The sequence below is a fragment of the Canis lupus genome, chromosome 26 (assembly GCF_048164855.1).
Source record: "Canis lupus baileyi chromosome 26, mCanLup2.hap1, whole genome shotgun sequence".
In the NCBI taxonomy this organism is placed as follows: domain Eukaryota; kingdom Metazoa; phylum Chordata; class Mammalia; order Carnivora; family Canidae; genus Canis; species Canis lupus.
This window is the reverse complement of record NC_132863.1, coordinates 22,818,834-22,958,342: the sequence shown is the minus strand read 5'-3', so window position 1 is coordinate 22,958,342 and position 139,509 is coordinate 22,818,834. Positions and strand designations below refer to the sequence as shown.

Here is a 139,509-nt window from a genome sequence, read left to right as displayed (position 1 = left end):
AGTTTACAGAAGAACCTCCTAACCAGAGGTTATAAGGTAAATACATTGTCCTGTCAAAGTTTCAAGGTTGTGAGGCTAGAGGTCTGTTTGGTGATCATTAAGGAAGGAATTTGAACATTAGATGCTATTGTTCTTTTCCATGATTCTGTTAAGGACTTTTAATTCTTGAAAATCTAGGAGGCTTGTGCCCCCATTTACAACCAACGCTAGCTTTTTAAGGTCAAATTCTCATTGTGCTTTTTATGTCTTACCTCCACTAATATCTCATTTTTTTCTCCACCTTAAGTTTCAAATTTTGTCAAAAGGAGAGGAGCTACATTTGCTGATTATCTTTCTCTATCTGCTGTTTCTCCTCAACTCATTACAATTGGTTTTTGTGTTTCTTGTTCTATTGAACTGGCTCTGGCCAAGCTCATTGTCGCACCTCCTTTTTGAAAGGTTCATGGATGTTGCTCATCTTGCATCCCACTCTGCCTCTTGGTAGCATTTCCACCTGGAGTTCATTGTCTCCCTAGAAACAGGAACTTGGTTGGTTTCTATGATTTCACTCTTTGTTTTCCTCCCAACTTCTGGGCTGTTCCTCCTCCATTACTTTTGGAGCTCCTCTGCTGTCGTTTGCTTCCTTGCATTCCTCTGGAATCTCTCTTGTCCTCTGAGAATCAAAACCCTCCATATCCCTAGGATAAAGGTTCTATAGCCACGTTAAAAAGTAAACACCTTGAGAGGTTTGAAACCTTTCTCATCCATCAGTGACAATTTGTTTCGGTGAACACACCTCTGGAAGCCAAATCGTCAGTGAGAGCATTATAGTTTGAAGATCAGTTAGAGTTGGGTTTACTTCAGGGTCAAGACTTGTAAGTTGTCATCAACCCATTTCTGCATCTGTAACCAACACCACTCCCCCAGGATCATTTCCTCAAATGCTGTATAAGTTCAGCACTTTATTCTGCTTAATGAGCCTATGTATGATCAACATGGCTCTCTTAAATAAAAGAGAGGAATAAAAAGAAAACAATCATTTCAGCGTTTTGGCTTCAGACTCTATCAGTCCCCTCCTTTGACAATTCTCTTCTCTTCCTTCCTTCTGTGCTGTTGCCCAGACTCTCATAACAACAAACCTTATGATCTGGACAAAACTGGCAGCTCTGACCTCTGTTTCTGGAAGAGTAATGGTCTAAGAACCCAGATGAACCTTCTAATTGAGAATATTTAAAATCATCTCCCTCTGCCTATGTTTCTGCCTCTCTCTGTATCTCTCATGAATAAATAAGTAAAATCTTTTTAAAAATAATTAATTATTAATTTAAAATATTAAAAAAAAAAACCCTTAAGGACACTTGGGTGGCTCAATGGTTGAGCACCTCCCTTCAGCCCAGGGCGTGATCCTGGAGTCCTAGCATCAAGTCCCACATCAGGCTCCTTGCAGGGGGAGCCTGCTTCTCCCTCTGCCTGTGTCTCTGCCTCTCTGTGTCTCTCATGAATAAATAAATAAAATCTTAAAAAAACCCTTATGCATCCTTGACCTTCATAAAAAGTAAAGACTATTAAAGCCAAGTGAAATCAGTTGCTTTTCTGAAGGCAGTAACTGAGGCTGGCTTTTGTCTTGAAAGCATTTGCTGAATCAGATGAACTTGAGCTTTGATTTCCATGGCTTTGGCCAGGATCAGGTGTAGAAAGGGGAGAGGAGACAGTGCCTAGGGTCTGAAAAAACGGGAGTCTTGTAGGAGACTCCTACATAAATCTCAGTCCTGAAAGTGTTACACATGCTGTGTAAGGAGGATAAAACAGATGCAATATTTGTCCTCCTTCACTAGGCATTTTTCAAGGAATACTGTCTGGTCTTAAACTTTGGTACTCATTACAATGAAAAAAAAATCTCTGTGGAGAATTTACAACCTCAGGTTGGCTCTCACACAGCTTCTCTCTTTTTTAATATTCTTTTTTTAAATTAAAAGAATTTTTAAAGATTTTATTTATTTATTTGAGAGAGAGAGAGAGAGAGAGCAAGCAGTAGCAGAGGGGAGGTGCAGAAGGAGAGGGAGAAATAGACTTCCCACTAAGCAGGGAGCCTGATGTGGGGCTCGATCTCAGGACCCTGGGATCAGGACCCTGGGATCATGACCTGAGAAGAAGGCAGAGGCTTAAGCAACTGAACCACCCAGGTGTCCCTTCTTCTTCTTCTTTTTTAAAAAATTTTTTATTTATATTTATATTTATTTATTTATTTAAAAAGATATTATTTATTTATTCATGAAAGACACACACAGAGAGAGAGGCAGAGACACAGGCAGAGGGAGAAGCAGACTCCATGCAGGGATCCCGACACGGGACTCGATCCAGGGACTCCAGGATCATGCCCTGGGCAGAAGGCAGACGCTAAACCGCTGAGCCACCCAGGGATCCCCTTCTTCTTCTTTCTTCTTCTTCTTCTTCTCCTTCTTCTTCTTCTTCTTCTTCTTCTTCTTCTTCTTCTTCTTCTTCTTCTTCTTCTTCTTTTTTAAAGGATTTTATTTATTTATTTGAAAGAGAGAGAGCACATGTGAGAGAGCACAAAAGAGAGAGCATGAATGGGGGGAGCAGCAGGTAGAGGAAGAAGCAGGCTTCCTGCTGAGTGGGGAGCCTGATATGGGGATCAATTCCAGGATCCTGAGATCATGACTGACCTGAAGGCAGATGTTAACCAACTGAGCCACCCAGGTGGCCCATCTCTCGCTCTCTCTTTTTTTTTAATTTATTTAAGTAATTTCTACACCAGTGTGGGGCTCAAACTCATGACCCCCAAATCAAGAGTCACATACTCTTCTGACTGAGCCAGCCAAGCGCTCCTCTCACATAGTTTCTTGGTATACAGATGGTCTGAAAAAAAAATTAAGCTGAGATTTAGCTTAAAGTTGTCCCAAAGTAGTAGCAACAAAGATGTGTGACAGAAGCAAATGAAGGAGTGGATCTTTAAGTCATGAGTCAGCTAATTTACTCAGATAAGTTCCAAGGAAAATGCATAGCTTAGAGCCCCAAATCACAAAAATCACAAGGAAATAAGGCACCATGAATTAAAGCCAGCAGAAACCACAGGCCAGAGATTCAGACTTCAAGGACTTCAAATATCAGAATTATTAGTAACAATAATTTTAAGAATAATTTGAAAAAATAAATTAATGAGATTTGAATTTTCCATCATTATGTGGTTATTACCTGATCATTGTGAAAAGCATTCCAGTACTGGGTGGAAATGATATATTCAAAGCAGAGACTCAGTAGATCTGAAAGGCATAAATAACCTGTAGGACCAGGTGGCTCAGATGCCTGTGCTTTGTTTGCTCTCCTTCATATACACTAATGGTGTCACAGAGAATTCCTATGTTTAGATAACAAAGGAGGAAAAGGAAAACCAGGCTTGTGGAGTGGCTTACACCAAATACTAGCACTGGCCAGAAGTGATGCCTTATAGCCTGATTTAGAAGTGACCCTGAAATTCAACAGTGAGTAAAGGAAATCGTTTCTGTAGAAGGAGGGATGCTGGATCTATAGTAATTCATGGACAGTGATAACATGCTGACTGGTGAGCTAATCAGTGTCTTAGAACAAGATTAGAAGTTAGGTAAAAATGATGTGTGTGGTGGTTATGTGAGTGGGCCTCTCTGAAAGTGCACAGAGTGTGTAGATATTTTTGTGCCATCAGAGGGAGATAAATAAAGCTCTCAATAACCGAGTGGACAAAATGACCCATCAGGAAATGGGCTTATGAGACCAACCTTTCAATAGCTTCTCTTCTAAACTGGAAGCAATTGGAGCAAAAAGGAGTCCTCATAGCTTACACCTGGGTCGCCATTTTCCTACAGTGAGTGATAATATAGGCGTTTAGGAACAAAGGTGGTGAGTAGTAAAATGAGTGCATTCACCTGAGGTGTCTGTTGTTGTAAAGAAAGGCTTTAGTGTCCTAGAAGCTACTCTTATAAATGCAAGGATTTGTAACTTTGTGACAATTTTTTGCTGCCATCAAGAGGCAGGATGAAACCCAAAGGACGCCTCTACTATACCAAAGCACGTGTTGAAAAGATAGGACAATGGAAAGAACAGGAATGGAATACCAGCAAACAAGAGACAGTAAAAATGGTTTAAAACTTGCCGTACAAAAATTTTGAAATTTTGCGAAAAGCACTGAGGAGTTTATTTGTTGGAAATATTGAAAAATTTTAGACTTCTTTAGACAGCTGTTTTTATCTAGAATTACACATTGATATTGGGTCGGGGTGGATCACTGTGGTATTTTCAGTGCTTTATTGTTATGACTGAGTTGATCCTTCTGAGGATGGGGCTGAATGACAGACAGCCAAGAGGAAGTCATGAGCTTTGATGAACCTCTCAGAGAAAGTTCTAAGTTTCCAATTCTGAGTCAAACTTTTCATTTTCTTTATTCATGGTACTTATTTCAAAACTAGGTGTGGTAAGACTTGTTACCATTGTATCAGTAATATCGAATAGAAAATTATATATGTGTGTGGGAGAAGTGATAGGAAACTTCTGGGCTGGAACACAGCAGACTTGATAATGTTGACATGCTGTTTTTATCACTTCGTCAGCTTTGCAGGTTTTCCTGCAGTATCCAGATTTGTGCCAGCATTTTTTTCCACCATAGGCTAAATAACAAAAGAAGATAACGGTTATTTTAGGCTACTGATGCTTTCAGTTTTATAAGCATGACTGACTGTATCTTTGGCATCCTATGACAACATCATGGGTCATAATTAGACTCTGGTCTTAAGACTCCCAGCTCAGGCCTGGTAAATACCAGGTTTCTAAAAGTACCTTTTCCAACCTGCCCATTTTTTAACTTTTCTGAAAGTGAGATGAATCTTACCATAAATGAAAAGAAATTTGCTAGTCACAAGAAATTTGAGCTTACTATAACGAAGCTGCCTGGGGCTATGAGATGTTGTTCACACAAAGAAAGTTGATCTGTTGTCACTGTTGTAGAGGAGTTATTTGCATTGGTCATACTCTATGTGGTTAATTACTTTAAATATATATTCAAATGAACCTATAAAACATACTAGTAACAATAATGTGAATACCCATATGCTTGTATTCTCATTTTTAAAAAAAGATTTTATTTATTTATTCATGAGAGACACACAGAGAGAGAGAAAGGCAGAGACACAGGCAGAGGGAAAAGCAGGCTACATGCAGGGACCCCGACATGAGACTCGATCCCAGGTCTCCGGGATCACACCCTGGGCTGAAGGCGGCACTAAACTGCTGAGCCACAAGGGCTGCCCTGCCTGTATTCTCATTAAGAAGTAGAACATTACTAGATACTTAGAAGTGGAATGTTACTAGATACTTAGAATAGTGTAGATATTCCTACATGAGATGCTTTGTTTGCTTAGGTATTAAGGCAGTGCTTCTTCAATTTTGTAATGTGCATGTGAATCATATACAGACCTTTTTAAAATGTAGATTCTAATTCAGTTGGTGAGGCAGGGCCTGAGTTTCTGTTCTTCTAAATCCTCTAGGTGATGCCAACACTGCTGCTCCAAGGCTTACATTTTATAGAGCAAGGTTTCTGTTTAAGGTTTAAGGTTTCAACCATAAAAAAACCTCAGTGAACTTCATGTGTTTAATATTCAATAGTGTATTAGTATAATTCAATAGTGTTTAATGTTTATGTGTTCTATGCTTTCCAACTAAATGCCATATTAGAACTAAAAATTTCATGTGTTTAGAAATTAAATAATATGGTAAAAAATAAAACTTAAATTAGAAGAATAGTAAAATAAAGTCAGGAATAATGAAGTCAGAATAAATGAGATCAGAAAACTTCTGGAAAGACTAAGAAAAAAAGGAAGACAAAAATGACAGCTATAGTGAAATGGTGAACTCAAAACAGATTCACTGTATTAAAAATAACAGAAGAAAATTATCAATAACTGTACACCACTAAAATTAAAAATCTAGATGAAATGGGTAAATCCTGAAAAATATTCCAGGGATGGCACAGGAAGGAAATGTAAACTTGAATAGATCAATGAGTGTTAAGAAACTGGGTCTATATTTATGAACAAAATGGAGTTATAATTCTTTTTCCCTCCTGTTTTCTGGAACATTTTATATAAGGTAATACTTGGATTGATCTTCTGTGAAATTAGGAGAACTCACATTTAACATTATCTGTCCATTAACAGATGAATGAACAAAGAAAATGTGGTGTGCACATGCAATGGAATAATACTCAGCCTTTAAAAGGAAGGAAATTCTGACACATGCTACAATGTGGTGAGCACTTAAGTCATAATGCTAAGTGAGATAGCCAGTCACAAGAGGACAGATACTATATGAGTTCACTCGTATGAGGCACCTAAAATAGTCAGATACAGAGAGATGGAAAGTAGCATGGTGGTTGTCAGGGGGATGAGGAGGTCACTTTCTATCAGGTACAGAGTTTCAGAGTTGCAGTGAAGAGTTTTGGGGAGAGATGGCGGGGATGGTAATGCAGCAATGAGGATGTGTGTAATGCCCCTGAACTATACACCTAAAATGGGTTAAGATGGTACATTTTATGTTTTACGTATTTTACTAAAATTTTAAAAATCATCCAGGGCTGAGGTTTTGGGGAAGAAGAGGTTTCTTACTGCTATTTCTGTTTCTTAACACTCATCGATCTATTCCATACTGTAACAATGACACCATGGCTCAAGGACGAAAGCATAGATGATTCAGCATATAGTTCTGGGAAAACTGGCTCACTCCATGAGAAAAATCAAAAGTGAATTTACACATTTCATCTCGTGTCTTGATCTGAATGTGAAAGGCACAGCAAAAAAGTTGTTAGAAAATAGTATCAGAGCTCAACATCACTTGGTGTGAGGGAAATGCAAATCAAAACTGCAATGAGATACCACCCCACACTGGTCAGAATGGCTAAAATTAGTGACTCAGGAAACAACAGATATTGGTGAAGATGGGGAGAAAGGGGAACCCTCTTACACTGTTGGTGGGAATGCAAATTAGTACAGTTACTCTGGAAAACAGTACGGAGATTCCTCAAAAAGTTAAAAATAGAGCTACCCTACAATCCAGCAATTGCACTACTAGACATTTATCCAAAGGATACAAACATAGTGATTCAAAGGGCACAAGCACCCTAATGTTTATAGCAGCAATGTCCACAATAGCCAAACTATGGAAAGAGCCCATCCATCAACAGATGATTGGATAAAGAATACATGTGGGTATATACTTTTTAACTTTTTTTATATATACTTTTTTTTTGTGATTTCACTTATTTATTCATGAAAGACAAACAGAGAGACAGAGACATAGGCAGAGGGAGAAGCAGTCTCCCGTGGGGAGCCCTATGTGGGACTTGATCCCAGGACCCCATTATCACAAACTGAACCAAAGGCAGATGCTGAATCACTAAGCCACCCAGGTCCCCTAAATAAAAAATTTTTAAAAAGAAAATAATGTCAGACATTATTTTTGAGACATAAGAATGGGGAAAAAACTTCTTTAATAAGATGACTGAGCAGGGACGCCTGGGTGGCTCAGTGGTTGAGCGTCTGCCTTTGGCTCAGGTCATGAGCCCGGCATCCGGGATGGAATCCACATCAAGCTCCCTGCAGGGAGCCTGCTTCTCCCTCTGCTTATGTCTCTGACTCTCTCTGTATCTCTCATGAATAAATAAAATCTTAAAAAAATAAAAAATAAAATGACTGAGCATTGCCCACAAGGCAAAAAAATTGTTGAATTTGATTAGACCAGAATTAAGTATTTCTGTTCAATGAACGACATATCATGGGCAAAGGTTATATGTAGATGACAGTTTGGGAGATAATATACCCAATGACTAAAGCTGACTGGAGAATCATATCAAAGATAAGGAATTCCTGGAGATCAACAAAAAAGCATCACCTGCACAGAAGAAATAATGGCCAAATGCCACAAATAGGCAATTAATAGAAGTGGAAAGAGTCACTTGTTCATTCATTCAACAATTTTTATTAAGTGTTGACTACATATCAGACACTGTTCAAGATACAAGAGGATATACATCCATTAACAATATAAATGAAAAGTCCTGCTATCATGGAGATGTTGGTCTTTTCCGGAGATAGTAACACAATAAGTAAGAGAAAAAGGTGATGCTTTCTTTCTTTCTTTTTTTTTTTTAATTTTTATTTATTTATGATAGTCACACACACAGAGAGAAAGAGAGAGAGAGAGAGAGAGAGAGGCAGAGACACAGGCAGAGGGAGAAGCAGGCTCCATGCAGGGAGCCTGACGTGGGATTCGATCCCGAGTCTCCAGGATTGCACCCTGGGCCAAAGGCAGGCGCCAAACCGCTGCGCCACCCAGGGATCCCAGCTTTCTTTATATTAGACATAGTTAAATACAGACAAGCATTATGGAGAGTGGTGAAGCAGGAAAGTTTGGGCAGGAAGTGTGTGATTGAAAGGGAAGGAGTAAGAGACTTCATGGAGAGGACGTGAAAGAAGGAGCTTTGATGCTAACTGTGGGAATGGTGTACCAGGGAGGAGAAGCAGCAGGTACAAAGGCCCAGAGGCAGGATCTATCCTGAAGTTTTGGAAAAACCATAAGGTAGTGATGCTGTCAACAGAATAAGTTAGGTGGAGAGTAACTAGAGAAAAAAAATGGAGGTTAAGATCTCAAAGAGTCTTGCAGGTCATTGAGAGGAAGCCATTCATGTATTTTGATCATAAGAGAAATGCAAATTAAACAATGGTGTAAGGGCACCTGGGCAGCTCAGTTGATTAAGTACCTGCCTTCAGCTCAGGTCATGATTTCAGGGTTCTAGGATTGAGCCCCGCATGGACTCCCTGCTCAGTGGGGAATCTGCTTCTCCTTCTCACTCTGCCCCTCTCCCACATTCATACTCTCTTTCTCTCTCTCAAATGAATAAATAAAATCTTTAAAAAATTAAATAAGCCAATGGCATAATATTACTTTAGCCCATGAGACTGGAAAAAATAATGTGAGTGTTGGAAGGAATATGGTGATATGGTAGCCCTGGTGCACTGCTGGTGAGAGGTGGGGAGATTTCCATGTTTATAAAAATGTCACTAATATTTATTCTTGTCTTTAAACTTAGGAGTTGTCCAAGATGAAACATGAAGACTTTATGCTTCTTTCATCCTTTGAACTATTCCTTCAAGGGAATGGATCCAAATTTATCTCTTACCAGAACCCTCAGACTTGAAACCCCAGAACATGTAATATTTCCCCACATGCTCTGAGTTCCCATGATTCATGGATTGCTTTTACCAAATCTTTCACATCTGTCTCTTTCCTAGTCTCACCACCCTCATCAGAACTCAAAGCAGACACAATTGGTTCCATGTGGACCATCTGAAATTGTCCCTGATTGTGTTTAGAATTGCAACCAGAGTATTACTCAAACCCCATAGCTAGCAATTTTTATAGGCAATGTCATAAGAGGTAAATAAGGGAGGAATTCATGTAAGAAAACATTTTACACTGACCTTGAACCTGGCCATTTGGCTCCCATAAATCTATTCTATATCAATCTTTTTATATAAGTATGATTACTGATGTGTTATTAGAAAATTAGGAAATTCTCAAATGACTACCTAAATTATGACTTATCTTACAGTGAGATTTCACAACTTTACAAAGAATGAGGTAGATCTTTTGGTGACGTTATAGAAAGATAATCCCAAAATACTGTTAAGTGAACAAAAGAATGCTGTATAAACTTGCATATAGTATGTTTACATTTTTCTTTTTAAAATTCTTTTATTCAATTATAATAATGCTAAGTGAAATAAGTCAGAGAAAGGGAAATATTATATGACTTCACTTATATGTGGAATTTAAGGAACAAAACAAACAAAGAATAAAGAGACAAACAAAAAACCAGACTCTTGGGACACCTGGGTGGCTCAGTGATTGAGTGTCTGCTTTTGGCTCAGGGTGTGATCCCAGAGGCCCGGGATTGAGTCCCACATCAGGCTCCCTGCATGGAGCCTGCTTCTCCCTCTGCTTATGTCTCTGCCTCTCTCTCTCTCTCTGTGTCTCTCATGAATAAATAAATTTTAAAAATCTAAAAAAAGCTTTCTCAAAACTTTTATGGCAAAAAATATAGGAAAGAGGGCTTTGGAATCATTTTCAGGCTGGCACCAAATGGAAAGAGAACTGATGTGCGTCAAGCTCTCATCTGGTTCCTTAGGTGGCAGCTTGGAACATAGAACCCAAAACAACTCTGGATGTTGTGGTTGCCCCTGTCTATTGAGGACAACTTGTCCTACCCTTAGGTTCTACCCCTGCCAGGGACATGGGCCCAGTGTAGGGGCCATGGAGATGCCCAGGTTGGAGGGGTCCAGTAACATTTTGAACACTCTATAGGTCAGACGGATCCTGCCTCCATTTCTGCAACCTCCCTGGGTTCTGATTACCTGGGATCACTTGTGGTAGGAACACAAGAATAGCAAAAGTCAGGAACAGGAGTCTCATGGTCCTTGGGAAGCAGAAGCCAGTGGATCCAGGAGTCCAGAACACTTGGTGCAGTTCAAACCTGATCTCGAGTTTTATTGGCCTCTCTGGGGTGGGGCTGAGGGCTGGAGCACTGAACTGGACAGATACAGACAGATATGTAAGAGCTAATCCATGCAGAACATCAGTCTGTTGGCTGGTACATTGATTGAGCATCTGTTACAGACACTGAGAGAAGATGTGGATGATTAAAGCCACAGCTTTTGGGAAGTGACTGAGGATGGGTGTCTGGGTGGCTCAGTCAGTTAAGCATCTGCTTCAGCTCAGGTCATGATCCTGGGGTCCCGGGATTAAATCCCATGTCCAGCTCCCCGATGGGGAGAAGGTCTGCTTCTCCCTCTGTCCCTCCCCTGCTCATGTAGGCGTGCACTCTCTCTCTCTCAAATAAACAAAACTATTTTTTAAAAAAGGGGAGTGACTGGGGACATGGAGAGGGAGGGCTTGCCCACAGGCCATCTTTCCTGGCTTCTCCAGGAGTCCTGCCTTCCCTGTTCACAGTCCTGCTCACACTGGCATAAGCCCACATTTGAACTGTTTACTTGTCTGTCTCCCCACACTGCACTGTGAGATTGCTGAGAATAAGGACTGTCTCTCATTTTTTAATCCCTCCAAGGTACATAGCATTTTCTCAGTGATGGTTGGTGGAAATAAAGGTTAAAAACACATGCTAATCTATAGTCCAAATTCCTCACTTACATATGTGCCTGCCAGGGGAAGTGACTTGCCCGAGACAACAGAGCTGGCTTGCTGTAGAGTTTGCAGGAGATAATTTGTAATAGGACTCAAAGGGGGATAATATCCAATGTCATCAGAAAGACTCCCTACCCAAGGCAGCTCCACAGTGACTTGGGATATTACTTTTGACAAGGGCACCCTGGAGGCCATTGGAGGTCTTGAAGTCATCGTGAAGGCCTTTACATTCAGATCTGCCTTTGAGATGCAGATGATGTGATCCTTACAGTTGACTAGCTTTATCTTGCCTCCTTATAGCATTTTCACACCACATCAACTCGTTTCCTCTTTTTTACTTGGCCCTAAAAGTCCCTGTAGAGCTTTAGAGGGGGTTGCTGATTCTATTGGGATCAATGACCATATCTGCAGGAGAACAGTCTGCAGGAATTTGCAGGGCTGGCATGTGTATAAAGAAATTGTTCTCTTATTGGATGACCCCATGTAGAGTGCCCAGGATGGTGATGGGCTAGTTCCAAATTAATTTTAGCATTATATTAGTTATTATTATAGTTATAGTTAATATAATTTTAGTATTATATTATTTAGTATTAGGCTGAACTCCCTTACTAGGACATGGCTGCCCAGAGAGGTCAAAGGTATTCTGTAACTGACTTGGTCAAGTTGAGGCTAAGTAATGGAGTAGAACTTTCTACATAGGATAAAGAATAGCTTTTCTGATTCCATCCAAGCATAAAAGCTTATGTTTTAAATGTTATGAATGGTGTGTCCCTATGTCTTGATGATGAAGAGACCCCTGACCCTTTCAAAATGGAAGGCTTTGAGGAAATCATTCTTTGTCTTACTACAGAAAACCAGGAGCATTTGAGTCACCCCACTCCAATTCAGAGTCTGCCCTAATGTCTGAGATGGCAGTGGGGGGAGTGCAAAAGGGTAATTCCTTAAAAGGGGGAAGAGCCTATTACAGAGGAGAAGGTAAGTGGGTGTGGCCCATGGTACCACTGTCTGGGGCCCTGTGCCCACTTTCAGCCATTCTTTTTGTGGGGATAAGTTGGGATCTTACCCATCAATAAATATACCTGGAGGATATTATTTAGTTATTGTTTACCTATCCATTGGGCTTTCATGTTGCTGAAAGCTATAAAAGAGCTGTACTGAGGTATAATTAACAAACAATAAATTGTACATATTTAAAGCATAAAATTTGATAATTTTGACATGTATAATTAATACATGTCAAGATAATTAACATATCTACTATTCCCCAAAGATTCTTCATGCCTCTTTGGAATTCCCTCCCCCCCTTGCCTCTGCCTGTCCTCTACCTCAGGCAGCCTCTGATCTGGTTTTTGTAATCATGCATTAGTTGATTAGTTGTATTTTCCAGAATTATATATAAATGTAATCACACAGTATATACTCTTAAAAAAATCTGACTTCTATACTTCAGTGCAATTATTTTAAGATTTATCCATGTTGTGACATGTTTCAGCAGTTCACTCCTTTGTGTATGCATACATGGTTTTGTTAGCCATTTTGTTTGAGTCTAGTTGACACACAATGTTACAGTACTTTCAGATGTACCACATAGTGATTCCATAAGTTTATATGGTTTACTCTTTTTTATTGCTGAGTAGTATTCCACAGGGTGAATATACCATTGTTTAACCACTCAGATATTTGGATTGTTTCTAGTTTTGGCTATCACAAATAAAGATATGAATAAAGAGTCCAGAAATCAAGGGCCTTCATGGGGTTGGAAAATCAGACTGATACTAGGTCCCAAATAATAAGAGATGAGATTTAAAAGGCATTGAACAAAAAAACAAACAAACAAACAAAAAATAAATAAAAGGCATTGAACAACTAAATCCCAGTAAAATATTTCAGGTGAGGTGGAGTGAGGGAAAAGATTAGAGGAATGATATGGACTTCCGGTTTTAGCCTGAGAGCCTCAAGGTGACTACTACTCATGGGGAAGAGAAAGAGAGAGAGAAAAAGAAGAGAGAGACAGAAGAAGAGCGAAAGGGAGGGGGGAGATGGGAGAGAGGGAGGGAGGGAAAGAACAGTGCAAAGAAGTATAAAAATAATTTGAGAAGTAAGTGTAGAATGGAGCATAGGGTTTGGTTAGTTGCAGATGGAACTGATTAGAAGCAAATAGATTAGGAGCCTACTAAGTCTTCAAAAGTACCATATTGCCAGAGAAACTTTTAACCCTAGGCCAACAAAGTCTTTGTGAGATGTAAAACAATTTTTTGTTTTCCAGTCTTCCATAGGGAGGCAGGCTTCAGAGGCAAGTTCCCAAAATTCAGATATAGCCAAGAAGAATTATATATGTAAAGAAGAAGCTCCAAGGGATGGATTTAGGGGTCACAAAGAATAAAGGGCAAGGGAACTCATCTCAGAGAACAGAATCAGAGAATCAGGAAGGGTTCTCCCCTGGGCACAGCTCTTTTTCCCCAAGAGCTTCACAATTTGGGCCTAATGGCATTTCAGCATTGCTACAGAATAATGGCTGCTGGACTTTTTTTTTAAAATAATAAATTTATTTTTTATTGGTGTTCAATTTGCCAACATACAGAATAACACCCAGTGCTCATCCCGTCAAGTGCCCCCCTCAGTGCCCGTCACCCATTCATCCCCACCCACTGCCCTCCTCCCCTTCCATCACCCCTAGTTCGTTTCCCAGAGTTAGGAGTCTTTATGTTCTGTCTCCCTCTCTGATATTTCCTACCCATTTCTTCTCCCTTCCCTTCTATTCCTTTTCACATTATTTATATTCCCCAAATGAATGAGAACATACAATGTTTGTGCTGGACTTTTCTAAATGAGAATATTTGTTGTAGTTGCTTTACTCCTCACCCAGCATTTTATATGATGTGGATGAGCAGATAACTTGTCTTTTTAGTTCATAGGTGTCAGACTGAGGAGATCCACATCTGGACCTGTGGTGAGGGCCATGCATCACTCAGGGCTACTGGGTTTTCAGCAGGATTGGATTTTGAACCGTATATCTTGGGAAGGTATTGAGTGTGTTATATTTGAGGAAGAAGAAATTAAGAGGATGTAACTACTTCAGCTAAGTTTTTGTCATGCAGCTAGGTTTGTGTCACATGACTGAGCTCTGGCCAATGGGAATAAGTAGAGAAATGATGTTTGTTGGTGGTTATAACCATTTCAGATGGGTTGATTAGCAGCTAGGTTGGTGTCATGTGACTGGGCTCTAGCAATGGGATTAAGTAGAGAAATGATGTAAGTCTTCCTGCTCTGACTCATAAGGATACTTCATGTGATTAACCAGCCTTCTTTTCCTGTGCTGTGATAATCTTAGATGCCACATGTTTCAAATGCTGTAACGAATACAAGATAGAGAAGGTGACCATCCTTGGACTTTTTATAAACAAACATAAATTATGGTTGTTAAACCACCGAGATTTTAGGGCTTATTTGCTATAATCTATCCTTTTGTCACTATACACTACCTAGCAAATATTCTTTGTGTTCTCTTCTTAGAACATTGTTCCTATGATTTTTTTTTTCATGGCTATATGCTTTAGATTTTAGCTTGAATGTTATGTTCTCAGAAGGGATTTCTATGAATACTCCTAATTGAATAGGAGAGGTCCTCCTGTTCAAGTTGTCATTTGGTTTGAAGGCCTTCCTTGTTTCATTTGTATTAGCAATCACAAATCATGTATATTTTCACTTGTTTATTTTCCACTTTCTTTGCTAGACCATGAGCTTCATCAGATCAGCTAACAAGCCTGTCATCTCCAGCACTGTAGCTCCAGTGTCAACCACAGGTCTTTCAACAACCTAGGTATTTAGAAAATATTTGTTGAATAAATTAACGAAATTATTATCCCTTTCTGGCCTTAGTTTTCTCATCTACAAAATGTGATAGTACTAGTATGTCACAGGGGTTCTGTTCTGTTTTAGTGCTGCTAGGTTTTAGTAGTGTTTTATTCTTAGAACTCAATTGTATTTCCCCAAGAAGGGAAATTGAGCTCCTGGCATTGTAACATGTGAAGTTTAGATAGAATGGTATCAGCAGAGAGCTCATAATTATTTAGTAACAAAAACTGATTGGATTAGGGATACTGGGCTGGGAACTATCTGCAGGACAGTGGCCAGTAGTCTGGGTTTAATTGTACTTGCTGTTATAAGCTCTTTCTATTCAGGATAAGATTTTCTTACAAGTTCCCATACCTCGAGATTATCACACATTCAAACCATGAAGGGGAACTCAAAGTTCCTCATCCTGCTGATCTCCAAGAAGATGGAGCTGTGCAAAGATCAAAACCAAAATGGTGGAGTCCTCGAGGATTTCTAAGTGGTCCCTTGGAATGGACCTTTTAGTGGAGGTAACAAAAAGGGTATGAAATAAAACTGATATTGAGCTCTGTCCTCTCTGTAGTGCTTATGCTGGAGAATTTATTTGAGCTTTTATCCCCTTGTTTTTTTCTGGGTCCTCCTCTCCTTACACACACATCCTCAAGAAAGCAAGTATTATCATGTAGGGTTCAGCTACCTCCTGGATAGGCCCTTGGATTGCCAAGTATGATCTGAACTTGGGTCAAGAAAATAAGCCCCATGAAGTAGTGCCTGGCTTACTTGTTCAGAGGAGCATGTGACTCTTGATCTCAGGTTGTGAGTTCAAGCCCCACATTGGGTGTAGAGATTACTTAAAGAAATAAAGCATTAAAAATATATTTAAAAAAAGAAAAGAAGCCCAGAGAGCCTGAAAATCAACAGGGTTGTCTTTGTCATCTAGTCCTTAAGTAAAGGAGACAGAAGGATTCTTCAGAACTTTCCTCTGGCCAGCTGCATTCTAAAGCAGGATATCAGACAGAAGGCTTTTCTGTTTGTTTATTTATTTGGTGAAGTGGCTATTTTAAGTGAAATAACTGACATAATATTGGTAAATTTAAGGTGTAGAGCATGTTGATTTGATACATTTATATATTGCAATAGGATTGCCATTTCAGTGATAGCACTTCTATCATGTCACATAATTATCTTTCTTTTTTTTGTGGTGGGAATAGTTAAAATCTAGTCTTTTATCAAGTTTGATGGCTATACTACAATACTGTTGTCTATATTCACTATGCTGTGCATTAAATCTCCAGGATTTAATATTTACCTACTAGTTGCAGGTTTCTGACCTTAATAACCTCTCTCTTACCCCTGGTAACCTATCCCCCAGCCCCTGGTAACCACTATTTTACTTTCTGTTTTTACGAATTTGGCTTTTATTTAGAGTCCACATATAGGTGATATCATACAGGATTTGTCTTTTTCTATCTGATTTATCTCACTTAGCATAATGTCCTCAAGGTCCACCCATGTTTTGCAAAAGGCAGGATTTCCTTCTTTCTCATGGCTGAATAATATTCCATTGGATATATGCACCACATCTTCTTTACCCACTCATCCACTGGTGGACACTTAGATTGCTTGCTTCCATATGCTGGCTACTGTGCACAATGCTGCAATGAACATGGAAGTGCAGATGTCTCTTTGAGTTCCTATTTTCACTTCCTTTAAATATATGCCCAGAATTGAAATTGCTGGATCATATGGCAGTTCTGTTTTAGATGTTTTGAGGAACCTCATATTGTTTTCCCCAGTGGCTGCACACATTTACATTCCTACCGACAGTGCACAATGATTCCCTTTTCTCCACATCCTCACCAATCCTTCTTAACTCTTATCTTCTTGGGGATAGCCATTTTAGTGTGAGGTGATTTCATATTGTGATTTTGAGCTGAATTTCCCTGTTGGTTGGTAATACTGAGCATCTTTTCATGTACATGTTGGCCATTTGTATGTCTTCTTTAGAAAAATTGTTTTGTTCAGGTCCTTTCCCCATTTCTTAATCTGACTGCTTTTGCTACTGAATTGTTGTATGTTCTTCATATATTTTGGATATTAATCCCTTGCCAGATAAATGATTTGCAAATATTCTACCCCATTCCATGGATTTCTTTTTTATTTTGTTGACAGTTTCTTTTGCTATGCAGAAGAGTTTTAGTTTGATGTACTCCTATTTGTTGATTTATGATTTTGTTGCTTGGACTTTGGTATCACATCCAAAAAATCATTGCCAAGACTACTGTCAAGGGGTTTCCCCCTAGGTTTTCTTCTAGAAGTTATTCAGTTTCAGGTCTTCAGTTTCAGTCTTTAATCCATTTTGAGTTCATTTTTGTGAGTGGTGTAAAATAGGGGTACAGTTTCATTTTTTCTGCATATAGTTATCCAGTTTTCTCAGGACCATTTAATGGAGACACTGTTCTTTCTTCATTGAATATTCTTCACTGGGGCACTCTTGTTGAATATTAGTTGATCATATATGTGGGGACTTAATTCCAAGCTCTCAAATTTGTTCCATTGGTCTATGTCAGACAGACATTTACAACCAAAGATAGGTTAATAATAAATGGGATGCATTTATCTGAAATGTCTTCTGTTTTATAAAGAAATTCTTAGTGTCCTGGTAGCTATTGGCCAAAAAATCATGGAGCTACTTATGTTGAACCAGAAGGCAAGTATAAAACAAAGAATTTCCCAGATATTTCTCAAACTCATTGGTCTAGATGGAGAGAAGAGTACCTTTGACATGGGACACTAGCAAAGCAGGTGCAAAAGAAATGGAAAAATGTTTTTCTTGGATGAAGTAATTTGATACTTGATGTTTCAAAAAATTGAGGAAATTTTCATGGGAAACATTGAAGTTTTCTTCTATTATAGTGATCTATTATTGTTTTGTTTAGAATTATATATTGGTTAAGGTGGAACACCATTGTATTTTCAGTGAGTACTTTGGGCACCTCAAGGTCTTAACCCAGTCTTGTGAACATAGAGATGAATCACAGCTGAAAGGAGATCATGTGCATTAATGGACCCATGGAAGAGAGACTGAAATTAACAATCCCTGGCCTGACAAGTCCCAAATTTCTTCTGCTTCACTCTAAATTTTTCCTTGCCTCATGATGACTAATGGTACATGCTCCAAAACATCATTTCCTTCCAAATCAGTGCTTAAAATTTGAGATTTCCCAGTAGGAGCTTGGGTTAGTCTGTGTGGTTGAGAATCTGTCTTGCTTAGAATGCAACAATAGTCACCATTTTTACATGGCTTTTTCACCTGTTCACCAGATTTGCAGTTTTTCCTGCAGTGTCCTTTTATGATCCAGCAAGATTTTTGGCCCCTGCAGACTGAAAAGAGTAGAGTGTCAATTATCTCAAGATATTGATGCTTATATTTGTAACAATTAGAGTTATATGACTATATGACTATATTTGTAATCTTCACAACAATCCTGTGTTCATTAGGGAAGATTGTATAAACAAAGCAAGATTGATATATACCATATTTCTAAGCATCTTATCAATATCAAAATGTATCAAAGGAACTTGCTAGCCAGTAGGAACTGCAATTATTTGGTAAGAGGTAGTGTGATTATGTAAAATCAGCAGAGTGGGCTAACTGAATTCTGCTTTAGTGGAGTTATTTGCATTTATCATACCAGAAGTATAGAAGTTACTGCTTTAACTGAATCCATAAATGCCATGAAAATAATTGCTCTAAAAGGGAATAATAAAACAAATTAGTGTCTTATTTGGCCATCTCAGAAGCACAGCTATAGTAGATTATTACTGATTCTCACACTTGAGCATGTGTCACAACCCGCCAGAGGACTTAAGACACAGATTGCTGGCCCCACCCTCAGGATTTCTGATTCAGTATATCTGAGATGGGGCTTGAAAATTTGCATTTCTAAGAAATTATTAGACTTTGATGAAAGAAATTGAAGACACAAATCAATGGAAAGATGTCCTGTATTCAAAGATTAGAAGAATCAATTCTTTTAAAATGTCCACAGTACCCAAAACCATCTGTAGATTCAAGGCACTCTATAAAAAATACCCAATGGCATTTTTCACAGAAATAGAAAAAGCAATTCTAAAATTCATATGGGACCACACACACACACACACACACACACACACTGCAAAATAGCCAAAACAATCCTGAAAAATAACAAAGCTGGAAGCATCATACTTCCTCATTTCAAACTATATTACAAAGCTATCGTAATCAAAACAGTAAAGTATTGGTATAATGGAACAGAATTGAGAGCCCAGAAATAAATCCTTACACATATGGTCAACTAATGTTTGACAAGAGAGGCAGGAACAGTCAGTGAAGAAAGGATAATCTTTTCAACAAGTGGTGCTGGGAAAACTGGATGTCTACATGCAGAAAAATGAAATTGGTCCCTTATCTTACACCATGCACAAAAATGAACTCAAGATGAATTAAAGACTGAAATTGAAGACTTGACACTGTAAAACTCCCAGAATAAAACCTAGATAAATATCTCCTTGACATTGGTTTTGGCAATGATTTTTTTTTGGATATTACTTCAAAAGTCCAAGCAACAAAAGCAAAAATCAACACATAGGACTACATCAAATGAAAAATCTTCTACACAGCAAAAGAAACTATCAACAAAACGAAAGGGCAACCTATGGAATAGGAGAAAATACTTGCAGATCACACATTTAGTAAGGGGTTAATATCCAAAATGTATAAAGAACTCATATAACTCAAAAGAAAAAAACCAAAACCAAACAAACACAAACAAGCACAAAACAATCCAATTTAAAATGAGCAAAGGACCTAAACAGATAGTTTTCTAAAGAAGACATCCAAGTGGCTAACAGGTACCTGAAAAGCTGCTCAGCTTCACTAATTTTCAGGGAAGTGCAAATTAAAACCAAAGTGAGATATCACTTCACACTTGTTAGAATGGACACTATAAAGAAATATGAGATAACAAGTGTTAGAGAAGGTGTGAAGAAAATGGAATCCTTGTGCATTGTGGGTGGGAATGTAAATTGCTATTGCCACTATGGAAAACATTATAGAGTTTCCCTCCAAAATTAAAAATAAAATTATATGATCCAGCAATTCCAATTCTGGGCATATATCTGAAGAAGAGAAACCACTATTGTGAAGAGATGTCTATATTCTTATGTTCATTATATCATTATTCACAACAGCCAAGATACAGAAATAACAGCCAAGATATACAAGTGTCCATCAACAGATAAATGGATAAAGATCACACACACATATATGCACACACACAGAGGAATATTATTCAGCCACGAAAAAGAAGGTAATCCTGTCATTTGTTACAACATGGATGGATCTTGAGAACATTATGCTAAATGAAATAAGTCAGACAGATAAATACAAATACTGTATGATCTTATACATGAAATCAAAGCATCAACCTCATAGAAACAGAGATTAGGATGATGGTTACCAATGGGTGAGAGAGATGGGGAGATGTTGGTCAAAGGGTATAAACTTCTAATTGATAAATAAGTTCTGGGGATCTAACATACAGCATGGTGATTATAGTTAACAATACCGTATTACATACTTGAACATTGCAAGGAGAGTAGATGGTAAATGTTCTCATGACAAAAAAGAAATGGAAATTACATGACATGATGGAGGTGTTAGCTAACTTGGTGGTGGTAATCTTTTGCTATATATAAGTGTATCAAGTCAACACAGTATACACTTTAAACTTACGCAACATCACAACTTAATTGTCAATTATATCTCAATAAAGCTGGAAAAGTTTGCATTTCTAACAAGTTCCCAGGTGATGCTGATGGTGGTAATTGAGAGACCTAGCATCCTATAAGCAAAATCTATAACATATCTGGAGGAAATGTCCACACATTAATAAATTCTGGAAGAGCAAAAACCAGGAATTGTACAGAATCTCTGAGGATGGAATATCCTCACAGTTACATGAAAATATGTTTCCTTTTAATTTTGAGATATTCAGGAAAAGCCTATTGGTCACTTCACAGAAAACAGATGGAAAAGACATAGAATTTTCCAAGTTTTATGGGATAGGGTACATTTAAGTGACAAGTTTTACCTGTTGAAGCATTATCCCTAGGTATCCCCGAACTGTCAAAATTTGACTCTTAATTGTTAAGTGAATCTAAGTAGATTTTCTAATAACACATATTTTAATTGAGAAAGATAAAATTTAAAAATTGAGAAATGCAACAGATATCATTGTATATTTCATTGTGACCTGATGTTTTATTATTAATCTTAAAAGTTCCAACAGGATTTATATACAGTTTTAAAATATTTTTTTAACTATATCCAATGCTTAACTAATAATGGCTAAAATTTGCTACTCTAAACACTTCAGTGATACCAAATATAGTTTCAAATGAAAGAAGATATTCAGGAATCAGGTTGAATATTGAAAAAAAAAGGAGAGAAAAAGGACACACGGAAGGTAATCTAGATAAAAAAACAGAAGGTATAAATCTAGAAGCTATTTATAGCAAAATTATGCTTGAATTTTTAAAGTAAAATTTTAACTCAAGCATAACATGTTCCAGAAATATGCACTAATTACTGATGTGCAACTGGATGGATCATCATAAAACTACTCATATAATCAGCACTAGAAAGCCCCTTCATGTCTTCCTTCAGCCATTAATGTTCTTCTCCTCCCCATCCCCCCACTGCCCACCCTGATTTCTAATATCATATGGTAGGCTAACTGTGAAAAAGTCCCCCAAATTTTCACCCCCTTTTGGATCCACACCCTTTGCTCTATAATTTTATGATTTTCTTCCATTATGGTTGAGGGGCTCTGTCCCACCATTTGACTTAAGGCATATACATGTGACATATTTGTTAGCATATATAATTTTTTATACATATCAAAGTTTATTTAGCAATGTGCTATTTTGTTTCCAAATAAATAAGTTATTTGCTATTCTTTTATTATTAATTTCCAATTTTATTCGTTGTACTGGGGAGTATGATCTTTATTATACTATTTTATTTATTTATTTATTTATTTATTTATTTATTTATTTATTTAAAATTTCATTTTATTGGAGTTCAATTTGCCAACATATAGCATAACACCCAGTGTTCATCCCATCAAGTGCTCCCCTCAGTGCCGGTCTCCCAGTCACCCCAACCCCACCTCTCTTTCCACCACCCCTTGTTTGTTTCCCAGAGTTAGGAGTCTTTCATGTTTCGTCTCCTTTTCTGATATTTCCCACTCATTTTTTCTCCCTTCCCTCTCATTCCCTTTCACTATTTTTTATATTCCCCAAACGAATAAGACCATACAATGTTTGTCCTTCTCCGATTGACTTATTTCACTCATCATAATACCCTCCAGTTCCATCCACATCGAAGCAAATGGTGGGTATTTGTCGTTTCTAATGGCTGAGTAATATTCCATTGTATATATAAACCACATCTTCCTTATCCATTCATCTTTCGATGGACACCGAGGCTCCTTCCACAGTTGGCTATTGTGGACACTGCTGCTATAAACATCGGGGTGCAGGTGTCCCGGTGTTTCACTGGATCTGTATCTTTGGGGTAAATCCCCAGCAGTGCAATTGCTGGGTCGTAGGGCAGGTCTATTTTTAACTCTTTGAGGAACCTCCACACAGTTTTCCAGAGTGGCTGCACCAGTTCACATTCCCACCAACAGTGCAAGAGGGTTCCCCTTTCTCCACATCCTCCCCAACATTTGTTGTTTCCTGCCTTGTTAATTTCCCCCATTCTCACTGGTGTGAGGTGGTATCTCATTGTGGTTTTGATTTGTATTTCCCTGATGGCAAGTGATGAGGAGCATTTTCCCATGTGCCTGTTGGCCATGTCTATGTCTTCCTCTGTGAGATTTCTCTTCATGTCTTTTGCCCATTTCATGATTGGATTGTTTGTTTCTTTGCTGTTGAGTTTAATAAGTTCTTTATAGATCTTGGATACTAGTCCTTTATCTGATACGTCATTTGCAAATATCTTCTCCCATTCTGTAGGTTGTCTTTTAGTTTTGTTGACTGTTTTTTGTTTTTTGTTTTTTTTTTTTTTGCCGTGCAAAAGGTTCTTATCTTGATGAAGTCCCAATAGTTCATTTTTGCTTTTGTTTCTCTTGCCTTCATGGATGTATCTTGCAAGAAGTTGCTGTGGCCAAGTTCAAAAAGGGTGTTGCCTGCGTTCTCCTCTAGGATTTTGATGGAATCTTGTCTCACATTTAGATCTTTCATCCATTTTAAGTTTATCTTTGTGTATGGTGTAAGAGAATGGTCCAGTTTCATTCTTCTGCATGTGGATGTCCAATTTTCCCAGCACCATTTATTGAAGAGACTGTCTTTTTTCCAGTGGATAGTCTTTCCTGCTTTGTCGAATATTAGTTGACCATAAAGTTGAGGGTCCACTTCTGGGTTCTCTATTCTGTTCCATTGATCTATGTGTCTGTTTTTGTGCCAGTACCATACTGTCTTGATGACCACAGCTTTGTAGTACAACCTGAAATCTGGCATTGTGATGCCCCCAGCTATGGTTTTCTTTTTTATTTTTTTTTTATTATTATTTTTTTATTTTTTTATTTTTATTTATTTATTTATTTATTTATTTATTTATTTATTTATTTTTTGGTTTTCTTTTTTGATAATCCCCTGGCTATTCGGGGTCTTTTCTGATTCCACACAAATCTTAAGATAATTTGTTCCAACTTTCTGAAGAAAGTCCATGGTATTTTGATAGGGATTGCATTAAATGTGTAAATTGCCCTGAGTAGCATTGACATTTTCACAATATTAATTCTTCCAATCCATGAGCATGGAGTATGTAGCTTTCTTTGTGGTCTTATATGTGAGATATTTTTGTAAATTTTGTAAATTTTTTGTGTTCTTAAAAGAATGCTTACTCTCTGTTGAGCAGATAAATGTCCTCATATAAATATATATATATCCAATAACTTAGGTTTATTTAATACACTGGTTGGATTTTCAGTGTATTCTTATCAGTTAAGTGGTAAAATTGAGTTAAAGTTCTTCAAATGCCATTGTTTGCTTAACTATTCCTCTCTGAAGTATCATTTATTGTTTTTCTTTAAAAATTTTTTAATTTTAATTAACATATAGTATATTATTAGTTTCAGAGGCAGAATTTAGTGATTCATCAGTTGCATACAACACCCAGTGTTCGTTCCATCAAGTGCCCTCCTTAATACCCATCACCCAGTTACCCCCAACCCCCACCCATCTCTCCTCCAGCAACCCTCAGTTTGTTTCCTACAGTTTAGAGTCTCTTATGATTTGTCTCCCTCTCTGACTTGTTTTTCAAATCTGGAAGCTGAAATTGTAAGTGCCACAGGTTCTTATGACCCAATTATTTCTTTTACCAGTAAATAACCAGCCTCTGCCAAGTATTATATATTTTGCCTTAGAGTTTTCTTTGCCACATATTAAGAATGCTACTTCAGCTTTCATTTAGTTTATAATTGCCTGATAAGGCATTTCATTATCTTAATCCAGATGTTTTTAGATCAAACATTTCTGTGCCTTGTAGATCACCTGTTGTTTGATCTTTCTTTCTCATTTGAAAGCCTAAGCCTTCATCTAGTGAGTTTAGTTCATTTACATTTATTGTAATTAAAATTACATTTGGATTTATGTCTGCTATCTTACTTTATATTTTCTACTAGTAATTTTTATTCTTTCTTACTATTTTTAATTAGAGAAATAAGGATTTTTCCAGCTGGCTTAAAATGTACTCATTTTATTTTTATTCTTATGCTATTTGTAATAACATAAAGCTCATGTCCATGAATACCTATCTTTATTAATATTGAAACTTATCTATAATTATGCCTTACTTTTAACAAGGCAAGTACCTTAGTAATGCTCTCATATTCCTGGCCTTTCTCTTCACTGACCCTTGGCCATCCCCTTCTGAATCACATTAATTATCTAAAATTTATGGGAATTATGGGATACATTTTCTTTGTCTATACCCCTCTAGTCCAGTTTTTCTTAAGTCAACTAAAAAATTACAAACTAATTGATAATTCTTACCTCTCATATCATTTCCAACATTCTTCTGGATTAATTTCTCTATATTTGAGTTCTTCCTCCAAGAGTGTTTTCAAAATGTGTCTTTGTGTGGCAAATATTCTCCAGCCCTCTATGCTTGAGAATATTTTTGTTATACTTCTATATTTAAATAGCGATATAATTCATTCAAATAGCAAAAAACAAACAAACAAACAAACAAACAAAAAAACAAATAGCATTACAATTCATTAATGAATGAATATAAGATTTCTAGGTTCATGGTTCTTTTCCTTCACTATTTAAAGAATTTATTTTCCTTTTATATCAGTGTTACAGTTGAAAAGTTGCCACAACTCTTATTTTTCTGGGTTTATGTAAAGAATGTCCATTTGGGTCTTCTGAAGCTTTTTTTGCCCTGGAAGGTGAATGATTTCTTTGGGTTATGTCTGACCCAAAGGAGACACAGAATAAGTACCCATGAAAAACAAAACCATAAACTTACTCTACCTAGCAAGTCCACCTCTAGGAGCTTTTAAAAAAATTTCTGTCCAAGTAAATAAAAACATATATGCAAAAAGTCAGTTGCGGTTTTGTTTGTCTGGAAAGATCTGGAAAGATCACATTTTACCCTGAATACGGATTAGAAGTACAAATTATGATCTATCTACATGATAGAATATATGTGATTCCTAGAAGCAATGAGACAAATTTTTATGTGCCGACAAGGAAGATGTCTACTATATATTGAATAAAAACATTTTAGAGCAATATATAGTTACTTTTTTAGTTAAAAAAATAAAACTATAAGCACACACATACTTATATGCATTTGTATGTGCATAGAAAAGAGGTTTGGGGTTTTTAAAAATATTTTATTTATTTATTCATGAGAGACAGAGAGAGAGAGAGAGAGGCAGAGACCTAGGCAGAGGGAGAAGCAGGCCCCATGCAGGGAGCCAGATGTGGGACTTGATTCCGGGACCCCGGGATCATGCCCTGAGCTGAAGGCAGGTGCTAAACCGCTGAGTCACCCAGGCATCCCAGAAAAGAGGTTTTAAACATTAGACAGATGAAGGAAATTGTACCTTGTCTAAAAATTATTCAAGCCTTCATATATAGTAGTTTCACAGCTCTGGCCACTTGTTTGTAAAATCTTATTGTAAATCATTAACAAAATCACAAACTTTTATAGTTGGAAAGGAGCAGAAAGGACTGTGCTCTCTTCCACATGACTGCTCTGCAAACATTTTCATTCCAGACTAGAGCAGGATTTCATATGGAGAGATAACAGAACTTAATGTCTAAGAAGGCCTTCAGGACTCATGATCTGATAAGGATTGGAAAGACAGCTGAAGTCAGGCAGCTGCTCAGTTGGGTCCTTGGAACATTGGTGCCAAGTACCAAGGGATGATGGAGTTACACCTGAGTATGAGAAGGACTTTTTGAAAGACATCTTGCCCTACTCCATGCCTCTAGGGATCCTGGCTAGGTACACTTTCCCAGTATGGGGCCTCAGGTCTGTCCTGGGAGTACATTCAGATAAAGTCAAGCAGATTTCAGTCACCTCTGAAAACCTTGTCTCAGTGGACAAAAAAGATAATAAACCTTCCATGGGCAGTTCCCCACCCTAGCTCTCTTCCTTTTTCCTTGGTTCTGGTTACCTGGCAGTATCTGGAACAGGATCAAACATACAGTAAGGGTCAGGAGCAAGAGTTTCATGGTCTTTAGGAAGAAGGTGGCAGATCCAGGAGTCCAGAACATTCTGCAGTGGGACTCTGGGCTCAGGTTTTTATTTATTTTCATTGGGCGGGGTTCAGGGGGTGGGTCATGGGCAATGAAACAAAAAGAGGTACAAAGGAACGTTGGCCTATAGGCCAGAAGCATTCATTGATTAGACACTACTTAGAACCCTGTTCTGAGGGGAGGCAGACGACTACAAGAGAAGGTGAAAATATCATGGCAGTATATAAAGAGAATCCACACACCAGGGGTCTTCCTTGCCCCTTCCTCTACCCCACTCATGGGGGTGTTGCAATGTCTTTAGTGCTTCCCTTCTAAATTAGTTTCATTGCACTGCTTTGGGACCAACTGAAAACTCTCTCCCTTTGTACTGTGTTTCCAGGGACAGGGGCTCAAATTTAAGAGGGACTCAGAAAAGAATAGTTTAATGAAGTGAATAAACACATTTTTATACAATGCATAACATCCTGGAAACCTCTTATAATCTGGATCTTTGGATTAAGTAGGTCAGACTTCCTTATTTTATAGATGGAACAATGAGGTCAAGAAAGGAGTGGCCAGCAGGCAGGAGAGTTGGAGAGAGGACTCTCACAACAACGTCTGAGGTAATCAGACATGCCATGTTTCTAGGGCAGATGAAGCGCAATGTGGATACTTCTAAGATGGGCATCCAGGAAACAGCACACTAACTTCTATGACTACCTCAACATACAGAGCTGACTCTGGACCAAGCTGGCACACTAGGTACAGCTCAGCCTTGTGTTCCCGAGGTTTCATTTCTGCCTTGTATCAACCCTTGCAGGAATGAGTCATATAACCATACGTCCACGTACCTGTTTGGCCACAGAAGTACTAATAAATCTTAAGAGGAAGTACCTGATGTTCTTGGTCTGAATGTTTCCAGGTGGTTTGTTTCTTCTAGTCTCTCTCTCCTCTCTGTGTATTCTCATGAATAAATAAATAAAATAATATCTTTAAAAAATTAATTAATTAATTAAGCTTTTCTTTCTTTTTTTTACTGTTAATCAAATTCCAATATTCGTTTTTTTTAAAGATTTTATTTATTTATTCTTGAGAAACAGATCGAGAGAGAGAGAGAGAGAGAGAGAGAGGCAGAGACACAGGCAGAGGGAGAAGCAGGCTCCATGAAGGGAGCCTGATGCGGGACTCGATCCCAGGACTCCAGGATCATGCCCTGGGCTGAAGGCAGGCGCTAAACCACTGAGCCACCCGGGCTGCCCTCAAATTCCAATATTCTTACTTAATTTCTATTTACATGAACAATGAAATACATAATTGCATTAAAATCCCGCAAGTGTAATTAAGCATTTAATCAAATTCTTCTTATGTTAGATTTTAAATTACAAATTAATTGTGTTGCTTTATTTTATGGGGCATCAAGTTTTATGACGGTCACAACTTCTGTGTAGATTGCAAAATTTACATTTATTTATTTATTTACTTAAGTTAACAAACTGTTATATTAGTTTCAGTGCACAATATAGTGATTCAACAATTCTATATAGTACTCAGGGCTCATCATGATAAGTGAAGATTGTGAAATTCACTTTTACATAGTTAACTTTGTCTTGTCCTTGAATTCCACTCTGACTTTTGTATTCTGGTTGTGCATCTGATTTAGCATTTGCAGTTCATTCAATAATCTATAAAAATTATAGATTTTAGTTATAAAATCTGATGTTAGTTTCTTTTTCCTTTGTTAGTATCTTGTATTTTTTTGTCTGGAAGCTTCTAACATGAACTTTCTATTCTGAAAACGTTGATTCTTGTTGTTGTTGTTGTTTTACCAGTTTATGTCTAGCTGTGTGCTTTCTCTCATGGCTATGTGTGGTACTTGGTGAATCCTTTCAGTGTTAAAAGCTCACATTTTTCTTCAGTTTTGAGAAATTTCCTTCTGTTATGTTTCTAATTATAATTTTTACATGTTCCTCCTCTAATTCTTGAGCTCATTATTTGGAAAGGTAGCATGGAACTGTTCTTTAAAATACTTTTCCTTCCTGGAGTGGGTAACGGAATTCTTCCCATGAAAGCATTGAGGAAAGTACAGGAAGCATTTCCCCTGCTAACAATTTTAATTTTGTTGTATTTTGTTTTACATTGTAAAATATCTCTTCCATTTCATCACGAAGACCACCAGTTCAGTTTTTCTTGTGACCATCCTTTGTTTACTTCTTTTAATACAATTTTAAACTGACCATATTGCTTGGAGATCTAGATGGCATTTTGTGTGTGTGTGTTCTCCATTTTTATTTCCTTGGAAATCTTCATCATGTGAAAAAATTTTTTTATCCGATTCTTCTATTAGTTGCACTTCAAAGAGAATGTAGTAGGAGTAAACCATTTTTGTCTGTACAGCATGTCTCTTGGGGGAACGACCACCCTCAGTGAACCTGCTAATCACAGGACCATAACCTTATAATTGCTGGTGAGGACACATGAGCTGTAATGTGTGAGTGGATTTTCTGTGTGGGATTAGGATCTCAAGCAGAGAAAACTGGAGGTCACATGTCCCTCATGTTAGAGAGACCAGGACGCAATTTGTGGCCTTCCCAGCTCTGGGGAGGGAGATGTACTGTTTCATCTTGTCTCATATGATACAGAATTACTCAAATATAAGTTGGCTCAGATCTGGGGCATCAAAAACAGATGAGGTTGTGCCTGAGTGTCTCAGTCGGTTAAGGGATCAAACCCTGAGTCGAGTTGAGTCCCTTGCTCAGCCAGGAGCCTGCTTCTCCCTCTCCTTCTGCCTTCTGCTCCCCCTGTTTGTGCTGTGTGTGTGTGTCAAATAAATAAAATCTTAAAAAAAAAATGACAACTCTGTTTATTAATGATATAAATGCTATAAGATTTTTCTTTGTTATAGAGGAAAGACATTATTGGCATTTCCTTATTTTCCATGTAAATGGAAGAAATAAAATGATTTGCTGTTTCTTATTTCAATGAAGTTTTGAGAGACTTTGATCATTTAAACTAATAAATGATGCCATGAAGTAGATTATTGGTTAAACCCAGAAGAGAATTTATTTATTTTTTTGGAATTTATTTATTTTTTAAACAAAATTTTATTGGAGTTCAATTTGCCAACATATAGCATAACACCCAGTGCTCATCCCATCAAGTGCCCCCCTCAGTGCCCATCACCCAGTTACCCCAATCCCCTGCCCACCTCCCTTTCCACCACCCCTTGTTCGTTTCCCAGAGTTAGGAGTCTCTCATGTTCTGTCTCCAGAAGAGAATTTAAAGCTGAAAACTAAGAGCTGTTAAAGGAAATATAAGATTTATCTCCACTTGAGTCTTTAAAAATACTTCTAAAGAAATATTTCCCCAAGAATCTATAAAGTCATTGGGAAATTTTAAAAAATGTTGTAGTTATTGCTGATTATGGACTTACGGCTTTTGCCCCATGTATGTTCACAGAATAGAGTTTTTGTTGAGGAGCCATCAGGAATAATCTTAGTGGAGGAAACCCTGTTTCTGTCCTCCTGCAATGGATTTTGTATGGATTTTTATTTTAATGCAATTGTTTTGAGTGTTGATTAGGGTAGAATTTTATCTGTTTCCAGGCAAGTAAGTTTTTTCTTACTTTTAAGAGTGCGTCTATACTGTTTGGGAATAAGGCCTTGGAGTACAGAGGATTCCAGAAACAAACTCCGTCATTTCAAACATCGCGTTTTCAGGATGGGGAGCTGCTGCCCCCTGGCGGTCAATAATTGAGTCACAGGACCGTTTTCTTTTCTGAAGAGCTGCTCATTTTCCTTGAAAAATAAGGGTTGCTTTACAATCTCCAGCTTGCCCACGAATTTGTACTTTCTTCTGTCGTTTGTGAGATTTTTCTTATATGTGAGGTCATGTGAACTGAGAGACCGGGAGTGGAGGATCCAAGAGGGGACTCTAATCCCAGGGTCTCTGGCTTTGTGATGCTTTGGGAGCTACCGAGTACAATAGAGCTGCAGAAGCCACGCATCTTTGAATATTGATGTGGAATGACTGAGAAAAGAAAGGAACTTCCTTTAAAAGGTATCACCATTTTGGATAGGTGAGGCTGCCTAAGGAGGTTATTGGAAAGGGTGTAAAGGTTTTATAAATGACCCCCCCCCCCCGGGGGGGGCGGATTTTAAAGATCACCCCCAAATTCCTAATGCCTCAAGTCTGCTAGAACTTTAAATGATTTTTAATTATTTATTTATTCATGAGAAACGGAGAGAGAGAGAGGCAGAGACACAGGCAGAGGAAGAAGCAGGGAGCCTGACCTGGGACTGGATCCCAGGCCTCCAGGATCATGGCCTTGGCCTAGGCCTAAGGCAGGCACTAAACCGCTGAGCCACCCAGGCTGCCCATGCTAGAACTTTAAGAAGAAAAAATATTCGGCCTAAGAGAAAGTGGCAAGCACTTGAGGGACTGAACCATCAATTAAGCCTTGTAACACGTGCAAATACATTAAAGAAATCCATGTTCAGGGGATCCTTGGGGGGCTCAGCAGTTTAGTGCCTGTCTTTGGCCCAGGGCAAGATCCTAGAGTCCCTGGATCAAGTCCCGCATCAGGTTCCCTGCATGGAGCCTGCTTCTCCCTCTGCTTGTGTCTCTGCCTCTCTCTATGTCTATCATGAATAAATAAAAAATCTTTAAAAAAAAAATCTGGCTTCGGAAAACTGACTCCCATAATGGTTTTTTACTTGAAAGGGTTCTTTGCAAATGAAAAAATTTAAGTGCTAAATTGGTTAAGGTCTTTTGGTCAAAAAGAATATTATACTCTTTCAGGGATGAAATTTAAAAAGTATATAAATAAAAATGTATAAAGACCTTTCAAAATCACAAAGTTCTTAACAGTGATTTAAATAATGTTCCTGTGTTCTAATATAAATACTTCCACTTAACAATTCCTTTGGATGAGATAAGGGAAAATCTAATTTTAATTAAATGATCTGAGTGTTCCTTGTGAGTATAACATAAACAACAAAAGATATGGAAGTCGACTTTAGGTTAATAATGAGTAACTGTCATAAGGCATTATGAAACCTTCTGTGAAGTTTTTCCACATTACTTGGAGAAGATAGAGATTTTACTATTCCTCCCGTTCTCATCAGTTATCCCAAGCAAGGGAAACCTTTTTATTTATTTATTTATTTATTTATTTATTTATTTATTTATTTATTTATCTATCTATCTATCTATCTATTTATTTATTTATTTTTTATGAAGTTTGGGTTGAACAGTTCTATACTCATTCTCTCTGAATTTGCCTCAGTGGGAAATAAGAATGCAAACATGATGTTCTTAGTTTATCCAAGGCTTTTAGCTTATTTATTATTTTATAAAACGGTTAAATAGATACCTAAATTCTTTAATGCTTTGTAGACCAGATAAGTTTTTATTCATTATAATAATATTTAAGGATATGAAATGTAAACTTAGGTCTTCAATTAAATAATTGATACTTAAGCATATAGTGTTTATAAATTTGTTTCTTGTAAAGTTCAGATAATATTTCAATTATGTAGATTGATAGTTTCACCACTTATATGGTGTTTTTGTTTGTCAAATTGTTATCATAAACTCTGATCTCATTGTGCTTTAAAGTTAACTTAAATATATTTTCTAAACTATGTCATTGAACCATATTATGGTCAATAGAGTAGAAATCTTTCTTTATTTGACACTTAAAAAAATTAAAATTAAGAGGAACAGAAAATAAAGTCTATAGTTACCACATAATTTTAATTTTTAAAATTTATGTATTCCTATCAATATTAGTTAATTCTTTTCCTTCTAATCACCCAAGTTAATGTGTCATATTAAAGCATTATATAGGGATCCCTGGGTGGCGCAGCGGTTTGGCGCCTGCCTTTGGCCCAGGGCACGATCCTGGAGACCCGAGATCGAATCCCACGTCGGGTTCCCGGAGCATGGAGCCTGCTTCTCCCTCTGCCTGTGTCTCTGCCTCTCTCTCTCTCTCTCTCTCTGTGACTATCATAAATAAATAAAAAAATTAAAAAAAAATAAATAAAGCATTATATATTGCCTTAAAATATGTAAGATATTTTGTGTTTTCAACAATAGAGCTTCTATTGTCATTTAATCATTGTTTGCCTAACATATACTGTATATATATATATAACATAAGTATATATCAAGATATATAGTGAAAAAAGAAATTTGAATTAAGTAGAGGAGTAAGACTGGTAAGTTAGGGAAAAGAAAGTTAAACTCAAAGTAGGTATGTGATGTGGGAAACAAAGGCAGAAGAGAAATTATTAAATTCCTTGCTACCTATAGTTCATTGACAAGTCCTTGAGACAGGCAGAGTGACCTTCCTCTTAGGGACTCAACTGCCTCCATGTTAAAACTTTGCTAAGAGCAAAAGGCAATCTTAGCCTGACCCCCAGGATCCTGTAAGTCTACTTTAACGGATAAAAATTCCTTTAGAAGTTTCCTTTATCTCTAAACCAACCAAGATACATGTTAGCAATCATCCCTCAAGCACATGGCCCACCGATATACATCGGAAGGACCTCATGATTCAGGTTTTATTAGACGGTAATAAATGACCTTTTCCTAACAACAGCTAGGAGGCTGGAAACCTTGCTTCCAAAATTCCTTAGAGATCTACCCTATCCTTAACCCCTCCCCAACTTGAAAGTTTATAATGGGCCACTCCTCATTTCTGCCCACAGGTCCTGTCTCTGTGCTTTAATAAAACCACCTTTTTGCACCAAAGACATCTCAAGAATTCTTTCTTGGCCATCGGCTTCGAAACTTAACATCTTTTACTACATCAATCTGTTCTCAGTATGAATTAGCAAATCAAATTTTAAAAATTAAAAAAAAAATTAGCAAATCCTTTCTGTTTCTGTGTATTTTGTACAGGCAGTGGGGGCGGACCTTTCTCCCTTCATCCAGTGTGTTTTCTCATATTTGAAAGAGCACCGACTCTCATAATGCACTTAGGGTATCTTATGACTTAGACAATTGTAAAAATAAGGATTCCCTTGCTTCTGGAGTGTGGTGCCTAAATGGGGTGTCTTCTGACTGGCTGGGTGGAAGGAGGTGGTCCTGGGAGAAGTGAAAGGCAGGACAAAGGAGATAGAAGTTTATTGAATCCATTTCAGGGGAGCAGCAGTTTCAGGGGAGCAGCAGGCAGGACAGTAGAGGAGAGGCTGTCTGCAACCAGGCAGTGGGTGGTTGGGGGCTGTTTTTAAAGGGGGAAGATGAGGAGTTTCGGCAACACATGGAATTCTCTCTTTTGGTAACTGTGCCTGGTTCTAAGTAGCCCATTGGTCACTTAAGGCTTATGGAAATTTTGAGGTGAGTTGCCTGCTAGGCCTTTTCTACATTGCATCACAAGAGCCTGTTTGCCTGAAAGCAGCCTCTACATGGAGCAGCTACAATTTCTAATGATCCTTCTTTCACATCTACAGTGGTGACTGTAAACTATCATGATGTCTGTTGTTCACACAGGCAGACTGTGGCCTTTTCCTGCTCTCATGCATGTATGCCTTTTGGGTTGGTTTTGTTTTCAAATTATAGGTTTATCTTGAGGTTTCTTGGGTTTCTTAGTCAAGCACCACCAGGTCCTCAGAAGACTCTCCCAGGGCAGGAAGCAGCTTGCTTTGAGGAACAAACCATCTCCTGCACCTATGCTTTTATGTTCAGCTGACCAAACGCTTGTGACATTGTGCAAGATATTGACCAGGAGGAGGGCAGCCCGGGTGGCTCAGTGATTTAGCGCAGCCTTCAGTCCAGGGCCTGATCCTGGAGACCCGGGATCGAGTCCTGCGTCAGGCTCCCTGCATGGAGCCTGCTTCTCCCTCTGCTTATGTCTCTACCCATCTCTCTCTCTCTCTCCATGTCTCTCATGAATAAATAAATAAAATCTTAAAAAAAAATTGATCAGGACTCGAATTTAAGCCTTCAGAGACTGACAGGCATTTTTTGTACCCAGACCAGCTTTGGTGTTCATAGGTAGCTGCTTATTTGCACCAAAAATGTACTTTCTCACCTTGTTTATGTAATCTATGGTGTGATGCACACAGAGAAAGAACATTTTAGCTCAAACTAGGCTTTATTAATATGTTTTAGATTCTTTCAAAATTGCTCAACATTATTATCAAAGTGGTTTTACTTTCAGGTAAAGAAAATAGTTCATACCTACGTTTGAAGGCTTTCTGTAAATATTTAAACAGATTTTTATACACATGACATCCAGATAAATATGTTTTTAAAAAAGATCTTATTTATTTATTTGAAAGAGAGAGAGCATGAGCAGGAGGAGGGACAGGGGGATAAGTAGACTCCCTTCCCATGTGAGGCTGGATTCCAGGACCCTGAGATCATGACATGAGCCAAAGTCAGACACTTAACTGATTGAACCACCCAGGTGCCCCAATATGGTTTATTTTTAAATTTTTATTTATTTATGATAGTCACAGAGAGAGAGAGAGAGAGAGAGAGAGAGAGGCAGAGACACAGGCAGAGGGAGAAGCAGGCTCCATGCACCGGGAGCCCGACGTGGGATTCGATCCTGGGTCTCCAGGATCGCGCCCTGGGCCAAAGGCAGGCGCCAAACCGCTGTGCCACCAGGGATCCCACTCCAATATGGTTTAAAAATTTTTTTAAGTCTCATTATTAGAACTGTTTTCTTTCTTTCTTTCTTTCTTTCTTTCTTTCTTTTTTAAAGATTTTATTTATTTGAGAGAGAGAGGGACAGAGATAGTGAGAGAGAGCACAAGTAGGGAGGAGAGAGAAAAGCAGGCTCCCCTCTTGGCAGGGAGCCCTATGCAGGACCCCATCCCAGGACCCCAGGATCATGACCCGAGCTGAAGGCAGATACTTAACTGACTGAGCCACCAGGTGCCCCTTAGACCAGTTTCCTATCTATCTATCTATCTATCTATCTATCTATCTATCTATCTATCTATCATCTATCTATATCTATCTATCATATAATTGACATATAGCATTACCTTGGTATGGCAGCTTCTCCCAGTAGAGGACAAGTCCAGAGAGACTCAGCTGTGGGCTGTCAGCAGCCAGTACTCCCGGCAGCTGGTGGAGTGAAGCTCAGATGTGGATTCGAGGTGGGAGTTGGAGACCTTTTCTGGACACCTCTGGATGCTGACTGGTTAAGTCTAATGGACACTCTGAAAACACTGTGGGGAACCAGAGGGGTTAGGGCCTATGCTGTACAGTAACTGGAGGAAGGCTAAGAGCAGAAATTGATTCTCAAAGATTAGACTTGGTTTTCTTTTCAAATGCAAGCTGTGATTTATTAAGTAATAGTTTGTTGGCTAGACTAAGGAGGTGTCAGTCTTGCAGATGAAAGGTGGCTCTGAAGCCCGTGTTTACAAATCCTTAACCAAAATGGGAGTCTTAAAGGAGGATGGAGGCTTGACATTAATTGATCTCTTGTAAAAATTCACATATAAAGGAGAGCTGGGCAGTGATGTTATCATCTGATTAAGGGACAATTAAGTTTCAGAAAGGTCTGAGGAGATGAAAGGGAAAGTGAAGGAGAGAGGGAAAGTGTGAGGAGGCCCCAAAGGAGGAGGGCTGGCAAAAGCAAAGTGCATATAGGTTTCTGATTATTTGGATATATAAAAAAAGGAATTAAAAAAATCCAACACTCATTCAACTTGTGTTTTCTTGATTTTATAATGTATAGTACAGGGACACTTGGCTGGCTCAATCAATGGAGCATGGGACGTTTGATATCAGGGTTGTGAGTTCAAGCCCCACATTGGATATAGAGCCTACTAAAAATTTAATTAACTTAATTTAATTTAAAAATTTTTAATTAAAAAAAATTTTTAAAGATTTTATTTATTCATTCATATGAGACACAGAGAGAGAGGCAGAAACATAGGCAGAGGGAGAAGCAGGCTCCCCATAGGGAGTCCAATGTGGGACTCGATCCCAGGACTCTGGGATCATGCCCTGAGCCAAAGGCAGATACTCAACTGCTGAGCCACCCAGGTGTCCCTAAAAAAATTTTAAAGTATGGTATAGTAATGGCATAGGAAGAAACCTTTTTTTTTTTTTTTTTTTAGGAAGAAACCATTTATATTTAGCAGTGATACTTATGGAATGTTGCATAATTTGCGACCCTAAAAACAGATCACAAACGTTCTCATGTGGATAAGAGTAGTACATTCTAGGGGTGCCTGGCTGGCTCCATAGGGAGGGTGTGTCACTTGATCTTGGGGTTGTGAGTTTGAGCCCTACATTGGGGGCAGACTTTACTAAAAATATGGGGGAAGAGGATAGGTAGTGCTTTCTAGAAGAAGATCTCTGGAAAAAAAGAGCTAAGGTATCTTGTGCAACCTCAAGTCTAAAGTAAAGTGTCAGTTAATGGCAAAAGAGAGGATAATTTTAAGTGTAAAACACTACATGCTGATGTGTAGAACAAAGGCAAAAGAAATAGAGAACCAAAAATTAAACTTCCTTACAACTTATAGCCCATCGACAAGTGCTTAAGACAGGCAGAAAGATCTTCCTCCAGGAACTCACCTGCCTCATTGTTAATACTTTGCTAGAGGCAGAAGTCAACCCTAGCTAGACAGTAGTAGCCCGACCTCCAGGATCTTCTTTAGCATATAAAAATCCCTTGGGAAACTTCCTTTCTCTCTAGCCCCAAGATATAGGTTAGCAATCATCCTCCAAGCGTATGTCCCACTGACATACATCTGAAGGGTCTCACAAGTAAGGTTTTATTAGACAGTAATAAATATCCTAACAACAAGGTCCTGGAAACCTTGCTTGCAAATTCCTTAGAGAGTTATGCTCTCTCTAACCCCCTCCTAACTTGAAAGTATATAAAAGACCACTCCTCATGACCCCAGTGCAGCTCCTTCTGCCCACGGGTCCTGTCCCCGTGCTTTAATAAAACCACCATTTTGGGGGTGCTTGGTTGGCTCGGTAGGTTAAGCATCTGACTCTTGATTTCAGTTCAGGTCACAATCTCGGGGTTGTGAGATTGAGCCCTGCATTGGGCTCCATGTTCAGCGAGGAGTCTGCTTGAGAGTCTCCCTCTCCCTCTGCCTCTCCCCCTGGTCATGTGCAGGCTGTCTCTCATATAAATAAATAAAATCTTAAAAAAAAAAAAAAAGACAAATGAACATTCTTTTGCACCAAAGATGACTCAGGGATTCCTTCTTGATCGTTCACTCTCAGACCTCAACAATTCACATCACATGCTCTATATTTGATTAGTCAAAAACTCCTCTTTGTAGGTTTTTTTTATTTTTTAAAGATTTTATTCATTTATTCATGAGAGATACAGAGAGAGGCAGAGGGAGAAGCAGGCTCCATGCAGGGAGCCTGATGTGGGACTCGATTCTGGGTCTCCAGGATCACACCCTGGGCTGATGGCGCCAAACCGCTGAGCCACCGGGGCTCCCTTTGTTCGTAGGTTTTAAACTGGCTTCTTCCTCCCACCTCTTTGTAATCACTGAGAGTCCAGCACTTGTCCTCGAAACTCTAACTCCTACTTCTTGTTGGTGAAATAAATTTCTAGAAAGAAGAAAATGTTCCCTCCTCCCATGCAGTCTGCTAGGAAAGCAGATAATATCCAGCCTGATAAAACCATTCTCATGAAGATGAATGCTAACAAAGAAGTTTTGTAAACCACCCAGGCTTCAAAGTTTGTTGTTCTGTCCTATGAAATTAACCTTAACTTCCATGAGGTCTGTAATTGGTTGTGATATTTATTATATTTGTCCTATATTATCTTTTCTTACAGATAAAAAACTACAGCCAATCACTGGATCTTCCAGTTCTTCTTGTGAAATGAAACAAACAAGGAAAATGACCCTACGGATTTCTCATCTGCACCAAAAATTGGATATATTTAAATTAGTAATGGCTATCAATAAAATATTGACTCAACAATACCATTTGATAAATATCCCTTCTACTGGCTTCCACCCCATCCTGTCCCTATGAAGAAAATGTAATTAGTGTAAGACTTCAGATGAATCTGTTCTCATCTCTGTTCTCAGCCACCAATGACCCTGGGAAAGTTAACATCCCTGTTTGAACTTCATTTTCCTTACCTCTATTTGTAATTACTGCACATGTTGTTGTTTAGAACACAGTCTGACACAAACCAGTTGTTTGATGAATATTAATTGACCTTCTCACCTTCCTCTTTCCCTTGCTTCCTTTTCCCCTCAAATTTTATTCCTACCTTTCTGCTGCCTTTGTGGCCCCCTCCCCTACCCCGGGGCCAGCATAAACCTGAATGCATGAGTACTCCATAACTTGCCCCTAACAGGAGGGCAAAGCAGTTGATTATTTTAAAGTTTTCTTTTCTTAAAAAAAAAAAAATTATTTTTGAGAGAGAACACGAGTGAGGGGGGTGGTGGAGAGACAGAGACAGAGGGAGAGAGAGAATCTTAGGCAAGCTCAAGGCTGAGCACAGAGCCTAACGTGAGGCTAGATCTCACACCCCTGAGATCATGACCTGAGCCAAAATCAAGAGTGGGACACTTAACCGACTGAGCCACCCAGGTGTCCCCCTCAAATATTTCCATTATTATTTGTGTCTCACACAGAAAGGCAAGAGGTTTGAATTTGCCTGTTTGCCTTTTACTGGGAGGGAGAGGCTACTTTTGTTATGGGTGGAGCCAGTGTTCTACTCTCTCACTTGGTGTCTAGCTGGGACATGTGTTAAATGTTGTCAGCCTGCTAGGTCATCTTCAGCTAACTTATCTCTCTCTCTACCTCACTGACCAAAAACTACTCTGCCTCGGGAGCAAATAATGTCAGAGCTCAGCTCTGTGGCAAAAATACTTTTCCATCCTTCACGAATTGGCCACCCACTTGTCCCGGAACCCACAGCTAGGGAGCTTCATAGCTGACCTTTGGTCCATGGAACTCAAATAATATAGGACTCTCAGTAGTCCTTGTGATCTTGGCCTATTTTTAGGACACTGGTCTTAGGATAGCCAGCAACTCAAACCTGGTGTTAAAAAACAAAATTCAACCAAGTAAATTTGAGGATCAAATTGGTTTCAGTAAGTGATTTATGAATTGGGCAGCAGCCCCTGTAGTAAACAGAAGGAAGCTCTGAGGAGGCGTAGTAAATGGGAGGTTTTGTTTGTTTTGTTTTTTTTTTGTATATATATATTTATTGGAATTTGATATACCAACATACAGCATAACACCCAGTGCTCATCTGGTCAAGTGCCCCCCGCTCAGTGTCCGTCACCCAGTTACCCCATCCCCCCACCCACCTCCCCTTCCACCACCCCTTGTTCCTTTCCCAGAGTTAGGAGCCTCTCATGTTCTGTTTCCCTCACTGGTACTTCCCACTCATTTTCTCTCCTTTCCCCTTTATTCCCTTTCACTATTTTTTAAATTCCCCGAATGAATGAGACCATATAATGTTTGTCCTTCTCCGACTGACTTACTTCACTCAGCATAATACCCTCCAGTTTCATCCGCGTTGAAGAAAATGGGAGGTTTTTATAGGAAAGGGGGGTAAGGCAAGGAAGTTATTAGCAAAAGAAAAGAAAGGATGTTTCAGGTTACTTCACTTTTCGTGGGGGGCGGGGACCAAGGGGTCTTATCCGGTGGATTACCTCATCTTCCTTGGTGGGATGCGGTGGGGGTAGAGGGTGCCCCTGACACATGACCTCACTGGTGCTGACCAGAAAATTCCTGACCGACCAGTGGAGACTATACTTCTGGGGGGAGGTTGGAACTGCAGTTGGGTTAGGTGTTAAGCCCTGGTTGGGTGAAGTGGCTTAGCATAAGAGATTTCATCTTGGGGCCTGTGGTTTTCTCTTTCAGGCATCTTGGTGAATTTGCCGCCGTGTGCACTTGATGTTAGTATCTCTTTCAGACTCTTTTCTGGCAAGTTAGATTTAAGAGACCGGGGCTGCCCTGCTGGGATGGTAGGAAGCTCAGGCAGGTGTCTAAAGTCAAGGCGGACACCTATTACTTACGGCACCAACGCTGATACTTACGCCACTTATGCTGTTGCCTGTTGCCTCAGCTTCAAATCCAATGGTCTACACCCGCTTTGTAATGGTGAGGCCAGCACCCTGCACACGCAGCCCTCTTTTGCAGGCGTTTCATTAATTAGGCTCTGCCGATAGGGGGTGCCAGAGGGACACTGCAAGGCTAGAAGAGGAAAGGCTCAAACCGTCTGCCTTGCTCGCGAAGGGCCTCCGGTTTCGGGTCGCCCTGGGCACCGCCCTAGCCTTGCTCTTCACCCGGCATTGGCAGGTTGTTTCCTTGCCAGCAGCTGGCCCCAGCCTGCGATATTCCAGTATTTACAGAGCCAGCCTCAGTGTACCTCCCGGAGGCACGCTCTGGCGGAGCAAGAGCCCTTTTCTCTGAGGTCTGGGTTTCAGCGCCACAGGCTCCCCTTCAAGCTCCTAAATTTCAATACTTTCAATCTCTTTTCTTGTGACCCCAGCTCTAGGAGGGTGGCCGATTCCTGTAGTTGCTATCTCTGTGGTAGTTTTGTGTTGTCATTTTTTCAATTCTTAAATGCCTAGTTAGCAATGCTTCATATTAAATTTAATCTTAAATTAGTTAATATTAGCATTAATATTGCATTTATTTTTAAAAATATTTTATCTATTTATTCATGACAGATACACAGAAAGAGACAGAGACATAGGCAGAAGGAGAAATAGGCTTCCAGCAGGGAGCCTGATGTGGGACTCGATCTCGGAACCCTGGGATCATGAGCTGAGTCAAAGGCATTCAACCACTGAGCCACTCAGGTGCCCCTAATACTGAGTTTAAGTATTAAATTCCCTCTGTAAAGACGAGTGATAGGGCTCTGACTGATGTAGTATGCACTTAGATGAAAGCCTAGGGTAAAGATGCTGAATCCAAGCTGGGAGAGGCAGGGATCTCTGAAGGATTACACTGGACACGGACAGAGGGATTGGGGACAGTGCGGGGAGGAGCTTTTGGTTAGGGAAATATCGGGAAGATGGTTCAGGACGACTCTTAGGTGCGGAGTTGTGGTAGGGAAGTTAATATGGTTTGGGGTGGTCTGGAGAAAGGATGAAATTTAAGGCCAGATGAACCTGCATGCGAGGATTAGACAGGGTAATGGGCCACATTGGGGTTAGTGGTAGTCGTTAGGTTGTGATCAGCTTAAGGTTAAACCTGGGTAGACCCAGGTAGAGTGGGGTTGGAAGTTGGAGTTAGGACTGAGTCTGACTTTGGACTCAATTTAAGTTAGGGGGTGAGTGATCAGAACCGAGGATTGGTTTGTACTTGGGTTGGTACTTGTCTTGTTTGGCCTTATCTTAAGTGGATTCATGTAATGGGGGTTGATCTGGGTCTATTGAAATGGAACTCAATTACTTCCTCAGAATGAAAAGTATCTTGTGGTCTTTTCCCAAGATTTCCATAATTACTTGAGCGGAAATTTCAAAGACATGGACTAGTTCAAACATAAGCATTCGGAGGCTGGGTAGAAGAAGAAACATTGCTGGTATGTTCAAAGGAGTCTCCTCTTGAAGCTTGAGCATTTCCAGAACACTTTGAGAAAAGTTTCTCACAGCTTTCCACTGTGAGGCTGTGGTTTAGCCTCAACCTAACTATCCTCCTACCCTCTCCTTTCCTTTCCCTTCTTTCCTATGATCTCCTCAACTCTCTCTGTTTATGGGAAATGATCACTGCCCAATGTTTTTTTTTTTTTTTTTTTTTTTTTTTTTTTTAATTTGAGAGAGAGAGTGTGTGCATGCCAGGGTGGCAGGGCAGGGCAGATGGAGAGGGAGAGAGAGAATCTTAAGCAGACTCCCTGCTGAGCATGGAGCCCCATGCAGGGCTTGATCTCATAACCCTATAATCACAACCTGAACCAAAATCAAGAACTAGATGCTCAACCGATTGTACCACCCAAATGCCCACCCCCCATAGTTATTTTTTAATGCCCATCAGTACTGTCATACTCTGTAGTTTGTTTTGTGAAGAAGATGAAGGCAGAGTGAAACTAAGCTCCAGGGAGAAAAGTGACCTTCTGAAAGGCATTAAATAGGTCACAGGCAATGCTGAACTAGAATAGCTATCATGCAGGTATCTATATGTAGTGAAATTGTTATTTAAGAATGAAGGTGTACTGTAGACATTTTTAGACAAGCAAAACTTGGGAGAATTTGCTGTAATAAGGTCTCATTAAAGGACATTCTAAAGGACATGCTTTAGGCAGAAGATCTGAGATTCATGAAGGACAAAAAAGCCCAATATTTATAAATATGTGGCAAATATAAGCAATCACTCACTTATGAAACAACAATAATACTATTTTGGGAGCTGAAAGCAAACAAGATAAAATGAAAATTGCATATAAATTAGGAGATGAGTATTTGGGAATAAAAGGTAAAGAAAAGGGGAAAGGAAAAGAAGATACAAAGGTATCCCAGTGAATGCTAAGTCAAAGAAAGCTGATTTAGCTCACTTAGTATCAGGAAAAATAAACTTCAAGGGAAAAACATCACCAAGATAAAAAAGATCACTGCATAAGGATAAAATGTTCAATTCACTAGAAAGATAAGTTTTTCAAACATATTTTTGTACCTAATAATACAGTATGGAGATATATATATCTATAAAAAATAATCAGAAATAAAGAAGTTAATAAATGTACAATTAAAGTGAGAGATCTAAAAACACCTCTCTCAATAATTGATAGATATTATAAACAAAGTTAATAAGCACCATTTAGTAAGACTGAGCTAATATACACATATAGAACACAACATCCTAATAATAGTAATTATTTTAAAGTATAGACAGAGCATTTATAAAATACTATTACATACTGGGTTATATGGAAAATCTCAGCACATTTCAATGGATTAATAACATATGAGTCTCTGTCTTCTGATTATTTTGTAGGCATGAGTTGGGAGCTACTTTTATTTGCTTTTATTATTGAACTATATGACTTCTTTGAGGGCTCTGGAGATCCAAACATAGGTGGCTAAAAAAAAAATCCAAAATGTCACAGGCATTTAAAACGTAACTCTTTTAGGGGCATCTGGCTGGCTCAGTTGGTAGAACATGTGATTCTTGATCTCAGGGTCAAGGGGCAGGTGAGTTTGAGCCCCAAATTGGGGGTTGAGTTTACTTTAAAAAAAATCTGTTCCGGGATCCCTGGGTGGCGCAGCGGTTTGGCGCCTGCCTTTGGCCCAGGGTGCGATCCTGGAGATCTGGGATCGAGTCCCACGTCGGGCTCCTGGTGCATGGAGCCTGCTTCTCCCTCTGCCTGTGTCTCTGCGCCTCTCTCTCTCTCTGTGACTATCATAAAAAAAAAAAAAAATCTGTTCCTGGGATCCCTGGGTGGCGCAGCGGTTTAGCGCCTGCCTTTGGCCCAGGGCGCGATCCTGGAGACCCGGGATCGAGTCCCACGTCGGGCTCCCGGTGCATGGAGCCTGCTTCTCCCTCTGCCTATGTCTCTGCGCCTCTCTCTCTCTCTCTCTCTCTCTGTGACTATCATAAAAAAAAAAATCTGTTCCTTTAAAAAAATAATATAACTCTTTTAGTTTTATCAACTGAAAGTACTAGAAGAAATAGGATCTTCGTACCAACGAGCCTAATGCCAGGATTTTGGACTTAAAATCAGCTCTTCATTAAAAAGAATCTAGGCTCTTTAGAGAAATAGTTGAATCTTCGTCTAGTGCTGGGAACATGCAAGGTGAGCATAGGACATTTTCTTGTGCTGAAATCATGGAAGCTTTAAAAATATTATTTAAAAATAATGGGTCATTGTAGCCTTATTTACAATAGTCAGACATGGAAACCATTTAAGTGTCCATCAATGGATGAATGAATGAAGAAAATGTGATCTACTTATCATTATATATAAATTAAAATATATGTAATATTGCAGTATGTTATATAGAATAATATTCCAATATATAATATATAATGATATTCTAATATATATAATATACTGCAATATAGATCTATTGGAGTATCATTAAATCAAAAAAAAAAAAAAGGAATTCCTGCCATGTGTCATAACATAAATAGATCTTAAGACATTATGCTAAGTAACCTAAGTCAGACAAAGCCAAGTGCTGTATGATTTCACTTATATATGCAATCTAAAGAACCAAACTCAAAGAAACAGAGAACAGATTGGTGGTTGCCAGATGTGGAGTTGGAGCTGGGGGAAATGAGTGAAGGTAGATCAAAAGGTACAAACTTCCAGGTATATGGTAAGTAAGTTCTGGAGATCTAATCTACAGCAGGGTGACTACAGTTAACAACACTGTATTGTATACTTGAAAGTTGCTAAGAGAGTGAATCTTAAAAATTCTCTTCACAAGAAAAATAGTTGTGTCTATGAGAGGTGATGGATATTAACTAAATTTATTGTGCTAATTATTTCACAATATATACATATATCAAATCATTACATTGTATGCCACATATATCAAATCATCATATTTTATACCTTAAACTAATATGATGTTATATGTCCATTATATCTCAATGAAGCTGGGGGCAGAGGGCAGATATTGTGGTAGCCCTTGATTGCCAAACCATTTGTTTTCACTCTGAGGCCAAAGCTATTCCCATTAATACATGTTCATAAGTTGAGGGCTGTATATATGAATGGAGAAATAATGTCTTTATTGTTAAAAAAAACTCTGATTGAAATTTAAGCATTTCTTTGATTTATGAATGTGGACAACAAATCACAGAGCACCTGGGTTTCTCAGTCGGTTAAGCATCTGCCTTCAGCATAGGTCATGCTCCCAGGGTTCTGGGATCATAGGATTCCTTGCTCAGTGAGGAACCTGTTTCTCCCTCTCCTTCTGCCATTCCCCCTGCTTGTGCTCTCTTGCTCTTTCTAGCTTTCTGTCAAATAAATAAATAAATAAATAAATAAATAAATAAATAAATGCTTTAAACAAAAACAGAACAAAACAAAAAACAAATTCATTTGTATTAGCTATTCCTCTGACTTAACCACCAAAAGAATTACAAATAATTTTATGTTATATTAAAGATGTTGTATATATCTTGACATATCATTCGTGCTCACCACTATTTTTTGAAATTGCACTAGTTATCAGACTTGCTGTTTGAATTTATTTAAGACATTAATAAGTATTTATAGTTTTATTGCAGTATTTTAAAAAGTATGAGATCATGTAAGAGGACACAGGATCCTGCTGGAAGAAATTTCTACTTGCTAAATTTACAATAATCTGGGCATCAAAAATAATGCCAAATATAAAGGGTTAAAATACACTGAATCAATGAAAAGACATAATTTTTTTTTAATTTATTTTTTTATTGGTGTTCAATTTACTAACATACAGAATAACACCCAGTGCCCGTCACCCATTCACTCCCACCCCCCGCCCTCCTCCCCTTCTACCACCCCTAGTTCGTTTCCCAGAGTTAGCAGTCTTTACGTTCTGTCTCCCTTTCTGATATTTCCCACACATTTCTTCTCCCTTCCCTTATTTTCCCTTTCACTATTATTTATATTCCCCAAATGAATGAGAACATATAATGTTTGTCCTTCTCCGACTGACTTACTTCACTCAGCATAATACCCTCCAGTTCCATCCACGTTGAAGCAAATGGTGGGTATTTGTCATTTCTAATAGCTGAGTAATATTCCATTGTATACATAAACCACATCTTCTTGATCCATTCATCTTTCGTTGGACACCGAGGCTCCTTCCACAGTTTGGCTATCGTGGCCATTGCTGCTATAAACATCGGGGTGCAGGTGTCCCGGCGTTTCATTGCATTTGTATCTTTGGGGTAAATCCCCAACAGTGCAATTGCTGGGTCGTAGGGCAGGTATATTTTTAACTGTTTGAGGAACCTCCACACAGTTTTCCAGAGTGGCTGCACCAGTTCACATTCCCACCAACAGTGTAAGAGGGTTCCCTTTTCTCCGCATCCTCTCCAACATTTGTTGTTTCCTGCCTTGTTAATTTTCCCCATTCTCACTGGTGTGAGGTGGTATCTCATTGTAGTTTTGATTTGTATTTCCCTGATGGCAAGTGATGCAGAGCATTTTCTCATATGCGTGTTGGCCATGTCTATGTCTTCCTCTGTGAGATTTCTGTTCATGTCTTTTGCCCATTTCATGATTGGATTGTTTGTTTCTTTGGTGTTGAGTTTAATAAGTTCTTTATAGATCTTGGAAACTAGCCCTTTATCTGATATGTCATTTGCAAATATCTTCTCCCATTCTGTAGGTTGTCTTTGAGTTTTGTTGACTGTATCCTTTGCTGTGCAAAAGCTTCTTATCTTGATGAAGTCCCAATAGTTCATTTTTGCTTTTGTTTCTTTTGCCTTCGTGGATGTATCTTGCAAGAAGTTACTATGGCCGAGTTCAAAAAGGGTGTTGCCTGTGTTCTTCTCTAGGATTTTGATGGAATCTTGTCTCACATTTAGATCTTTCATCCATTTTGAGTTTATCTTTGTGTATGGTGAAAGAGAGTGGTCTAGTTTCATTCTTCTGCATGTGGATGTCCAATTTTCCCAGCACCATTTATTGAAGAGACTGTCTTTCTTCCAATGGATAGTCTTTCCTCCTTTATCGAATATTAGTTGCCCATAAAGTTCAGGGTCCACTTCTGGATTCTCTATTCTGTTCCACTGATCTATGTGTCTGTTTTTGTGCCAGTACCACACTGTCTTGATGACCACAGCTTTGTAGTACAACCTGAAATCTGGCATTGTGATGCCCCCAGATATGGTTTTCTTTTTTAAAATTCCCCTGGCTATTCGGGGTCTTGAAAAGACATAATTGCCTAATGATACTCAGAGATGGATAACCAGAAAAACTCACGTGTCCCCGTTTGAGGCAGCCACAAAGCAAGCTTCTTACTTTGAACACCAGTAACTAATTTGAATGGATTAAGTATTCATCCTGTCTGTCCAGTGGGAGCTCTATTTCTAGTAACCAAATAGCTCTAGTTGATGAGGAAAAGTTCTATTTTATTGAATTGTGTCCTGCAAATCCTAAAGAATTTATTGATTCAGGCAAGGACTACAATGTGTGTTAAATCTATTAAGTGTATGATTGACATAGGATTGACATTTGTATAGGCAAAACAGCACATATTGATTACTTTCAATATAAAAGAGGGAAAACAGCACTATTCAATAAAAAGATCAGACACTCATCACTTTAATTTGGTTGTGAATCTGAATATTACATGACATGTAGATATTAAGTGACTCCTGATGTGTTGCAATATGAAGAACAGTGCTTCACCTCTGACCCATTTTTGCCAAAAGTTTTATTGTGAATCAATAAATCCATTAGAACCAACCTTGTATTTACACGATATATTGGTGAACAAGCTAAAAAATACCAGACAAAACAGAAGGGGGTCACCGTAAGAACAAGTGGCCACGATGTCTTCAAGTCAGTGTGTGACAAAATTAGGGACTGTGCTAGATTGAAAGAGGTTGAAGGGATATAAAAATCACTTATGGTGGTTTGGGCATGCCAGGTCTACAGAACATTTTGCTCTATGATGAACAAAAATGCATAATAAATTTAAAAAGTACTTCAAAGAAAAGAAATCCATCAAGAGTAGCACTGGAAGACATATAAACTTGAATAGATCAACCAAGCATGAAGACCTTGTCATGATGCTGAGAGGACTCTCCTCCCACTAAGTCTCTTACTCATAAAATATTAACACCGAGTTCTAGTTTGTTGTGCTTAAAATAGTCCTTGTTCATGCTCTTTTGCCCTAGCACAATTTTAATAATGCTGTCCTTTATTCTCAAGTGCTGTCCTGTTTACATTAATTGTGGTTGAATTAGATGGTCATCTCAGATCTTGGAAACTTCGAGGGAACAGTTAATTTCTGTCTTACACAAGTTGTTCCAGAGAATAGAGGAAATGTAAGAGCTGCCCAGACGATTTTAGGAGGTATTATCTTGATTTCAAAAACAGATAACAATGAAGAGCAGAAAAATGATGGACTGTATTTCCTTTGTACATATGTGCCTGAATTCCAAATAAAATTTGTAGCTAATCAGACTTGATAATGTGTTAAAAATACACTGTGATTAATTAGGATAGATCTAAAAACATGAGGATGATGTAATATCAGAAAATCTAAGGATAGGATTACCTTAAATGCTCCAGGGAAAGTATTTTCTGAATTTCAAAACCAATTAATTGTGGAATAACTTAAGAAATTAGAAAGAGAAAATAACTCACTAAACATGCTAAAGACTAAATGCCAAACTCTTGAGGAGTATGTTATATTTATTCAAGGAATTTTAGATACATTCCCTGTAAAACCGGTAGGAGAAAAAAAATGGAAGGATTCCTACTACTATTGCAAATGGAGAACCTGGCCCATGTTATTAGGAAAAATAAGAAACAGTGCAAGGACTGAAAAGGTGGAGATATCATTGTCATCATCTGCAGATGATCAACCACTTACCTGGAAAAGCCAACAGAATCAATCAAAGGACAAATTAAGAGGATTCAGAAGAGAGTTCAACAGCTTTGCTGGATATAAGATCAACTCCCAAGAATCAAAAGCTTTTTTCCCTGTTACTGATGATCATGTGGAAGCACAGTCTTCCCACTTACTCATTCTAGTAATATCCAAATCATTTATTAATTTTTATAAATTGCTGATATAGTCTTCTATTTCATTTGGCTGTTACTGGATAAATATTGCTCTGGTGAGTTAGTTAAAAATAAGTTGCTCTGATGACTTTGTTATGAATAAGAATGTGCATCCCATTCTTCTCAAAGGGCCCTTTGTTAAATTGCTCTTGTCAAACAGCAGAACCAAGGCTGGCATTCCACTCCATATGGCTCCAAAGCCCATGCCCTTTCCACTAACTCACACTTCTTCGCTTGATGTTGGGGCTTATATGGGCTATGTCTAAAATCCAAATTCATTAATTTGGTGTTCAAAGTCCTCTACAACCCATCATTCTAACTACTTACCAATTTGTATTTACTAGCACCTGGGCTAGACCTGGCTTTACATCTTCTGCTAGAGACACAGAAATACCCAGTGCCCAAACTAGTAAATTGGTCAAATGCAGAGTGAATACGCAACACCAACTCTTTATTGTAGTTTCTGTAATTCTCCTTTAATGGAGGAAGTGAGCTTGCTTAAGCAAAAGTGAGGTACAGGAAAGGGGAGGAATAATGTTTCTTTCTGGCCTCACCCAAGGATGGGTTATGAGTACCTCAGTGCAAGGTGTTCTATGCTTCTAAGTTCTGATCAATTTCCGCAGTAACCCTAAACTATAGCTTCCTCAGCAACTGGCCTGCTGGTCAGGGGTGATTCATAAGTGCTGAGTGTGCTTCTCTGCTTTGGTGTCACAATCTCACTGCCTTCTCCACCAAGTCTCAACCAGAGGTCTGCTCTCTGCTTTCAGGGTCCTTCCTCCTTCCTCTTCAGCTCCTTGTTATTAGCAGGGAGAAAAGAGAGAGATGTTTGGTGGCTTCCATAGAACAAAGCCTACATCTATTCTTTTTTAATGACAATTTTTAGAAATTATTTTTAAGATTAAGCATCCTTACAACCCAGAAACAATCCTTGCTGATTCTTTGGACACATACATAGAATGGTTAAAAGTGATCCCCCAATTTTCAATGATAAGATCAGAAAAAAGAACATGTCCCCAGGTATAGCCTAATTCTTCTGTTTTCTTTTTTTTTTTTTTTCAAAAAATCTTATTTTGCGGCCAAGACCCTCCTCAAACAATAAGGAAAGATAATTTTTCAAAAAGCAAACAAAACTCCCTAAGAGATATCTAAGTGTTAGGTCAAAATTATCCCTCCAAACATTGCTGTCAAATAAAGGGTAGGAAGCCAAATCCCCATAGTTGGGTAAAGAACAACTTTAAAAAGAATTCAGAAAGTTAGGACTGGAACTACAGTGATGTGGACAGGCTAACAAAACAAATAATTAAAGAAAGTTTAGTTGGAGAATATATCAGGCTTTGTCTTATTCTAGCAGAGGGAGTAAAACTATGAGCTACTGGAGATAATATTAAAATTGTCCTTACCTACAGAAGGTAGCGTGAGGGTAAAGGGAGAGAAAATAGAACAAAGGCAGCAAAGGCAAGTTGTTTTGAATCTAAGCTTTACTGCCCAGGAAGGCTGAATGGGATTGAAATTCTTCTGAGCCAGTTTCATTAAATTCTAGACTTGACTCACACCAGTAGACTATACACCACTAAGAAATACGAAGTTACCCACAGTCTTTGTTGGTTTTCAAATATTTTTAAAATTGTCTATAAATTTCCATTCTAAAGAGTAGTAGATCAAAATGACACTAGGCCATCTAATCAGTTATAGAGTAAATGGCTCCCTCCAAAGAAGGATTTTTATCAGAAATTTAGGTTGAGGGCAGCCCTGGTGACTCAGCAGTTTAGTGCCACCTTCAGTCCAGGGTGTGATCCTGGAAACCCAGGATCGAGTCCCACGTAGGGCTCCTTGCAGAGAACCTGCTTCTCCCTCTGCCTGTGTCTCTGCCTCTCTCTCTCTCTCTCTGTGTCTCTCATGAATAAATAAATAAAATCTTTTAAAAAATTAGGTTGAAAGGAATATAATAACATGGAATAAATGAGATGAGGTCTCAGTACAATTTAAATAAAGCTTCTGCCCACCCCGATTTTAAGTAGTACTGAGGGGGCTCACATAAAATATCTTAGAGGGATGCTTCTCAGAGGCAAAAAGGTCTATAAATCTAACTCTTGATCCTCCTCTTTTTTTTTTTTAAGATTTTATTTATTTATTCATGAGACACACACACACACACGCACACACACACATACACACACACACACATACACACAAAGAGGGGCAGAGACAGAGGCAGAGGGAGAAGCAGGTTCTCTGCAGGGAGCCCTATGTGGGACTCGAGCCCAGGACCCAAGGATCACTACGAGCCAAAGGCAACCACTCAACCACTGCTGAGGTTGAGGCAAACCTCAATCACTGAGCACCCAGGTGCCCAACCCCTCTCTTTGCCTAAAGCTTAAGCAAGAAAATGGATGTTTAATTTTATTTATTTTTTATTTGAATATAATTGAAACACAATGTTACATGAGTTTCAGGTGTACCACTTAGTTTTGTAGATTTGACACATAAGTTTATACATTATGCTGTACTCACAAGTATATCTACCACCTGTTCCCTTTCATCACTGTTATAATATCATTGACTGTATTCCTTATGCTGTGCCTTTTGTTCCCATGACTTATTCATTTCATAACTGGAAGTCTTTATCTCTCACTCTCCTTCAGTCAATAAATATTTAATTTTTAACTACTTGGAGCTTTGGACACATTATAATATTTATGTTTAATATCTAGTTTTCATTTTCTGAAACTTTGGATTATATTTTTTCCAATTATGCTCATTGAAAAATGTATGACTGTGCCTAAATAAGTAGTACCATATGAAAATATAAACCTTGTTCTTCCATATCTTTTACATGGGAAGAGTGAATGAATGGTATCATAAAAATTCTACAAAGTTACTCTATGTATTTAATGAAATTAAGGCAAACTATTCCACTTCCATATCTCAAGCAGTAGGAGGTAACTTGTCTTCAGTCTCATCTTCTCAAATATCTCCAATAACAACCACAGCCTGGAAAAACCAGTGAAAACATGGGGAAACAGGATCAGTGAAGTGTTTATAAGGGTTTGCGCTAGAGAGAGAACCCAATCCAACAGAAATATTGCATACAGTCAGGACATGTCCTCTTGTTACATCCATCTAATTTCTTCATGGGAGTCCCACAACATGAGCAGCTTTTTGAGTCCTTTCCTAGTCACTTCTTACTTTCCATCTCTTCCAGTGCTTTTTTTTTTTTTTTTTTTTACTACACCTCTGTTCCAAGTCTTTTATTGGCCTCATCTGCTTACAAGTACTCACTTCATAAAACTATTAATTTTTCTGCAGTCATCTTACATGGAAAGGTCCCATGGTAGGTCAGTCTGCACAAGGCATAGAAAAGGAAAAATTGCAGCCAGAGCAGATGTCCATTGTACAGCCTGGTTCCCCATATCAGGCAGCTGGCAGCATGAGCAGGGGCAGTACATCACAGCTGCCTTTAAGACTAAGTTGGCTGGAGGGGAAGGTAATCATAATGGGTAAATAACTCTGCTTCCACTAGTTCTTTGACCTGATGAAGAGTGGCCATGAAACTTGGGTTCTGGGCAGTTGAAGCACTGAACTTGGCTATCCTGATTTAGATTTCAAAGGAGTCCTTCAGACAGGCTTTATAGTATGCATGCCCACACTCCAAAAAGTGCATGCATTCACTCATTCATTACCCACCTTCTCACAGAAACAGATATTGCACAGGAGCAATTTACTATTAAAGCATTTTATCTGCTGAGCTTGATCAGAATCCAAGATTTCCTGGATCAGACTCAACTACAATTCTATATCCTGCATGGGTCTCTCATCCACGATATCCTCTTGTCTACATAAGATCTATCAGGTCCTCCAAAATCTAGCTCTATGTTAGAGGCTTGGGCCATCCTTCTCTTCGCTTTTTTCGGAGAACCCCTCTTTTGAGGTTGAAAGAGACAATATTCAGCTAGGGTCTCTTCCTTAAGAAATTGCATCCAGGCAAACGGACCTGATGCCATGGTGGTCTTCCTGCAGGTTGTCTAAGTGCTTGCAGGCGCAGATACCATGAAATTTTGTGAAAAGTCCATATAGATTCTGGTTTCTCCAACTTGGATAGACTCTTGGTTTTTCAAATGCATCTCCATCATAAATACTCACCAGGGCCAGAAACTCATCCTCCTGAGCTTCTAGGTCTTCTGATTACATTTACATCTGAGAAGCTGAGGACAATCTAACACTACAGTCTGCCATTTTGGTTCATTTTGGAAAGTTGTTCTTTTGAAAGGAGAACAACTCCTGAAAAACAGTAGGTGTTCGTTAGTTGTTAGCAATCATCATTATCCTTGTTATCCTCACAATAATCCTGGAAAGTAGGAATTAACTCCTATATACGTATCTTTGTAGAAAATTAGAAAGAATCTACAAGTTAACTATTAGAATTAATAAGAAAGCTTATTAACTCTTCTGGACACAAGGTTAACAACAATTGGAAAGTGAAGTTAGATTATCCAGTAGAAACAGAGGGTAGAGTGGTGGTTGCCAGGGACTGAGGGTGGGTGGGGTGAAATGGAGAGATGGTGAGCAAAGGATACAAACTCCCAGTTATAAGATGAATAAGTTCTGGAGATCTAATGTACAGCTTGATGATCAAAGGTAATAATACAGTATTATATACTTGAAAGTTACCAAGAGAGTAGATCTTAAATGTTACCACAAAAAGGAAATGGTAATTATGTGACATGATGGAGCCATTAGCAATGCTACAGTGGTAATCATTTTGCAATATATAAGTATATTAAATCAGCACATTTTACACCTCAAACTTATACAATATTATGTGTGAATTTTGTCTCAATAAAGCTGGGGGAAAAGTCATTAGGACTACCTAAGGTATTCTCTCCTTTTTTGAGAAAAAAATTTAAATAAATGCACCAACACATAAAATTCTGCAAGATAGAGAGAAAGAGAGAAAATAAAGGTAAACGAAAAGACACATTTACAGTGGAATAAAAAACATCAAGTAGGTAGGAACAAATCCAAAGAAAGTCAAGATTTCCACATGGGAAACTAATAAATTGAGATAAATTCAAGAAGAACAAAACAGATGGAGGACTTCACCTTCTATATATGATGTCTATATTCTCCAAACTGATTTGTAGATTCAGTATGATCACAATCAAAATCCCATGTATTTTCTCTTTGTGTAAATTGATGGGATGATTCAAAGATTTATAGACATAAATGGGCACAGAATAATCAAGATAATCTTGAGGAACAAAGTTGTAGGATTTAAATTTCAATATTTTGAGATTTATTGTAAAGCCCTAGTAATTAAGAGACTGTGATATTGAGGAAAAAATAAACAAAGGAAATGAAACAGAGTCCAGAAATAGACCTAGTCATCCATAGCTAGTTGATTTCTGAGAAAAGTGTCACAACAGAGTAAAGAAGAAAGGATAGTGTTCTCAATAAATGGTGCTTTGGGTATCCATACAGAAAAAAAATGAAACTTGGCCTCTCTCTCACATCATCCACTAAAATCAATTCCATACAGATTATAGATCTTATTTTTTTTTCTTTTTTAAGATTTTGTTTATTTATTCATCAGAGTGAGAGAGAGAGAGAGAGAGGCAGAGACACAGGCAGAAGGAGGAGCAGGCTCCATGCCAGGAGCCCAACATGGGACTCGATTCCGGGTCTCCAGGATCACACCCCGGGCCGAACGGCGCTAAACCGCTGAGCCACCGGGGATGCCCTGGATTATTATTATTATTATTATTATTATTATTATTATTTTTTGGAAGCAGGCCAGCCTGCTTCATTTTTTTTTTAATTTTTATTTATTTATGATAGTCACAGAGAGAGAGAGAGAGAGAGAGAGAGAGAGAGAGAGAGAGAGGCAGAGACATAGGCAGAGGGAGAAGCAGGCTCCATGCACCGGGAGCCCGACGTGGGATTCGATCCCGGGTCTCCAGGATCGCGCCCTGGGCCAAAGGCAGGCGCCAAACCGCTGCGCCACCCAGGGATTGCCCTGGATTATTGATCTTAATAAGAATGTAAAACCTTCATACCAAGTTTCTGGAAGAAACATAGGAGAATATGTTTATGACCTTAGCGTAAGTAAAGATTTTTAAACAGGACATAGAATATACTAACTGTGAAGGGAAAGAGAGGACTTTCACTTCATTAAAATGAGGAACACTTTTTTTTAAATAAATTTATTTTTTATTGGTGTACAATTTGCCAGCATATAGAACAACACCCAGTGCTCATTCCATCAAGTGCTCCCCTCAGTGCCCGTCACCCAGTAACCCCCACCCCCGCCCACCTCCCCTTCTACCACCCCTAGTTCGTTTCCCAGAGTTAAGAGTCTCTCATGTTCTGTCTCCCTCCCTGATATTTCCCACTCATTTTTTCTCCTTTTCCCTTTATTCCCTTTCACTACTTTTTATATTCCCCAAATGAATGAGACCATATAATGTTTGTCCTTCTCCGATTGACCTACTTCACTCAGCATAATACCCTCCAGTTCCATCCACGTCAAAGCAAATGGTGGGTATTTGTAGTTTCTAATGGCTGAGGAATATTCCATTGTATACATAAACCACATCTTCTTTATCCATTCATCTCTCGATGGACACCGAGGCTCCTTCCACAGTTTGGCTATTGTGGACATTGCTGCTATAAACATCGGGGTGCAGGTGTCCTGGCATTTCACTGCATCTGTATCTTTGGGGTAAATCCCCAGCAGTGCAATTGCTGGGTCGTAGGGCAGATCTATTTTTAACTCTTTGAGGAACCTCCACACAGTTTTCCAGAGTGGCTGCACCAGTTCACATTCCCACCAACAGCGCAGGAGGATCCCCCTTTCTCCACATCCTCTCCAACATTTGTTGTTTCCTGCCTTGTTAATTTTAGGAACACTTTTTGAACAAAAGCTGTCAATAAGATAGAGAAAAGAAAGCCATAAAGTTGTGGAAGCTATTTTTATTTTTTAAAGATTTAAATGGAATAATAAAAATATTTAAATTGAACTATGATTGGGACGCCTGGGTGGCTCAGTGGTTGAGCATCTGCCTTTGGCTCAGGGATCGGCTCAGGGTGTGATCCTGGTCTGGGGATCGAGTTCTGCATCGGGCTCCCTGTGAGGAGCCTGCTTCTCCCTCTGTCTATGTCTCTGCCTTTCTCTGTGTGTCTCTCATGAATAAATAAAAATTTTAAAAAATTGAACTATGGTTTACTTTTAGCAAATAGGAGACATCCAATTTGCATCAGTACTCACACTGAGCTTACTCTCCTGTTCTGTTTTTTATAACTCCTGATCAGTCTTGCTTTGATGTTCTAGTCTTTATAATTCTTCATACTACCCCTTATGTTCGTCCCTTACAGTGTAGATAGCATATATGATTAGTCACATTTTCCTTTTTTTTTTTTTTTTTTTTGATTAGTCACATTTTTCAACACGCACCAGTAAGATTCTATTAAGTTCAGTTTCCCTACAATCATTTCTCCTTTAGGTAATCTTTTGTAGTAGGAAATTCTCTATAAAATTTACACTGTAATGTTGATTTCTCTCTGAGCTGTTAATTAATACTCTATATATCCAACAAGCCCTAAGAAGTATACATAATAAAGCCATGATTAATATTATGATAGGATGCTTTTTAAAAATTAAAAGAATTTTGGTTTTAGGTCAATAGCCTTGAAAACATCATCTTAGGGATGTATAATTAAAGCAGATTCTCGATTAGCTATGCATAAGAATTCTCCATAATCAAATTGTTGATAAGTCTTAGTAGCTTGTTTTTCTAACTGCTCTACAATTTGAGAGCTATTCATCAGCTCTCTTCTTAGCTTAACCCAACTGATACCTAATGTGTCATCAACATGTGGAGCTGGCTGGGTGGTCTAAAGCTTTCTGTAGAAATTTTTCTTGTGTGGTCCAATATATTTCTTGTGAATATCCATTAATTATGCAAGTTATATTATTCTTACAAATTAAAGCACTGCCGATAGAAATAATCTCACTTTTCCAACTAATGCTTCCAATATGACACAATACTTATATTATTGCCTATTAAAGATTGATTATGAGGTGCTCATTGGAGAGTAATATAAAACTATTAAATTCAAAGGAAGTGAGCTCAGTTTGTTCCAAATCTTGGGAATAAATATATTCAGCATGCCATTTCAAACATCTGTCTCTATCAAGAGTAACATTTGAATTATAGATTATAGTTCCTGTCCTCCCTGTCCCTGTCTCCTCAAATGACAGGCACACTCTAACACATTTGTTCCACCTTGGATTAGGAGAAAACTTCTATCTTTTAGTCACACTAGTTACATTGGTTCAGTTTTCAGTAGTTTCAATTTGCAAATGCCAACTTTAAGCTTTCATATGTATGGTATGATCAACATTTAAAAAAAAAGATTTTATTTATTTACTCATGAGAGACACAGAGAGAGGCACAGACACAGGCAGAGGGAGAAGCAGGCCCCATGCAGGGAGCCTGACAGGACTCAATCCCAGGTCTCCAGGATCATATCCTGGACTAAAGGCGGCACTAAACCGCTGAGCCACCTGGGCTGCCCTATGATCAATGTTTTTACACCATCCTTTAATCTTTCCATAGACAGTTCCATGCCCAGTACTAGTTGCTCCCATAAGTGGGTACGATCCTGCTGTTCAGTGCTAGTAAGTATATCCTGTAATTGTTGAATATCTAGTTGTTCAGTTATACAGAGGATGGCTTGTGACAATTCTTTAGCTATATTTTGTTGCAACTGAATTTCATTTTAAGGTGTCCAATTCCAAATTCTCCCTTAATTTCATTCTCATTTTGCTCCTGCTGCGAATCCTATATTAGACTATGATTCCATCCTGTTTGCCTCTGAATTACATGTTTCCATAACTGCCCCAAGATGTTAAGTTGCTGATGAGTATTTCTGTACTACAAGAGTTTGAGATTCTGGTCCTGGTTCCAATTCTTCCTAACACAGTACTTGATGTCTATTTTAGTTTGATCTTGGTCCTTTTGGCCCCTCTGTAAATATCTTGGTCCTTTTGGCCCCTCTGTAAATATGTAAAGTCGATTGCACAAAAGTCAAATTGATTCATATTAGCAGCAGTAATACTAAGAAATACAGTTCATTTTCTCCTAGGGGCCTTAAATATGTGAACTGAAGATTGCCAGGTAATAAAGAGGATAAACTAATTTTTATGGGATGATATATTATGGACTTTTTGAAGAAACCAATCACACCATTTAGTTCAGATATTCTTTTCCTAACCTTTGTATTCATCTTTAGTTTTGTTAAAGCACATCTAGATGGCTATAAGAGAAAATGAGCCATTGGAGTCCTATGAAATATAATGTGAGTGTAATTATATTCAGCCTGACTAGTAAACAATTCTATCTAATGGGCACATTCAGTACCACAATAGGAGGTGATACTTGAGATTATATTATTTAACATTTGGGTGATATTTATTTCAGTCTGTTGGAATATTTGAAATTTCCCACCTCCTTTAAATGCAAACCACCCAATCAGTGTATCTGAAGTGTTACAAATTAAGGGGTTTCTTGAGCCTTAATCCCATATTCAGGACAATTTTTAGTTGGTACAAAATTCCATGAGGTTGAGATACTTATTTTTAAGAGAAGGAGACATAAAACTATGAGCTGCATGTTTAGTACACAATAAAATGACTAGAATTATACTGGTCAGAATAACTAATAAGAAAGTAATGGCAGTCTGCCTCTCTTGCCATCAGTCCATTAGAGAATCTTTTTTCTTCATCTTGCATATTATTTTCAGTTACTGCCTGGAGAATATAACTTTGAAGTCCTTTTTACTTATTTAGTATATATATGTATTTTTAAAAAAGATTTTATTTATGTATTCATGAGAAACACACACACACACACACACAGAGAGGGAGAGACTGAGGTAGAGACACAGGCAGAGGGAGAAGCAGGCTCCATGCAGGGAGCCGGATGTGGGACTCGATCCTAGGACTCTAGGATCAGGCCTTAAGCCAAAGGCAGGCGCTAAACCGCTGAGCCACCCAGGGATCCCCTATTTAGTATATTTTTTAAATTGGAGTTTGATTCGCCGACATATAGCATAACACCCAGTGCTCATGCCGTCAAGTGCCCCCTTCAGTGCCCGTCACACAGTCACCCCATCCCCCCCCCCACCTCCCCTTCGACTCCCCTTTGTTCGTTTCCCAGAGTTAGGAGTCTCTCATGTTTTGTCACCTGCTCTGATATTTCCCACTCATTTTTTCTCCCTTCCCCTTTAATCCCTTTCACTATTTTTTATTTTCCCCAAATGAATGAAACCATATAATGATTGTCCTTGTCCGATTGACTTGCTTCACTCAGCATAATACCCTCCAGTTCTCCTTAATGGGGATTACCACCCACTCAGTCATAGATGCTGGTCTCACACGTAAAGCATGTATCCAGCTGTGCTGCTTTTTCACTTTGATAGTGGTGTGAGTTACCAACAACATCTGAGAAGGTCCTGTCCAATGTGACAACAATTCAACCAATCGTTAAGACACTTAGATGTAGAGTTTGTCCCCTAGTCTGTGCTGAGGACACACCTTCTCAGAGGGAGGCTTTCATCATCTGGCCACACGGTGGCGTAATGAGCCTAGGGAAACAAGCAAATCTTTTCTGTCCGATGTGCTTTTTCCATGGTATCAGGGTAACAGGTTAGTCTTAAATCCTATACTCACTGAACTTCCAAACATCAACTCAAAAGGAGAAATACCATACTTGCTAATGGAAGTTAACTTTAATTTTCATAGAACCAAGGCAAGGCTGTTGATCACCATAAACCTATGGTTTGATATGTTAGCCAAATAATTCTTTTTTTTCAATGAAGATTTTATTTTTTTATTTATTTGAGAGAGAGAGAGAGAGAGAGAGAGAGAGAACAAGTAGGGGGAGAGAGAAGAGTAGGCTTCCCACTGAGTAGGGAGCCTGACATGGGCTCCTGAGATTATGACCCAAGCCAAAGGTGGACACTTAACCACCAAAGTTCATTCATTCTATTTCTCTGGAGAAGTAGGGATGATAAGGAGTGTGATAAGTTATTCGTATTTGTAAGGTCTTATAGAGCTCCTGATTTACCACAGAAATAGGAGGACTTCATCTTTTGGATTCTAGATGTTCAGGAAGTTGAAACACTGGGATGATATAATTCAGTAAGACTTTGCTCATCATTTGAGCATCTACTTTAGCCAATGGCAACACTTCTGGACATCCAGAAACCATACATACTATTACTAAACAGAATTTCTTACCTTCTGATGGTAGAAGCTCTCAATACTCATTTGTCCCCAGGTCCTAGGTAGCGTGGACCTCAGTGTGTTTCCTTGATGTAACTTAGCTGTTCCCTGTAAAGAAATGTTCTGACAAACAGCACATGTTTGTATCATTTACTGATTTGGTCTTTACACAGGAGTGGTATAATTCCAAGACTTTCAGAGTGTATTCATTTTCTTTGAATGACATTGCTGATGATGGCATGAGAAGCCATGTGTGCATACAGTTGGGGTACAGGAATAATACCCTGGGGTAACCCCCATATTCCTCTGGTGCTTTTCTTAGCTCTCCTTGATTTCCATTTTTCAATTTGGGGGGAGTTGCATATTTCTGAAACTGTGCATAGGAGTCCCTAGATAGAAGAAATAGGGCTTCAATTTCCCCAATCCAAACCTTAGTAGACATTTTTGTGTAAATTCATTTCCTTCAGATAGCTCATCTCATCTGGTATGAGTTCTACAATGAATTACATAAATCTGTTTGGGAGATTTCAATGACTCTAATAAATTAGCAATTCATTTCCATGTGATATTTTAGTTCTCACTGATGTCAGAAAGCTCTATTTTTTCAGATAGTATGCAGGCCTCACACACATATTTACTGTCAGTAGAGATATTTTAAGAATGGGGGCTAATTTAAAGCGCATGTACCAGCTATGAGTAGTGCTGTTTGGCTGATTTTATGTTTGTAACAACATATCCTCTAAATCTTGTGAGGTCTGACTATAGCATAATACATTTTTATATTTCCCTGTGTGTCTATCATACAGGATCCATTAGAGAACCATATTAAATCAGCATTGGGAATAGAAATATTAGCAATAGCAGCCTGAGAATGAGTATCTTCTCTCTTTTTTTTTTTTTTAAAAAGATTTTATTTATTTATTCATGAGAGACACAGAGAGAGAGGCAGAGACATAGGCAGGGGGAGAAGCAGGCTCCCTGGAGGGACCCCATTTGGGACTTGATCCCAAGACTCCAGGATCCAAAAAGAAGACATTCAACCACTGAGCCACCCAAGTACCCCTGAGTATCTTCTCTTAACTGTGAGGCAGTCATGTTCACTACTCATCTTGGATCTGACAATTGAACAGCTGGGTTAAAAAAGTTCCACTTGACTAGAAAGATTAAAGATTGAAAAAATGGAGAGCTAGTGTTTAATGGGTACCCAGTTGGGGTTCCATCCCCTGGCTGCCATCATTCTACTTCCTGTCTCTGTGAGTTTGACTACTCTAATATTTAAGTGGGAGCATACAATACTTGTCCTCTTGTGACTGGCTTGATTCATTTACCATAATATCTTCAAGATTCACCTATGTTGCAGCATGTGTCAGAATTTCTATCCTTTTTAAAGGCTGAATAATATTCCATTTATGTATACATAACATTTTATTAATCCCACCTTTTGGATGTTGAAAATAATGCTGCTATGAACATGAGTGTACCGATATCTGTTTGGATCCCTGCTTTAGTTTTTTAAAAATATATACCCAGAAAAGGAATTGCTGGATCATATGTTAATGCTATGCTTAATTTTTTGAAGGGTCACCATAGTGTTTTCCATAAGGCTGTACCATTTTACATTCCCATTCAGCAGTGTACAGAGTTCCAATTTCATCATTGCCAATATTTGTTTTCATTTTTAAAAAAATAAGACCATCCCAATGGGTGTAGAGTATCTTATTGTGGTTTTGATTTTATATTTCCCTAATTATATGTGATTTTGAGCATCTTTTCATGTGCTCTTGGCCATTTGTAAATCTTCCTCGGAAAAATGTCTATTCGAGTTCTTTGCCCATGTTTAAACTAGAAATCTGTTGAATTGGGAGTAGTTCTGTATATAATCTAGGTATTACTACTTCATGCCTTTTTAATATCCTTATTAGATATATGATTTACAAATATTTCCCCCCATTTCATGGTGTGCCCTTTCAATCTTTTAATAGTGTGATTTGATGCACAAAAGTTTTACATTTTGATCAAGTTCAACATACCTAGTTTTCTATTGTTAACTGTGCTTTTGCTATAATTTCCAAAAAATCATCACCCAATCTAATGTCATAAGGCTTTCTCCCTATATTTTCTTCTAAGAGTTTTGTCGTTTTAGTCTTATACTTAGGTGTTTCATCAATTTTGAGTTAATTTTTGTATATAATATAGGGTGGTGTTCCAACTTAGTTGTTTTTTTATTTTTTATTTTTTTTGCATGTGAATACCCGGTTTCCCCAACATTATTTACTGAAAAGACTATTCTTTCCCCCATTGAATGGTCTTGACACCTTTGTCAAATTTACCTGAGCATATATGTGAGGGCTATATTTCTGGGCTCTCCAATCTATTCAACTGGTCCATATGTCTGTCTTTATATTAGCAACACACTATTTTGTAGCACTGTAGCTTTGTAGCAAGTTCTAAAATCGCAAAGTATAAGGCTTCCAACTTTCTTTTTTTGAGATTATTTTGGCCATTTCAGGGCTTCTTAAGATTCCATATGAAATTTAGAACAAATTTTTCTATTTTTGAAAAAAAAATTCTGGGATTTTGATAAAGTTCCATTGACTCTGTAGATTGCTTTGGGTAGTATTGACATCTTAAAAATATTAAGTCCATGGACATGGGTGTCTTTGCATTTATTTGTATCTTCTTTACTTCTTTAGACATGGTTTCTTTCCCTGTTTGGACTTATTGAAAGTAGGTTAATTTAAAGTCTTTGTCCAGACAATTCAATGTATGGGCTTCCTCTAGAATGCTTCCTATTGATTGTTTTTCCCTGTGTATGAGTCATACTTCCTTGTTTCTTTGTATGAGTGAATGTGTCAGAGTTTTTCAAAGCCTGTATGAACAATTCATTTCCTAGCCTTTCCTCTCAAGCTGTTTGATTAATCTGTTCCCCCCGCCCAACCATTATTTATCTCCTCAGGCAGCTCTGACTAAAATATATGCCTGTTATTTTTTTAAACAAATTCTCCCTAATAGAGTCTTTAGCAGTTAGTTCTGAGTCAAGTGAAATAAAGTCAAGTCTTTCAAGCCCATTTTGCAGGGAGCCACCAGATAGATCAAATGATGGTACTTCTTTGTTAGTGGTGTCTGTTCTGTTCTTTCCAGAACTGAGGATGTAGCCGATTACTTTCAAGGCTACCACTGAGTTTAGGAGTGGGAGGTGATACTGGGTCTAGTAAAATGATAGAAAGCTCACTGTTTTACTGTGCCAGCCTTTTTTCTTAAATAAGTGCTCTCAGGCAGTTACACATCATTGATCAATTTCCAGAGTTCTAACCAAGTTGATTCTGACCATTTTGCCAGTATTCTCACTGCTTTTATGGAGAGGTAAAATTTTGGCATTCTCAACTCCATCATTTTTTACTAATGTCACTCTAGATCTTCTACATTTATGGTAATTATTGATATATTAGGGCTTAAGTGTTCCAATTTTTATTATTTTTTTGGTTTATTCCCACTCTTTTTCTTTTCTAAACTTCCTGTGTATTACTTCAACAATGTTTAGGATTGATCTAGTTTTGCTTATAGTGGGCTTTTAAAAATATATTGCTTTATACAGGTTTCTTAGTGATTGAAATATACATATGTAACTGATCACAATCTTCTGGCATGAACATTATGCCACTTCAAGTGCAGTGCAGTAATCTTACTTCCTTTTGGGTTTCTTTAGTCTCCTCACTTTAACAATATAATAATCTAGGGTCACCTTGGTGGCTTAGTCCATTGAGTATCCAACTCTTGGTTTTGGCTCAGGTCATGATTTCAGGGTTCTAGGATCAAACCCTGGATCAGGCTCTGTGCTCAGCGGGGAGTCTGCTTGAGAATTTCTCTCTCCTTTCCCTCTTCACCTCCCCCCACCCTGCACTCTTCTCTCTTTCTCTCTCTCAAAAATAAATAAATAAATCTTTCAAAAAATCATAATAGCCTATTTTTTTACATACAGTGAGCACTATGTCATATGGCACCAAAATTTTTGTTTTAACTATGAAATATGATAATGAGAATTAGAATTGTCTGTTACATTTAACTCTTTTGCCCATTTTAATGTTCTTTTTTCCTTTCTAAATTTGCAAGCCTTCTTCTCTTATCATTTCCCTTCCTTGTTATTGAGTTGTATAAATTGCTTACATATTTTGGATATTAACCCCTTATCAGATATCTAGTTTGCAATATTTTCTCCCATTGTAAGTTGCCTCTTAATTTCTGCTCCGCCTTTATTTATTTATTTATTTATTTTTTCTTTAATTTATTTATTTATGATAGAGAGAGAGAGAGAGGGACAGAGACACAGGCAGAAGGAGAAGCAGGCTCCATGCACCGGGAGCCCGACATGGGATTCGATCCCAGGTCTCCAGGATCACGCCCTGGGCCAAAGGCAGGCGCGCTAAACCACTGCGCCACCCAGGGATCCCTCTGCTCCGCCTTTAATTCAGTAACTGGAATGGTTAGTCTTTCCCTATTTTTTCAAGTGTTACAGTTGCTTATACCGGGAAGGCTAGTACAATTCCTTTTACCCTTGGAAGGGCTAGTTCAGTTCCATTTGCCTTGTTTCGGCAATATGTGGCAAACTTATGTTAGACTTTTGACTTTTCATTCATTTCTAGACTTCCATTCAAAAGACTGGAGCCCACCCATCCACCTTCCTTATGATTCGTTGGAATAAAAAGTCAATGTAGTTTCCTCTAAATAATCCTTTCATTCTTATTTCTCAAGAGATGAGCACTGAATTCCTCAAACTAAATTTATTGTCTCGAACAGTGAATTACTCTCTGACTTTTAGCATTTGATTATGTTTTTGTCTTATGTCTCATTTCTGTACTTCCACTCACAGGAAGAATGGAAAACCGCAAAGACATATACTGTCAGACAGATATCATTTCTAATCTATGCTCTATGTTTTATCAGATGGGTGGCTTAGGAATGTTATATCACCTCTTCAAACATTCTCATCCTCATCCATGAGGTGGAAAATATTATTATCTAAACTCACAGTATTGTCATAACTGTTCAGATCTAGACCACAGTATTTAGTACAGAAACTGACACATGGTTGATTCATGGTAAATATTAACTGCCATTATCTTTGCCTCATGTCCTTTCCTCCCTTTCTCCATTTGTACTTCCCCTTCAGTTTATCTTCTCATCTTTTCTTTCATCATCATTGGTTTTCCCCAACTTACTCTCCTTCTTTCTTGTTAATCCATGATGCCTGGTATTGGATCAGATATGTAGTAAGTACTACTGACAGAGAGAGGATACTACTCTCAGGAGGATAAAGACAAATGTTTAAGGAAGGACTCCTTATTTCTTATAATTATGTATTAGTTTTCTTATTGTTTGCTTGTTTCATTTGCTCATTCAAATTTGTCTCATGCAAAATGCCAACTGCCTCTAATTTGCCTTTGTTTCCTTCTGGGAAGGAAGGCCCACCTTGACATGGGTGCCTCTGGCAAATCTCCCACACGTACACAGAGTGCCCGGCTGAGATATGTGATACATGTTATCCTTCTGCCTGGCTGACCCCAGGTATGTCTCATTCCTTTTAGTCCATTGAACACAACCCTAGCCCATTTAAAAAACTAATAAAGGCAGGGAATTGCCCTGCTGCAGTGATCTCTGTTCAGTTCTCTGCAGCACAGCCCTCCATTCTCTCAGGACATGTCAGTCATGAAGCCCTATTTAATGACAATCTCCTTCCTTCTGATCCTGGTTTGTAAGACTCAAGGTAACTCAGGCCTCTCTCAAAAGTTCTGGGGTCTTGTATTTGGTATTGTTATCTTGGTGACCTCTGAGATGACTCTCATTCACATATCACAGGCACTACTTAAAGCCTTTCTGGTATCAGAAAGGTTGTGAATGTTATTCTCATGGTCCCTCTCATGTCAAGACCTCCCCTGGTCTACTCTGCCAAAATAAATTTAAGAGGCTGTTGCTCCTGTTGGGACAGTGGAGTATTGAAGCATGAAGGATTTTAGGTGGTGCTGTCAGTGGGAGGGGAGCTTGATGCATTCATTAGGTGTGAGAGATTGGATCCAAGTTGGGGAGAATGAGTTGGGGGGATGGCATATGACCTTAGAGAGAGAGTAATATTAGAAAAATGAGTGGGCATGAGGAGGGGGTGAGTGATTCTGTTTATAGGATTGGGCCAGACTGATGTTCTGGTGTAGTCTGGAGAGGGAATGGTATTTTTGTTGAATGGAGCTGGAGGTGGAAGTGGGTAGAACTAAGGGTTAGGGTGAAGCTGGTGGATGGGCTATGTTTTGGATTGATGCTATGAATCGGGGATGAGTGGCTTGGCTAGTCATATTTGTGTTAAATTTTATAACTGAGCCTTAGGTGGTTAGAAAACAGATAAAGCTGTGAGTTGGAGTTAGGTATTTGGTTTAAGTAGGTGTGTTATCAAGCCAGGTATATGTGGGGTTTATTTGGGTAGAGGTTGGCTTACTTAGCCTGAGTTTGAGGGTAATTACGCTTCAGAAAGACAGTCTCTCTCATTCATCATAGCAGAGCTCTATCTGTTGAAATGGGGGAGAATGAATGCTGTGTGAAATATATGTGGTATTATTTTCAAACTCTTAAAAAAAGTTTCTTGAGTGTGACTTTCAGGGGCACCAGAAAGCAATAAATATAACTGTAAGTAGTGAGGAAAGATGAAATCGGGAGGCTGGAATATCCTCAAGAGTCTCTCCTCAAACCTTGGCAAGTGCAGAGAGACATGGGAGTAGTTTCATCCCAGCCCAGAACCAAGGTTGTTTCTCCTTTCTTGGGATGAGGTTCAGTTATGTTTTCTCCTCCTTCCCTTTCTCCTCCTTCTCCTATTCCTCCTTCCCCTTCCCATCTTCTTCCTACTTCACTTTCTCCTACCCCTTATTTCTCACCCTGTTTCATCCTCTTTACTTGAGAGACAATTGTTCTCATGTTCATTAAAGTTCAATTCCCACATTGGAACGGTATGAGAAACCATAGGTAGTTTTGCAAATAACAGCAAGAAAGGAAGACAGCCTTCTATGCTTCAAAAGTTGTACATAGTGTGCTTCCTTAATAACCATTTAATACTTTCTACCTGGCAGAATTAATGGGCAGGAACTGTTCGGAACAACCTTTTCTAGGATAATCAAAGTCATTTTTTTCCTTTCATCATCCCAAACATATACTTAGGAAATTCAATTGTTTGAATGATGACTCTCTCTTCTAAATCTATTTTCCTGGTGTTGAGGTGAGTGCTTTGCACAGAGTAGGTTTTAGTAAACATTTATTGAGTGAATGCATATATAAATAACTTACGCCTAAAAAATATGGGTAGGAAGAACCTCAGAAGTTAGGTGGGAGAGGATCATGTTTGGGATACACAGGTGGCAGAGAAATCAGGTATTACATTACTTTTGGCTTTGGATAGGATTGTCAGAAAGAGATTGCTAGAACTCATACAGCAATTCAGCAGCGTGGCAGGATACAAAATCAATGCACAGAAATCAGCGGCATTTCTACACTAACAATGAGACTGAAGAAAGAGAAATTAAGGAGTCAATCCCATTTACAATTGCACCCAAAAGCATAAGATACCTAGGAATAAACCTAACCAAGAGGTAAAGGTTCTATACCCTAAAAACTACAGAACACTTCTGAAAGAAATTGAGGAAGACACAAAGAGATGGAAAAACATTTCATGCTCATGGATTGGAAGAATAAATATTGTGAAAATGTCTATGCTACCCAGTGCAATTTACACTTTCAATGCAATCCCTATCAAAATACCATGGAGTTTCTTTACAGAGTTGGAACAAATCATCTTAAGATTTGTATGGAATCAGAAAAGACCCTGAACAGCCAAGGGAATACTGAAAAAGAAAACCAATGCCGGGGCATCACAGTGCCAGATTTCAAGCTGTATTACAAAGCTGTGATCATCAAAACAGTGTGATCATCAAAACAGTTTTACTGGCACAAAAACAGACACATAGATCAATGGAACAGAATAGAGAACGCAGTAATGGACCCTCAACTCTATGGTCAACTAATATTCAACAAAGCAGAGAAGACTATCTACTGGAAAAAGGACAGTCTCTTCAATAAATGGTATTGGGAAAATTGGACAGCCATGTGCAGAAGAATGAAACCAGACCATCTCTTACACCATACACAAAGATAAAATCAAAATGGTTGAAATATCTAAATGTGAGACAAGAATCCATTAAAATACTAGAGGAGAACACAAGCAACACCCTTTTTGAACTTGGCCATAGTAACTTCTTGCAAGATACATCTATGAAGGCAAGGGAAACAAAAGCAAAAATGAATTATTAGGACTTACTCAAGAAAAAGCTTCTGCACAGCAAAAGAAATAGTCAACAAAACTAAAACACAACCTACAAAATGGGAGAAGATATTTGCAAATGACATATCAGATAAAGGACTAGTACCCAAGATCTCTAAAGAACTTATCAAACTCAACATCCAAGAAACAAAAAATCCAATCATGAAATGGGCAAAAGACATGAACAGAAATTTCTCCAAAGAAGACATACACAAGGCTGAGAAGCACATAAGAAAATGCTCTGCACCATTTGCCATCAGGGAAATACAAATCAAAACCACAATGAGATACCACCTCACACCAGTGAGAATGGGGAAAATTAACAAGGCAGGAAACAACAAATGTTGGAGAGGATGTGAAAAAAGGGAAACCCTCTTGCACTGTTGGTGGGAATGTGAACTGGTACAGCCACTCTGTAAAACTGTGTGGAGGTTCCTAAGAAGTTAAAAATAGAACTGCCCTACAGCCCAGCAATTGCACTACTGGGGATTTACCCCAAAGAAACAGATGGAGTGAAACATGGGGACACCTGTACCCCAATGTTCATAGTAGCAATGTCCACAAAAGCCAAACTGTGGAACGAGCCATGATGTCCTTGGACAAATGAATGGATAAAAAAGATGTGATCTATCTATCTATCTATCTACACAATGGAATATTACTCAGCTATCAGAAAAGACAAATACCCACTATTTGCTTCAACATGGATGGAACTGGAGGGCACTATGCTCAGTGAAATAAGTCAATCAGAGAAGGACAATCATCATGTGGTTTCACTCATACGTGGAATATAAGAAATAGTGAAAGGGATTATAAGGGAAAGGAGGGGAACTGAGTGGGAAAAATTAGAGAGGGAGACAAAGCATAAGAGACTCCTAACTCTGGGAAACAAACAAAGGGTTGCAGAAGGGGAGGTGAGCGGAGTGGTGGGGTAACTGGGTGACAGGCACTGAGGAGGGCACTTGATGGGATGAGTACTGGGTGTTATACTGTATGTTGGCAAGTTGGATTTAAATTTTAAAAAAGTAGGGACACCTGGGTGGCTCAGCCATTGAGCATCTGCCTTTGGCTCAGGGTGTGATCCCAGGGTCCTGGGATTGAGTCCCGCATTGGGCTCCCTGTGGGGAGTCTGCTTCTCCCTCTGCTTGTGTCTCTGCCTCTCTCTCTCTCTCTCTCTCTGTGTGTGTGTGTGTGTGTCTCATGAATGAATGAATGAATGAATGAATGAATGAATAAATAAATAAATCTTAAAAAAATTTTTTTAAATGTAAAAAAAATCAATAAAGCAAAAAAAGAGGAATTGTCAGAAAGAGTCTAGAGCATATGTTTTGCTTTGGATTTATGACATTTTAATTTGCTCTTAATGCAAGTCCAAAGTGGGAAATGCTCTGGGCAATGTCTAGAGGTCAATGTGAGAAGGTCAGGCAGGGTTTGACTCTCACTTTAGGCAGGAACCCATACATATTTTCTGGGACACCTGTGCAAAGCACCCTGGCTCTGGCTTCTTCTCAGACCTATCAAATCAGAATCTCTAGAGACTTGATGTGATTATACCTAACAACTCTCCAGGTTATTGTAAAGTATTACACATTAACCTCCTTCTTCACAAACACAGCTGAGATTTTCTGATCTGGTGCAACCTCTCTCATCTCATTTCTCACATTGGGAGACTGGGTAGGAGCACAGAGGGTGCTGATATTTAAAAGCAGGTCTCAAAATATGAAAAGAGCCCAAATGTCCATCGACAGATGAATGGATAAAGAAGATGTGGTATATACATACAATGGGCTACTACTCAGCCATCAAAAAGAATGAAAATGTTGCCATTTGCAACAACATGAATGGAACTAGAGGATATTATGCTAAGCAAAATAAGTCAATCAGAGAAAGACAAATACTAGATGGTTTCACTCATGTGAAATTTAAGAAACAAAAACAGATGAACATAAGGGAGGGTAAGGAAAAATAAGATGAGGGAGGCCAACCACAAGAGACTTAATTCTAGGAAACAAACTGAGAGTTGCTGGAGGGGAGGTGGGTAGGGTAATTGGGTGATAGGCATTAAGTATGGCACTTGAAGTAATGAGCATCAGGTGTTATATGCAACTGATGAATCACTAAATTCTACCCCTGAAATGAATAATATACTGTACTTTAAATTGAATTTATTTATTTATTTGTTTGTTTGTTTTTAAAAAGATTTCATTTATTTATTCATGAGAAACACACAGAAAGAGAGAGAGACAGAGACACAGGCAGAGGGAGAAGCAGGCTCCATGCGGGGAGTCCGATGTGGGACTTGATCCCAGGTCTCTAGGATCACACCCTGGGCTGAAGGCGGCACTAAACTGCTGAGCCACGGGGGCTGCCCTGTTAAACCGAATTTAAATAAAAATTTTTTAAAAAGAATTTAAAACAAACAAACAAACAAACAAACAAATAAATCTGGTCTCTGACTTCAATTTGGAGACAGAGGGATGATCAAAGGAGGTCTTAACATGATGTGGGGGTTAATTTGTAGTGATCCAGAGCAATATAGGGTTAGAACAGATGCAGGATTGAGAAACTAGAAATATCTAGGACAAAACCTTTGTTTTTTTTTTTAATTTTTTATTTATTTATGATAGTCACACACAGAGAGAGAGAGAGAGAGAGAAGCAGAGACACAGGCAGAGGGAGAAGCAGGCTCCATGCACTGGGAGCCTGATGTGGGATTCGATCCCGGGTCTCCAGGATCGTGCCCTGGGCCAAAGGCAGGCGCCAAACCGCTGCACCACCCAGGGATCCCAAGGACAAAACCTTTGTATGTTTATTTAGCCACAGTAAGCAGAATCCTCCTGGGCCTGCCTTGGCCTGCTTTCCATGTGGAAAGAGTGATGGAAAAATCAACTTGCCTGATTCTCATTCCTGGTATCTATGTTCCTATTCATCCTCTGGTGACTACAAAGAGGAGACCTTGGGTACCCTGGCTTCCATCCACTGTATTTGGAAGAAAATGAAAGTCCACCAATTCAAATGTTAGCCAGAAGAGTGTGGGTATCCCTCTAGCAAGGCCTCCTGTAGACCTGCTCCTTTTTAAAATAGGATGGTGCCAAAAGAGGGAGAGGTTCCATGATGAGGGTGCCATGATGCTGATGAAACGCAGCAGTACCATGATGTTGGAATATGGGTGAAGGGGTACCATTTTTTACCTTCTTGCTCTGGTTAGCCAGCAGCCTGGGTGATGTAGCAGCAATTGAGTGCCTTCTCTGGGCTGGAGTACCCATTTCTGGGGCAGTTCACATATACACCAGCACCCAAATGCTGTGGGATGTCTATCACTAAGGCATTTTCTTTTCTATTTGGTTTCCCCTCACATTCTCTGACTTCATCTAAACTTGGGACATTTTACTTTATTTTGTCAAAAAATTATCAAGTTGTCCTTTCTTTCCATGCAGGAAATAATGTCAGATTCGCTTGTCCAATTTTTATTAATGTGCCTGGGCATTGGAGACCTCTTCATGCTTAGCACTGAGTACAAGGCCTGTTACAGAATGACTGCTAATGAATGGGTGTGAAAAGAGGGGACGGGGGGATGGTTGAAGGTCCTGGAGTGCTCAGCTATGGATTTTGGACTCTATTGATAGCTGAAGAAGTCCTTATGCCTGAAGACATCATGCAGGAGGATGTCACTCCATCCTAGAAATCCTATAGAGAGTGGCAAGGAAAGCACATGGGCTTAATATCATATAGAGAAGAAACTGAATCCTATGTTGGTCAAGTACAAGCTATGGAAATGTGGACAGGATAAGGAGCCTCAGTGTCTTCATCTAAAGAATGGGGGGAGAACAGTAGGCTTTTATAGAGGTTCAATGAGGTATCATTTGTAAAATGCCTGACATATAGCTGATGTTGGACATACAACAGTGATTGTTAGTATTATTTTCTTTCTAATGGCTCCTTTGTCTTTGAAAGTTCCAATAGGGAACTAATACCATTGATGATTAATATTTATAAAAGGCTGACAAGTGTCAGGAAATTTGCCACCAGGGTATTTTCAGCTAAAGAACCTATATACACATCACATATCTGGATGACTGATATATAACTATCAATACTCCCACATGGGCTGTAGCCATTTGTGGAAAGTATGTGGTAGAGATTCGTACAGTGAGTACATTTGTATATCCTCAATTTATGTGCATATGGACATGTGCATATGTGCCTGTATGAGCATGCCAGTGTGCTGCATATGTACATATAGTATCTGTTTCTGTGGGGCCAATGTAAAAATATGAGTGGTATGTGTTTGCTCAAATGTTTCAAAGGCATATTAGGGGCTCAAATATGTGTGTCCTGCCTTAGAGCGGAGCCTGGCTGTCTCTGATAGAGCTCGTGTGAGGACCACACATCTGTATGGGCACTTGAAAACATGTCAAATATGTGCTCACAGGGGCCACCCTTGAGAAGCCCTGGACCCTCAGGAAAAAACTTTCTTATCGACAACACTGCCTAATATTTCATTACTTCTTATTATGCACCAGATACTCTTCTGAGCATCCTATATATGCTAATCGAACCATCACAAATGGTAAGAAGCAGGCTCTATTATGATTCCCACTGTGAAAATGATGCAGTGGTGGGCCAGAGAATGGAAGTAACTGGCTTAAGGATGAGGAGCTATGATGATGGAGCCCAGATTTGAACTGAGGTGGTTTTGACTCCAGATCCTGCTAATCTTCTCAGGGCTTGTTCTCTTTAAATCATGCTTCCCCACTCCTATTATGACTGCTACAAGGAAACTAAATATGGCTATGTTTTCCTCAGGTGACCTGTTCAGATCCCAGTATGGCAAGAGCCAAGAGCCTTGGATTCCATGCCAGCTTGACCATGGCATGTGCAGAAACACCTGCAGAAAAAATGAAATTCAATACTTAACCTGCCCTAACAATCAAAAGTGCTGCCTGAAACTTTCTGTGAAAATAGCTCGTTCTAACAATATGAAGGATTATGACCCCAATTCCAACTTGTCAGTTACAAACACTTCAATCTACTCAAGAATTTAAATACCACCAACCTTACCTCCTCCTGAGTGATTCTTCCCTCATTCTGGAACACTTTACCTTCTCCATAAAAATGCATTTCTTCTCATGTGCGTGTTTTTTTATCTTTGAGCAGTCATCATCGGACAGGGGAAGGTTACGCTGGAGCTGGGGAGCAACAGAGTATAGGAAAGGACCTTGCTAAGAAAGCAAACAGGATGCTAAAATAGCTCTATAAGTATTGAAGGTGCCAAGGATGGGAAGAGATCACATTTCTGCTCTGCTTTGGTACCACCAAGAGTGTTGTGATTCATTTTGGAGGTTGCAGAAAGATAGGTGACAACTGGATTGAGTCTGGATGATCTAGTAAATATGTATGGGAGATTCCCGAGTCCTATGAGTAAGCATTATAGGATCAGGACAAGGACAAGAGGGTTGCCTCTAAAATCTAGAGAAACATCCTTGTCTATTGGCATGATATGGTGTCCTCGGTAAAAGCCAGAACCATACAGATGGGTGAATATAGAATTGAGTGTAGGAATCTGTTGGACAAATTAGGGCACCATTTTCTAAGAGGTAGAGCTGTTGGAACGTGAACTAAACAGGCTTGTCCCTGAGGATTCTCCCGGTTTTGAGTCTGGAGGACCATTTCTGGGTGTGAGAAAGAAGTGGTTGTGGTTATGGTGTTAAAGGGGGATTTGGAACAGAAACTGGACACTGTAGTTGATAATCTTTAAGATTCTTTCATTCCTGAGAATTTAGGGATATTGTTTTTCCACTCCAAACTTAGTCACAACTAATAGTTGACATGCTATGGAATTTTCATTGTATTACGTATACTCCACTTCCATGGCTATTGTTTCAGCTCCCCCTCTTTGGATCCAAACATCTAGAACCAGTGTTCCCAGCTAAGTCCTCTAAGTTCCAGATTCCTAATCTCACTGCAACTAAGAGAAATCTGAATTTTGAGCACATTACTTCACTGAAATGGCCCTCCTTTTGCTCACCAATGCTTTCTTTGTTGAAAAGCTTGACCATTCTTTGGGTTTTGTCATTTACCACTTTGCCTCTAGCCACCATTTCAACACTGTTTTCCTTTCTTGAAGTTTTTGTCATGTTTGCCTTCGTTTCTCTCTTGAGTGTCCCCCTTAGTCATTTTTGGGGGTTTCTTCTGCTGCCATCTGCCGTATAATATTTTTTGTCATCTTCCCTATTTTTTCTCTCTTTTCCACCATAGACATTTTACCTGCTTTTCCCATTATCAGACAAATGTCAATTTCAGCCCAAACCAATGTATCAAAGGCCATGCACTCACTAAATGACCACTTTATAGAGTTGGATTGTAATTTTTACGGGACTTAGAAGTCTGGTGAGAAAATTTAATGATGTTTATATCTTTGAGATTCACTGACACTCAGACATATTTGTCAGATAGTGGATAGAGGTTTGGCAGAAGCCAGGTTTCAAGAAGGCACATGGAAATTTTCTGTCCTAAGTAGCATGATTAGACACAATTTTTAATATTTGGTCCCAGGTTCAGCACAGTTGAAATGTAATACTTCAGACTTTCTTCTTTAGCAGTTTTTGTAGAGGGAAAATGATTGTGGAATTCTAGACTTAAAGCACAGATTCCCATTTCCTTGGTTTTTGCATGTCTTAGAGAAAGAAGCATAAATGTGGAGTCAAAAGGTTGTCCCCTGTTCCCATCACTGCTCAGAAGCTATATGATCTTGGGCAAGTTGTATTTACATGTTCAACCCAGACAATATCTCTGAGGCCCAGACTCACATACTGATTTGTGTATTTGCTAGGTTCTCTTGGGTTACTCAGCCATCTCAGGTTCAAGTGACTTAAACTGAATTCCAACTCTATTTGCCTGGCTTTTCCCTGTCTTTCCTTTTGAGTAATCAACACCTACAATCCATCCTATTGCTCAATTCAGAAACTTGGGTTCATTCTGAATCCCCCGATTCATGTCAGTTCATGTCCAAACCATTAAGATGTGCTTTTAGTTACAACTCGATTGATCTCCATTTAATGATGAAATCAGCCTTTGCATAGCCAAAAAGAGAGGGCTCACTATTCGTAAAGTGAAAAACCGCAACTAATTAGGAAACCCTTAATATCTCTTTTCCTTGAATGGACATTTTTACTCTTTTAGGGATCTTCAATTCCATTCACCTTTTCTTTTCTCAACAAGTAATGTGATTTCCTTTGTTCAAACGTGTATTTGTCTGCATTTTGATTGCTAATAGTACTCTTATCAGATACTGTCTTTGATGTTTGCTATTTTGAAAGGTTCACATCATTCTCCCCAGAAGATCACCAGTTTCTCGCATCGTTCCTTCTCCAGTTTCACTTTCTCCACAGCTCAACAACACAAATCTTACAGGGACTTTTAGGTACGTTAAGTTACAAAAGAAACCCTGTAATTTTGATGTGTTAAGCATGGGGGTGGTGTGATTCCCGGCCCCTGCCTGGTGGGCATTCTACTTCTTCCTTCCTGAGAAACAATTCTAATAAATGACAGGCTTTTATTTTAAACTTTTGAGTCTGGTCATTCTTGTGCAACAAGTTGGCATAGTTTGTAAGATCCAAGGAAGGGTGGAGGTGGAGTGCAGGATGTGGACTGAATTCACACACAGTCTTAACTTTCCAACCCTCCTCTGTATCTCCATTCCATGGCTCCACGCCTGAGCTCAGAAAAGCTTTGTATTTCAGGTAGGGACTATTAACTGAGTTCATCCGTGTATTTTGCCTGTCTGTTAACACTCACTGCCTATACCCCAGAAAACTCAGGCCTACTGTTTTTTAGGTAAGACTCTACTCTGTGCGGTTATTAGTCAAATGGTCAAAAAGAAAGCCTGATCTCTGTTTAGCTTATTTTAAATGACAATGTCACTTAGTATACTGTGGAATTGGTGGCCAGAGATTATCTCAAACTAGTATTATTTTCCTGCTTTATTCTTAGGGCAGGATGTTCCAAAATATCTAAGAGAGATCACTCAGGGCGTGATCCCAGTGTTCTAAGATTGAGTCTCACATCGGCTTTCTGCATGGAGCCTGCTTCTCCCTTTGCCTATGTCTCTGCCTCTCTCTCTCTGTGTCTCTCATGAATAAATAAATAAAATCTTAAAAAAAAAACAAACTTTTTCAGCAGATTTACTCCATTTTATGGAAATTAATTCTCCTGCTGTCCAAAATATAACAGATTTTAAAAGAGAACTTCTAGTCAGAGTATGTTTAGGATTACAAAGGGCAAAAGGGTAGATGAAATGACTGCTATATAAACAATAAAAATGAATCTAGAAGGAGGCACTGAGTACATGTTAACATTAAAGTCATATAATGAACAACTTACCTTACATGTAAGGTAATCTATATCTTAGAGATCAAAGAATTTATTCCTTTCAAAGACAAAACAAAACACCATTACCAAGCAAAGCATTTTGGAGTATTACATATGCATTGTAAGTCTTTTGAAAAAAAGCTATGTTCAGAAAGGCATCACTCTATCAAAAATTGTTAAGAAAAATGATCCAAAATTAGGGAATAAGTGTAAGAGATTACTGGATGTCTTTTCAGAGGACTGCTAGACATGATCTAATAGATCCTCCTGGGATTTTAAGTCTAATAAGGGTGTGTACAATTAAATAATTTTCTAGAAACAAAGTCTATTTAGAAATTGTGTGTGGATAGAGGTTATCCATAGAAAACTGATATAATTGCAAAAATTCTTTTTTAAGAGTCATATAAACTATTCCCATGCATAACAATGCAAAGATACAGATGCAGTTGATGCATCTGGATGCCCTTGTTTTCTGTGTGGTGGGAAAGAGCCTTGAACATTATAGTTTATTGCCCTTCAGGATCCTACAGGTTTACATCTATTTGCAAATTTACTTCAGAGTTCATTTGGCTTATTATAATTCATCACTGTTTCCCTTAACCAGTCTTAACATCTTACTGGTTTCTTCATTCTTTATGAGTTGAACAAAATCATTGAAATTTTTTCATTTTATATCTACATGTAACATGTTTTTAACTTTAAGAACTTGATACTATGCTTTATGTTTCATCACAATAAAGACATGTATAATGAAAATATGAAATGTGTGGAATTTGTATTTGTGGTTTGATAATCTTTTGCAAGAAAAGCTGAGTAATACTGACTGTCTTAGTATGAAACAAAATTATATAAATTAAACTGTTTTTAGACTTATTATCATTTTTTCTAGTAAGTTATAAAAGCATCTGGACAATTTTAATTTTGGCCTAATACAACCAAGCTATAGATCAATAACTGACAATATGGTTGGGCCTCAGATCAGGATCTCCTCACTGGATAGGACCACTCTGTTGTCAATTTGTCAGTCTTTTATTTATTTAAAATGTCAGTAGCATTTTCTGTGTTTTTCTAAAAGGATCTTTCTTATAAACAAGGCCAGAAAGATATTAATCTATATTTCCTGAATATTTTAGTTTGTTTTGTTGTCATTTTTTATAATTATTATTTTTAAGTAGGCTGCATGTCTAGCATGGAGTCCAATGTGGGGCTTGAACACATGACCTTGAGATCAAGGCCTGAGCTGAGATCAAGAGTTGGATGTTTAACCAACCAAACCACCCAAGTACCCCTTAGTTTGTTTTTTTTATCTTTGAAGCTCCAACTATTCCCAGAGGATCTGGAATGTAGTTGGTATTCAGTATGTATTTATGGATAAGTGAAAGAAATTAACAATTTTCAGCCTTGCTTTCTTTGCTTATAAAGTTTTTAAAATTTGCTTTTTATATTAAATTTTTAATATGGAGTAGATTTCTTTTATGTTTATGAGAGGCAGGGATATAATTGCACTTTCCTGATAAGTACCACCAAATTTATAGCTGTACTAATTGGCTAGTCTCTTTTCTCCACTGATTTTCTATTAATGTTCATCGTATATCAAAATTCCCTATATACATGGTCTATTTCTGGGCTCTGTATTTTGTGCCATCGGTCACTATGTTTATCCTTGCATCAATATTTTCTATCTTAACAATTATAGTCACATAAATAGTTCTAATATATGGTAGGTTAAGTCACCATTGTGTTTATTTTCCTTTAGAAGTTTCTTAGCTATCTTGACCTTTATCCTCTACACAGTTTTTTTTTTTTTTCAATTTTATAAAAATATGTTGGGATTTTGGCTGGCATTACATCAAACCAATTTGGGAACAAGTTATATCTTTACAAAACTGTGTCATCAAAAGGAATGAAATCTAGCTATTTACAATGACATTTACAATGAACTAGAGGATATTATGTGAAGTGAAATGTCAGTCAGAGAAAGGTAAACACCATATGATTTCATTCATATGTGAAATCTAAGGAAAAAACCAAATGACTATAGGGGAAGAGAAGGAAAAAATAAAATAAGATGAAAACAGAGAAACAAACCTTAAGAGACTCTTAACTCTAGGAAACAAACTGAGGGTTGCAGGAGGGGAGGTGGGTAGGGGGGGTGGGTTAACTGAGAGATGGGCATTAAGGAGGGCACAAGAAGTAATGAGCACTGGGTTTTGTATGCAACTGATGAATCACTAAATTCTACCTCTGAAACTAATAATCCACTATATATTAATTAAATTGAATTAAAATAAAAACATTTTTAAAGACAAAACAGAAAACCAATTATGTCTTAATATTCATAAGGGCGACGCCTGGGTGGATCGGCGGTTGAGTGTCTGCCTTTGGCTCAGGACGTGATCCTGGAGTTTTGGGATCCAGTCCTACATTAGGCTCCCTGCGGGGGGTGGGGGGGGGGCGGGGGTAGGGGGTGGAGCTGCTTCTCCCTCTGCCTATGTCTCTGCCTCTCTCTGTCTCTCTCATGAATAAATAAATACATTTAAAAAATATTCATGATGAGGGACGATTTGTTCATTTAAGATCTTTCAATGCCTCCTAGTTGAACCACATCTGAAGACATGGCTTCTACGTGTGCTGAGGTTAATTAAGAAAAGAATATGATGGGACTTAATGGTTGCACTTAGAAGAAACTTATTTCTCTTTTCGTACCACTGATTAGACTTGCATTGCCAAGAAAACCATAAGACTTTACTGAGAATTCTTTGACTTCCTGAGAATTAGAACAACTCATGGCCACCATCTTTTAGCAGAAGGCAGGCTTTAAAGGCTGCATCACCTCACAAGGAGGTATGCTGTCTGACTTCAGATTTGGCCAGGAAGAACACTAGAAGAGGTGAAAACTTCTAAAGTGAAATCAGCATCCATAGAAAACAATGAAGACAAAGATTTTTTTCCCAGAAAATTTGTGCCTCATAAATTAAATGTCCTTAGTTTTACATTGGTGGCACCTGCCATAACTGAGCTATCTGGATTCAATTTGGATTGCCTTGAACCAGTGACTTCTGTGGGCCTTCTGTCTCTTTTTTGAATGGAAGTCATTGTCTTGTCTTTGTTTCATCATTTTTTGTCTAGTGTGTGTATCAGGGGAAGGAGCAGAGAACCTGTCTTTTTGGTTTATAGGTCACTATTAAGAGGCAATAATTGTGAAAACCGATTACCTGGAGATCCTGGATTTTTGAGCTGGAGATAGTGGCTAGAGAAGACTCTGGCTTGTCCTCTCAAGAGAGGAGGAATGCCCTGCATATAGGAGTAAAAGTGAAATAAAAATTTGGTTAGGCTGGCAAAAAGTGTCTAGGTATTCTTAAATTCTATTGCTTATTCCTGTGTTCATAGGAAGACTACACATTCTAGCCTCCTTTGCAGTTAGTTAGCCAGGGGCCATACAAATAGTTCTACCAATAGAATAGGGACAAAAATAAAATATGCCACTTTAAGGCTTTGCTCCTAAAAGCTCTGATGAGTCATCAGCTTTCCCCATTCCCCATATTGTGCAATTGAAAGCAAAGTACTTAAAGATTGCAGGGCCACGAAATGGGAAGAATCAAGATGCCTGAGTCATCACTTGGGATCACCATCCTGAGGCAACCAGGAGAGTCAGCTGACTAGGAATGGAGTGTGATATGAGCAAGAAACTAACTTTATTTTCTTGAACCAGTGAGTTTTCAGGGTTGTTTGTTTTAGCAACTAGTATTAATAATCATCCTAATCCATGTATTTTAAATGACCCATGAAGAAGATTCTAGGCATTCCAGGCAAGGACAGATAAATCCTTCTCCATTATCTGCTTCATTCCAGATTTCTGACATTCAATTTTTTTACATTCAATTTTTAGTAAGTGTGTTCCACTGAATGTGTTAGATCACCATAATTTGTAATTTCATGAAGGAGTTATCTGTTGGATGGGAGGATGCACATGGCTGGATGGTGGATTTTCCTGGGAAATAATGGAATTGTTTGGGGCAGCCTATGGCTTTTCTTGGTGGAAATTTTCCCCTTTGTCACATGTTATCTTTCCTTTTTTTGGTCTTTTTTTGAGAGAGAAAGTGCACATGCAAGCAGAGGAGGAGGCACATGGGAGAGGGAGAGGGAGAATCCCAAGCAGCCTCTATGCTCTAATTCTCATATCCCTGATATCATGACCTGAGCTGAAATCAAGAGTCAGATACTTAACCCACTGAGCTGCCCAGGAATCCCATGTTTCCTTAACTAAATTTTCAGTATTTTCTGTAGCCTTCATAATTGCTGCAGCTAGTTTTTGGTCTCTGCTGCCTGGAAAGCAGAAGAAAAACCACCAATAACTCAAAGCTATCAATGAACCAATCATAATAATAAATGTAATAATCTAATAATACATGTGAAGAAGGATCTATAAACTTAACAACTGTGGCCAATAAATATGATCATGTGTGTAACACATCTAGCTCAGGCCTGATACATACCTATTTCCTTGTATCTCAGACATGTTTTCTTGCACATTTCAACACTTGAAAAATTTGGAGGCATTGTACCATCAATGTTAAGAGCACCTTGCTAATCAGCACACATTGGAATAAGTTGTAAGTTATGTGCTTGCTTAATCACTTTGAGAAAAACAACCAACACTATGGTGTTTTAGTGTGCCTTGAAATTTTATTGTCAATTTAAAAATTATTAAAGAAGTCAAGGTCACTTATAGAGGTTCTAAACAGTAGTTTGGGAATATGATCCAATGCATAATTGTCAGGGGTTAAAACTTTCATTAATATTTTATTGATATCTTCTATACTTTCCAAATGAGAAAAAGATATCCAGGAATGAGATTGTTCCAAAAGACATAATTTTTGCAGGTGCACAGAAAATAGGACATGTCATGGCCAAGCCAATGGATAACTGAGTAAAAATTAAGGTGTAAATCACATTCCTTAGTTTATTATATTTTGTTACATTATTTTTGGCATTTTGCTGAACCAAGGTAAATGGACTTATTTTTATATGCCTCCCCAAGATTTCCTTGACCCCATCTGTTTCTCAGGCCTTTGGCCATTTACTCACAGGAGAGCCCTGACCATCCACTGACATCACCACAACTCCTATATCTGCCAGATGGAACAAGGATTGTGCTCCTATATGATGCCTGCATCATGCCAGTGTGGTGAGAACTTCAGCACATGGCCTGACCAAAGCAAATTTATGAAGCATCTGAATACTTCACTTTCCCTGAAGAAGTGCCACATCTTGGAGAGTGAAGTTTGGTTTCTACAGTGACTGCTCAGAGGGGCTGTTTGATGCAACTTAGAAGAGGAGGGGAATTAATGCCCATGAGGCAAATTTTGACAAGTAAGGGGCCTTGAGACAGGAAGAAGCCAGTGGGTATGTTCTCTTTTATTCCCCTGAGACATTGTTCTGACTGGCCAAACAACTGATGATATTTTCTCTTGAAGCCATGGATAGCTTGGTAAGGCATCTCCCAGGGCCCATCTCTATCCTGGGATTATCATCCCAAATAAAGTGTTAGTATGCAAACTTTGCCTCAAATTCTGCTTTCTAAAACAATGGCTTTCAAACTTGTTAAAACTCAGATTGCTGGGTCCACCTCTGTAATTTCCGATTCAATAGATCTGGGACAGAGCCCAAGAATTAGTAGCTAGTAAATTCCCAAATAATAATTGCTCATAATAGTCCCTTATGATTCTTTTTTTATTTTGAGGCATCTGTTGCAATGTCTTCTTTCATTTCTGGTTTTATTGGAGTTTCTTTTTTTAGTTTGGCTAAGAGTTTGTTGATTTTGTTCATTTTTTTGAAAAAAATCTCAGTTTTGCTGATTATTTGTGTTTGTAATTTTTTCCATTCTGATTTGAATTATTCCTTCTCTAATCTTTGTTTGTTTCCTTCTGCTAACTTTGGGCTTAGTCTTTTCCCCTAATTATTAGAGTTGTATTATTAAACAGTTTATTAAGATCTTTTTTCTTTTTTAATGTAGACATTTGTCACTAGAAACTTTTAGTACTGCTTAGCTGAATCCTATGATTTTGATATGTTGTACTTTGTTTTTTTATATCAAGATACTTTTAAAATTCCCTTTTGATTTCCTCTTTGATCCAACATTTGGTTAAGAGTATGTTGTTTAGTTTCACCTTATTAGTGAATATCTTTCTTGCTGTTATTTATTTCCTATTTTATTCAATTATGTTTGGAAAAAGTACTTGGAATTATTCTGATCTTAAATTAAGACCTGTGTGACATAATATGCAATCTGCCTGGTGACTGTTCAGTGTATACTAAGAGATGTCTATCTTCGACTGTTGGGTAGAAAGATCTGTGTATGTCTGTCAGGTCCATTTGGTCTATAGTGTTCAACTCAGCTATTTCTTTTCTTGTTTTAAAGATTTTATTTATTTGAGAGAGTGAGAGAGAGCATGAGCAGGGGGAGGGGCAGACGGAGAAGGAGAGGCAGACTCCCCACTGGGCAGGGAACCTGAACCCTGGCATCATGACCTGAGCTGAAGGCAGATGCTTAACCGACTGAGCTACCCAGGTGCCCCTGAACTCTGCTATTTCTTTATTGATTTCCTGTCTGGCTATTCTATCCATTTTTGTAAGTGGGGTTTTGAAGCCCCCAGCTATTATTTTATTGCCATCAATGTCTTCCTTCAGATCTGTCAGTATTTGCTCTCTCTATATATTTAGGTGCTCTCATATTGGGTGCAAATATATTTATAATTGTTATATCCTCTTAATGTATCAACTGCTTTATCATTACATAAGGATTTCTTTGTCTGTTGTGACAGTTTTTGACTGAATACCTTTTCTGTTGGATATGAGTATAGCCACTCTTGTTCTCTCTTGCTTAAAAATTACAATTGTGCAGAATATCTTTGCTTTGCTTCTTTCCTTTCTCTCCCTCCCCCTCTGTCCTTTTGCAATTTGTACACTTTTATTTATTCATTTTTTAAAGATTTATTTATTTATTTATTTATTTATTCATTCATTCATTCATTCATTCATGAGAAACACACACAGAGAGAGGCAGAGACACAGGCAGAGGGAGAAGCAGGCCCATGCAGGGAACCTGACATGAGACTCAATCCCACGTCTCCAGGATCATGCCCTGGGCTGAAGGTGGCAATAAACCACTGAGCCACTGGGGCTGCCCACAATTTGTACACTTTTAATTTAATTTCAAAAATTCCCTTTGTATGACAATAAGGGATCTGGAGAAAGCAAAGTAGTAGCAATGAGGAGAAAGGAAGAAAAGCACTTACAAACATGGGGTCAAGTGCTGACTGCCCACTGTGCTCCCTGGCTAAAAGAGAAGTAGGATCTATGGGAAAAGTTGCTCTTGACACAAATAAGGGTCCTGGGGCATGCCACCCGAATCCAGGTGCCTGGCCAATAAGATGCAAAAAAAATGGAGACTGTGACATCTTAACAGGTGCACCAACATGAGAAGGAGTCCTTTGGGTACCTCCCAAGGTGCCTGTAGGGTCTGAAGCATAGTAGTGTCTGTAACAATGTCCATGAGCATAGTTAGTTAAAAGCACCCGCTAGTAAGCTTACAGCAGGAGAAAGACTGAGACTCTTAGACTCTAGCACCCACTTGCCTGGCTCTCCTGGGAAGAAACTTACTTCCTTGATGGCTGCTCTTGCAGCATGAACCCCTCTCTCATTCCTTTGGCCTCACTTTTACCTAGGTGTGTTTTTAAATTTTTTTGTGTGTGTGTCTTTAAATTTAATATGAGACTCTTGAATCTTGTTTCTATTTATTTTTTATCCAATTAGCAGCCACCTAACTGACTGAGCCACCCAAGTACCCCTCTTTTTCACTTTTAGAGGATATTTTGTTGGGTATAGTATTTTTGTAGCAATGTGGGCTCTGGGCAGTTCTACTGGCTAGAGTTAGCATAAGTGAAAACTGCAAGGATCTTCAGAGGCAAAAGCTTCAGGTGTTTTCAGTGGCAGTGAGGGCTACTTAATCCCTTAGTGCAAAGAGTTCTGGGGTCCTTCTCTACCTTTCCCTTATAAGGAGGTCATCACTGAGGAGATCCCTTTAGATGCTGAGGTTTGCTAAGCTAATGGGATGGAGTGATGCAGGTGTAATGCTTCCTACAATTTTCTATGCAGGTATCCTTGGTTTTTGTGCTCCACTGAGTTGTTATACCTTCTTCATTATACTCTGGTGGTTCCTCAGAGCTAATCGTATCAGTGGAAACCTATTAAACATTGTTGTTGGGGGATGAGTATTGGGATCTCCTAGTTTGCCATCTCACTGACATTGCTCCCTGAATTTTTTTTGTTTAAAGATTTTACTTATTTACTTATGAGAGACACATAAAGAGAGGCAGAGACATAGGCAGAGGGAGAAGCAGAGTCCCTGCAAAAGAGCCTGAGGTGGAACTCGATCCTAGGAACCCAGGATCATGACCTGAGCCAAAGACACACGCTCAACCACTGAGCCACCCAGGGGCCCCCTGGCTTTCGTTTCTTACCTTCCATCTTTTCTTCCCTTTTCTGCCATCCCCAATTTCTTCCTTATCTCTTTTTTTTCTTTATTTTGATGGATAGTACAGTGCTGGATACACATTAAGTACTACTGATTAATGTGATATACTCCTGACAGGAGTATAAATATATTATTGGGAGGCACCTGGGTGGCTCAGTGGTTGAGTGCCTGCTTTTGACTCAGTGTGATCTTGGAGTCCTGGGATCGAGTCCCCCATCAGGCTCCCTTGTGGGGAGCCTGCTTTTCCCTCTGCCTATATCTCTGCCTCTTTCTCTGTGTCTCTTGGGAATAAATAAAATCTTTTAAAAGAAGAAATATATTTTTAAGTTTCTTTTTTACTTAAAATTATTAGATTTTTTTCATTGTTTAGGTTACTGATTGACTCATTCCAGTTTGTCTTATGCAAAATACAAATTGGCTCTAATTTTACTGTCTCTTACTGGGAAGGAAGGCCCACCTTTGTGTGGGAACCGGCAAGATCCCACACTTAACACAGAGTGCCCAGATGAGATATATAATACATGTTATCTTTCTGCCTGGCTGACCTCAGACATATCCCATCCTTTTTAGTTCACTGCCTACACCCTGGCCTACTTCTGAAACTAATAAAGCAGGACATTGCCCTGTTGAAGAGATATCTATTCTGCCCCCTGTGTGTGCTCTTCATCCTCTTTGAATCTGTCAGTTATGAAGCCCTATTTAATGACCATTGTCATCCTTCTGATCCTGGTTCATAAGACTTCAGGTAACTCACACTATTTTCAAAGATTCTGGGGTACTGCATGTGGCTTTGCAATTTTGATTACTTGGTGTAAGGCAGCTTAGAGATGTTAACTTCAAGTTTTTATCATGCCAGGATCTTACTGGCTTTGTATTGCTGATTCATTTAAGGGTTTGGTGCTCCTGGGTAGAGGAGTGGTGAAGGGTATTGGACATAGAGCATAATAGGGTAGCGATATCACTAGGATGACAGCTTGAGACATGGTTTAGGTGTGAGGAACTGAGTCCAATTTGAGTATTTATAGGATCGATCAAGGAATTAATTTGGAGGCTGGAAGTGAATTGTGCAGAAAGGACCAGACCTTTGGGTTGGGACACTGGTAGAAAAATAAATAGTAATCCAGTGGAAGTGAGTGATTGTATTTGTTTTTTTTTTTTGTTTGTTTGTTTGTTTGTTTTTTAATAAATTAATTTTTATTGGTGTTCAATTTACCAACATACAGAATAACACCCAGTGCTCATCCCGTCAAGTGTCCCCCTCAGTGCCCATCACCCATTCACCCCGACCCCCTGCCTTCCTCCCCTTCCTCCACCCCTACTTCGTTTCCCAGAGTTAGGAGTCTTTATGTTCTGTCTCCCTTTCTGATATTTCCCACACATTTCTTCTCCCTTCCCTTATATTCCCTTTCACTAGTATTTATATTCCCCAAATGAATGAGAACATACACTGTTTGCCCTTCTTCGATTGACTTACTTCACTCAGCATAATACCCTCCAGTTCCATCCACATTGAAGCAAATGGTGGGTATTTGTCGTTTCTAATGGCTGAGTAATATTCCATTGTATACATAAACCACATCTTCTTTATCCATTCATCTTTTGATGGACACCGAGGCTCCTTCCACAGTTTGGCTATTGTGGACATTGCTGCTATAAACATCGGGGTGCAGGTGTCCCGGCGTTTCATTGCGTCTGAATCTTTGGGGTAAATCCCCAACAGTGCAATTGCTGGGTAATAGGGCAGGACTATTTTTAACTCTTTGAGGAACCTCCACACAGTTTTCCAGAGTGGCTGCACCAGTTCACATTCCCACCAACAGTGTAAGAGGGTTCCCTTTTCTCCGCATCCTCTCCAACATTTGTGGTTTCCTGCCTTGTTAATTTTCCCCATTCTCACTGGTGTCAGGTGGTATCTCATTGTGGTTTTGATTTGTATTTCCCTGATGGCAGGTGATGCAGAGCATTTTCTCATGTGCCTGTTGGCCATGTCTATGTCTTCCTATGTGAGATTTCTGTTCATGTCTTTTGCCCATTTCATGATTGGATTGTTTGTTTCTTTGCTGTTGAGTTTAATAAGTTCTTTATAGATTTTGGAAACTAGCCCTTTATCTGATATGTCATTTGCAAATATCTTCTCCCATTCTGTAGGTTGTCTTTTAGTTTTGTTGACTGTATCCTTTGCTGTGCAAAAGCTTCTTATCTTTTTTTTTTTTTTTAAAAGCTTCTTATCTTGATGAAGTCCCAATAGTTCATTTTTGCTTTTGTTTCTTTTGCCTTCGTGGATGTATCTTGCAAGAAGTTACTGTGGCCAAGTTCAAAAAGGGTGTTGCCTGTGTTCTCCTCTAGGATTTTGATGGAATCTTGTCTCACATTTAGATATTTCATCCATTTTGAGTTTATCTTTGTGTATGGTACAAGAGAGTGGTCTAGTTTCATTCTTCTGCATGTGGTTGTCCAACTTTCCCAGCACCATTTATTGAAGACACTGTCTTTCTTCCAATGGATAATCTTTCCTCCTTTATCGAATATTAGTTGACCATAAAGTTCAGGGTCCACTTCTGGGTTCTCTATTCTGTTCCATTGATCTATGTGTCTGTTTTTGTGCCAGTACCACACTGTCTTGATGACCACAGCTTTGTAGTACGACCTGAAATCTGGCATTGTGATGCCCCCAGCTATGGTTTTCTTTTTTAAAATTCCCCTGGCTATTCGGGGTCTTTTCTGATTCCACACAAATCTTAAAATAATTTGTTCTAACTCTCTGAAGAAAGTTCATGGTATTTTGATAGGGATTGCATTAAACGTATAAATTGCCCTGGGTAACATTGACATTTTCACAATATTAATTCTGCCAATCCATGAGCATGGAATATTTTTCCATCTCTTTGTGTCTTCCTCAATTTCTTTCAGAAGTGTTCTATAGTTTTGAGGGTATAGATCCTTTACCTCTTTGGTTAGGTTTATTCCTAGGTATCTTATGCTTTTGGGTGCAATTGTAAATGGGATTGACTCCTTAATTTCTCTTTCTTCAGTCTCATTGTTAGTGTATAGAAATGCCATTGATTTCTGGGCATTGATTTTGTATCCTGCCATGCTACCAAATTGCTGTATGAGTTTTAGCAATCTTGGGGTGGAGGCTTTTGGGTTTTCTATGTAGAGTATCATGTCATCGGCGAAGAGGGAGAGTTTGACTTCTTTGCCAATTTGAATGCCTTTAATGTCTTTCTGTTGTCTGATTGCTGAGGCTAGACTTCCAATACTATGTTGAATAGTAGTGGTGAGAGTGGACATCCCTGTCTTGTTCCTGATCTTAGGGGAAAGGCTCCCAGTGCTTCCCCATTGAGAATGATATTTGCTGTGGGCTTTTCATAGATGGCTTTTAAGATGTCGAGGAAAATTCCCTCTATCCCTACACTCTGAAGAGTTTTGATCAGGAATGGATGCTGTATTTTGTCAAATGCTTTCTCTGCATCTAATGAGAGGATCATATGGTTCTTGGTTTTTCTCTTGCTGATATGATGAATCACACTGATTGTTTTATGAGTGTTGAACCAGCCTAGTGTCCCGGGGATAAATCCTACTTGGTCATGGTGAATAATTTTCTTAATGTACTGTTGGATCCTATTGGCTAGTATCTTGTTGAGAATTTTTGCATCCATATTCATCAGGGATATTGGCCTGTAATTCTCCTTTTTGGTGGGGTCTTTGTCTGGTTTTGGAATTAAGATGATGCTGGCCTCATAGAACGAATTTGGAAGTACTCCATCTCTTTCTATCTTTCCAAACAGCTTTAGTAGAATAGGTATGATTTCTTCTTTAAACGTTTAATAGAATTCCCCTGGGAAGCCATCTGGCCCTGGACTCTTGTGTCTTGGGAGGTTTTTGATGACTGCTTCAATTTCCTCCCTGGTTATTGGCCTGTTCAGGTTTTCTATTTCTTCCTGTTCAGTTTTGGTAGTTTGTGGCTTTCCAGGAATGCGTCCATTTCTTCTAGATTGCCTAATTTATTGGTGTATAGCTGTTCATAATATGTTTTTAAAATCGTTTGTATTTCCTTGGTGTTGGTAGTGATCTCTCCTTTCTCATTCATGATTTTATTAATTTGAGTCTCCTCTCTCTTCTTTTTAATAAGGTTGGCTAATGGTTTAGCTATCTTATTAATTCTTTCAAAGAACCAACTCCTGGTTCTGTTGATCTGTTCCACAGTTCTTCTGGTCTCGATTTCATTGAGTTCTGCTTGAATTTTAATTAACTCTCTTCTTCTGCTGGGCGTGGGGTCCATCTGCTGTTTTATCTCTAGCTCCTTTATGTGTAAGGTTAGTTTTTGTATTTGAGTTCTTTCCAGTTTTTGAATGGATGCTTGTATTGCGATGTATTTCCCCCTTAGGACTGCTTTTGCTGCATCCCAAAGATTTTGAACGGTTGTATCTTCATTCTCATTAGTTTCCATGAATCTTTTTAATTCTTCCTTAATTTGCTGGTTGACCCTTTCATCTTTTAGCAGGATGGTCCTTAACCTCCACGTGTTTGAGGTCCTTCCAAACTTCTTGTTGCGATTTAGTTCTAATTTCAAGGCATTATGGTCTGAGAATATGCAGGGGACGATCCCAGTCTTTTGGTATCGGTTCAGACCCGATTTGTGACCCAATATGTGGTCTATTCTGGAGAAAGTTCCATGTGCACTTGAGAAGAATGTGTATTCAGTTGAGTTTGGATGTAAAGTTCTGTAGATAGCTGTGAAATCCATCTGGTCCAGTGTATCATTTAAAGCTCTCGTTTCTTTGGAGATGTTGTGCTTAGAAGACCTATCGAGGGTAGAAAGAGCTAGATTGAAGTCACCAAGTATAAGTGTATTATTATCTAAGTATTTCTTCACTTTGGTTAATAATTGATTTATATATTTGGCAGCTCCCACATTCGGGGCATATATATTGAGGATTGTTAAGTCCTCTTGTTGAATAGATCCTTTAAGTATGAGATAGTGTCCCTCTTCATCTCTCACTACAGTCTTCGGGGTAAATTTTATTTTATCTGATATAAGGATGGCTACCCCTGCTTTCTTTTGAGGACCATTCGAATGGTAAATGGTTCTCCAACCTTTTATTTTCAGGCTGTAGGTGTCCTTCTGTCTAAAATGAGTCTCTTGTAGACAGCAAATAGATGGGTCCTGCTTTTTTATCCAGTCTGAAACCCTGCGCCTTTTGATGGGGTCATTAAGCCCGTTCACGTTCAGAGTTACTATTGAAAGATATGAGTTTAGTGTCATCATGATATCTATTCAGGCCTTGTTTTTGTGGATTGTTCCACTGAACTTCTTCTTAAAGGGGAATTTTAATGGTCCCCCTTAAAATTTCTTGCAGAGCTGGTTTGGAGGTCACATATTTTTTCAGTTCCTGCCTGTCTTGGAAGCTCTTTATCTCTCCTTCCATTTTGTTTTTTTTGTTTTTTTGTTTTTTTGTTTTTTAATTTTTTATTTTATTTTATTTATGATAGGCACACAGTGAGAGAGAGAGAGAGAGGCAGAGACACAGGCAGAGGGAGAAGCAGGCTCCATGCACCGGGAGCCCGACGTGGGATTCGATCCCGGGTCTCCAGGATCGCGCCCTGGGCCAAAGGCAGGTGCTAAACCGCTGCGCCACCCAGGGATCCCGTCTCCTTCCATTTTGAATGAGAGCCTTGCTGGATAAAGTATTCTTGGTTGCATGTTCTTCTCATTTAGGACCCTGAATATATCCTGCCAGCCCTTTCTGGCCTGCCAGGTCTCTGTGGAGAGGTATGCTGTTACCCTAATACTCCTCCCCATAAAAGTCAGTGATTTCTTGTCTCTTGCTGCTTTAAGGATCTTCTCTTTATCTTTGGAATTTGCAAGCTTCACTATTAAATATTGAGGTGTTGAACGGTTTTTATTGATTTTAGGGGGGGGTCTCTCTATTTCCTGGATCTGAATGCCTGTTTACCTTCCCAGATTAGGAAAGTTTTCAGCTATGATTTGTTCAAATACATATTCTGGCCCTCTGTCCCTTTCGGCGTCCTCGGGAACCCCAATTAAATGTAGGTTTTTCTTCCTCAGGCTGTCATTTATTTCCCTTAATCTGTCTTCATGGTCTTTTAATTGTCTGTCTCTTTTTTCCTCAGTTTCCCTCTTTGCCATCAACTTGTCTTCTGTCACTCACTGGTTATTCCACCTCGTTAACCCTCATCATTAGGACTTCTAGTTTGGATTGCATCTCATTCAATTGATTTTTAATTTCTGCCTGATTGGATCTAAATTCTGCAGTCATGAAGTCTCTTGAGTCCTTTATGCTTTTTTCTAGAGCCACCAGTAGCTGTATAATAGTGCTTCTGAATTGGCTTTCTGACATTGAATTGTAGTCCATATTTTGTAACTCTGTGGGAGAGAGGACTGTTTCTGATTCTTTCTTTTGAGGTGAGGTTTTCCTTTTAGTCATTTTGCTCAGTGCAGAGTGGCCAAAAACAAGTTGTATTGGGAAAAGGAGAAAAAGAGAGAGAAAGAAGGAAAGAAAAGAGAAAAAGAAAAAAGGAAGAAAAAAAGGAAAAAAAGAGAAGAAAAAGAGAAAGAAAAAGAAAGAAAGGGGAATAAAAAGATGGGGGAAGCAATCAGAAATCAAAAAGAAAAAAAAAACATAGGGGAGTATCTTCTGATTCTGTATACTTTAAGTCCCTTGACTTCCCCTGGAACTTGTCCGTCTAGCAGGTCTTCTGGGGGAGGGGCCTGTTGTGCTGATTTTCAGGTTTTAGCACTTGGGGGAGCTGCTCTGCCCCCTGCCTGGTGCAGGGCTCAGTGGGGGTTGCTTACCCTGTGAGGCCCCAGGAGGAACAACTCCAGTGGCGGGGCCAGCTCTGGAGCCCTGGATTCAGCCCCCGCAGTAACTCCGGAGCTCTCCGTCTGCAGGGCCTGGAGGCTCTGGGGCGGAGCCGCTGATCTGCTCAGCTCGGGGCAGGGGCGTCCTTGCGGTCCTGGGCCCTCCCGGCCTCTGCCTGTCCCGGGGAGGCCGGATTCTGGGCTGTGTCCCGGCGCCCTGTGCTCCGGAGCCTGCGCTGTTGGATTCGCGCTCCAGCCGCGCAGCCCCCTCTGCGGAGCCGCCGCCGGAGCCTTCCGAGCTGCTCCCGGAGCCGCGCAGCCCCCTCCGTCGGAGTCTCCTCCTCTGCTGGAGCTGCGGCCTCCGAGCTGCTCCCGCCCCGCAGCCCCCTCCGCAGAGCCGCCGCCCGAGCCCCTCCGCCCTCCGCGGAGCTCCCGGGTCAATGTGTGCGCGCTGCAGCCCTCAGGGAGCTCGGCGCACTCTCCCGGGGCGCAGGTGTCTGTTAGTGTCCCCGGGAGCCCGAGGGCATCCCCGCCCTCCTGGGTCCTGCTCCAACTCCCCGCGAACCCCTTTCCGCCCGGGAAGGTCGGTGCAGCTCCTGCTTCTCCGGGACGGGGCTCTCCTGTCCTGGGGACACTCGCCCCGGCCTCAGCCCGGCTCCTCGGGGGCCCCTCCCCCTTGGATGCCTTTTGTTTATTTCTTTTTCCCCGTCTTCCTACCTTGATAGAAGCGCGAACTCTTCTCACTGTAGCGTATCAGCTGTTCTCTCTTTAAATCTCAGGCCGAATTCGTAGATTTTCAGGATGAGTTGAAGGTTATCTGGGTAATTTGGTGGGGACAGGTGGTTTGGGGACCCTCCTCTTCCGCCATCTTGCCCCTCCTCGAGTGATTGTATTTTGTGAAATTAGTTTGGGCTGATGGTTTATGATAGGCTGAGTTGGAAATATTTGTAGTTGAATGAATCTTGCAGTTGAGTGAAACTGAGAATTAAAGTAGATGGTGCTTCCATGTGGGCTGGTTATTGCGTTGAAGCTAGATATTGGTGTTGGGTGTTTGTTTGTCTTAGGATTGGGGATTGAGTGGACATAGGATGGAGATAGACCTGGGGTTTGGAGTTAGGTTTTGTCAGGTGTTTGTTTTAAGGAGACTGAATGTGTGGTTGGAATGGATAGAGTTTGTATTAGGCTAGCGTAGAACCTCATTTGATTCAAATAAGACATCTGAGTTGATCACAGCAGAGCTGTTATTAAAATGGCAATTAATTGGCTCTGTATTAAATGTATTTAATGTATTTTTCCCATTTTTCAAAGACTTTGTTGAATATGACTCTCATTGACCATAAATAGCCGTAAATGTAAGAGAAGATAGTGCAGGTAAATGAAATCAGGAGGCTCACATATTTCTAGATACCTTCAAATCTTGGCATTTAAAGTAAACACACACACTAGAATGCAACAAAAGACAACAAAAACACCAGAGAATCTTTAACTATCCCTATAGACAATCAAGGTTGTTGCTTCTTTCTTGGGTTTGAGCTCAGTTACCATGATTAGCTTTTTTTCTTCTTTTCCCCCCTCTACCTTTCCAGATCTATCATTCTCTCCTCATTACCACCCCTTTCTTCTACTTTCCATCTTCTTATCTCCCTCTTCCTTGATGTATTTTACTCTTGTCCGTGAGGTATAATTGTTCCCATGCTCGGTAAAACACTGGAGTAGTTATGGTCACTGCAAGTGGGTTTACAAATAAAATGAAGGTAAAAATTCATGCGTCAAGAATTATAAGTAGTTCTGCTTCCTTAATGACCTTAATGATTATTTAACATGACATCTGAAGAATTCATTGCCATGAACTATCTTTAATTTAAATATAATTAATGTACAGTGTTATATTAGTTTCAGGGGTACAGTATGATTTAACAATTCTGTACATTTCTCAGTGCTCATCGAGATAAGTGTACTCTTAATCCCCTTTATCTCTTCTACCCATACACACCTCTCCTTTTGCAACCACTGTTCATTTTCTGTATTTAAGAGTCTGAGTTTTTTTTGAGAGTTTCTTTTTTCTTCATTTATTTGTTTTGTTCCTTAAATCCCAAGTATGAATTTTCAATATGGTATTTGTCTTTCTCTGATCAACATTTTACTTAGCATTATACCCTCTAGGTCCAGCCATGTTGTTGCAAATGGCAAGATCTCATTCTTTTAATGGCTGAGTAATATTTCATTGTATATATATGCACACCACATCTTCTTTATCCATTCATCTATTGATGGACACTTGGGTTGCTTCCTTATCTTGGCTGTTGTAAATAATGCTGCATATACTTTTTGAATTAGTGTTTTCATTTCCTTTGGGTAAATACCCAGTAGTGAAATTACTAGATCATATGGTATTTCTATTTTTAACTTTTTAAGGAAACTCCATACTGTTTTTCATAGCGGCTGCACCAATTTGCACCCTACCAACAGTACATGAGGGTTGCCAGGAACTATTTTGAACAATCTCTTCCCATGAGAAAATCAAAGCTATACAGATACAGATATAGATATATAGATGTATCTCACACATATGTGTATGCATGCTATGCATGGAGCTCTTAGAAAGGGTACATTGTGGGGATCCCTGGGTGGTTCAGCAGTTTAGCACCTGTCTATGGCCCAGGGAGCGATCCTGGAGTCCCGGGATCGAGTCCCATGTTGGGCTCCCGGCGTGGAGCCTGATTCTCCCTCCTCCTGTGTCTCTGCCTCTCTCTCTCTCTCTCTCTCTCTCTGTCTATCATGAATAAATAAATAAATAAATAAATAAATCTTTCTTTTTTTTAAAGAAAGGGTACATTGCAGGTTTTTGGTTGTTGATGTAGTTGTTACTTGATTTATGATTTGTTAAATTCATTTTAAACATGATTGTATAGTGAGGGTAAATGGCCTGCCAATATCTAAATGTGAGTGTTATAAGGTCAGGATTAGGAAGAGTTGAGAAATTCAAATCAAGTAGAGGTTTATTATAATTGGGGGACCACTCTTGCAAAGCATTCTTCCTCTGGCCCCTGACTTTGCTGAATGAATCTCTGGAGGTGATTTAGAATGAGAATATAAAATATCTCCCCAAGTATTTGAGAGTATTCATGCCCCTATAACTTCCTTTTCTATATACACTTGACATCTGATGCAACCATCTCTAATCCAATTTCTGAGACAGAGTAGTTTTAAAGAGTTTAGGTATTAAATTATTGTTAGAGACCATGCTGGGATTTGAAAGGTGGTCTCTTTCTCCTGATCAGAAAAGGGAAAGCATGGGGTGCCTGGGTGGCTCAGTAGGTTGAGCATCTGACTCTTGGTTTCAGCTTAGGTCCTAATCTCCCATTCATGGTGTTGGGCTCTGTGCTCAGTGCAGAGTTTGCTTCAGATTCTCTCTCCCTCTACTTCCTCTCACTCTCTCTCAAATAAATAAATAAAATCCTTAAAAAAATAGAAAGAAGAGGGAAGATATTAAAAGGTGATATTAATTTTATTGGTGTATCAGAAATGCACAATGATTCAGGGTAATATGAAGTCAGAAGAGCTGGTCTGGAGTAGAGAGAAGCAAAGGCCTTTGACACAACTTTTTGGGTACCACTGTAGGTAGAATTTTCCTGGGCTGCCTTGGGTCACTCTACATGTGGTGAATGAGGAAAATGCATCCTTGCTAATACTCATTTATGGCATGTATGTTCCCACCCGTCCCTCTGGTGACTACAGATGAGGGGGAATAGGATGTTGCAGCTTCCATATAAGACACTTGGGAGGAAAATACTGCAGGTGAGTTTTTAGCCAGAAAAATGTGTCACTCTCAGGAAGCCCCTTGTAGGTCTCCTTCCTGTAAGTAAGATAGTGGCAGGAGAGAGAGCTTGTCACATGAGAGTGAGGATTATGGTGGAGAAGACACGGTGGGTACCATGGTGCTAGAGTTTGAATGAAGGGTGTGATTTTTTACCTCCTACCCCTATTTGATCAGCAGGTTGGCTAATGTAGCAACCGAGTGCCTTCTCTAGATTTCTGTGGCAGTTTATATATACACCAGCACCCAAATGCTATTCATTTCTCATCTTCCTTTCCTTTTCTGTATCCCATCCATTCTTTTTTTAATTTTATTTTTTCCATTCTTTTTTAAAGGAATTCCCTATTCATTCTTTTTCTTCCCCAGCTTTATTGAGATATGACATATGTAAGTTTCAGTGTACAATGTAATTTGATACATGTATATATTGCAAATTGACTATCACAATATTTTAAAGATTTTATTTATTTATTCATGAGAGACACAGAGAGAAAGAGAGGCAGAGACACAAGCAGAGGGAGAAGCAGGCTCCATGCAGGGAGCCCGATGTGGGACTCCATCCTGGGACTCCAGGATCACTCACTGAGCCGAAGGCAGGCGCTTAACTGCTGAGCCACCCAGGCGTCCCCACAATAAGGCTTTTTAACACTTCTATCTCCTCACATAATTACCTCTTTTGTGTGATGATAATATTTAAGATTTGTTCTATTAATAATTTTAAATTATATAACACATTATTGTTAATTATAGTCATTGTGCTATACATTAGATCCCCAGAACATTTTTCATTTGCAAAAGCTAGAAGTTTGTGCACTTTTTAAAAAGATTTATTTATTTGAGAGAGAGAGAGAGCAAGAGCACAGGGGGAGGGGCAGAGGGAAAGAGAATTCTGAAGCAGATTCCCTGCTCAGTGCAGAGCCTGACATGGGGCTCAATCCCAGAGCCCTGAGATCATGACCTGAGCCAAAATCAAGGGTCGGCTGCTTAACTGAGCCAACCAGGTGCCCCAGAAGTTTGTGCACTTTGATCAACATCTGCCCATTTTTTCCACCCCCAGCTTCTGACAAGCACCACTCTGTATTTGAGTTCAGCTTTTTAAGATTCCAATTATGAATGAGAACATATACTATTTGTCTTTCTTTGTCTGGATATCTCCCTTAGCATAATGTCCTTAATGTCCATCCATATGGTCACAAAAGAACATTTCTTTCTTTTTATGGCTAAATAATATTCCATTGTGTGTGTTTGTGTGTCTGTGTGTACATATACTTATCCCATTTTCTTTATCCATTCTTTTACTGATAGAACATAGGTTTTTATGTCTTGGCTATTCTGAATATTACTGCAATAAATATGTGGGTGCAGATATGTTTTCAAGACAACAATTCATTTCCTTGGATATATACTTGGAAATGGGATTGCTAGATAATGTGGTAGAGTCCCATTTTAAATTTTTTGAGGAAACTATTCCATTTTCTATGGCTATACTAGTTAACATTCCTACCAACAGTGCACAAGTGTTCCCTTTTCTTCATAGTCTTGGCAACAGTTTCTATCTCTTGTCTTTTGAGAATACTATTTTATCAGGAATGAGGTGATATCTCAGTATGGTTTTGATTTAAATTTCCCTAGTTGATTAGTGATGTTGAACATCTTTTCATGTACTTGTTGATCACTTGTATGCATTATTTGGAAAAATGTCTATTCAGATCCCCTGCCCCTTTTCTAATTGGATTGTTTGTTGTTTTGTTAGTGACTTGTGTGAGTTCTTTATATGTTTGGATATGAACGTATGATCAGGTAAATGGTTTGCAAATATTTTCTCATACTTCATAGGCTGCCTTTTTATCTTGCTGATTGTTTCTTTATAAGTGCAAGAGATATTTTGTTTGATGTAGTCCCTTCTGTTTACTTTGCTTTTTGTTGCTTACACTGTTGTCACAGTAAAAAAAAAAAAAAAAAAAAAAAAAGGTTACCAAGACTAATGTCAAGGCACTTTCCCCCTATGTTTTCTTCGAGATCTTTACTATTTCAGGTCTTATATTTAAGTCTTTAGTTCACTTCAGGTTAACTTGTATGAAGAGTATAACACAGGCCAGTTACATTCTTCCCCATGTATTTATCCAGTTTTGCCTGCACCAATTTATTGAAGAGGCTCTTCTTTCTCCATTTAGTCTTCTTGGCTTCTTTGTCAAATATTAGTTGACCCCGTATGCATGGATTTATCTCCGGGATCTAGACTATTCCATTGATCTATGTATCTATTTTTGTAACAGTACTATACTGAGAGGAGGGGCAGGATGGCGGAAGAGTAGGGTCTCCAAATCACCTGTCTCCACCAAATTACCTAGAAAACCTTCAAATTATCCTGAAAATCTATGAATTCGGCCTGAGATTTAAAGAGAGGCCAGCTGGAATGCTACAGTGAGAAGAGTTCGCGCTTCTATCAAGGTAGGAAGACGGGAAAAAAGAAATAAAGAAACAAAGGCCTCCAAGGGGGAGGGGCCCCGCGAGGAGCCGGGCTGAGGCCGGGGCGAGTGTCCCCAGGACAGGAGAGCCCCGTCCCGGAGGAGCAGGAGCTGCACCAACCTTCCCGGGCGGAAAGGGGCTCCCAGGGAGTTGGAGCAGGACCCAGAAGGGAGGGGATGCCCTCGGGTTCCCTGGGACAGTAACAGAGCAACTGCGCCCCGGGAGAGTGCGCCGAGCTCCCTAAGGGCTGCAGCGCGCACGGAGGGGCTCGGGCGGCGGCTCCGCGGAGGGGGCTGCGGGGCCTCGGGAGCAGCTCGAAGGGGCTCCGGCAGAGGAAGAAGCTCGGTGCGGAGGGGGCTGCGCGGTTCCAGGAGCAGCTCGGGGTGCTCGGGGGCGGCTCCGCGGAGGGGGCTGCGGGGCGGGAGCGCGAATCCAACAGCGCAGGCTCCCGAGCACAGGGCGCCAGGACACAGCCCAGGATCCGGACTCCCCCGGGACAGGCAGAGGCCGGGAGGGCCCAGGACAGCAAGGACGCCCCTGCCCCAGCTGAGCAGATCAGCGGCCCCGCCCCGGAGCCTCCAGGCCCTGCAGACGGAGAGCTCCGGAGTTCCTGCCGGAGCTGAATCCAGGTTTCCAGAGCTGGCCCCGCCACTGGGGCTGTTCCTACTGCGGCCTCACGGGGTAAACAACCCCCACTGAGCCCTGCACCAGGCAGGGGGCAGAGCAGCTCCCCCAAGTGCTAAAACCTGAGAATCAGCACAACAGGCCCCTCCCCCAGAAGACCAGCTAGACTGACTGACAACTTCCAGGGGAAGCCAAGGGATTAAAGTACACAGAATCAGAAGATACTCCCCCGTGGTTCTTTTTTTTTTCTTTTTTCTTTTTCTTTTTGATTTGTTTCCTTCCCCCACCCCCCTTTTTTCTCCTTTCTTTCTTTTTCTTTCTCTTTTTCTTTTTTTTTCGTTTTTTTCTTCCTTTTTTTCTCTTTCTCTTTTCTTTCCTTCTTTCTCTCCTCTCTTTTTCTCCTTTTCCCAATACAACTTGCTTTTGGCCACTCTGCACTGAGCAAAATGACTAGAAGGAAAACCTCACCTCAAAAGAAAGAATCAGAAACAGTCCTCTCTCCCACAGAGTTACAAAATATGGACTACAATTCAATGTCAGAAAGCCAATTCAGAAGCACTATTATACAGCTACTGGTGGCTCTAGAAAAAAGCATAAAGGACTCAAGAGACTTCATGACTGCAGAATTTAGATCCAATCAGGCAGAAATTAAAAATCAATTGAATGAGATGCAATCCAAACTAGAAGTCCTAATGATGAGGGTTAACGAGGTGGAAGAACGAGTGAGTGACATAGAAGACAAGTTGATGGCAAAGAGGGAAACTGAGGAAAAAAGAGACAGACAATTAAAAGACCATGAAGACAGATTAAGGGAAATAAATGACAGCCTGAGGAAGAAAAACCTACATTTAATTGGGGTTCCCGAGGGCGCCGAAAGGGACAGAGGGCCAGAATATGTATTTGAACAAATCATAGCTGAAAACTTTCCTAATCTGGGAAGGGAAACAGGCATTCAGATCCAGGAAATAGAGAGATCCCCCCCAAAAAAATCAATAAAAACCGTTCAACACCTCAACATTTAATAGTGAAGCTTGCAAATTCCAAAGATAAAGAGAAGATCCTTAAAGCAGCAAGAGACAAGAAATCACTGACTTTTATGGGGAGGAATATTAGGGTAACAGCATACCTCTCCACAGAGACCTGGCAGGCCAGAAAGGGCTGGCAGGATATATTCAGGGTCCTAAATGAGAAGAACATGCAACCAAGAATACTTTATCCAGCAAGACTCTCATTCAGAATGGAAGGAGAGATAAAGAGCTTCCAAGACAGGCAGCAACTAAAAGAATATGTGACCTCCAAACCAGCTCTGCAAGAAATTTTAAGGGGGACTCTTAAAATTCCCCTTTAAGAAGAAGTTCAGTGGAACATTCCACAAAAACAAGGACTGAATAGTTATCATGATGACACTAAACTCATATCTCTCAATAGTAACTCTGAATGTGAACGGGCTTAATGACCCCATCAAAAGGCACAGGGTTTCAGACTGGATAAAAAAGCAGGACCCATCTATTTGCTGTCTACAAGAGACTCATTTTAGACAGAAGGACACCTACAGCCTGAAAATAAAAGGTTGGAGAACCATTTACCATTCGAATGGTCCTCAAAAGAAAGCAGGGGTAGCCATCCTTATATCAGATAAAATAAAATTTACCCCGAAGACTGTAGTGAGAGATGAAGAGGGACACTATCTCATACTTAAAGGATCTATTCAACAAGAGGACTTAACAATCCTCAATATATATGCCCCGAATGTGGGAGCTGCCAAATACATAAATCAATTATTAACCAAAGTGAAGAAATACTTAGATAATAATACACTTATACTTGGTGACTTCAATCTAGCTCTTTCTACCCTCGATAGGTCTTCTAAGCACAACATCTCCAAAGAAACGAGAGCTTTAAATGATACACTGGACCAGATGGATTTCACAGCTATCTACAGAACTTTACATCCAAACTCAACTGAATACACATTCTTCTCAAGTGCACATGGAACTTTCTCCAGAATAGACCACATATTGGGTCACAAATCGGGTCTGAATCGATACCAAAAGATTGGGATCGTCCCCTGCATATTCTCACACCATAATGCCTTGAAATTAGAACTAAATCACAACAAGAAGTTTGGAAGGACCTCAAACACGTGGAGGTTAAGGACCATCCTGCTAAAAGATGAAAGGGTCAACCAGCAAATTAAGGAAGAATTAAAAAGATTCATGGAAACTAATGAGAATGAAGATATAACCATCCAAAATCTTTGGGATGCAGCAAAAGCAGTCCTAAGGGGGAAATACATCGCAATACAAGCATCCATTCAAAAACTGGAAAGAACTCAAATACAAAAGCTAACCTTACACATAAAGGAGCTAGAGAAAAAACAGCAAATAGATCCTACACCCAAGAGAAGAAGGGAGTTAATAAAGATTCGAGCAGAACTCAACGAAATCGAGACCAGAAGAACTGTGGAACAGATCAACAGAACCAGGAGTTGGTTCTTTGAAAGAATTAATAAGATAGCTAAACCATTAGCCAGCCTTATTAAAAAGAAGAGAGAGAAGACTCAAATTAATAAAATCATGAATGAGAAAGGAGAGATCACTACCAACACCAAGGAAATACAAACGATTTTAAAAACATATTATGAACAGCTATACACCAATAAATTAGGCAATCTAGAAGAAATGGACGCATTCCTGGAAAGCCACAAACTACCAAAACTGGAACAGGAAGAAATAGAAAACCTTAACAGGCCAATAACCAGGGAGGAAATTGAAGCAGTCATCAAAAACCTCCCAAGGCACAAGAGTCCAGGGCCTGATGGCTTCCCAGGGGAATTTTATCAAACGTTTAAAGAAGAAACCATACCTATTCTTCTAAAGCTGTTTGGAAAGATAGAAAGAGATGGAGTACTTCCAAATTTGTTCTATGAGGCCAGCATCACCTTGATTCCAAAACCAGACAAAGACCCCACCAAAAAGGAGAATTACAGACCAATATCCCTGATGAACATGGATGCAAAAATTCTCAACAAGATACTGGCCAATAGGATCCAACAGTACATTAAGAAAATTATTCACCATGACCAAGTAGGATTTATCCCTGGGACACAAGGCTGGTTCAACACCCGTAAAACAATCAATGTGATTCATCATATCAGCAAGAGAAAAACCAAGAACCATAGGATCCTCTCATTAGATGCAGAGAAAGCATTTGACAAAATACAGCATCCATTTGTGATCAAAACTCTTCAGAGTGTAGGGATAGAGGGAACATTCCTCGACATCTTAAAAGCCATCTATGAAAAGCCCACAGCAAATATCATTCTCAATGGGGAAGCACTGGGAGCCTTTCCCCTAAGATCAGGAACAAGACAGGGATGTCCACTCTCACCACTGCTGTTCAATGTAGTACTGGAAGTCCTAGCCTCAGCAATCAGACAACAAAAAGACATTAAAGGCATTCAAATTGGCAAAGAAGAAGTCAAACTCTCCCTCTTCGCCGATGACATGATACTCTACATAGAAAACCCAAAAGCCTCCACCCCAAGATTGCTAGAACTCATACAGCAATTCGGTAGCGTGGCAGGATACAAAATCAATGCCCAGAAATCAGTGGCATTTCTATACACTAACAATGAGACTGAAGAAAGAGAAATTAAGGAGTCAATCCCATTTACAATTGCACCCAAAAGCATAAGATACCTAGGAATAAACCTAACCAAAGAGGTAAAGGATCTATACCCTCAAAACTATAGAACACTTCTGAAAGAAATTGAGGAAGACACAAAGAGATGGAAAAATATTCCATGCTCATGGATTGGCAGCATTAATATTGTGAAAATGTCAATGTTACCCAGGGCAATATACACGTTTAATGCAATCCCTATCAAAATACCATGGACTTTCTTCAGAGAGTTAGAACAAATTATTTTAAGATTTGTGTGGAATCAGAAAAGACCCCGAATAGCCAGGGGAATTTTAAAAAAGAAAACCATAGCTGGGGGCATCACAATGCCAGATTTCAGGTCGTACTACAAAGCTGTGGTCATCAAGACAGTGTGGTACTGGCACAAAAACAGACACATAGATCAGTGGAACAGAATAGAGAATCCAGAAGTGGACCCTGAACTTTATGGTCAACTAATATTCGATAAAGGAGGAAAGACTATCCATTGGAAGAAAGACAGTCTCTTCAATAAATGGTGCTGGGAAAATTGGACATCCACATGCAGAAGAATGAAACTAGACCACTCTCTTTCACCATACACAAAGATAAACTCAAAATGGATGAAAGATCTAAATGTGAGACAAGAGTCCATCAAAATCCTAGAGAAGAACACAGGCAACACCCTTTTTGAACTCGGCCATAGTAACTTCTTGCAAGATACATCCACGAAGGCAAAAGAAACAAAAGCAAAAATGAACTATTGGGACTTCATCAAGATAAGAAGCTTTTGCACAGCAAAGGATACAGTCAACAAAACTCAAAGACAACCTACAGAATGGGAGAAGATATTTGCAAATGACATATCAGATATAGGGCTAGTTTCCAAGATCTATAAAGAACTTATTAAACTCAACACCAAAGAAACAAACAATCCAATCATGAAATGGGCAAAAGACATGAACAGAAATCTCATAGAGGAATACATAGACATGGCCAACATGCATATGAGAAAATGCTCTGCATCACTTGCCATCAGGGAAATACAAATCAAAACCACAATGAGATACCACCTCACACCAGTGAGAATGGGGCAAATTAACAAGGCAGGAAACAACAAATGTTGGAGAGGATGCGGAGAAAAGGGAACCCTCTTACACTGTTGGTGGGAATGTGAACTGGTGCAGCCACTCTGGAAAACTGTGTGGAGGTTCCTCAAAGAGTTAAAAATAGACCTGCCCTATGACCCAGCAATTGCACTGTTGGGGATTTACCCCAAAGATACAAATGCAATGAAACGCCGGGACACCTGCACCCCGATGTTTATAGCAGCAATGGCCACGATAGCCAAACTGTGGAAGGAGCCTCGGTGTCCAACGAAAGATGAATGGATAAAGAAGATGTGGTTTATGTATACAATGGAATATTACTCAGCTATTAGAAATGACAAATACCCACCATTTGCTTCAACGTGGATGGAACTGGAGGGTATTATGCTGAGTGAAGTAAGTCAGTCGGAGAAGGACAAACATTATATGTTCTCATTCATTTGGGGAATATAAATAATAGTGAAAGGGAATATAAGGGAAGGGAGAAGAAATGTGTGGGAAATATCAGAAAGGGAGACAGAACGTAAAGACTGCTAACTCTGGGAAACGAACTAGGGGTGGTAGAAGGGGAGGAGGGCGGGGGGTGGGAGTGAATGGGTGACGGCACGGGGGGTTATTCTGTATGTTAGTAAATTGAACACCAATAAAAAATAAATTAAAAAAAACAGTACTATACTATTTGATCGCTATACTTTTATAATAAAATTTGAAATCATGATTGTGATGCCTCCTATTTTCTTCTTTTTCATGACTGCTCTGGTTATTCAGGTCTTTTGTGGTTCTATGCAAATTTTAGGGTTGCTTTTTCTACTTCTGTGAAAAATGTCATTGGAATGAGTGTATTGATGGCTTCATGGACATTTTTAAAAAGATTTTATTTATTCATTTATTTGAGAGAGAGAGAGTGAGAGAGAGAGTGTGTGTGTGTGTGTGTGTGTGCACGCACAAGAGCAACTGAGAGGAAGGGCAGAGGGAGAGGGAGAAGCTGACTCTCCACTGAGCAGGGAGCCCAACACAGAGTTCCAACCCAGGACTCTGAGATCATGACCTGAGCCAAAGGTAGAAGCTTAACCAACTGAGCCAACCAGATGCCCATAAATAGTATAGACACTTTAAAATAGTAGTTCTTCCACTCTATGTAAATGTGATATCTTTCCATTTATTTGTGTTTTCTTCAATTTCTTTAATCAATGTCTTATAATTTTCATTGTACAGATCTTTCACCTCATTGGTTAAATATATTCCTAAGTATTTTATTGTCTTTAATGCTATTGTGAATGGAATTGTTCCCTTTATATATTTCTCAGATGGTTTGTTAATAGTGTATAGAAATACAACTGATTTTTGTATGTTGATTTTGTTTCCTGCAATTTTACTGAATTCTTTTATTAGTTGTAACAGATTTTTGGTGGAATCTTTAGGGTTTCTATATATAAGATCATTTCATTTGCAAATTGTGATGATTTTACATCTTCTTTTCTTATTTGGATGACTTTTATTTCTTTTTCTTGCCTAATCATTGTGTCTAGGACATCTAGTAGTATGATGAATAGGAGTAGTGAGACTATACACTCTTATCTTGTTCAGATTTTAGCAGGAAAGCTTTCAAACTTTCACTATCCAGTTATGATATTGGCTGTTGGATTGTTATATATGGATTTTATTATGGTGGTGTGTATTCTTTCCAGACTCAATGTCTCAAGATTTTTTATCATGAAAGTATTTTGAATTTTGTCAAATACTTCTTCTGCATCTATGTAGATAATCATATGATTTTTATCTTTCATTTTATTAATGTGATGGATCTCATTGATTTGCATATGTTGAAATGTCATTGCATCCCAAGGATAAATCCCTCTTGATCATGGTGTATGATCCTTTCAAAGTGCTGTTAAATTTTTTTTGTAAATATTTTGTTCAGGATTTTTACAACTGTAGTCATCAGGGATATTGGCCTGTAGTTTCATTTGCTTGTAGTGTCCTTAACTACCTTTGGTATCAGAACATTGCTGGCCTCATAAAATGACTTTGAGAGTGTTCTCTCTCCTCTTTGATTTTTTGGAAGTGTTTGAGAAGTATTGGTGTTAACTTTTCTATCAATGTTTGATAGAATTAACCAATGAAATCATATAGTCCTGGGCTTTTCTTTATTGAGATGTTTTTATTGTTGTTGTTGTTGTTGTTTTAAAGACTTAATTCATGAGAGACAGAGAATGAGAGAGAGAGAGAGAGAGAGAGAGAGAGAGAGAGGCAGAGACACAGGCAGAAGGAGAAGCAGGCTCCATGCAGGGAGCCCGACGTGGGACTCCATCCTGGGTCTCCAGGATCACACCCCGGGCTGAAGGTGGCACTAAACCGCTGGGCCACCAGGGATGCCCTGTTGTTGTTGTTTTTTTTTAAAGATTTTATTTATTCATTCATGAGAGATACAGAGAGATAGAGGCAGAGACATAGGCAGAGGAAGAAGCAGGATCCCCACAAGGAGCCCAATGCAGGACTTGATCCCAGACCCAAGGATCATGCCCTGAGTTGAAGGCACTCAACTGCTGAGCCATCCAGGCTTGTCTATTGAGAGATTTTTTTTTTAATTGGAGTTCAATTTGCCAACATATAGTATAACACCCAGTCCTCATCCCATCAAGTGCCCCCCTCAGTGCCCGTCACCCAGTCACCCCCACCCCCCACCCACCTTCCTTTCCACTGAGAGGTTTTTAATTACAGATTCAGTCTCCTTACTCATTATTAGTGTGTTCAAATTTTTTATATTTCTTCATGATTCAGTCTTAGCAAGTTGGATGTTTATAGGTATTTATCTAATTTTTATAGATCATCTAATTTATTGGTATATAATTGTTCATAGTGATATCTTATGATTCTTTGTATTTCAGTTGTGTAATAATTTCTCTCTTTAATTTTTTATTTTATTTAATTCTTCCCTCTTTTTTTCCTTAGTTCATCTAGCTAAGGGTTGTCTATTTTGTTCATTTTTTTAAAAAAACCCAGCTAAGTTTTCTCAATCTTTTTTTTTTGTATATTTTTTTTATTGGAGTTCAATTTGCCAACATATAGTATAACACCCAGTGCTCATTCCATCCAGTGTCCCCCTCAGTGCCGGTCACCCAGTCACCCCATCCCCCCGCCACCTCCTTTTCCACTACCCCTTGTTCATTTCCCAGAGTTAGGAGTCTCTCATGTTCTATCACCCTCTCTGATTATTTCCCACTCATTTTCTTCCCATTCCCCTATAATCCCTTTCACTATTTTTTATATTCCCCGTATGAATGAAATCATATAATGTTTGTCCTTTTCCCATTGTTTGTCAATCTTTTCTATTGTTTTTCTGCCTCTATTCCATTTGTTCTGAACTGGTGTTTGTTATTTCCTTACTTGTGCCAATTGGGTACTCATGTTACACTCCTTCTCTCACAGGGAAACTGTCTTTCTGAGCTGGGTTTCATGGGCTTAGGGGAGGGTGATGAGGGTAGTGTGACTCTTTCTTACCCTCCTCAATACATCTTTTCTTATTATTTTGCTTCACTGAGGTTCTGTAATTGTTCACCTGAAATCCACCGGCTTTTGTGAAGGTATTTCTGTGCACAGGTAGTTGCTCAAATTGATGTTGTTTTTTTTTTTTTTTTAAGTTGTGGGGGGAGTACTAGAAATTCCTGTGTCTGCTGTTAAAACCTCTGCTATTACTTTCATTTCAGTTGTATTTTTCAGCTCCAGATTTTCTGTTTGATTCTATTTTTATAATTTCTAACCCTTTGTTGATATTTTAATTTTGTCCATGTGTCATTTTCCTGATTTTCTTTAGTCATTTGTCCGTGTTCTCCTTTAGCTCATTGAGTATACTTGAGACAGTTGTTTTAAAGCCTGTTCAGTAGGTCTGAGGCCTGTGTTTCTTCAAGGTAAGTTTCTGGAGATTTATCTTGTATTTTTTTTTTTTTTTTAGTTAGTCATGTTTCCCTGTTCTCTGCATACCTTGTAATATTTTTTTTGAAAACTGGTCATTTGAAAAAAACAGGTCCCTTTCCCAGTCTTTACATACTGGCTCTTTCAGAGATAGACTTCACTCTTCTTGTAAAAGTTCAAGATCTTCTCAGGCATTTTCCAGGAATGTGTCCTCCCTGGGCTTGTGCATGTGCTTCCCTCAGCCTCAATTCTTCCACACACATGCTGCTTGTTTTTGTTTGTTTGTTTGTTTGTTTATTTGATTTATTTATTTTAGAGAGAGAGAGGGAAAGAGAGAGAAAGAGAGAGATAGAAAACAAGCAGTGGGAGGGGCAGAGGGAAAGAAAGGGAGGGAATCCTCAAGCAGACTCCCCACTGGGCATGGAGCCCTACGCAGGGCCCTGAGACCATAACCTGAGCTGAAACCAAGAGCTGGCTGCTCAACCTGCTGAGCCACCCAGGCCCCTACATGCTGCTTTAAATGCCTTAATTTCTCTTAGAAACTTACACCTGGTTATTGTCAGGGCCTTAAGCGTTCTATTGTATTCCTCTTTCCGTAATCTCTTGTCCTGAGGCTCCCATGGGACTATTGGAACTCTCAACAGCCACAGTGCTCATTACCGCTTTTGGCAGTCTCCAACCTGATATCCAAATTGTGCAACCATTCCCGTCAAATGCTCTGGGTCAAGCAAGACAGAAATGAATTCCCTAGCCAGCCCCCACACAAGCCAGAACATTGTAAAAAAATTCCACTTTTTTCCTTCCATGCTAAGGGAGGAGCTGGGAATTGAGTGACTTCCTCTTGACCATGCCACTTGCACCAAGAAGCAGGTGGAGCAAGAGTAAGCAAAAATGCCACAAATGTTATTACCATCCTGAATGTGGCTTTTTCCTGTTTAGATCTTTGCTTGGTTGATGCAACTTCTTAATGGGTTTCTAGAATTCTCACAAGGCTACTTTAATCCACATAATGCTTATTTAATGTTTCTGTGGGGGAAATGAGGGCCTGAAGTTTCCTAGTGTACTACCTTCCTGATGTCATTCCAGAGTTCTGAGTCAAGTAGACCAGAAATCAAATCCTGGTTCTCTCTTTTTCCATTTTGAGGACCTTAGCAGGAATATGGTCTCTCTTTGTATTCCATTTTTCTTATTTGAAAAATGGAGATAATGATAGCTTGCTGTAAGTTTTCACTGAAGTAGCATATAAAAATTCTCAGTATAAGTGGTTTTTAATGTTTTATAGTAGTAGGGACACTTGGGTAGCTCACTTGGTTAAGCATCCAACTCTTGATTTCAGCTCAAGTCATTATCTCAGTGTTGTGAGATCGAGCCCTACAGTCAAGCATGGCACTCAGTAGGCTGGTCCCTCTCCCTCTCCTCTGCCCTTCTTCCCACTTGTGCATATGTGCATGTGTGTGCACACACACTCTCTCTCAAGTAAATAAATCTTTAAAAAATGTTTGATTGTAGTCATTATTTTCTTTCCAAAGGTCTTTTTTTTTTTTTTTTTGAGACACCCAACTGTTTCAAATGAATCTCTTACAGAATGGTAGCTATATATTGGGAGCTGTAACAGTAAAGTATTTTCAGGCAGAGGGCTTGTATACACATGTATACATCTGAGTAACTAGTTTGTTGGCCTGTGCATTAATACAAGGTTATGAATGCACAACTATGGATGTGTCCCTGCTCAGTTTGTGTGTGATAATGGATCTGTGAATGAATTGCATTATAGATGTGTATCCATGCCAATGCATACACTGATACACAGTACCTGTTTGGGTGGGGGGCAATGCAAAGTGGATTTCACCACTTTGCATTGGTGATAAAATAAAATAAAAAATAAATATTTTTTATTTCAAAGCATGGAAGCACTGAGAAACAGGTTCACCATCATGTGTGTATTCTGCCTTAGAGAAGCTGGCTATCTCTAAGGAGTTTAGCATTAGAATACAAATCTATTTAGGTAAATGGGAGCTGGCCCAACAAGTGCTCACAGAGGCAAACTATGTAGGCTTAAATTCTCAGGAAAATACCTTTAGTAATAATAGCAATTGAAAAAATACCGATAACTACAACAAAGGCTAACTTTTAGTCACATCTTACTAAGTGCCAGACACTATTCTGAGGGCTTTATATATGTTAATTCACTCAATCATTAACCATCTTAAGAAGTAGTCTCTATTATTATTATTTCCATTGTACAGATGGGAATGAAGGGGCAGAGAGCTGAAGTTACTTGTTCAAAGACCAAGGTCTAGGAAATAAGAGAGCCCAGGTTTGACTCTAGATGATTTTGATTCCAGGTCCTGTGCACTTCACATTCTGTCTTCTGTGATCATAGTTACATAGAGACTGACCATAGCCATATCTTTCCCAGGAAGCATGAGAAAAACACTCAAAAGATTCAAGACAGAAGAACTAACTAAATGTTACCAAGGCTATGGAGTATGCAGAGAACGATGCAGAAAAGATGAAACTGAAGTTCATTTCTGTGGAAACAACAGAAGGTGCTGCATTAACTCAGATTCAACCATCCTTACTCGTGTAGTAGTGAAGGACATTGTGTGGTCGAAAGTAATCACCACAAGTATGCCTTTTTACTGAAGGCCCTCAACAATTGCCTCTTCTAGAAACCTTCTTGTCAAATATTTTCACTATAAAATTGCATTCCAGTCTCCAGTGTGTGTTGTTTATTCTACAAAGTATCATGATTGGAGGAAGGATAGGTGGGAGACACAGAATTTGACAAAAAAGCTCCGGTCAAAAAAGCAAATAACATTCTGAGATAGTTCAGTAGATGTAAACAGTACAGAGGAAAGGAGATTGTATTTTACCTTCCTTGGTTACCACATAGAGTGAAAAAGACATGAGCAGGCACTTCACAAAATTGGGTATTTAATGGCCATTGTGCATAAGACAGGATGTCAATAAGCATAAGCTATCACGGAAAAGTCAACAAAATCTCAGTGCGATGTCACTCAGCATAAGCCCAAATGGTTGAATGCATGACAATTCCATATGTTCATGAGAATATGGAGGGACTGGGACCCTCTTATACTGCTGGAAGAAGATCTATAACGGAAACTCTGTCACTATTGAAGATTGTAAAAAGGCTACAAATTCTTCCCCTTTCTACTGATGCCCTTGCAATGAGGTGTTGCAGATTCTATCATTAAGAATCTTTTTTTGGTCACCACTTGACTGTGGGCTTGGCCAGGTGACAGACTTAAGCCAATGGATGTTAGCAAAAATAATGCAAACACAGGCTTGAAAAATTCTCATGCATTGGTCTCAGCTTATTGCTGCACTTGTGGTCCTGAAAGTTTGCTCAATAGATGAACTCAAACCAACATGCTGGAAGTTGAGAAGTAATGTAGAGGAGAACTAAGGTCCCCTAAATGACATCCAGTGAAATGTCAGATATATGAGGAATGTTATTCTAGATCATTGAACCACTCAACTACCAGCTGAGCACAAACACAGGCTGCAGCCCAGCAGAGATGAGTCAAGCTTGTCCAGACCAGAAGAATTGCCAAGTCAATGCACAGAATCATGAGCTAAATAGAATAATTTTTTCAAGCCTCCAGTTTTATGGTGCTTTTTTATTCAGGAGAAGTTAACTGATACATTAGGTCTTGCAAATGCTTGTTGGAAAATAAGCATTTGAGAGTTTGATCCCAGTTACACATTTTCATCAGGGGACAGGAAGATGCTAATCCTAGCTATTTATTATTCTATCAAATGTTTCCCTAGTATTTGTGGCGAGAGGAAAAGAACAAATGGAGACAACAGTGCTGGAATACCCAACAGGCATTATAAATCAGCACTCAGAAAATGAGCAGGGACATCAAGAATGAACAAAAATGTAAAAATATTATTTTTTAGAGAAATACGTAATCTTTTGATATTTAAAAAAGGTATAAAAATTCATGATGGACATTATCAGGACTCTGTTGTACCTCCTTTAGATGAATATTCTTCTTATTTTGAATTATAGGTAGCTGATTATGAGATGTGGTTGGAGCCTCTAGAGATCTTCATCAGGGTCAGAGTGACATCATAGAATATGGCAGCAGATGAGGTCATGCACCATGACACACACTATTCCTCACCAATCTCATTTAGTCTTCTTGGTACCTAGAAGACAATATCCCAGTCTCTTGTAGTTAGATGGAGAAATAGATCTAATTCTGAGCTGTGGAATATGGGGAGAAGTGACTTCAAGGCCAGGCTTCTAAAATCTTCTATGACATACTATAATGTGATGTCACTTTTGTATTTTTGCTTATGTAGTCGGTGGTTTGGGTATCAAATCCAAGAAACAAGTTCTAAGACTAATGCCATGAAGTTTCCCACTATGTTTTCTTTTAGGAGCTTTATAGCTTGAAGTCTTACATATAAATATTTAGACTATTTTGAGGTAATTTTGTGTCTAATCTAAGAAAGGAACCCAACTTAATTCTTATGCATGTAGATATCCAGTTATTCTAACATGATTTATTGAAGAGACTGTTCTTTCTTTCTTGTGTATTCTCAGCACTCAGGTCAAAGATCAGTTTTTCTTCATTCCTTTCTTAGTTAGTTTACTATTAGTGTATAGAAGCACAGCTGAATTTTGTATGTTAATGTATCCTGCAACTTTACTGAATTTATTTATAGTTTTAACAGATTTCGTGTGTGGAGTTCTCAGAGTTTTCTACATATGAAGTCACATTTGCAGAGAGAAATAATTTTATTTCTTCCTTCCTGATTTAAATGCCTTTTATTTCCTTTTCTTGTTGAATTTCTGTAGTTAGAATTCTAGAAATATGTTGAAGAGAAGTTGAGGATTGGCATCCTTGTTTTGTTCTTGATCTTAGAGAAAAAGCTTTCAGTTTTTCAGGTTAGATATGTTAACCATGGGCTTTTTACTTATGACCTTTATTATGCTGAGATAATTAACTTTTATTCCTAGTTTGTTGAGACTTTTGATCATGAAAGGATATAAATTATGTCAAATGATTTTGGGGGCCTCTTGAGATAATAGTATGATTTATTTTTATTTTTTGCTTATTTTTATATTAAAGATTTTTCAAATTGTGCTAAAATATAACAAAATCAATCATCTTAAACCAGTTTTTAGTGTACAGTTCAGTAATATTAAATACATTCACATAGTTATGCAGCCTTTGACACCATTGGTCCTTATAGTTCTTTTCATCCTGTGGGACTGAGAGTCAATACCTACTCAGTAATAACTCCCTATTCTCCCTCCCACAGCCCCTGGTGATTGTCATTATACTTCCTATGTCTATGATTCTGAAGATTCATCCATACAGTAGCATACTGCAGAATTTTTCTCCCTTTTTAAGGCTGAATAATATTCAGGCATGGAATAATATTCCATGATATGTATATACCATATTTTACTTATCCATTTGTCTGTCAATAGACACTTGGGTTGCTTCTACTTTTTAGCTATTGTGAATAATGCTGCTATGAACATGGGAGTGCAAATATCTCCAACAGGTGTACCATTTTACATTCCCAACAGAAACATATAAAGATTCCTGTTCTCATATCCTCATTAATATTTGTTAATATCTGTCTTTTAAAATATGGTCCTATTTTGTGTGTGTATATTTTGTGATTTTAATTTCCCAAATGAACAATGACATTGAACATCTTTTTATGTGCCTATTTGCCATTCTTTTATCTTCTCTGGTGAAATGTCTTTTCAAATATTTCCCTATATTTTGATTGGGTTATCTTCTTATTATTGAGTTATATGTTTTTTTCATAATCTGGGTAAAGTCCTTGATCAGAAATATAATTTGAAATACTTATCCCAGTCTATGGCTTGTATTTTCATTTTCTAGAAGATGTCTTTTATAGTACAAAAATTTTTATATTTAGGTATATGACTTTGTTTTATTTTTTAGTATGATATGAAGCAGTGACCTATATTCATTTCTTTGCATATGGATAGCCAATTATTCCAGCTCCATTTGTTGAAAAGATTATGCTTTTCTGTTTAATGTCTTGCCTTTTATCTTTGATTAAAATCAATTGATCATAAATGTCAGCGTTTATTCTCCTGGACTGCCAATCCTGTTCTATTGATATATATGTCTGTCCTTATGCCTATACTACAATCTCTTGATTAATCTTTATTTTTAGTAAATTTATTTTGAAGTTGTAATTCCTCCTTTATTCTTTTTCAATAATATATTGGCTCTTGCATTCTCTTAGTCTTCATCTGTCTGTTGGTTGTGAAGAATAGTTTTGCTGGGCATAGAATTCCTGGTTGACGGCCTCCCCCCCACCTCCCGCCTTCCCCGCCCAAAGAATGTTATCCTACTGCCTTCTGGCCTTCATTTTTGTTTTAAGATTTTATTTATTTATTCATGAGAGACACAGAGAGAAAGGCAGAGACATAGACAGGGGGAGAAGCATGCTCCCTGCGGGGAGCTGATGCAGGACTCCATCCCAGGACCCCATCCCAGGACCCTGGGATCATGACCTGAGCCAAAGGTAGGCGCTCTACCACTGAGCCACCAAGGCATCCCTGACCTTCATTTTTTCTGATGAAAATTCAGCTGTTGATCTTCCTGCGGTTCCTATGTATGTAATGAGTGGTTTTTCTTTTCCTGCTTTCAAATTTTCTTTTTTTTTTTTCCTTTAACAGTTTAATCATGATGATAGTGATTTGTTTAGGTGTGAATTTATCCCACTTGGAGTTTACTGATATTTTTTTAAAATTTTTTTTCTTAAGATTTTATTTATTTATTCATGAGAGACACAGAAAGAGAGAGAGACAAAGAGACGCAGGCAGAGGGAGAAGCAGGCTCCATGCAGGGAGCCTGATGTGGGACTTGATCCTGGGACTCCAGGATTACACCCTGAGCCAAAGGCAGATGCTCAACCGCTGAGCCACCCAGGTGTCCTGGAGTTTACTGATCTTGTTTAATATGTACATTGATGTTGTTCTTATTGTTTAAAAAAAATTAAGAAGTTTGTGACCATTATTTTTTCAAATATTTTTCTTCCTCTTTCTCTCTCATCTCTCTTTCTGAAGCTCCCACTAGACATATATTATTCATAGTATCCCACAGATACCCAAGGTGCTATTCATTGTTCTCATTCTTTTTTCTCTCTGTTGTTCAGAGTTCACTTATTATTTTTCTCATTCTTTTTTTCTCTCTGTTGTTCAGAGTTCACTTATTATTTAATCTTCCAGATAATTTTTCTTTCAAATTTCTTTCAAGCCCCTGTAGTGTATATTTAATTTCAGTTGTTGCATGTTTCCACTCCAGAATTTCTATTTGAATTTCTATTTAATTCTTTTAAAAAAATGTCTATCACTTCATCTGAATTTCCAATTTGATGAGCTATTATCATATATTTATTTAGTTGTCATTATATTTTATGTTAATTATACAAGTGGTTTCTTTTAGTTCTTTGAACGTATTTATTTGAATTGCACGGATTCTTTCTCTGTTAAGTACAATATATCACCTACTGTTTCAGTTTTCTATGAGTATTGCGATAAGTTACAACAAGCTTAGTGACTTAAAGCAGCAGAATTTGTTATTTTACAGTTCTGTAATTTAGAGTCCAAAAAGAGTCTTGAAGGGGTGAAATCAAGTGATGGCAGTGCTGAATTCCTTACTGAAAAGGATACCTGCTTCCTTGCTCTTTCCAGCTTCTAGAGACTTCCTACATTCCTTAGTTCCTGGGCCCCTTCTTCATCTTCAAAGCCACCAACACTGGGATTTTATCATATCACGTCATTCTATCTATCTTCTCTGCCTTCAACTTCCATATTGAAGGGCCCTTACGATTATCATTCATTTTTGAGGAGAGGATTTGCTGTACAATCAAGTACAGCTCTTCTGGAAGTCTCAAACCCAGTGTAGACATTAGAAAGAATATGTTTATGCCTTTCTGAATCCTGCATTTAGACAGAACTTGATAACTTCACTGTTCAGTCATCAGACATTATTTTTATATAAGATGATTGAAATTGTCATTTTTGATCATAATTAAATATATGAGATCAATCAAGTACATTAGTATTTTATTGTTACCTATTATGATTTTCCTAAATGTCAGGAATTGTTAGGATAATTTAATTATGAATAAGGAAGCAAATTCAACTATCATCATAGTTCCAGTGTAGAGAAAAAGCTTTAGAGAAATGCAAACATCGCTGCTCAGGCATTGTTTATAAAGGCCTAGAAAATTAGTAACAGGAAAAAAGAGAAGAGAGGCTTTATGGAAAAAAGGAGGCACATGCAAAAATGGTGGCCATTGGAGGGTATTTCTGCATTTGTGATAGATCCTGAGACAGAACCCATGTCTTTTATTTTCAAGTACAATAAATGTATTTATCATATATTACATTTAAAGAGTATAGCACTACTTTAGGTGTGTTGTATACTTTATCTTATTTGTCCTTACAATATTATGAAAATGCTGGTATTAAATAATATCTGCTTCACTGAAAAGGATTCTGAAGCTCAGAAGGTTTTGTTTGATCCATTGCCCAAGAAAGTGGCAGAGCAGAGATGTAACCTTTTTACTTGAAGGATAGACTCTTTACTACTGCATCCTATATATAAGCATATCACATACTATATCTTCTTGGACAACTATAAATTATATGATATATTCAATGGCAGTGAGTCATAATTCCTAAATGAGTACAGAATGGTTGCCTAGGTAGAAGGAGGGGATAGACAAAAAGCCAACTTCAGAAGCAGATAGTACCTTATCGAAACTGCAGCTAACTTTCTGTCAGCTGTTTTTAGTCAAATCCTGCTCCATCTGTCCAGCAAAGGAAAAAGTGAACCCTCCCTGGATGAAGGAAACTCATAATATTTCATACATGTCTGGAAATCAACAAAATATTAGTATGCATGCATCATAAACGACCAAATGATCTCAAACAGAAAAGATAGTAGGTCAATGGAAACAGACAATTGATCCAGATATTGGAGTGATTGTACGAGGATGTTAGTTGTGACATGTATAATGGATAAAATAGAGAAAAAGAGAAACCCAATGGAAAGAGAACTTCAGCAGAAAATTCACATCTCATAGATAGATCCAAATGGAAATTCAAAAACTTAAAAATAAAACAATTGAAATTAAGAACTCAATAGATAAGTTTAGCAGTGGTTAAGACCCAGCAAAACATGAAGTGGACATTAGGGAAATAAAAATACCCAGACTGGGCAGCCCGGGTGGCTCAGCGGTTTTAGCGCCACCTTCAGCCCAGGGTGTGATCCTGGAGACCCGGGATCGAGTCCCATGTCAGGCTCCCTGAATGGAGCCTGCTTCTCCCTCTGCCTGTGTCTCTGCCTCTCTCTCTCTCTCTGTGTCTCTCATGAATAAATAAATAAAATCTTTAAAAAAATACCCAGACTAACTCAGAGAGAAGATAGGATACATACATACAGAGATATACAGCACAAAGGGAAAAATGTAATTGGAGTCCCAGTATGAGATGGAAGAGAGGATGAAATAGTAACAGTATATTTACTATATAAAACAATATTTATTATTTAATATAATACTTAATATTAGGCAATATTTAAAGGCATAATCACCAATAATTTCCCCAAAATGATGAAAGTACCAACCCAAAATTACAAGAAACTCTGAAATCTTCAGTAGAGTTAAAAAAAATGCACCTAGGCACATTATAGTCAAATTGTTGAAAACCAAAGGGCCTGTGAAAGGTAATGAAAGTTAAATGATGTCGTGAAAATGGAATCTTACTACAACTGATGTCCTTATAAGATAAAGAGGCACTGAGAGCTCTCTCTCCCTCCATGTGTGCTCAGAAGTAAGGCCATGTGAGGACACAAGAAGGCAGCAGCCATCCGTAAGCCCCAGTGAGAGGTTTCAGCAGGCACCAACCCTGATGGAACCTTGATCTTGAACTTCCAACCTTCAGAACTGTAAGAAAATAAATTTCTATTGTTTAAGCCACCTTCTTTATGATATTCTGTTATGGCAGCCTGAACTAATACAAAGAGATACAAGATACATTGCCTTCAAAAGAGTAACAATAAAATTGTTGGATGATGTTTCTACAGAAAATAAGGAAGCCAAAAGATGCTCTTTTAGAAGTGCATCCCCTGATAAACTAGAATTCTATGTCCAGTAAAATTATCCTTTGTAAAAGGAGAGAAAAATAAATACATAAGGATACAAATAAAAATGAAGTAAATCTGTCACCAGTAGATATGAACTACAAGATACACTAAATGGAATTCTTCAGCCAGAATGAAAATAATCCCAGTTAGAAGCATGGGAATACATGAAGGAATGAAGAATAATGGAAATGGTAACTATTTGGATAAAATGAATATTGATTGTAGAAACTAATGATAATAATGTTTTGGAGCATTATAATATTTACAGAGTTAAATGCATAACCATAATAATATAAAATGTATGATGGAGGTTATTGGCATGGAAGTGTTCTAAGGTCTCAATATGTTGGTAAAAGTAATAGTTTACATTAGATTGTAATAAGTAAAGGATGCATGCTATAATCTCTAGGGAAGCCAGAGAATTATTTTTAAAAAACACCAAAAAAATCCATGTAGATAACAATTTAACAGAAGGAAATGAAATAATAAAATTTTTACTATGCCAAAAGAATACAAGGTGGATATAAGGATATAAAACAAGAAGGAGAAATTAAAAAAAAAACTATTTATAAAATGATTGATATAAACCCAAGTAAATTAATTAATCTAAATGCAAATCAACTAAATGCTCCAATTAAAAGACTAATATTTCCAAATTCGGTAAGAAACAAAGTCCAACTATATGCTGCCTACATGAGATATGCTTAACTATAAGGATACAAGATATTTTATTCCATTTTGATTGCAGAGAGTCCTCTTGTAACTTTAGCATTCTGTGAACTTTTTATGTTCAGCAAGGAAACAACATGGCCCAACTGGTAGCAACTAGTGCAGATACCAGATGTCAGCTGTGTTTTTTCTTTCTGAGTGCTGACCAGAAAGGGGGGGGGTGTCATCAAATGATACCACTGAAATAAAGAAAAGGCAAGTCATAGAATTGGAGAAAATATTTTAATACATGTATCCATAATCTGACAAAGAACTGATATCTGGAATACAAAAAGAACACCTACAAATCAATAGGAAAGACAACCCTATAGAAAAGGCTTGAACAGATATTTCACAGAAGAGAATAGCTAAGTCGTTAATAAATATATGAAAATATGTTAATTTGTGCATCAGGAAAATGCAAATTATAGCCATAATGTGATACTCTAGTACAGTTACCAGGTGGTTAAATTGAAAAAGAATACAATAGCAAGTGTTAGCAGACGTGTGTAGAATTCCCATTGTGGTGGGAGTATAATTGGTTCAGCCAAATTGAAAAACTGACAATATCTTCTTAAGATGATCACATGCCTGTGATATACCATCACTAAATATAAACTCAACAACAAACCATATGTACATATTTCACTGTAAAACATGTTCCAAGGATGTTTATAGTAGTGCAATTTCTACTAGTCAAATAGTGGAAACAACTCAATGTCCATAAAAATTAGGATGGATAAACAACTGGAATGCTCATATAGTGGAATGCTCTACAGTAATGAGAAGAATGAACTATTGCAATATACAACAACATGGATGACTCTACAAGCATTCTATTGAGCAAAATAAGCCAGACACGAAGGAGTATTTTCTGAATAATTTCAGTTCTGTAAAAAGTTTCAAAAAGCAAAGGAAATTGATAGAAGTCAAAATCATGGTCCTTTTCTGCACGAAGTTGATAAAAGTCAGGATCAAGGCTACCTTTTGGGCATGAAGTTGACAGAAGTCAGGATCATGATTATCTTTTGGGGGTGAAGCATGACGGAGCCAAAATGTGTAAAGTTCTTTTCTTACCCTTTGAGTAACACATTCTCATCTGAGAGGAGGCTGTTCCTCAGGTTCTGCCTGTGTAGGGCTATCATTTGGGTTCTTATGGGCTGGTCAAAAGGATCAATATTAAGATTATTACTGTACTCATAATTCCTTGACCAGGCATTAAATCCCTTCCTTCTTCAACTAAAACAATCAAATAATATGTGTGCATATCAACATCTGGGTCATCAAACATGGCCAGATGTTTCTGAACTTTAGCTTGTTCTTAAGCCAACAACTACCTTATATATTGACAATTTGTACCCGAGGAACACAGCCTAGTTATTAGACAAGTTATTTTGGTGTCTGGGGAGAGCAACACATCCATAAGCTTATTCCTATCTCATGGAAGGACTCATGATGAGACTACTGGGTAGTACCATTTGACTCATAATTATTTTTTTCTAGTTGTTTACATGCTGTATCCTTCTGTCCCCAGCACAGGTGTTATGTGTTATTCACTTGGAAAGAGCTTTCCTGACCACCTTATCTTAGGAATTTTTAGAGCCCAGGGTAGCCCCGGTGGTGCAGCCGTTTAGCGCTGCCAGCAGCCCAGGGCGTGATCCTGGAGACCCTGGATCGAGTCCCATGTCCGGCTCTCTGCATGGAGCCTGCTTCTCCCTCTGCCTGTGTCTCTGCCTCTCTCTCTCTCTGTCTCTATGAATAAATAAATAAAATCTTTAAAAAAAAAAAGAATTTTTAGAGCCCAACTCTGAGGAGGGCCATTTTGAGAAGCCAGGCCAACAACCAGATGGCAGACTCACCATTGATGGTCCTGACTACAGACCTAGAAATATCTCTGTCCTCCCATGGACTCAACCACAGCCCCACCTGGCCTTGATCCTATTACCAGCACCATGTCAAAGGACCTGCAAGGACACACACCTGCCTGTGTCTCAGGCAATAGTGTCATGGAACTTGCTCCACACCCTCTTGGCCATGGTTCAGGAACAGTCCTCTTCACACAGAAACTCAGCAGAAGACACATGTATACATACCCCTGGAGGGCATAACTATTCACAAAAGCAATAAATAAATCCCATTTACAAAATCATCAAAAAGAATAAAATACTTAGGAATAAATCTACCCAAGGAAGTGAAAGACTTGTACACTGAAAACTGTAAAACACCGATGAGAGAAATTGAAGAAGACACAAGGAAATAGAAAATAAATATCTTATGTTCATGGATTGGAAGAATTAACATTGTTAAAGTGTCCATACTACCCAAAGCAATCTACAAATTAATGCAATCTTTATTAAAATTCCAACGTCATTTTTTTAGTTTTATGGATTTCCTTTAATTTTTTAAGTTTAAATTAATTTAGTTAACTTATAGTATATTACTAGTTTTAGAGTAGAATTTAGTGTTTCATCAGTTGCATTTAATAGCCAGTGCTCACTAAATCAACTGTCCTCCTTAATGCCCAACACCCAATTACCCCATCCCCCCACCCATCTCCCCTCCAGCAAATAAATCAGTCAGAGAAAGACAAATACCATATGGTTTCACTCATATGTGGAATTTAAGAAATAAAATAAATGAACATAGGTGAAGGAAAGGAAAAATAAAATAAGATAAAGACAAAGAGGGAGGCAAACCATAAAAGATTTTTAACTATAGGTAACAAACTAAGGATTCCAATGACTTTTTTCACAGAAATAGAGAAAATCCTAAAATTCATATGGAACCACCAAAGTCTTCAAATAGCCAAAGCCATATTGAGAAAGAACAAAGCTTGGAAGCATCATACTTCCTGATTTCAAATATACTACCAAGCTATGGCCATCAAAAGAGTATGGTACTGGCATAAAAACAGATACATCAGACCTACAGAACAGTCCAAAATACAGAACAGCCCCAAAATAAGCCATGTATGTATGGGCATCTAATATTTGACAAAGTCACAAAGAATAGAGTGGGGAAAGGCTAGTCCCTTCAATAATGTTATTGGAAAAAATGAGTATCCACGTGCATAATAATAAAATTGAACACTTATACCATACCAAAAACATCAACTCAAAATTGATTAATGACTTAAACAGAAGACCTAAAACCATAAAACTCTTACAAAAAACATAGGGAAAAGCTATATGACATTGGCAATAATTTCTTGGATTTGAGTCCAAAAGCATTTAGCAATCTAATGGCAATACAGTTTTCTCTAAAACAAACAAACAAACAAAAAAGTATAAGCAACAAAAACAAAAGTAAGTGCGACTACATCTAACTAAAAAGTTTCTGCACAGCAAAGAAAACCATCAACAGAGAGAAAAGGCACCCTCTAGAAGGGGAGAAAATATTTGAAAACTACACATTATATGGTCTCATTCAATTGGGGAATATAAAAAATAGTGAAAGGGAATAAAGGGGAAAGGAGAAAAAATGAGTGGGAAATACCAGAAAGGGAGACAGAACATGAGAGACTCCTAACTCTGGGAAACAAACAAGGGGTGGTAGAAAGGAAGGTGGGTGGGGGTGGGGGTGACTGGGTGACGGGCACTGAGGGGGCAATTGATGGGATGAGCACGGGGTGTTATTCTATATGTTGGCAAATTGAACACCAATAAAAAAAAAGAAAAAAGAAAAAAAAGAAAACTACAATCTGATAAGGAGTTAATATCCAAAATATATAAAGAACTCATACAACTCAGTAGCAAAAAAACCTAAACAATCCAATTAAATAATGGGCTAAAGACTCACTGAACTGACATTTTTCCCAAAGAAGACATACAAATGGTCCACAGGTATATGAAGATATACTCAACATCACTAATCAATAAGGAACTGATAATCAAAATCACAATGAGATATTCATTCAACCTGTTAGGATGGCTATTATGCCAAAGACAAAAGATAACAAGTGTTCATAAGATTGTAAGGAAAAGAGGAAGCTTGTACACTGTTAGTAGAATGTGAATGGATACAATCGTCATGAAGAACAGTATGGAAGTTCCTCAAAAAGTTAAAAATGAAACTATTTTATGATACAGCAATTAAACTTCTGGGTTTATATCTGAAGGAAATGAAAATCCTAAAGAGACATCTGCAGTCTCCTGATCATTGCAGCGTTATTCACAATGGCAAGACATGGAAGCAACTTAAGTGTTTGTCAATGGATGAGTGGAAAAAGAAAAGTTAGTATCTATGTATCACAGGTATATAAGCACACATATATACAATGTAATATTAATCAGTGTTAAAAAGAAGAAAGTCCTGCCATTTTGGACAATTTTTTTTTATCGGTGTTCAATTTGCCAACATACAGAATAACACTCAGTGCTCATCCCGTCAAGTGCCCCCCTCAGTGCCTGTCACCCATTCACTCCCACCCCACACCCTCCTCCCCTTCCACCACCCCTAGTTCGTTTCCTAGAGTTAGGAGTCTTTTCATGTTCTGTCTCCCTTTCTGATATTTCCTACCCATTTCTTCTCCCTTCCCTTCTATTCCCTTTCACCATTATTTATATTCCCCAAATGAATGAGAACATATAATGTTTGTCCTTCTCTGATTGACTCATTTCACTCAGCATAATACCCTCCAGTTCCATCCACGTTGAAGCAAATGGTGGGTATTTGTCATTTCTAATGGCTGAGGAATATTCCATTGTATACATAAACCACATCTTCTTAATCCATTCATCTTTCGATGGACACCGAGGCTCCTTCCACAGTTTGGCTATTGTGGACATTGCTGCTAGAAACATCGGGGTGCAGGTGTCCCGGCGTTTCATTACATCTGTATCTTTGGGGTAAATCTCCAACATGCAATTGCTGGGTCGTAGGGCAGGTCTATTTTTAACTCTTTGAGGAACCTCCACACAGTTTTCCAGAGGGGCTGCACCAGTTCACATTCCCACCAACAGTGTAAGAGGGTTCCCCTTCTCCACATCCTCTCCAACATTTGTGGTTTCCTGTCTTGTTAATTTTCCCCATTCTCACTGGTGTGAGGTGGTATCTCATTGTGGTTTTGATTTGTATTTCCCTGATGGCAAGTGATGCAGAGCATTTCCTCATGTGCTTGTTGGCCATGTCTATGTCTTCCTCTGTGAGATTTCTGTTCATGTCTTTTGCCCATTTCATGATTGGATTGCTTGTTTCTTTGCTGTTGAGTTTAATAAATTCTTTATAGATCTTGGAAACTAGCCCTTTATCTGATACATCATTTGCAAATATCTTCTCCCATTCTGTAGCTTGTCTCTTAGTTTTGTTGACTGTATCCTTTGCTGTGCAAAAGCTTCTTATCTTGATGAAGTCCCAATAGTTCATTTTTGCTTTTGTTTCTTTTGCCTTCGTGGATGTATCTTGCAAGAAATTACTGTGGCCGAGTTCAAAAAGGGTGTTGCCTGTGTTCTCCTCTGGGATTTTGATGGAATCTTGTCTCACATTTAGATATCTCATCCATTTTGAGTTTATCTTTGTGTATGGTGCAAGAGAGTGGTCTAGTTTCATTCTTCTGCATGTGGATGTCCAATTTTCCCAGCACCATTTATTGAAGAGACTGTCTTTCTTCCAGTGAATAGTCTTTCCTCCTTTATCGAATATTAGTTGACCATAAAGTTCAGGGTCCACTTCTGGATTCTCTATTCTGTTCCATTGATCTATGTGTCTGTTTTTGTGCCAGTACCACACTGTCTTGATGACCACAGCTTTGTAGTACAACCTGAAATCTGGCATTGTGATGCCCCCAGCTATGGTTTTCTTTTTTAAAATCCCCCTGGCTATTCGAGGTCTTTTCTGATTCCACACAAATCTTAAAATAATTTGTTCTAACTCTCTGAAGAAAGTCCATGTTATTTGGATAGGGATTGTATTCTTCTGCACATGGCTGTCCAATTTTCCCAGCACCATTTATTGAAGAGACTGTCCTTTTTCCAGTGGATAGTCTTTCCTGCTTTGTCGAATATTAGTTGACCATAAAGTTGAGGGTCCACTTCTGGATTCTCTATTCTGTTCCATTGATCCATGTGTCTGTTTTTGTGCCAGTACCACACTGTCTTGATGACCACATCTTTGTAGTACAACCTGAAATCTGGCATTGTACTGCCCCGGCTCTGGTTTTCTTTTTCAATATTCCCCTGGCTATTTGGGGTCTTTTCTGATTCCACACAAGTCTTAAGATGATTTGTTCCAACTCTCTGAAGAAAGTCCATGTTATTTGGACAGGGATTGCATTAAATGCGTAAATTGCCCTGGGTAGCATTGACATTTTCACAATGTTAATTCTTCCAATCCATGAGCATGGAATATTTTTCCAATACTTTGTGTCTTCCTCAATTTCTTTCAGAAGTGTTCTGTAGTTTTTAGGGTATAAATCCTTTACCTTTTTGGTTAGGTTTGTTCCTAGGTGCAATTGTAAATGGGATTGACCTTAATTTCTCTTTCTTCAGTCTCATTGTTAGTGTATAGAAATGCCACCGATTTCTGTGCATTGATTTTGTATCCTGCCACACTGCCGAATTCCTGTATGTGTTCTGGCAATCTTGGGGTGGAGTCTTTTGGGTTTTTTATTTACAGTATCATGTCATCTGCAGAGGGAGAGTTTGAATTTTTCTTTGCCCATTTGAATGCCTTTTATTTCTTTTTGTTGCCTGATTGCTGAGGTTAGGACTTCTAGTACTATGTTGAATAGCAGTGGTGAGACTGGACATACCTGTCCTGCTCCTGATCTTAGGGGAAAGGCTCCCAGCGTTTCCCCATTGAGAATATTTGCTATGGGCTTTTCATAGATGGCTTTTAAGACGCTGAGGAATGTTCTCTCTATCCCTACACTCTGAAGAGTTTTGATCAGGAATGGATGCTGTATTTTGTCAAATGCTTTCTCTGCATCTCTTGAGAGGATCATATGGCTGTTGTTTTTTCTCTTGTTGATATGATCTATCATGTTGATTGCTTTATGAGTGTTGCACCAGCCTTGCATCCCAGGGATAAATCCCACTTGGTCATGGTGAATAATCTTCTTAATGTACTCTTGGATCCTATTTGCTAGTATCTTGTTGAGAATTTTTGCATATGTGTTCATAAGGGATATTGGTCTATATTCTCCTTTTTTGTGGGGTCTTTGTCTGGTTTTGGAATTAAGGTGATGCTGGCCTCATAGAACAAGTTTGGGAGAATTCCATCCCTTTCTATCTTTCAGAACAGCTTTAGTAGAATAGGTATGGTTTCTTCTTTAAACGTTTGATAGAATTCCCCTGGGAAGCCATCTGGCCCTGGACTTTTGTGTCTTGGGAGATTTTTGATGACTGCTTCAATTTCCTCCCTGGTTATTGGTCTATTCAGGTTTTCTATTTCTTCCTGTTCCAGTTTTGGTAGTTTGTGGTTTTCCAGAAATGTGTCCATTTCTTTTAGATTGCCTAATTTATTGGAGTATAGCTGCTCATAATATGTTTTTTAAATCGTTTGTATTTCCTCGGTATTGGTGGTGATCTCTCCTTTTCCATTCATGATTTTATTAATTAGAGTCTGTTCTCTTTTGTTTTTAATAAAGCTGGCTAATGGTTTATCTGTCTTATTAATTCTTTCAAAGAACCAACCCCTGGTTTTGTTGATCTGTTCTACAGTTCTTCTGGTCTCTGTTTCATTGAGTTCTGCTCGGATATTTATTAACTCTCTTCTTCTGCTGGGTGTAGGCTTTATTTGCTGTTCTTTCTACAGTTCCTTTAGCTGCAAGGTTAGCTTGTGTATTTGAGTTTTTTCCAGTTTTTTGAGGGACGCTTGTATTGTGATGTATTTCCCTCTCAGGACTGCTTTTGCTGTATCCCAAAGATTTTGAACGGTTGTATCTTCATTCTCATTAGTTTCCATGAATCTTTTAAATTCTTCTCTAATTTCCTGGTTGACCCACTCATCTTTTAGCAGGATGGTCTTTTAACCTCCACATATTTGAATTTCTTCCAAATTTCTTCTTGTGATTGAGTTCTAGTTTCAAAGCATTTTGGTCTGAAAATATGCAGGGGACAATCCCAATCTTTTGGTATTGGTTAAGACCTGATTTGTGACCCAGTATGTGGTCTCTTCTGGAGAAAGTTCCATGTGCACTTGAGAAGAATGTGTATTCAGCTGCGTTCAGATGTAAAGTTCTGTAAGTATCTGTGAAATCTATCTGGTCCAGTGTATCATTCAAATATCTTGTTTCATTGATGTTGTGCTGAGAAGATCTGTCATTTTCAGAAAGCGCCATGTTGAAGTCTCCCAGTATAAGTCTATTTTATCTAATTATGTCTTAACTTTGGTTATTGATTGATATAATTGGCAGCTCCCACATTACGGGCATAAATATTCATGATTGTTAGGTCCTCTTGTTGGATAGATCCTTTAAGTATGATATAGTGTCCCTCTTCATCTCTTACTACAGTCTTTGGGATAAACTTTAATTTATCTGATATGAGGATGGCTACCCCTGCTTTCTTCTAAGGACCATTTGAATGTTAAATGGTTCTCCAACCTTTTATTTTCAGGCTGTAGGTGTCTTTAGGTCTAAAATGAGTCTCTTGTAGACAGCAAATAGATGGGTCTTGCTTTTTTATCCAGTCTGAAACCCTGCGTCTTTTGATGGGATCATTAAGCTCATTCACATTCAGAGTTACTGTTGAAAAATATGAATTTAGTGTCATCATAATACCTGTTCAGTCCCTGTTTTGTGGATTATTTCCTTGGACTTCCTCTTTCTTTTACAGAGTCCCCCTTAACATTTCTTGCAGAACTGGTTTGGTGGTCACATATTCTTTCAGTTCCTGCCTGTCTTGGAAGCTCTTCATCTCTCCTCCTATTATGAATGAGAGCCTTGCTGGGTAAAGTATTCTTGGCTGCATGTTCTTCTCATTTAGGACCCTAACTATATCCTGCCAGCCCTTTCTGGCCTACCAGTCTCTGTGAAGAGGTCTGCTGTTAACCTAATATTTCTCCTCATATAAGTTCGGGATCTCTTATCTCTTGCTGCTTTAAGGTTTTCTCTTTATCTTTGGAATTTGCAAATTTCACTATTAAATGTCCAGGTGTTGAACAGTTTTTATTGATTTTGGGGGAGGGGGATCTCTCTATCTTCTGGATCTGAATGCCTGTTTCCCTCCCCAAGTTAGGGAAGTTCTCAGGTATGATTTGTTCAAATACACTTTCTGGTCCTCTCTCCCTCTCGGCGGCCTCTGGAACCCCAATTAAAAGTAGATTTTTCCTTCTGAGTCTGTCATTTATTTCCCTTAACCTTTCCTCATGGTCTTTTGTTTTTATCTTTTTTCCTCAGCTTCCTTCCTTTACATCAACTTGTCTTCTGTCACTCACTCTTTCTTCTACCTCATTAACCCTTGTTGTTAGGACCTCCAGTTTGGATTGCATCTCATTTAATTGATTTTTAATTTCAGCCTGATTAGATCTGAATTCTGCAGTCATGAAGTCTTTTGAATTCCTTATGCTTTTTTCCAGAGCCGCCAGTAGCTTTATAATTGTGCTTCTGAATTGGCTTTCCGACACAAATTGTAATCCAAATTCTGTAATTCTGTGGGAGAGAGTACTGTTCCTGATTCTTTCTTTTGTGGTGAGTTCTCTTTCTAGTCATTTTGCTCAGTGCAGAGTGGCTAAAAACAAGTTGTATTGGAAAAAGGAAGAAAAAAAAAAGAGAGAGAAAAGAACAAACAAACAAGAAAAAAAAAAAAAAAAAAAAAACAAGGCAAGGTATTCTTTGGTTCTATATACTGTAAATCCCTCGACTTCCCGTGGAGCTTTCCAGCACTGCTTGGTTAAGAACTTGCTGTTCCCCTGTCCTTCCAGTCTTCTGGGGCAGGGGCCTGCTGTGCTGATTCTCAGGTGTGTGCACGTGGGAGAGCTGCCCTGCCCCTGTCAGGTGCACGGTTCAGTGGGGGCTGTTTATCCCGTGAGGCCTCTGTTCCCTGGCAGCCCTGCTCAGTCCCAGACACAAGGTGACACCAGGAGGAACAACAGTGGTGGCAGCCAGCTCTCCAGCCCTGGAGTCAGCTCCTGCAGTAACTACCACAGCTCCCAGTCCACACTCGCGTGGGGGCGGGGGGCGCTGATATGCACAGCTTTGGGGTGCCCGGCAGCAGGAGTGTCCTCGTTGTCCTGTGTCCTCTCCACCCCTGCCTATCCCAGGGGGAGCGCAGGATCCTGGGCTGTGTCCCCTGATGCCCTGGGATCCAGGGCCTGTGCCGCTGGAATTGCGCTCCCCAGGGCAGGCAGCCCCCTCCACCAGGAGCGCCTGCCTGACCTGCTCCCGGGGCCCCAAAGGGCACCCTCCAGCCATTTACTGCGCTCGGCCCACAGAGTGTGGCACGCTCTCCCCAGGGTGCACCTGCTTTGTTAGTGACCCCAGGACCCTGGGGGCTCTGCTGCCCCTCCTATGATCCTGCCTGATCCTGTGAGCGCCTTTCCTTCCAGGAAGAATCCTGTGCGGATTTTTAAAGTTCCTGCTTCTCCAGGGCTGGGCTTTCCTGTCCTGGAGACTTTTGCGGCCCCCCTTAGCCCGGCTCCTCTCGGGGCCCCTGCCCCACTGGATATTTATTTATTTATTTATTTAGTCCCCCTTTCCTACCTTGTTAGAAGTGCAAACTCTTCTCTCTGTAGCATTCCAGCTGTTCTTTCTTTAAACCTCAGGCCGGGGGATCCCTCGGTGGCGCAGCGGTTTAGCGCCTGCCTTTGGCCCAGGGTGTGATCCTGGAGACCCGGGATCAAGTCTCACGTCGGGCTCCCAGTGCATGGAGCCTGCTTCTCCCTCTGCCTGTGTCTCTGCCTCTCTCTCTCTCTCTGTGTGACTATCATAAATAAATAAAATTAAAAAAAATACTTTAAACCTCAGGCCGAATTCATAGGTTTTCAGGATGATTTGAAAGTTATCTAGGTAAGTTGGTGGGGACAGGTGACTTGGGGACCCTACTCTTCCGCCATCTTGCCCAGGGCCCATTTTGGACAATTTGAATGAAACTGGAGGCCATTATGCTAAGTGAAATAAACAAGACACAAAACAAATCTTGTATGAAACTCATTTGTATGGTGAATCTAAATTAGTTGAACTCACAGAAAAGAGCAGAAAGATGTTTGCCAGAAAGGGAGTGGGCATGAAATGGAGAGATGTTGGTCAAAGGGTACAAACTTTCAGTTATGAAATGAACCAGTTCTGATGATCTAACATACCACATGGTAACTCTTGTTATTATTACTTTATTGTATACTTGAAATTTGCTGAGAAAGTAGATCTTAAGTGTTCCTATCTAGAAAAAAGATACCTATGTGAGGTGATAAGTGTGTTAAATTAACTTGTGTATCTATAAATCTAATCATTGCTTAAATATAAGCAATTTTTATTTGTAAAAACATTTAAAGTAAATAAATTAAAGGATCCCTCTGGAGGCAGAGGAAAGAAGGAATGAATGAATACGGCTTAGGGTAAGTAGGAATACTGTTTAGGTGAAGCTTACCGAGAAGCATACATTTGTTTTGGAAGAAGAATCTTCCCAGCAAAAGGGGAAGCCTATTTTTAAAAGGGCAAGAAACAAGGGAACCCAGGTGGCTCAGTGTCTGAGTGTCTGCCTTCAGCTCAGGTCATGATCCCGGGGTCCTGGGATGGAATCCCGCATCGGGCTCCCCACAGGGAGCCTGCTTTTCCTCCCTCTGCCTATGTTTCTGCCTCTGTGTGTCTCTCATGAATAAATAAATAATATCTTTAAAAATTGGATTAGAATTCCCCCTAATGCTCTCATTTTAATTTAATTGCTTCTTTAAATTTAGATCCTATTTCCAAATGTAGTCATGTTCTCAGGTACCGGATTAAGACTTGACTATATGAGTTTGAAGGGACACAGTCAACCAATAACAATGGGCAAGAAAAGATGATGGCTGAATCAGAAGAGCAGAGGCAAGGATGGAAAACGGATGCTATGGAGGCAGACTTAGAAGGTCTTTGTGGCCAACATGATGTTGGTGGTGCAGGCTGTGAGGAACAAGAAGTTAACTAAAATGTATTTTAGGATTATGGTTTGAGTACTTAGGTTGAGACCACATTGCTGTTTCTTAGTCTCTTCATCCTCCATGCCTTTGCTCTCTAAAGTGGCATCTGAAGTCATAGCTAAAGAATGGATTTCTTTTTTTTTTAAGATTGTATTTATTTATGAGAGAGAGAGAGAGAGAGGCAGAGACATAGGCAGAGGGAGAAGCAGATTCCATGCTGGAAGCCTAATGTGAGACTCAGTCCCAGACTCGGGGATCACGCCCTGAGCCACAAGCAGATGCTCAACCGCTGAACCACCCAGGCATCCCAAGAGAATGGATTTCACCATAAAAAATGAAGAAGGATTTAAGAGTCGAAGGGCATATGGAGTTTATAATCCAGTCCAACATTTCCATTTTGAGGATGGGCAAAATGAGGTTCAGAGTGGTAAAGTGACATAGTCACATCCTATTAATGCATCTGAATTTCCCCTGAACCCTTTTCAATTCTTTGGACCATGGTCTGGAGGCATGTTTACACAACTCTCTAAGACTCTTGAGTCCATTTGTAGGCATAATTTCTCTAGCCAAAAATATATAAAAACTTGTACAAGACAGGTGGCTTCTTGGGCTCTTCTGTAGCTGTTGATGTGGTTGAGGTTGAAGCTGAAATATTAATCGGCATCACTGTGCCTAGGTAATTGGAGACCCAATCTCTGATCCACTCTCTAAATATCCTGAGGACATCTAAGATTTGGAACATGAATGTTATATGGTGGTATTGCCAGGGAGATGGGGGTGGGGGAATGAGAAAACTGATGTGAAAGCACTTTGAGAAATGGGTTGAGTGGTTAGAAGCCACCATGATTGTGAGGATTGCTACACCTTCTTTTCAGACGGTGTCTCCAGATAATTTTGTCAACAGAGGCAAGGGATACTTTTCACCATTAGACCTGACTGGCACTGGCCTCTGAACTAAGTGTCTACTAAGTGGGAACAACTCCTTCCTTAACTTCAACTTGGGATCATATCTATTTGTGCCTTGGTATACAAGTTAGGGCTGGATTTGTTACACATTTTAACCACAAGGAGGCTCACAAGGCTTTCCCTTTCTTGCCACACCTTGCACTTTAAGGACATTGGCTCTGGGCCAGAAGAGCGGAGCAAGGTTTTCTCACTACAGCAATAATTTTCCCTTTTGAGATAGCATAACATCTGAACTCGAGCATCATGGGTTCCAAGTCTTGCTAGCAGGACTAGTTCAGTGGCCAACAGTAGTTGAGGCAAGTCGCTTAAACTCTCTGTGACTTAGTTTCCTCTTCTGGCAAAGGGACATAATAATAAATTCTTACCTCATGGAGCTGTTGTTAGGACAAAAGGAGATTGTGTATATAAAGTACTTAAGAAAGGCCTTGCACACAATAAGTAAGTTCTCAGTAAATGTGGAGGTTGGGGGAGTGGTGCTTGTTTTTTGTTTGGGGAGGGGGAGGGTTTGGTTGTTTTCTTGTTTGTTCTTTGTTTTGTTTTACTGTTTTCCCTTTCCATTTAGGTGGCATGGCAATGGTTGCTTCCTGGTCAGAGGGCATGCCGATCTTTAGAAAGCTAAGTATGATTAAGGAATTAGGGTAAGGGCTAAATTCCAAGAGTGAGCCCAGAAGGCAAAGCCTTGGGTTAAACCTTGAGCTAAGGAAGCAAAAAGACCGCTGGTCTATCTCAAAACTCTAGGATGAGACCTTAGATAAGAATGTGTGTGTGGTCAAGGGATCCCTGGGTGGCGCAGCGGTTTGGCGCCTGCCTTTGGCCCAGGGCGCGATCCTGGAGACTAGGGATCGAATCCCACGTTGGACTCCCGGTGCATGGAGCCTGCTTCTCCCTCTGCCTGTGTCTCTGCCTCTCTCTCCCTCTCTGTGACTATCATAAATAAATAAAAATTATTTAAAAAAAAAAAAAAAAGAATGTGTGGTCAAGGTAGAATCTGCATTAGCTTAGAAAACTTCCCTGTTGAGGGATCTGGGAGCACCGGGTCAGAGGCTTAGGAATTCAGCATATAGATCCTATAAAACCATTTTACAGTGAGAACCAAGAATATCAGTCATGCCCTGAGAAACCCTAGAGATGTCAGGCTACCAAGGACTAGAGAGACAGGATATAATGAGAGCCAGAATGATCATAATTTCTTTAGTGGACCATGTGAAGACCCAGCAGGTGTCTAAGGATCTCAGAACTATGCAGGTGCCCCAGACAGCCATTTTACTGACTCTTTTTTTCTGGCTGTTAAAAGTCTTGTGTCAGGAGTTTTATGGACGCTTAGCTGGTCTTGCCTTAGGCTCACATATTGTCTGTTGTTTCTCAACAGGGTTTGAGGGTATATACTTTACATCAGGGATGCAGCAAAATTCTTTTGCCCCACATTTTTCCTTCTTCTTCTCATTTTCTTGCGAGATTGCCTGCATCTGCCAATTCTATAACTGCATCTTTTGACCCATCCATCAAAATAAATAAAAAGATGAATAAACAAATACACGAAAGAGAGTAAAGACTATTATACTGAGGATGTTAGTATTGTAGTAATAATGGTTAGGACGAACTACTGAAATATAAAGGCATTCTTGGGAAAAGTAAATACATCTGTGGATGTAGTGCCTAATGCTGGTCTTGACATGTACTAGATGCATAAGTATCTCCCTTCCTTCAACCAGCTCTATCTGGACTTTATTTTTGTGCTTGTGATGTTTTCATCTTTTTCATTTTTCAGTCTCGCCAACACTGGTTCCTCCTTATCTCCCAAATCTAGGTACTTGCCAAGGAGTAGACCTATACCTTCAATTATCTATTTGTTTTTTCCTTTCAATTTATTATTCACTCAACAGTGATTTGTTGAAGACCAGAGTATGTCCCTGGCACTGTACTAAGTGCACGCCCCAAATGATGCCCTAGCACAAGCCTTTGAATGTTGAAGGATTAATTTATACTGCTGATCTGTAGGCTGATGTTCTGGATGGTGTAAAACTGCCCTTATGTGACATTGTTTGGGACTCAACCCTATCTAGTATTCTAAATACTGAATACAGATCCTGTATCCCCAACACACTGGGTCCATTTGAGAGATCATAGTATCTTGATTCCTTCTAATGGTTTTTTCCCCCAAACTCCCCTCCTGGGAGATAATTTCCAATTCTCTCTTTCTTACCAGGACATTCAGACTAGAATCAATGTATAGATTCTTGCCCCAAAATGTCTTTTGCAGCTGCAACTCCCTCCTCAAAACTAATTTGCCCTTACCAGAGTTTAAGACAGGATAAAAGGGGATGTCTGGATAGCTCAGCGGTTTGGCGCCTGCCTTTGGCCCAGGGAGCGACCCTGGAGTCCCGGGATCAAGTCCCGCGTTGGGGTCCTGGCATGGAGCCTGCTTCTCCCTCTGCCTGTGTCTCTGCCTCTCTCTCTCTCTCTCTCTCTCTCTGTCTCTCTCTCTATGTCTATTATGAATAAAAATAAATAAATAAATCTTAAAAAAAAAGACAGGCTAAAACCAACTCAGGATTAGCCCAGAATTACCTTCTTTTGCTTCTAGAACAACTGAGTGATTCATAAAGGCTATCAGTTTGAAAAGCTGATCCAAGAGAGGATGCAACTTCCAGCAGCAATGATCCAAACGGAAATCATGGAAATAAAAATCATAAACTTTAGAATCCGCAGACAGTCTAAGCAGAAAATATTTCCTTCAGAAAGTTATTCACCACTCAGTCATATCACTAGAGAGCTATGGAATTCAGAATCTTCTGCCCTAACCCCAGCTCTACACCTTGAGCCTATTTTATAAACCTCTAGATATCTGACATCAACCTACAAATTTTTCACTACATATTCTAAGACAAATGCCTCTTCTGATTGTTTTAAAGGAACATTCAAAGCCACGTAACAATGGAGAGCTGAAGTAATGGAACTAGTTACTGCGAGAAGTGGTATCAGTTAAAAGTAGGTTGAAGTGAGAGATGGCAGGACTCATCCCTTGTCGACATTTAGGGCTAAGATATTAATGACACTAGGGATGCTGCAGTTGCTTCTGCACTTGGCAGGGACTTCATACAAGAAATCCTGGGCTCTGCCAATATTTGCCATCATGAAAAACATCATGGTAGTCAGAGGTGACAGACTTCCCTTATTATGGGACATATTCATTATAAGTCTTTTCACTAGATCTTGGTCATCTATGTGGATCTTCCTGACTGACACACATATTCCATGTTCCAATGACTCTATGACTAGGACCCCAGTTTACTTTCTTTTCCCTCCTCTGCATGGTCTCAGTTACCTGGAGAAGCCTGAGCCAGGATCACAAGGACAGCTAAAGCCAGGGACTCCTGAGAGGAGTGAGAAATGAACCAGCAGCATACTCAATGTGCCAGAAAAGGTTGGTCTTCACTCTGCATTTTATTGTCTTGGGTAAGGCTGAGTCATGGACAATAAATCAAAGAAGGGCAGAGTGCCCCACCACTCACCAGCTTGTGGGTCAGTAACATAGATTGATGATCCAATATTCAGAGTCCTTCTCGAGACATCATCTGGGAAGGTGGAAGACATTAACAGAGGATCTACAAGTCCATCCCAAGTCTCTGGCATTGTGGAGAGAATGGACCCACTTTCCATGAAGCCTTTCCTGCTCCTCTCCTTGGGAAGTTTAGCCCCCTCTCTTATGTTTACAACTGCTCTCCCTCCTTCTTTCTGTCATAATGTTTTTCATGTGAGGTTGGAACTAAGTATTTTTCCAGTTTATCACCCCTATTGGACTGACAACATCAAGGGCAACTTTTAACAGACAGTGAGTCCCTGAAGGTAGGGACTGGCTGTAGTTTCTGTATGTCAAGAATGTGCTGTGCACATTTGTTGAAAACAATGAATTAATGAATGCATGCATGGTATTCATTCACACCCTGATAGATCTTAGAATTGGCATTTCTCAACTATGAAAATGCAGACTCAGAGTGGAAGAGGATTGCCCAGGGTCATACTGTGAGCAAGAAAGAACCAGAAGGAGATCCTCCTAACTCAGCTTATCATCCAGCTCTTTTTAATTATGCATTTACTCTTTATTTCCTATAATCCAAATCCTCAATATTGGCTGCTTCTGAGACTTTCTTAGTCTCTAGCCTCAGAGCAAAAATGCTTCCCGCAGTTTCTCCAACAAAGAGGAAATAGAAAGGGAGCACTGCTTGGGCTCCACCAGGAAGTGTATCTGTGAGTCACTGGGTTTTCTTTCGGGGATCCTTAGTTTGTGGTATGGTCATTTTATACCCTTTGATGGTCCCAGTGCTCTTCTACTCTCTTCTTTCTTGGCACGTATTAGGGAAAGCCTGGTGCATATCAGGAAATCTGTTTTGCCTTTGATATCTAAGTAGTCCCTTCTCCAGGAAAGCAGTGAACATGAAGCCACTCAATGAAGTCACTGACCCCCTAGAATCCTCACAGGATCCCTGAAAGGCAAATGTAATCTGCTCAGGGTTACACTGAAGAGTGATGTCAGGATTCAGGTTTGGCTTACTTGTCTCAAGAACACATGTTCTCTCTATCATCCCAGAGGATTATGCTTGTGTAATGATGGAAGGAGAGACCTATTAACCTGAAAAACACTGATGAGTGAACGATAGGTAGAATCACTATCTCCTGAAAGATATGTTCTGTGCAGGCCTAGAGGGCAGAACTAGAAGTCTTGGGTGGAAATTGCAGCAAGGCAGGTTTTAACTAATTGGAAAGACTTCTGATGATTGGTACCATCTGAAAATGGTTGGACTGTCTGGGAGATGTGCTGGTTCCTGGTGTCCAAATACTACAAATGGAACCCACCTGACCACTTCTCTCAGGTCCTGCAGGGAGGACTGGTGAATTGGCTGATATGGATCTCTATATCAGACACAGTTCTAGGCACTGGGTCTCCAAGAAGACGAAAGCAAAGTCTTGCCATTCTGATTAAGGAGGGGAGACAACAAACATATAATGGCAAGTGATCATGGTGCTATAAAGAAAACTAGGGGAAAGGAGAGAAAATGAGTGGGAAATACCAGACAGAGTGATAGAACATAAGAGACTCCTAACTCTGGAAAGCAAACAAGGGGGTGGAAGGGGAGGTGGGCAGGGGGATGGGGTGACTGGGTGACAGGCATTGAGGGGGGCACTTGACGGGATGAGCACTGGGTGTTATACTATATGTTGGCAAATCGAACGCCAATAAAAAATATACAAAAAAACAAACAAACAAAGCAGGGTAAGGGTTGGAGGATAAGATGATGTACATGTATAAATGGTGGGCGGTGGGAGTGTCTATTTTGAAGGTTATCCGAGGAAGGACTTTGTGAGTTAGTGACATTGACTAGAAACCTAAATGTATGGAGGAAGTGAGCTACATGAATACCTAGAATCTTCCAGGCAGAGAGAATCGCAAGGCTCTGAGGAAGAAAAGCAATAGGTCTCCTAGGAAGAGCAAAAAGCCAAGTATGACTGGGGTCTAGTGAGCAAGGGAAAAAGAGAAACAAACCACAGAAGCGGGCAGAGCTACCCAATGCCTAGAACTGTGTCTAGTATAGAGATCCAACTCAGGACGGACAAATACTGCTAAGGACTTGGGACTTTACTTATGATTTATACTTTAAGAGATCTTTAAAATCTGAACATTTGTTTCTTTTTGTCTATGAGACATCACTTTCTTCATCTGTAAGTTGCCAAACTAGCATTTCATGAAATGTGTGACCCATGTCACTGACAGTATAAGTGACAATTTAAGTGGCAAACTTCAATTTTTAATAATTTTATTTTAATAATTATTTGACAAAAAAAATCACTACCTCTTGATCTGGTGATTTTACAGAAAAATTACTTAAGATGTGGTCCAAATATGAGTTTAAGCAAATGGATTGTGTTGGTTTTTATAAAAAGTATAATTAAATAACACTACAGTCTATAGATGATGTAGCAATCTGTACATTTGTGAAATGATATAAAAATGACTAACATTTAGGTTAGGAAATTGATAAAGACCATTCTATGGCACAGAACTGAAGGTCAGAGAAGTCAGTGGACTTTCTTAAGGCCACAGAGTTGGTAATCCATGGAGTCAGGAATGGGACTTTAGTCTATCTGACTCCAGATCCATTGATCCTTGCACCAGAGAAAACGGTCTCACCAAACACATGCTTCTTCTGGCTATATCTGTCTTTGTTTATTTTATTTTATTTTGAAATTATTATAGATTAAGAGGAAGTCGCAGATAGTAAAGACATCCTGTGTATCCTTTACATAGTTTTCCCAAATGTTACATTTTGAATAACTGTAGTACAATGTCAAAACAAGGAAATTGACATTGGTACAACGTTTATGTCTACCTCTATGTCATTTTATTACAGGCTTGATTAGTGTAAGCAATCAATATGCAGAACTATTCAATCACCACAAAGATCTTCCCTGTGCTACTCAGCTCTCTACTTCCCCAACATTCCCATGGCAACTAACAATATGCTCTCCATTGCTCTAATTTTTTGTCATTTTGAAAATGTTATATAAATGGAATCACACATTATACAACCTTGTGAGATCACTGCATCTATCAATAGTTGTTTCTTCCTTGCTGTGTAGTATTCCCCGGTATGGATGTCCTGTGGTTTATCTAACCATTAACATATTATAGAACATTTCGGTTGTTTCCAGATTTGGGTTATTACAAATAAAAACTGCTATGAATACTTGCATATGGATTTTTCTGTGGACATAAGTTTTCATTTCTCTGGGTAAATGCCTAAGGGAGGTGATTGCTGGATTGAATGATATTCATAAGTTTAGTTTTTTAAAAAATTGCCAAACTATTTTTCAGAGTGCTTGCACCACTTAACATTTTCACCAACAACATATGAGAGATTCAGTTTCCCCTCATCAGCTTTTGGTAGTGTCATGGTTTTTAATGCTAGCGGTCCTAATACATATGTAGAAGTATCCCATACTGGTATTAATCTGTATTTCCCTAATTGCTACTGATGTCAAACATCTTTTCATGTACTTATTTGCCATCCTCTTTGATGAAATGTCTGTTCATTCGCCCATTTTCTAAATGGAATATTTATGTTTTTTTATGAAGA

The 139,509-nt window shown here is 39.0% G+C and overlaps 1 protein-coding gene, 3 long non-coding RNA genes and 1 pseudogene across 5 annotated transcripts; 2 read left to right on the top strand and 3 right to left on the bottom strand.

The window, feature by feature from the left end:
* The first annotated feature begins 2,757 nt into the window (after positions 1 to 2,757).
* On the top strand, positions 2,758 to 10,081 carry LOC140618264 (uncharacterized). Its single transcript, XR_012018462.1, has 3 exons — positions 2,758 to 3,479; positions 6,183 to 6,273; positions 9,110 to 10,081. It is a non-coding gene; the product is annotated as an uncharacterized lncRNA (long non-coding RNA).
* Positions 10,082 to 16,112: 6,031 nt separating this feature from the next.
* Positions 16,113 to 26,920, bottom strand: LOC140618262 (uncharacterized). Its single transcript, XR_012018461.1, has 2 exons — positions 26,802 to 26,920; positions 16,113 to 18,438 (listed from the first exon to the last, which is right to left on the bottom strand). It is a non-coding gene; the product is annotated as an uncharacterized lncRNA (long non-coding RNA).
* Positions 26,921 to 51,874: 24,954 nt separating this feature from the next.
* On the bottom strand, positions 51,875 to 93,712 carry LOC140618258 (E3 ubiquitin-protein ligase RNF14 pseudogene; annotated as a pseudogene).
* On the top strand, positions 66,417 to 74,271 carry DEFB116 (defensin beta 116). Its single transcript, XM_072800450.1, has 2 exons — positions 66,417 to 66,552; positions 73,948 to 74,271. The coding sequence occupies exons 1-2, from the start codon at positions 66,486 to 66,488 to the stop codon at positions 74,184 to 74,186; spliced, it is 306 nt and encodes a 101-aa protein (XP_072656551.1). The 5' UTR covers positions 66,417 to 66,485; the 3' UTR covers positions 74,187 to 74,271.
* A 14,402-nt stretch (positions 93,713 to 108,114) lies between the features above and the next one.
* LOC140618260 (uncharacterized) lies at positions 108,115 to 135,808 on the bottom strand. 2 transcript variants are annotated; one of them, XR_012018460.1, is made up of 4 exons: positions 135,702 to 135,808; positions 129,999 to 130,218; positions 112,466 to 112,643; positions 108,115 to 110,995 (listed from the first exon to the last, which is right to left on the bottom strand). It is a non-coding gene; the product is annotated as an uncharacterized lncRNA (long non-coding RNA). The 2 variants fall into 2 exon arrangements; XR_012018459.1 differs by lacking the exon at positions 108,115 to 110,995 and having other exon boundaries at positions 111,097 to 112,643.
* Positions 135,809 to 139,509: the final 3,701 nt, after the last annotated feature.

Excerpts from the sequence above, each read along its gene's own strand:
- DEFB116 (XM_072800450.1), top strand. The coding sequence starts at position 66,486 with ATGTCAGTCATGAAGCCCTATTTAATGACAATCTCCTTCCTTCTGATC. Across the intron at positions 66,553-73,947 it reads CCTGGTTTGTAAGACTCAAG|GTGACCTGTTCAGATCCCAG; the intron begins GTAACTCAGGCC and ends TGTTTTCCTCAG.